The following is a 134,356-nucleotide window of genomic DNA, read 5'->3' on the forward strand; positions in this document are numbered from 1 at the left end:
CTAACCCTAACCCTAACCCTAACCCTAACCCTAACCCTAACCCTAACCCTAACCCTAACCCTAACCCTAACCCTAACCCTAACCCTAACCCTAAGTAACCCTAACCCTAAGTAAGTAATCATATCTATTACAGCGCACGGTAGTACCTATAGTAGCTCTAGCGCCTCGTCAAAGACTAAGAATTAGTACTATAGGGGTTAGATCGCGTTAGCCTTCTATATCGTCCCGCGCTAACCATCTTCCCTCCTCACTTATACTATTAATCCATAGACTAGCTATCTACTCCTACGTTAATATAGACGTATATACGCCTTATCCTACCTCCGTCCTATACTAGTATATAATTATCGTCCTCTATTACTAATTTCGCCATAGTATTACTACTCGCCTAGCTAGGAATATATCCGCATACTCTAATCATAGTACCTCCTAGATCCTCTTCTACACCTTAGACTTAGTTCCTCGAAATAGACTATCGTCTTACTCGGCCGCTAGAACCAGCTATATCCACATATCCCTAGGTTAGTCGGGGAGCAACGACCCCCACTAGTTCACCCGTAACTACAGGTTAAGCTCCTTTAGCAGTATCTCTATAAATATCTTATTAGTAATAGACATCTCGCTACCTCCCTATCGCGTCCCCTATCTAATTTCTATACCTTCGTTATATATATAGTATATCCACCATAGCTCTAACGCACTATACCCACGCTCCGCACCATACTACCATAGTACCTCTATCTAGTACTACCCTACTATAACCTCTACCTATAGTTCTAGATATACTAGTCCCTAGTCCTAGAAACATAGTACCCTATTATAGGCCTTATCTTACTCACTATCTATCCCCATATAGTAAAGCATAGCTTCCACTACTACTACGCTATATTATATAGACAAAAAGTACTCCTCCGCCTCCCGCTTAATACCCACCGCCTAGAAATCCTCTTATAGCCATATAACCTACTATAGCCATAATAGTTAGTTTCTCCCCTTTTTCTACTCATAGGTAAGCCTACTAAATAGTATCTTAGCTATCGCTAGCCTATATACCTCCGCCCACTATCGAGCTAACTATCTATCTTAGATTCGACCTTAATCTTTATCTACGCCTTACCCTTTACTTTCCTTTCTTTAGCGCGCCATACGATAGGATAAGATCTAGAATACGTTTAGTATACTATTCCCTATACGCTAAGCTTATTTAGAAATAAATAATACATAGAATATAGTATAATAGTAAAATAATAGGGCTACTTATACTAAGAAACTCGTTATAGGCTAGCTTATGGCCCCTACTTATATATTTCTCCTCCTAAAGCTACCTAGCCCTACCCCAAGGCCTACCACTATATAAGGGTCCTACCAAATTATACGCCACCAACAAAAGCACATCACACAGTCTAGTATCTTTCATTCATCCTAGTACTAGCCCCTATATTTACCTACTAGCTAATTAGCCAGACACCACATATCTATAAATACCTATAATTAACTCCTTTCCATAGAGCTAGTTACATAATCTATCCCTCTATACCCCTATTAATAACTTCTTTATACAAAACAAAATAGTAGCGCTTTCGCTTAATACTTCATAACTATTATATCCTACTAGCATTACGAAGTAATACTAAATACACACTTAGTAAGAGGCGAAGAAGGCAACTTAATTCCTATCAGTACATACATAAGCAGATACACCAACTCCAAGGACAGATAATATAGGGTAGCTCGTCTAGATTAGACGATAATAATAATAATAGCCTATATTTATCTATATATCTATATAAGCTACCCCTAGGGGTAGCTTACTAACGTTTAGCTCCTTTACCTTAGTGGATAGATAGATAAGTAGGTAGGTCGGCGGGTAGGTGAAAGCTAGGTATCTAACGTAGTAGAGTTAAGAGGTCAGAATCTACCTATAGCCCGCGTAGGCTAGCGCGATTACTAGTTTATTTCTATATAGTCTTTTTATAGATATTGTGCTGTGGACCTAGGCTACCCCTAGGGGCAGCACCTGCCTACGGACTAAGCTACTAGCTCGCCCTAGCCCGAACGTTAAACACGCCCGTACACACACTCATAAAAATATAATCATATAAACTATGTTATTATAATAGAGAAAATCTAGAAAATAAGGTAGATAGTATAGAATGAGTATAGGATAATAATAAGATACTATAGTCCCTGGCAAATGGCTTCCCGTTTCGTGAAAGAGCTGGCCGCGTTGCAACCCGACCTGCTGGCGGCCGAATGGCACAACCGTTCACAGGTGTCGGGGGAGGGGCTCCGTTGCTTACAGTCTGAGGCGCGTTGTGTATCTACGCCCAATAGAGGAAGAAAACTATAATATATACTTTTATTAGCTCTTAACTAGCTTGTTGCCTTATACTGTTATAATCCTGATATTTATCGATAGGCTCTTTGATAAATCGGGCTTTAATAGAGCAGAATTGAAATGGTCTTGAAAATTCCATCTACTGTACGTATCTCACTTAGATAGACTGGAGACTCCTTTTGAGACCTTGACATCCACCTCAGGTAATGCTGAAGCAATTCTGTCTAGCTTTAAGTCCATTATTACCTGGCTATGACCATCATCAACGCGCATGTAGGTGCGATGTCCATTGATCACCCAGAAACCGAGAGCGACCAAGACAACAACGCCAAGAACCCCGATAGCCCAGTTCATATCGGCAAGTGATGGGTTCGGGGCACCAGGAAAGAAGAAGAAGACTGAAGAAACAGTACAGTATACGATGGCAATCCAGTTGATGACTGGCCCAAAACGTCCAAGGCGGAAGCTTCCACGCGGTAACCTATCGCGACCGACCATGAGTAGCGTCATTATTGGTATGCCGTAGGAAATCGTGAGTGCAATCGTTGTCGTGCTGAGAATAGCCTCGAGAACCGTATCGGCGAATATGAAGAGGGTCCCAACAAGGCTGGTGACAAGGCACTGAAGCCATATAGCTCGCACAGGAACATGCCACGTGTCGTCGACGGCCTCGAAATATTTAGACCACGGGATCCCCCCATCTCGAGCAAAACCCCAAGTCATGCGGGACGCTGCCAGACCACATGTTATGGACTGGCCGATACCATTGAAAATGAACATGGACAGAAGAGCCATTCCACCTTGAAGGCCCATAGCTTGGACCATCAGCTCAACAAATGGAAGGCCAGATGGGGGATTCAAGACTTTTTCGAGATCTTGAATGCAAAACAAACACACAACCATGAAAATGAAGCCTGTGACAGCGCCGAGAAGAACCGAAAGCAAGAGCACCCGCGGGATATTTCTTCGCGGATTCGGTATCTCTTCGGTCATATGAACGACCGAGTCAAATGCCGTCAGTCCATACGCAGACTGAACCAGCCCCAAGAACCAGGTAACACCGTCGTTCCAACCTGTCGTGTTGAGCCACTTTCCGAAAGTGAATGAAGCCGGTTGAAATTCAAGGTCCTTCCTGATTCCCACAGAGATGAGTAATGACAGCGAAATGATGAAGAACAAGGCAATAAAGCTGATACCGACAAAGCTGTTGATGAGGGGCAGAGCAGAGTTCTTGCGGCCGGAGATGCATAAGATGACAGAAGAGAAGATTGTTATAGACAGGTATACGAGAAACTCAACCCAGCCAGTGGACGCCCATGGCCAATCTTCTACCAACAGGACCTTCATACTCAAGAGGAAGTTTGTCATAAACGCATTCTGAGATGCAAACAAAGTCCACCAGCCACAGGTACTGATCCATGCACAGAGATAGGAAACAAATCGACCAGGCTTTCCCGGCCAGATCCGTGCGACGAAATATGCTTGACCGAGCGCTGTGGGCATGCTGCTGCAAAGTTCACCCAACGACACGGCAACACACAGATTGCAAACCGTGACGAGAGCTAAGCCCCAGAGGATGGAGACTGGGCCACCACTCGTGAGGCCAGTGGAGAGGCCAAGACCGAACGTTGTCCAGGTGGCCAGCACCGAAACGGAGAAGAAGAACATGCTCCAGCTGTTGAAGTTGCGTCGTAGAGCCTGATCGTGGCCCATTTCCGCCAAGTCTCTCGCATCTCGCTCAGCTTGAGTCATGGGCTCCATCCAGGCTGGTTTGATGCTGCACTCCGGGTCGCCATGTTCATCTGCATCCTGCGACGACCGCACCAGGGGATCTATGGTCATTGGAATGGGGATCATTGGTGCTGTGATGCTTGTCGACGGTGAAGCCAAACAAATGGCATCGGCGTCATTCGCACGGCATTTCCATTAAAGACTGAGGGTCAAAGATGCAGTATATAAGACCTTCCCCCTCCTCCGGATGTGGATCTCTCCCATCCGGCTCTCTGGAACATGGCAGCATCGGCGGGTCCGCAGATAGAGAACTAAAACCCCACGATTTCAAGGGTCGAGGACGTTGCAATCATTCACTACCCAAGATTTAGTAGTGACTAGAGTGGAGTCGTGTCAGCCACTTGGTATCCTCGCGCTACAGTTGTGGCTTCGTTGCGGCTAACCCGACGTTGGCCACTAATCAGCCACACCAAAATAAACCGCTTGAGTCGGCCATACCGCCGCGATCTCGGGTCATGTCTCTTGGTGATAGCAGGTCATTTCCAAGTGAATACTTGGTTACATGATCAAGTAAACCATGCTTTTCTGGCCTTGGTCAGTACTGACAAGCAACCAGCACCGGGCGACTTCATAGCCCTCTATATATCTCCGTATGACTGCCCGCGAGCATAGTTCAAGTAACTGAACACAAGCCTTCCATATGTGTGCTTCTTCCGACAGCCTGTGACCTCTTGTTAACAGTTAGACCCAGATTCAAAGCCTTACCCCAAGTTTTACAAGCATTGCAGATTAGTCCGAGACTAGCTAGGGTTACGCGGCTCCCCACCTTGGAAAACGCTATCAGACCGAGTTAAAGTCCTAGACTTCAGCTTAACGATAACTGGTATATCCCATAATATCTATTATGTTTACGATCAAGGGCTAAATTTGGTCTTTCTTGGCGTGAAATTGTCCTAAGTAACCCTGTACTATTGTCTCCCAAGCCAATTTCCTCAAGACAATAAACTCCCAAGCCCTACAAAACTCCGGCTAGTGATTTGACTATCTAGTTATCTGGTTCGTACGTTTTATTCTTTCGGCTGAATGTGAATATGTCTTAGGTCCTCGCCCAAAGTAGAATAATTGTGACAGTTGGTAGTGATGTGCGTAGGGTACCCTCGCCGTACGTAATAGGATAACAATGACAGGTACGTCCTAAGAGACCGTGCCAAGATTGCCGAGATCATGCTCCTCGAAATCCACTAGCATACCTCCAAGTGTGCCCTGAGACTTAGCTTGTCATGTAAGCTATGAGGCGAAACTTTTGACAGCGCTGGTTTAAGAGTAAAAAAAACACAGTCCAACTTATCCCAGTGCTCTTCACAGCAGGGGTAATGTCCCTTTAACTGTCATATCCCTGACATGTCTATCTCTCGCCATGCTTGAAAAACACTAGGAGCAGTCCAATTACACAGATGATGTAGGGTAGGCTGAGTAATTCCATGTCGGTTTGACCAATTTGTGTTCATGCCTTTCCGCCGTGCCGTACCCACGCTGCCTTATCATGATTGGTCTAGTATTCCCACACTTTACAAGGATCTGCGCAATGTGTCTGAGAGAAGAATGTCGGGTGCCGGCGGGTGACAAAACAGACCGCCGCTCTCTACTATCACTACCTTTTAACATATACTAACTAATTAAAAATTAATAAAAATAGTTAAAAATATAAAATAAGTTATATCCTAATAAGAAATTATTAGATAGCTTATATATGAAAAGTTTAATTATAAGTTATTAGTTTATTATAAGTTATTAGATTAGGAGTATGTGATAAGATGCTGTTGACGTGGGTGGGCCACCGGCGGTCTGTTTTGTCACCCACCTGGGGTGGTCCTACAAAGTAAAGCCGCCGCGACTGCTGTGGAGAGTGACGGCAGGCATGTGGGTCGCTGGTCGGCCGCCCCGACGGCGCTGGAAGACGCGCACCCACCTTTGATATGCCTGTGCCTTTACGGTTATCATCATTGTCGCAAATCGACAGCCTTTCTCACTGTTGCCAGAAGGCATGATCGGGACGGACTCCAGATTGTCTCGATTCATCGATGACGGGCAGGCGGCATCATCCCCCACTGTCGGCCCCGCCGCAACAAACCGAAAATGATGGGCAGGCTCCGCGTCCAGGACGGAGGCATTAGATTGTCCTGAACCTGGAGAATACAACACGTTATAATGTTCAGATTGTCGAAGCTCGAGGCTACTGAGCACAAAGTACAGAGACTTTACAAACCTCATCTCCCACCAATATCAGTACTTTACTGACATTCACGCGAGCTCGTTTCATCCCCCACCAGTTGTCACTATCCGTAGAGCCATTGCCCACGATGTCTGTCTCGGAAGACATGCCTACTCAGTTTCTTCAGCATTGCTTGACAAAATTACAGGGTCAAGAATATGCTGGCCCAGTCTTGTCTGCCCTGGCCATCGTGTTACTCACATACGTCATTTTCAATGTCAGTATTTACAATATTTTACTCGTCCTCTCATCTGCTTTTCGCTGAAGTTGACATGTTCCTAAGGTGCTCTATGCCACAGACATCCCTCACATCAAAGGATTGCCAGAGATACCTGGCGCTGTTCCCGTCTTTGGCCACTTGTTGAAACTTGGAGAGGACCACGCCAGCACATGTGAAAAATGGTGGCGTCAGTACAACCACTCCGTCTTCCAGATCAAGTTGGGCAACACAAGAGCTGTTGTGGTCAATTCATTTGATGATTGCAAGAAGATGCTCCTTGGCAATCAAAATGCTGTCATTGATCGACCGAAGCTCTTCACCTTTCATGGCGTCATCAGCAGCACCCAAGGCTTCACCATTGGTTCCTCACCCTGGGATGAATCTTGCAAGAAGAAGCGCAAGGCAGCTGGTACAGCCCTGGGTCGACCTGCCCTTCGGAATTACTACCCCATGTTTGACCTGGAAAGCTATTGCATCCTCCGAGACATGAAGAAGGACAGTGTCAACGGACAGATTGAGATTGACGTGCGCCCTTATATTCAGCGTTATGCTCTCAACACGACTCTGACGTTGTGCTATGGAATCCGAATGGACGCTGTCTATGACGATCTCTTGCGTGAGATCCTTCATGTTGGTTCAGCTATCTCGCTTCTGCGCAGTGCGTCAGAAAACTATCAGGATTATATCCCTCTGATGAGATATTTTCCGAATAACGAGAAAAATGCTCGATCCAAGGAGCTTCGAGAACGCCGAGACGCCTACTTGAACCTTCTGCTTGACAAGGTCCGGGCCATGATCAAGAAGGGCACTGACAAACCTTGCATCTCTGCGGCCATTCTCAAGGATCAAGAGACCAAATTATCCGGCGTCGAAGTTTCGTCTATTTGCCTCTCATTGGTATCCGGAGGCTTCGAAACAATTCCCGGCACACTGACCTCGTGCATTGGCTCTCTCGCAACCAAGGAAGGACAAGTATGGCAAGATCGTGCATATGAAGACATCAAGCGACACTACCCGGATGTCAGAGACGCATGGACTGCGTGCTTGACCGAGGAAAAGATCCCCTACCTCGATGCAATTGTCAAGGAAGCAGGACGATACTACACTGTCAGCGCCATGAGTCTCCCTCGAAAGACTGTGACAGACGTAAATTGGAATGGCGCAATCATTCCCGCCAAAACAATGATCTTGATCAATGCTCAAGCTGGCAACCATGGTACGTGTCGTATTTCGAATTATCCACAGAGAAAAGACGTGACTTGAACTGACAAATCCACACAGATGTTGACCATTTTGGGTCTGACGGTGGCCGTTTCAACCCTGAAAGATGGTTGAAGAGCTTGAATCCGCCTACTGAAGTCGAAATCACAGGTCTTCCTCACTTGAGTTTCGGGACAGGATCTCGTGCTTGCTCTGGTCAATTCATTGCCTCTCGGCTACTGTACTGCGCACTTGTCAGACTGCTTTCATCATACAAGATTGTTGCCAGTGAGGAAATGCCTCCAAACACAGATTATGTTGAGTACAACCAGTTCAAGACGGCGCTGGTCGCTATACCAAGAGAGTTCAAAGTCAAGCTCATTCCTAGAGATACCAACGCTACCTCTGACTGCCTGGACGCTGCTGAGGATCGGACTAGTGAGCATTACAAGGAGTGATGGATGAGGGGTTGAGCTAGCGAAGACAAGAGTACACATGAATGTGTAGTAGGGCGTATCACGGGACCAAAGATTATCCAATAGTAGTACATTCATTCAGACTTTTCATTGCAATTGTATCACGATATCTTCAGTTTGCCTGTACCCTTTATTGAATGCTATTGTGAGATGAGGATGTCAACGGAAGTCTGCAGACGTGATTGGACCGACCTTGTAAGTTAATTGCTACCTGGTTCTCATTCTGTTGACACAGGGAACTCGCACATCTCCGGCACTCATCACACATAATCTAAATAGCGCCTAGCATTAGAGTAATACAATTGGGACGGCTTGGAACCCTCTAACGCCATGTGTCGGCCGGCCCGACAGGCCCTCTCAGGCGATCAAGGACTGTGCATGACAGAGATATAACCCAGCACAGCCACAAGCCTATTCATAAACCAACTTTAAACGTACCAAAATATCGGCTCAAAAATTGAAACAATGTCATTCTTAAGTACGGAGAAGCTTTTCAACGTAAAGGGCTATGTGTCTTTAGTCACTGGAGGCTGCAGCGGACTGGGCTTGATGATAAGCAAGGTATGGCGACGGCGACAGAATTTGAGACAATAGGCTATGTATTGAATAGAATGATCAAACAGGGACTTATCAAGAATGGCGCTAAAGTTTACGTCGTTGCGTTGCCATCAGAGCCGACCGACGAGATTGTGAAGGAGCTGAACGAACTGGGTAAATTCAGTGGGGGTAGTGCGCACCCGTGAGTCTTCGATGGTTTCTCGAATACTTGATTTGTTACTCACAGAATATTACAGAGTGATATGTGATGTATCTCAGAAGGAGTCTATCGCAAATCTTGCAGACTACATCAAGCAGCGAGAGAGTCACCTCGACATACTTGTTTCCAACGCAGGAATCCGAAGAGACCCGCCTGTGCAGTGTGATGTTCTGAAGACGAGTCTGGCAGAGCTTCAGGAGTCCATGTGGTCATCTCGTCATTCGGATTGGACTGATACATTCTGCGTCAACACGACTGCTCATTATTTTCTCTCTGTCGCCTTCTTGCCTATGCTGGCTGCTGCGTCAACAAGGGACATTGGTGATGGACATCTGGGCAGAGAGGAGGGGCGTGGAGTGGTCATTATCACGAGCTCGTGCGCGAGCATGCATAATGTGACAAATGTTGATCTGACAAGCTACGCAACTAGCAAAGCCGCAACAGATCATCTGGTTCGACTACTAGCCGTTAAGTTTGGCCGTTTCTACGTAAGGGTTGCAGGAATCAACCCTGGTTGTGAGTTGCCACCAGATTATGAGATGCTTTGCGTATAACATGAAATGCTAACCTCACACGTCGCGCGCGCAGTTGTCCCAAGTAAGATGAATCCCGTCGGAGCAGCGGGCAATATCTTCAGCGCTCTGTTTAGTCAAGTACCTGCAAAAAGAGCAGGAAACGAAACCGACATTGCTGGTACCGTTTTGTACCTCGTCAGTCGTGCCGGGGTAAGTTTGCGGAGACCTTATCGAAGACTTCCAGTCTTTTGCTCTCTAACATTTTTGCAGGCTTACGTAGATGGCATAAATCTGTGTGTAGACGGCGGTCGCATCTTGGTGGCCAATGGACAGGAGTAATCGTATCACAGCATGGTAGCTAGATAATTGAACATGGAAGTTGTTCCAAACATCTCAGCTCTTCCTACTTCAAACGTAGAAAAGGCATAGATTTCATAATAAGCCTGCATAATTTGCTTTATGCGTGTTTTTCAGTCGTCGGACCAGCCGATTGACTATGGCGTGAGAAAGAGGGGATATGAGCTTGACCAGATAGGGTATTGCACCAAATTTGGCCCTGAGATTACGGCTCATAAAGCGCCATACATTTCCTTATGAAATTGAGCCAAGAAAAAGCTGATCACCTAATACTGGCTGAACAATAGTTTTCTCATTGCTCATTCACTACTCATCATGTCAATCGTGGCGATTTCAGACGGCTCGAGGTAACCGATAACTCTTCGCGAGAAATCTATCAATGCAGAGAAGCTGATACAATGTCCCAGTTCAAAGATTGGCCTGGAAGAGTTACTCAACCTGGCAGCTCAGCTCAACTTCCATAATCTCGAATCCAAAGACGCCGAGGACTATCTCAAGATCTTGAGATCCTTCGAGGCCGTCTTGGACAGTATAAAGCAGGCACCGGACTATGAGCCACCTTCGCTCAGACCTCAAGAAACCATCGCAGATCGCAATTACTGGAAAGCTGACAGCAATCCCTTCAATGCCTGGAGTCACCAATGCCACCTCAAATCCGCAGCGCCCACCAGTCAATTGCTCGCTGGACGCACCATCGTCATAAAAGACAACATCTCCGTCGGCTCATTACCAACCACAATGGGTTTGCCTGCCAATGCGTTCGCGGGGAATGAGTCATACACGGTGTCCCCCATCGACGCCGTGGTAGTGGAACGCATTCTCGCCGCCGGCGCCATCATCAAGGGCACCTCGACATGCGAGAGCTACTGCGCCTCCCCATTATCGTTTACAGCGGCAACAGGACTAGTGCACAACCCTAGATTGCATGGATATACTGCGGGTGGAAGTAGTAGTGGATCAGCGGTATTGGTCGCGGCTCATCAGCTGTCCCTGGAAGGAAATGGCCAATGGGGTGATACGGTCGAACTGGCTATTGGCAGCGACCAGGCTGGTTCTGTACGTGTCCCAGCCTCTTTCAACGGCTTATACGGCCTCAAGCCTACCTTTGGACTAGTTCCGTATACAGGAGCGGGATCTATGTGTTCGATGATTGATCATCTTGGACCAATCGCGGTCACTCTGGAGGACATTGCGGCCTTGCTTCAAGTGATGGCAGGCTACGATGGCTTGGATCCACGCATGACACCACAAAGTCCATTGACAGAGGCAGTAAAGCCGTACACAACGCTGCTCGCACATAGACGTGCCGCCAACCTATCCGAAGTCAACCCTGCTCGGGGCTTGAAGATTGGGCTGCTCAAGGAAGCCTTTGCCATGCCTGATATCGACAATGAAGTCAAGGAAACGATAATTCGACAGACTACAGAGTACATGTCCAGTATCGGAGCTTCAGTTCTAGAGGTCTCCGTGCCAATGCACGCTGAAGGACCAGCGATATGGACGGCCGCGACAAGACCGTCAATGTCGTCTACACTATGCCAAGGTCAGCCATTGGGTCAGCTAGTATATCAGCCCCCTCACTGCGAGCTGAAATGGCCATCAAGCCAGGAAACGTATGACTCTCTGACGAAACTGAACCCTGCGGTTATCAACATCATGCTCAGTGAGCTCTTTGCTCGGAAACACGCAAATTCCGGCATAGCTGCCAAGGCTCATCGCAAAGCCCTCGAGCTCAGAGAGGCGTATGATCTTGCTCTGGAACAAGTAGATGTATTAGTGGCTCCATGCACCCCTGGTGTTGCAATGCCTCATCCCGAGAGCCATGCTGGACATTCGAAAGACGCCCCCGGAATCATGGATCGACTCAAATCTGCTATCGGACTGACAAGCAACACCTGTCCTTTCAACGTCACGGGACATCCTGCACTCAACGTTCCGTGCGGCTTTTTGCCCGCGCTCACTGCGCCGGAAATCAAGCTCCCTTTTGGAATGCAAATCATCGGGCGACGGTGGGCAGATGACCAAGTTCTTGAAGTGGCAGCTCTGTTTGAGTTGGGTCGAGACAGATCGAATGCTTGAGTGAGTAGCCACTGAAGCAATGTATATGGAGTATATTAAAGGGACATGTCACGACGATGTGGGCCGATTTCCTGCTTCACGGTCGTTTGTTGATATACGTATGTAGAAAGCGCATTGATTCCATATTGTAGCGAAGAAGAGATCTGCGTGGTTTCAGACGCGTGCTTAATTCCTATACTTGCATCAAAAACTCAGTCATCGCCTTGTCCATCCAATCTCGATCCTCCTTGTTGATACCCAGCCCCGCCAAATGGCCCCAAGAAGAAGGAATGACTTTGAGTACAGCATTAGGAATGAGCTTTGACTCGATCTCTGAAGCCTCCCAACGAAAGTACTGGTCGGTTCGGCACGGCATAAGCAAGACAGGGGCTTCTATGCGAGAGAGAACGTTGGCCAAACGTGGCTGGGCGGAAGCATCTAGGACCGTGACATCCCCCGCTTGCCACATATGTATTTTTGCAAGCAAATCATCCGGATGCCAATTGTCGTAATTGGTTCCCGCGACCTCGTGATCCCATGCTTGCAGAGATTCGTACCCTTGCGATTTGTACAGTTCTTCCTCGAACCATTCCGCACTTGTCAACCACGCCGAATACGCCTTGCCAAATGCTCGCAGCCCTTTAACAGGTCTTGAACATGATCTATTGCTTCCATTTATACCGTAGTCTATTGAATTTTCCAACGCGGCCTTCGGTCCCTCCAGGAATTGAAAGTTGTGTCTGCTGGTTTTGGCAGAAGAGCAGATAATAACTGCCTTGCCAATCATGTTTGGGTGTAAAAGCGTCCAGTAGTAGGCGCATTGCCCACCCATAGAGAAGCCCACAATAACATCGATCGAGGAGATATCAAGATGCGAAGTAATCAATTGATGCTGAGCGTTGACGCAGTCTCGATAGTCCACCGCGGACGGGAAATTGCTAGTATTAGAAGGACTTGAGGATTCTCCATTACCGAACAATGCGACGACGATAATCCTATGGTTGCGAAGCGCACCGTCTTTGAAGTTCAACGTTGAACCGAGACGGCCCCGGAAACATGTGATGATCAGTGTCGTTTTTGTTGCCTTTGGATTGATGTCTTGGTACGCCACTTGTACAGCAGGCAGAATCGATCCATTTTGGAAGGCAAAGTCTTTGATCTCAAAGAGCTTATTCATCGTGTTTTGTGTCGCTTTTGATTCGATACGGATCGTTCAACACACTGTCAAGTTTTTCTTGTACGGTCGTCGGTTGCTGTTCAGATGCTTCGACAGCTAACATCACACATAACGGTATCAAGACCGAGCGGATAGCACTGTGAGAGACGTTTCGCGTCACGTTTCGGAGCCTCCGAGCTTTAAAATTGGTAGGGATCAGTACGTAGTGAATAAGTGGGAGTCTTCTTATGGGGACGTAGTTAGTGCGGTATGGGGTCTGTCGGGGAGGCCGAAAGACGAGGGATTCTGACACAAAGGCAGACAATACCGAGCATCGTCAACACGCAAAGGAAATCTCACTCACATAGGCAAAACATTCTTTTCGTGGTATCTAAGCTTTTGGGTATACGGTCTAAAGCATAGTTCAAAATACAAGCCAAAATCCTTTCCTGCCTCGATACGCAATTTTAGCCGCCACTAAACAAATAAAACTAGCCACGTAGCTACCACAAGCAAACAGTATCAGTGCCAGGTACTTGTCACGTTTCAACTGCAACATACTGCCTCCCAGAGCAGTGCCAGTGAACATACTAAGAGGTGTTTGGTCAGTACTGTGAAAACATGAAACAACCTTCGTATGTTATTGGGCGATCTGCACATACCTGACACTGACTAGGATGTATGCGGTTGAATAGTATCGTCCATAAGATTCCAGCTTGCAAAACTGACCGATACAGACTGGAGCAAGACTCACGTTAGCACCGCTGAAAAATCCAAAGATGATAGAAAAGGCCACCATAAATCCTTTGCTCGAAGCTGCTGGCAGCCAGAAACATAGCAAACTAACAAGAGCTCCCAGAACACTCAATATCAAAATGTTTAGTCTTCCGATTCTGTCTGCGAAATAGCCAGAAATCCATCGGCCAAAAATGCCTCCGAGGTTAATTAAGGAGAGCAGGACGTAGGAAAATGTATTCGAAGCCCCGTGATCCAGAGCGTAGGATACCAGGTATGAAAGTGGGATGAAAAGTCCCCATTCCATGAAGAAAACACCCAAACTTGTCAGTGTCAGAGCTTTATAATAGAATATTGTCAAGTCTGGTCGTATAGTAGACATTGATACCGGGTTTCGTGCAAATCGAGGTCGAATCAGTATGACAGCGAGTGTGAAGGCTGCGATGCAGATAAAACCTGCTACTCTTGTTGCCCAGGCGAAGCCAATCGTCTCAAACAGCCTTTCCAGCATCAATGGGAAGACAATGCCACCTACAGCCCCACCAGAAGATGCAATACCCGTGGCAAGTCCTCGTCTTCGATTGAAGTAATGTGCAACAATGGCAATGGCGGGCCCAAAGATAAGAGATAGACTGAGACCACCCAGCACCCCGAAGACTAACATGAAATGCCAATATTTGCTGCAGATACCCAGCAACATCAAGTAAAGAACGGTCAATATGCCGCCACACGCGATGAGCTCTCGAGGGCCACGGGCATCAAAAATAGGGCCAGTCTGGACACCGAGAAGGAATGTCAGGCCATTGTACATGCCAAAGATCCAACCCACATCCATAGGGCTATAATCTTGGAGTTGATGGCGAAGTAAATAAGCTTGAAAGGTTCCAATACTGTTCATAAAGGACATGGACCCGAATAGGGCACACCAACTTCCGAGGACCACGCCACAGGCGACTCTGCCGCCTTCAGGGTACTGAACGCTGGCTTCATCAATCGAGTCTGATTCATCGTTGCCAGGATGCAGGTTCGCATGACCCTTTTCTGCGGCGGTTTGTGTGGGCTGAGAGTGGCTTGAAACGATGGTGCCTTGAGGGAGCATCTTGTGTAGTGGTGTGCTAGAGTCACCGGTAAACATTGAGACATGTGCTCGACCAACCTTGACATTATCTACAACTCCCCGACGAGCAGATACACTTTATCTTGCATACTAACTGCCAGTGCTAGGTCGAACAAGATCGTTTTTTGACTTTGTTTCGGATCTTTGTCGGCCTCTCCACCCGACTTGTGGACATCTTTATCCCCATTGTGTGCCTGTCGGACAGTCCGACAGATGAGGCGTGTTGACATGACGCTATGACCGACTAACCTGGAGCCATTGAGTTGAGACTAGCATCCAAGCGTCGGATGTATCACGTCTTAATTAATTATCTTAGTTGTATGAGTTGGATGAGGTGAGTGTCGGAAATTTCGTATATTAACTGGCGACCAGGCAAGAAGTGTTCCTAGGTGTACGAGTGGCTCATCGCCATATCCTGCCACCGAGCACCAATAAAACCAATAAACCCCATCATCACGATGTCGCCAAACGGAGAGGCCTATTTGGCCAATTTGGATGCGCCTGAAGGCATCACTCGTTTTCCCCAGGCTCGAATTGCTTCTGCGGTCAATTACCGAACCATTTACGTGTCGGGCACAGCCTGCGTGCGCCCCGATGATGGTACCTGGCCAGGCGTCACCATTAACAGCGACGGAAGCCACACACTCGACATTCGAAAGCAAACGGCTGCTGTTCTGGAGAATGTCGACAACATCATCAAGGGCGCAACTAATGGCAAGGGGAGCATCGCCAACTTGATCGATGCAGTGGTGTATGTGGTGGACATGAAGAGGGATTATGCGGGCATGAATGAGGAGTGGAACAAGGTGTTTTCGACACGTGTCGTAGCCCCGGCGAGAGCTACGATTGGGGTCAAGGAATTGCCAGACCCACGAATGATAGTGGAGGTCAAAGGTGTGGCAGTGGTCGGTATTTGATGGATAACGTACGGATTACGAAGTAGACCAAACAAGATCAACTCATTGCCAATGCCTGCCAGACACACGATAAGCCAGTGCTAAATAGTCCAAGCCAGGGTCCTCACCTAGCTGCAGTCTGGGGTGAAGTTGTAACCGAAGTCGGCTCTGGCCCAGCCCCCCTCTTCCTTATGCAGCACCGCCCCACGAGAGTCCGGGGATAGCTAGAGCAGACACGGCTTATCTGAATGTAGCGCAACTAAACTTTTAGCTAATCAGAATGTAGGGTTTCTAATGCTTTACAGAGCAACTTGTATCAGTACTACAACATTGTGTGATACCCCTTTGTTTCCTATTAACAGCACCTTCAACGCCGCATCAACAGCGCTATCAACACGCCATCAACAGCGTCATTTAACGGCACCTCTAGAGTGCTGTCAACAGCGTTATCAATAGCACTATCAACTGCGTCTGCAACATCTGGAGGCAGGCAGAAGGCGATAATACTTTCCCGATAGAACTCAGTGGAGAAGCTACAAGGATCTTGCCTAAATAGGTTTAAGTTGCTCCCAACTTTCTAGTTCTTGTTCGCGTTTTAGCAGCCTTCCCACCTGGGGGGCCAGTTCATGCGGGGAAATCGCACAGTGTTCATATAAAGCCAACCACTAATCCCGGGTTGCGAGACTCGAAGCCGATGATAACGGGGGAGGGCAACACGTGAGCAGTCGCAGTCTACGATGAGTTCGACTAATATTTAAAACGGGTTTCTTGCCATCATTGGCCACATTTCCTAACTTTGCTACGCCATGGATCAACATCATGGCCTCGCTCGAGCGCGAGCATCTTGCTCCAGATGTCATAAAAGGAAGAAGAGGTGCGACAGAGTTCTACCATCCTGCCAGAATTGCCAGTCGGCCGGCATCCGCTGCAGCTTGCAGGATGACAGTGGACAGAACGCATCCTTTCCTGTGGCGTAAGTACCTTTGGAGACAACTACTCAGTAGTATCATGGCCGATGCCGCTCTCTCGGCGAGGAAAGATGCAACGCATTCCATTTTCGAACCTTGAACTGGACTGTCTCGCTAATGTATTCAGATACGTCCGCCATCTAGAGCAACGGATACGTCAAATGGAGTCTGCTTCTGGCCAGGTTGCTGGTCTGGATCCTCAAGGAGGCGATAGTGACATGCTAGTCTCTCAGCAACTCGAGGAAAACGCTTCAGCCTTTGCTCCTCATAACGACACGTACGAAGAGTCTCTAACAGACGACGGCGACCATGGCGACTTATCTGGTCATACTGAGCTCAACGCGACCTGGGCGAGCGCGGCGACTGGCGAACCGCAGCAACATGCCCCACTAGGGCAGATTCATGGCGGACAGCAAACAACCTCTAATATAGCTGGCGTTGTTCCCGATTCTACTCACGCACTTGGCCAGGTGTCAGCAGCTCGAAACGGCTCACCGACTTTTGCTCAAGAACTCAAAACTTTATCGCTTGAAGCTGCGGCTGAACGGCATCTTGGCTCAACCTCTGGCTTTTCTTTTGCCAAATTGACGCAAAAGGTTCTGAGGCGACTTTCGCCAGACAAAGCAGATTTTGTCTTTGCCATGAACCAAGAAGACCGCAATGGCGCCTCATTCTTCAACTTTACTTCTCCATCTGATGTATTCAACGACAACATGTTCCAGGGTTTAAGTGAGACCATCTCTGTCCACCCGCTGCTCTTTGGAGACTTGTTCCTGGCCGACATGACGGAGCTCAACAATATCAATATTGGTGATTTGACGTGGCCAAGCGACGAGGGTCACGTCAGACATCTCGTCGACTTCTATTTCGCCCATAATCACACCCTATACCCCATCTTGGCGAAAGATGAAGTCATGCAGACTTTGAACAGCATCCAAGGTCAACCTCAAAACCTCGCTACACTGTCCGCGCTGCAAAATTTCAGACTGTGGATGGTCCTAGCCATTGGATCAACAGCCTACTCTTCCCTGTCATTGACAGAGGAGTCTGAGTCCATGTTGTATTATAGTAAAGCTCTACAGTACTTTGAACAGTCTCTGGAGCAAGATGAGATGGTGCGTGTTTCTATCACCGTAGCCCGTGTTTCGGTACGGGAATTTGATACTCATGCTTGCTCGCAGTCAGCTTTGGAGGCCTTGATGCTTCAGGTATCTTACTCTTTCTTCAACCAGCTTGGACCCAGTAGGTTTCGAACTTGAGAGGCACTGATTAGGTTCTTTATAAGCTGAATGCATTAAACAGACACATGGTTCTTGGTGGGCACCGCGGCGCGACTGGCTCTCGGCTTGGGCCTGGCTGTGTCCTCAGCCTACGACGGTTTGCCTTTTGATGTCCAGCAAAGACGCAAACGAATATTTTTCTCTATATATATGATGGATCGGTATGTATTACCACAGGGATGTCGACATCATCCGTTATTGACAGACCCCCCCGTCTAGCGTTGTATCCATCGCCCTTGGGCGCCCTTTTGCTATTCACGATGACGACGTTGATGCTTCGGTATGGCACCCTCACCCGGCGGTCTGTCTCAATACCGAAAAGATTCGGCTTTGCTAAACTTTTACTTTGTAGCCTTTTGTGGATTATGACAACGGATTTGACCCGGCGTCTGATGTTATGCAGCCAAGCTTGTTGTCTGTTCCGCTGCATATTTTGAAATTAAGACAACTGGCGGGTCAGATTTCTCGGCAAGTTTATGCGACGAAAGGGAATGCGAACCGAACTGCGGAAGAACGCCAGCGAATTCTCACCTCGTTGCATCGAGAGTTATTGGAATGGAGACGCAGCATGCCTTTTCCTCTTCCAGATACGAATGAAACAGTCCCTCATCTCCATACCCTCTGGTACGACTTCAACTACTATACTCATTTAGCCATGATCTACCGGCCATCCCCTCTGTCTCCTACATCGACTCCAGAGCGATTAAAGATCTTAGGAACTGCCGCGAGCATGTCTCTGCGCCAAGCAGCGGCCATGCATCAACAGCGGAGGTTCGCATACAATTGGCTCAACTTCTTGTCGGTTTTCACATCAACCCTCTCACTGGTCTACGCCATTACTGCACAACCAGACGAGTTACCTGTCGTATTGGCGCAGACGAGAGCTATTGAGGATCTAGAGCTAACTATGCAGCTGTTTGAGACGTTTAGTCTGAAATTCGCCGCGGCTCGCACTATTCGTCGCATGATTGAGGAGATATGCCGGAGATATAGGGATCTAAGTGATATTACAGCGGCAAATATGGTCGCGTAAATATACTTTGAAATGATATAATACCTCCTCCGAGCTCAGTCAGGACTCGCTGCCGCCACCCTCGGACTACTGGCACTCGTCGAGGCGGTCCGGCCGCATATTGCCCCGGAAGCAATTGCGCAGGCTGCACCTCGATAGCCGGGGCCTGGATGTGCGCGAGCTGGCCATGTTCCGTGTTGCGATGCCGACGGGGCTGTAGGAGCTGGTGGACGACGTCACCGCCATCTCGCGCGGGAAGCGAATCGTGGCGCGCGATACGCAGTCGGCGCTGGAGGAGATGGCCAAGTTGGGCGTCGAGTTTCGGTGGGCGCTGCTCGACCACCACCAGCTCTCCGACGACCCAGCCGTGGCGGGCCAGACGCGGCCATTCGGTGCAGCACGCGCGACCAATCCAAGGCCAACTGGAACATGATGGTGCACGACCAGGTTCTGCAAATGGCCTTGCGGCGACGGGGGAAGCCCAGATATAGCCATATAGTCAACTTTGTGGGATGGTGAGTTGCCCCGACCCCGCTCCTCTGGACAGGTCGTCAAACGTCGACGTCGGCGCGCGGGGGTTTTGGTATACGCCAGCAAAGTCGCGAGGGCGATCGCAGGTTCCAATCGTCAAATCGAACGTTCCATCCCGCCGCTCGCATTGGCGCCGATACAGCACTCGACATTTTGCCGTTGGAGCAGATGCGGGTCGAGATTTTGGCGCAATCGAGGCGATCGCCCAGTGGTCTGACTGATCGGGTGGTGAGGTTACTTAACTTGAGCAATGCTCCGTGGGTAACAAAGCCAGCTGGTTGACCGAGCAACGAAGCATCCAATAGGAGAGGGCAGACGACATTAGAAATTACTCCATCTCGCGCTGCCTTCTTCGCGGACCTTTTTTTATTCTCATTTGCGAGGGCGCATCGATCCGGGAAAGAAACTAGTGTTCGGGATACATACGGGGCCGACGTATTGGCTGGTTCGGCCATCCCCGAATACTTAGTAGTGTACGGATATGGGCCGCGATATCTTGCGGAAAACAAGGACTTGTCGGCGAATCACCACTTCCAATAGCCATCCACCTTGGTCTCGATGCACTGATCTCTCGGACAAATTAGCAGCCTCTCAACGCCATATAGCGGAAGTCGAGAAGAGCTTTTGGAGTAACTAGTGCATGCTGCAACCGATCGTGCCGGCACTTCTTGGGTAGTGTCGTAGTTGCTGGCGGCACCATTTAAGGTCGGGAATCAGGGTGATAGATGATCAATCTGGCGCGCCTTCTTTGAGCCAGGAGGCGGACTTGACAGGTCGTTGTGTCCGGAGAACGCGAGATCTAAAAGGCCCGTTCACTATGTAGGCTTGCTTGCATATGCCTTGCGCAAGTGGCACACCCGAAGGTAAAACGAGATGCTTCTGATAGAAACCTCGATGATGACGGGCATCTTTTGAATTTCAGCGGTAATAATTTTGCTAGGTCTGGACTCGCAGCTAGCTTGAACCGGGACGAAATATGCCTCAGATGCTCGAACTGGGTCTGGTGATGCGTGTCTGTCCGGGCAACGCAGTTGGTAAATAGAGAATGGACGGCGTGGAGGCGACAGAGCTGGTGAGCAGTAGGAAACGCTGCTAGAAGTGCGGCAGCGTTCCAGAAAGATTCCATGCCTACTGGTATGCTAGAATCAAAATATTTAAATTATGCAAGTGGTCTTTGTGAAACGAGTGAAAGATGAAAGCGAGGAGAGCGCGCCCGCTCACAATATGCCTGGAGGACGCCATGCTGCTTGTGGCTTTACGTGAGTCTATCTTTGAACAGGGCAGCAATTGATGTCGCATTTGTTTCCGAGAGCGGCGCACGATATTATATTAGTATATGGCTATAGCTTTGTTAACCAGGCTGGGCAACAAAGCGTCACTTCTTGGCTAGACTTTGAGCCAGAGAACGGAGCTTTGCCGAAAGGATACAAAAATTCCTTCAATACAGCCTGGAGGTTGTTAGAATTGCTGGCTAGCTCACATAGCTGGAAGATCAAACGTTACGATCTACACACATGCCACAGTCGAAAGCGATCGATGTAATTTTCGTTTTTCGTTCACTCTAGGTTGGTTGTTGAAGACCACTCTGCTAGTATACAGTTGTCGGTGTTGAAATCCGGTCTCGCCTGCAACTTGAGCACAACGCTCCATTTTTCTCCTTTTACTACCGCAATGTTTGGCCCACTAATCCTTTTTCGCGAAAACTAACGGTCTGAATCCAAGGATAATACCCTCAAGACCCTCTGGATCGTGTCTTTCGTAGTGGCTAGGGTACATGCTGGTCAAGGCGTAACCAGTGCGATTGACAGCAAGCGTGCCAGGCTCAGCGTGCAGCCCCTTGCCGAATGGGCCATGAATGGTCCCCTTGTTTGTAATAAACTGTAGCGAGCCAAGTTTATGGCCGTGAGCGACATTGACGTTTTCGATGTACTCGTCAGGTCCAAGTTCGAACTCTTGGGCTTCCTTCTCCGGTTTTCTGCAAAGCCCATACTCAGTGCCCCAGGCTTCACCATACTTTACCCGAAGGCTCAGCACATCTTCCGAGACACAAAGCCGTACCCCGGTGATTCTCTCGGTGCGCTTCGTAGCGGGGGCGGGCTTCTCAACGCTCCAGGCAGAATTTTCCGTGTAGCGGCTATATGGCCCGCGAAAGACTTCCTTATCGAGGTTCAGTTCCGTTGATTCTGGTACCTCTGCACCAGACAGAAAAGGCCACATCTCGGCATAGTGTAAGACATTCTCCATCATCTCCATGTCGTAGTCGGCAACAGCCTGGAGAGCTAGAGCTTCTTTGTGGCCGTTTCCAAAGTAAGGCGCATTGGGCTTTTCATCCCATTTGTAAGGCTTGACTTGTTTACGACCCTGGTCGTAGTACTTTCTGACGTGAGCAACATAGTCCTGATCGATAGCCCTTCTTGTTTGAGTGGCAAACTGTTCGATCATGATAGCATAAGCTTCCTTCCACGTTGCAAGCAACTCTTGTGGCCAGCCCTGCTGTTCGCCAGCATCGATCGCGGCTTTCAGCAACTCGAGGTCTTCATTATCCTCACGTTTCTCGACACTCAAGCCACGAGCTGATTTCCCGGAGGATGTCATTTTGTCGAATTCGGCTCGCAAAGTGTTCGCAATGTAATTCTCCTCGAAGCCCCATTGCACTCCATTTTTGATACCGTCTGACAATAGCAACATATAAATGTTTACTGCCTGAGCAAATGCGGGTAATGCAGCCACAGCATATTCTTCAATCTGAAACTCAGGAATCGCGGTTCGCATCACATAAGTAAACGAGGTAAAGTGCATGCGAAGCATATCACCTTGCTTCACCTTCGCTTCCCCTTCCAGAGCGTTAAAGTCTTTCAATACAGTTTTGAAATTCTCAATATTCAATTCAAAACCCTTGATCTTGGCCTGAAGAAGCTTGATCTGGCTTTCCTGAATCTTTGTGCCAATCAATTGTTCGACGCGCTCACGCACTTTGTCCCACGGGTCTAGAGTTTTGGCAGGAAAAAGCACCTGACTCAGAACTACCAGAAGAGAACCGAGGATAGCTCCGGCAACCGGGATGCCATACATTGCGAGCCCGACAATCGAGAATGCGAGCTGATACGCTTCGTTGGTGTCGGTTAAGTCTAGCTTGACACCACTCTCCAATGTACTGACAGCCTTTTCTGCCACTTTGAGAGCAAGTTCTGAATCGAAAGCCATATTGATGAGTTTGAGTTGGGGATGACGTGGAAGATAGAAGAAATATAGTGAGCGAGGTAGAAGGAAAGGGTGACTCTGATTGATGTCTGTCAACGGTAAGATTAGAATAATGTCACTCAGCGAGCGACCGCCTTTTATAGTCAGTTTCTATCTGGTTATAGTTTCCAAGAGCAAGAAATTTGTCTGTATGGTATCACCTAGCATTTACCCGCGCCTACAAGCATAAGCGAAAAGATGGCGAAGCACAAGTCAATGCGCACTATCCAACATATTGTATTAGCCGGCCGGCAATTGACTGAGCTAGCCGTAAAGCGGTGTCTAGATTTACTCCACGCCTGGCGGTAATGATACAACTATTACACATTGGCAGATTTCCGGGGACCAGGACCAAAGTAATGGGTGAAGTGGGTAGAGGTGTATGGGTGGACGCGTAGAGCCAAGCTATTTGCTCCTGCCTATTGGAGACAACTTACTAGGGCCCCTGTTCGCCCAGCACGTTGCAAGGACCATCTAAGCATCTGCAGAGTCATTTTACTTATTAAACAAAGACGGTAGAAAGCAAATGATCTTACCGCATTAAGAGTTTGTGGACTGTCATGATACTGGGGGCCGCAATCCAATGTCATGCCAAGAGCGCATGGCGGGCCTACCAAACCTCGAGCACCCTCTCAATTACCTCCTCGCAGTAGTACAAATAAGAGATGCAATATACATAGCGAGGACCGATGTCTCAAATGGTTCTTTGCAACTCTAAGCAATGGGTGTAAAGCGACAATAAAATGGTTGGCTCACATTGCACGCGGGCCTCAATACAACATCATGTAAAGTGGTATTGAATGGCTAACAGCTTAACTTTTCCAGGAATAGAAAGCTGATTTCCTCTTCTGAGTCAGGACACTCTGTTAACGGAAGGATGGTCAGCCATTTCTATGATGACAAGGGCATATGCGCCTGCGCCACCATCGGAGCGTTTGGAGCAGAAATAGACCTGCAGCTAGCTATGCGGGGGCATTGTATAGAAATGCACTACTTCTAGATGTTATATGCCTCTTCAGTGTCAATACAGTCTATGTTATGTTTCAGTCTGTCGATGCTGTGTCTCCACCAACGATTCAATGCCGTCGGAGCCTGAGGTCACCTGTGCGTGTATGTATATTGGCCTCTTTCTATTTCTAGCAATTAGAAAAATGCTAATAAAGCTGCAAATAGCAACACCATCACTCAATCATAAGCGCCTCTATCTATCAGTTTAGTCTAGTCTAGTCGCCGCATCTATTTTCGAAGCTGACCCTGAACATCTCATGTCACGGATCAAAGGCTAGGTAAGTAATCTCGTGTGAAAATTTTGGGGTGGAAGCTAAGGCTCATAGTTTCGTCGTTATACATTGTTGAATCTACTGGTGACCCTCCTTGCTAACTGGAAATGCATGGTCAAGGCATCTGTGGATCCAGTGGCTCAGATCTTACTCTCTTACAGGGCCAAGGAAAGCAGTCGCGAATGTTGCTCTGTTGCAGAGGCGAAGAAGTGTTGATGTTACTCCATTAGTCTTGTAGCCCAGCGAGCATTGACCTACACCAATTTTGCCGCTCTCTCTAATCACATAGATCACAGAACAGGGACTCTATTCAACCGCTGTTTCTAGTTAGTATTGTACCTAGAGTTTATTCTTATCTATAGCTCCCGCATGAACCTTTGGCTGTAACCTAAGCGAGAGTTCTCTCCACCATGGGTATGTCCTGGGAGCATTTCTGAATAATGTCGCGCCAAAATCTGGCTTGCGCTTATTGAAAAATGATGACTTGAACTCCAAATGATCCCTGAAGTAATATTAGCATACAATCGCAAGTGACGGTCGACCAGTAACTCCTAGAAATAACACATTTCGAAGGGAACGATTGGGATACTTGCCTTCCAGCAAACATGTCGTAAAGCAGGGGGCTGTCCACTAAATGAGCCTCTTCGGCAGAGCCTTCGTTTCTCCAAATGAGCTGTTTGTTCAGGTACGCCGCCAGTGGGCTCACATTGCTAATGATGTCTTCGGCAAGTGCAATAGCACGCGGTAGCACCTCTTCCGGGGTGTCGACGAGTTCAGCAAACACTCCGTTGAGTACTTGAGCATGAGCGGGATACCGCTTTCCAGTGGTTAGGAGATACGTTGCATTACTATATCCCACCATGCGGGGCAAGAAGAACGAGCTGCAAGACTCCATTGTGAGACCAATGCGGGCAAAGGGGAAGCCAAATTCTGCTCCAGTACGAGGCGCGACTCTATGAATACCGTTCTTCAGCCTCTAATTCAACTCTCTCTGACTATGTCTTTCCTCTTCTAGTCTTCGATCAACTTACCTGATGGCCGCTGCCAGGGTAGCCGTCATGCCAATACCCACTGCAAGGCCATTATAAGCGACGATAACGGGCTTACTGCAGTTGAACATTGCCAACGCCAGAGTACCGCCAGGGTCTCTCATCTCGCCAACCGGCTCATTCTGCAACTTGCTTGTGTCCATGCTGAGGTCAATGCCCGCACTGAAAGCCTTGCCAGCGCCAGTCACAATGACTGCCTTGACGCGATCGTCAACAGTGACGGTTTCAAACAGTTTAATGAGGGCAATGATCATGCTACCCGTTATCGCATTGAGCTTCTTGGGGCGGTTCAGAGTGGCGATGAGAATGGGCGTCACTCCTGGCGCAGCTTCTGGGTAGTTGCTGACTTTGATCTCGGCCTCGGCGGAGGTGGCGTAGCTTTGAGGAATCTCCACGGCTGTTGCCATTGCTAATTCAAGACACTGGAATGAATTGAACAGAATAGAGCAGAATCAGAATCTCTGCTCCCATCTTTATAGAGTGTTGCATCCGAGGTCCGCCGCAATGGAATGAACATGTCATCATTCCCCGGAGCGGTAAACGCGAGGTAATTGGTGATGAGACTGGAGCGAATCAAATGTGATGGCCTTCGGGCGTGTATCGTCACTAAAAATGCGGGGTTTGTTAGAAGTAATCCTCCCCGGCGAAAGCGACCGTGTTTTCTTTCTGCTCTCTATTTAGTATTCGCGTCGCCTGGTTTATGTGAAACCCCCATCTCGCAATAGCTTACAGGGTACTATGTGATCAAATTGTCTTTTTTAGAGGGTTTGGCCCCTATTCAAAGTTGCTACAGTAAATTTTCCTATAAGACTGGAGAGCTAGAGACAGTGAAACTGGCCAATTCTTCGTGAACGTCTCACCCGCGGGCTGAGAGCAAGATTAGCTGATCATAGAGCCGACCGTGATACAAACCCCGAGTTTGCAGTCACCCTGACTAACCCACTAATCTGCCAGGTAGGATTCGAGTTTCCAAGTATACACATGAATCGCATGTGACTTTGCGATAGTGGTCAATGACGCTGCTTGCTTGCAATCCGTACTACCCGGCGAGTCACCAGCACAAAAGCAGGCAATGCAGGCATTGGCATAATGACAGCCCTGTAGCAGACGGCATTGGGGCAAAAAGAAGCAGCCCTCAAATAATTGCCACTCAAGATTTGAAAAGCATCTTCTATGAGCTTGTGTCTCGGGTTACAATATAGTACTAGCCCACATCGGCATCTTGGCACTGAGCTGGCAGGGGAGCGCATAGTAGTACTCAGTATAGAGTCTTGCGTACGGAGTGCACCCTGGTTTTAACACACGATAGCATTTTGAATGCGTAGTCAGTGGGGCGTTCTCAACACAGCCTCCACGCGCGGAGGAACTCCTCGCGCCCGATTTATCGCGGGCACGAGCATATAAATTTCCGTTTTGCAGGATAAATGTATTAGTACTCATCCCGGCCCCCACTTTTACCCTTCTCACAGAAATGCAACGTTGTCTGTTGCTAATTATGGGCGTAGTCGATATTTCAATAGGTCGATTGATATTTGCTAACATAATAGTGATTGTTGTGAACGTCAGTAGGGGACATGTTGCAAAGTTGGTCTAGTTAGCAGCTGGATAGCTCTGTTGAGTCACCCAGGTGGCGACTGGCCGAAGTCAACCATTAGTATGCGAATGCCTCTATCATTTGATCGCCGAACCAACGTTTGATGCAGTTGCTACCAAATTGTTACGGTATTGATGATGCTATGTTGTCAAAGATGCCGGTGCCTATTGAGTCGGCTGCCTCACAACTGGGCAAGAGAGAACCCTTCGGAGCCCCCGGCGCGGCAGGCCGCCCAATACTTAGCTGCCCATAGTCGCATTACATAAGGCCCCGTCCATAGGCCGTAGACCCATCAATAACTAGGCGTTTATGCCTCAGCCATCCCGTGATGCATCGGAACTTTTTAAACTGGAGGCAGGAGATGCGGGCACAGGAGTTCCGGCCAGCAGAGCGCCAGCGATGCACAGACTCTCAATCAAGTGCTTCTTTACCAATAATTCCTGCTTGCCCGACCCAAGTTGCGGACTACTTACCGTACAATCCCCGCCCGAGCGCTTCACTTGAAACTAAAGAGGCGGCTATCGTCAGTGGTCCCCAATCAGACCCAGTTCGCCGACAGAAGTTACCCAGGGGCCATCTGAGGCCCGAAAAAGGCGGCGAAAGAAGTAAAAAATGGGCTCCGAGAGTCAGAACTGGGTGTTTAACGTGTCGGTAAGTTTGTCTCAGCTGGCCAACGGCTATCGCAAAACTCGCAGCAAAGGTGAGCCTGGGCTAATCGAGGTGTCAAGAAATCGCCGTGTGAAGTGTGACGAGACTCAACCAGCCTGCAAGAAGTGTAAGTTTTAGCTGGCAATCACCAAAAATGCTTCGGGGCTTTTTCTTCTTTCGCAACGATTCCAAGCCTACGTGCCGACGTGGCACATGTTCTAACAATTCCAAGGCACGCTGTCAAGCAGAGATTGCCTTTGGGCAACACCACGGCACCAAACTCTCACATTTCCCCCCAGGCCCTCGATGCTAGGAGCAGACATCAGAAATCAGCCATCATTCTCTGTCAGTCCAAGTCAAATCAAGTGGCGTGATCATGAGGTGCGGCTCTTCCACTACTTCCGGTCTGAAGTGGCGCCGCAGCTCACAGGCCTATTTGACCAGGAGTTCTGGAGAGATGGTTTGCTTCGAGGCACGCAGTCACAGCCCATACTATGGTATGCCTGCAATGCCATTGCCGCCACACACCTTCTGGGACGGACTGGGTACGACTACACACAGCCGCGTCCCGAACACCAGACCTCGGATGCGCTGTCGCTACAGCCATACTACCAATATCAAGCTGCGCTTCAGAGCATGAGAGATCTTGTGTCTCTCCCGTTTGTCACTGATACTACGAAAATTAACATCATAGTGGCGAGTCAGCTCTTCATTGTCTTGGCGATGCTTCGTGGTGATAACATGGAGATGATGGCGCATTACCAAAACACGTGTATGCTGGTTGGACTTTGGAAAACCTGGGCACAAACTAGGATACATCGGCGTCTCGATAAACACAGCATACAGGCTGCTGACTCTGTAGTCTATGCGTGCTTCAGGGCCGATAGTCTTTTCCTGTTTATGGAGCCGCCGAGCTACAAGTACCACTCATATTGGGAGGGCTGCACGCTTCGGCTACGAGATGATCCATTCATATCTCTGACGGAAGCTTACTTCGAACTGGAACCAATATGGAACAACGTTGTCAAGGTCACGATGCATCCGGGATGCGAGAGTCCAGATTTCATCAAGGATGGCCGTGAATTCACGCAACAGCTTATCGAACACTACAAAGAACGTATTCTCAAATGGGAGCGGAAACTCGCTTATCTGAGGATGCGATCCTGCAAAAGTCAGGACCAGTCGAAGTTTGCAGTTCTTGATCTCCGCGCAGCATCGATCAAGATACTGTTAGATGCATATGTTCTTGAGGTGTCTAACATCTGTTGGGACGCTTCCACAGCCGCCTTTGGCAAGCTGCTTGACGATGCAAAGCATCTGATTCAGCTGCGCTATGGCGCTGCAGAGGGAACCGAAATACCATCAGTAGCTGCAGCGTTTGGCGCCACACCCGGTCTCGCTGGACGGGTCATGACTTTCTCGCCCATGACAAATGAGACACTCTATCTCGTCGCGCGACTGTGCCGTCACCCTATCCTGCGCCGCAGAGCGTGCGCGTTGCTGGCGCATGACTATCATCTGCTACCCTCAGTGCATACCCTCATGTACATGCATCTTGCCGATGCACAGATCCGTCTCGAGGAAGACGTGTGGCGAACAACCACAGAATCTCGGCCCGATGCAACCAACGTCAGTCTTGCAGAATGCAATTGCCGTCGCAAACACAGCTTCGTATGCGATTGCCACCGTATATATCAGACTTCGGTTGACGAAATGACGACTACCGGTGCTGTGCTGCATCTGCGAACGACTGACGAGTACATCCACGATCGCCCATGGCGGACCTTTCGACTTCATTTCAACTTGCATGAGAAGGAGCTCACTAGTCTAGCGAGTGTATAAAGCCGCGGCTTACAGTACTACCGTAGTCTCTCTTACGAAGTGGATATACGTCCATTCACAGTGGTTCTATCGAGCCGCCAGCGTGCGTCATACCGCGTCCATTTGTAATTCAAAATATTTATTTCCGGCCAGCGGCCGAATTTAAAGAATCAAAGGGACTGGCCAGATTTTCATTTTTATTTTTTTTTTGACTATCTGATATGAAAAGTCGTCATCTAGCATTGACTAGCTCTGGTGGATTGCATAGCCTTGTATGCTCAACACTGTCTGCACATGCGCAAGTGCAAGGCTAGAATCCGTTTGCCGTGCGAGAAGCTGGGCCATCTTCATAATGTTTTTAATCTGCCGGCCGTTCAGATCAAGTGAGCTTAGCACAGCAAGCGCGCTCTCGTCAATGTCTGTTGTTTTGCCACTCGCGTTTTGTCCTTCACTGCATGCTAAGAAAGTTTTCCAGATTGAGAGTCGAGCACTCGTGTCAAGGCTTGGGTACTCTAGAGTGAGGTGGATGCGACTCTGGAAAGCAGTATCCATGTTGTTGATGCGGTTTGTCGTGAGGAACAATATGCCTTCATAGTATTCCAAAGTCCGGAGAAATATGGAAACGATGCGGTTTCGCTCCAGGTCGGCGGCGCTTCGCTCCTCAAGAAAGACGTCGCACTCGTCAAGCAGCAGCACGGCATTCCAGTTACTAACCATGCTCATGAGCTTGTTTAGATTCTCATCGACAGTGTCGGATGAGCTTCCGAGGTCACCAGCGCTCATCGTGTACAGTGGAACTCGCATTTTCTCGGCGACGACTTCGGCGGTTAGAGTTTTGCCAATACCTGGTCCGCCGGAAAGCAGCATGATGATCCCCTGACCCTTGCCCTTGATAACGTCGTCAAATGAATCTTTATGCTTGACTTGACTTTCGGCAAAAGCAAGAATCAACTTTTTTCGTTGTTCCGACAGCACAAGCGAGTCAAATGCGCCCTCATGGAACTCGATTTCCTCCACGCCGTCTACAAAGAACTGCATCCAGCGTTTGTTCTTAAGAGCGTAGCCTCTCACCATCGGCGACGTCAGTAGGACGTGGTAGTTGTTGAGAGGAGGCATTTCATAGTCGAGTTGGCTTTGATCCGCCTCGTGAATGATCTCCAAGTATAGGAGATAATTCGGGTTTGCGTCCTCCCATCGTGAAGCGTCGACAACGATGCGGCAGTCAACCCTCTCCCGGCTGAGGGTTTTTTGGTCCGGAGAGTACACTGCCACTCCTTTATAGGCCTTATATCGAAATCCTTGAAGGGATTCCCAGCGGCGTCCGCGTCGACGCAAGTCTGTTTCGATGGAGGCCCGGTTGGGGTGGTGTTCCAATGGATAGCAGCTAAGATTGGAAAACGGCTTCGTACCCAGGAATTGTGAAATTCCTGTCGTCTTCTCAGCCCATCCTACCCTTACGCCGTCCCAGTCAACATAGGAGCAACTGATGGAGTACATCGGGCCACAATTGGTTTCGACATATTTCCCGCTATTGAATCTGGCGGCAACTGTGTGACCATGCAGCTGTGTCAAGATGGTGCACCCTGGCGTGAAAAGCAGCCAGCAATGTTCAAAATCAGTGACTTTGTTCTTGAGGAAATCTTTCCTCAGCTGCACTGTGGCACCCAGCTCGTCGCTGAGGATTGTATGAAGTAGCCGTAAATGTTCACGGCTCGCAGCGTCACGGTCCTCATCAATGACCGCCTCTTCCAACTCTTCCCATCGATGCACGAAGCACTCAAATGGCGCAAAAAACTTGAGTCGTGTAACATCTGTAGTGATTCCAGGATAATCCTGCAGAATATCTCCCAAGGCATTCTTGAGCAGAGGAGATTGGATAATCAGGCTGTCGATGACCAGGGGTTTGCTAGAACTAGCTCGCTTAGGTTTCTCTATAATAGCTTTATCAGCATCTGAAACAAATTTTGTCAATCTTGGGGTTTTTACGTACTCTTACGGACGATAATTGCGTACTTTTGCGTCGTCTCGTTCTCCGCTGCTTCTTCGAGGTCAGTTGGCGGTTTATCCGACCAGGATCGGTTTCCGTCCGCGTCAAATTTGGCAAATAAATCTTTGGTATCAGCTACCATGCCAACCATGATTTTTTCGGTTTTTTGTGACTCGATCTCGGACTTCTGCGATCCATCGCTCAAGGTCGCGTCTGCGCCGGCGTTGAACGCAGCATCGGTCGCGGGCTCGTTATCATGGCTGGTCAGTGTCATGGTGGGGAAGGTTTTGAGACGTTCTCGGCAATAACAGATTGTTTAAAGCGGAAATGCAAAAGATAGAGGGCTGGATGGAAGATCGCCCGATTAAATAGCTTCAGAGACCAGGGCAAATCTGGCCCTATATGGCGACTCGATAGCTACCTATTGTTGCCTAATAGGCAAGTAGGTAGTTGCTTCGCCACTGCTCAGTGCCTGAACGCAACCCACATTTACATACTCGCAAGGCACCCTCTGCGTTAATAACCCCTGCAGCACCGAGGCCCAGTGCTGCATTACTGAGAGAGGGCGGTCTGGCACCAGCAACCCTTGTTCGTATATCCGAAGCGTTCCAGGTGGGTTGATAAGTAGTACAGTAGTCAATTTTGCGCAGTTCTAGATACCATTGGTGATGATCTAAACATTCTCTCGTTAGTCTAAACATACTGGAAGACTGTGTATTCCATGAGACTCGCAGTTTGTCTAAAATCCATGCTGCGTCAGATATTTTTCTAGTTCCAGAAATCTGGAGGATGCTAACCGTGGCAGTGCTCTCGTCAGTCCGCCTCGTACAAGTGCTAAAGGCGGATCAGGCTCGTTCATTGACCGCAGCCTGATCGTAGCTGGTGGCTCTTCATGGCAACGGACACACCTTGCGAGTAATGTAATATTGGCAAGTTTCTTCTACTTGATTTCGTTTCATTTTTCATTTTCATCACTGCAATATTGAGCGTCGCAACATTCAACATCGCTAACCCGACATGGCGCGCTACCCCTACCGAGCTCTGGATCTTCCTCACGAGACACGCATCCTACACATCCAGCCTGGCAAGTTTGAGGATGAGATCGTGTGCTCACTGGTGCATATGTCTCTCAAGGGAGGTTCCAGTCCATACGAGGCGTTGAGCTATTGCTGGGGGAGAAGCACCAACGTCGAATTTATCCCACCCGACGACGCCATTGTCGGCTACGCCTTTGGCTCCGAGGATGGGCAGAGTGGCCAAATTCCTTTCCGGGACATGCTAGATCATCCTGAGCTGCACCGCACCTATGTCAATTTCGGCGGTCGCTTGCCGCCCGGCAACATCCTTTGCGATGGTGTTTCGGTAGAGGTTGGTGGTGAGCTGCTCAGGGCCATACAGCGTATTCGGCGGGAGGCAGAGGTGCTACGTATCTGGATTGACGCGCTATGCATTGACCAAGAAAATATAGAAGAGCGGAATGAGCATGTTATGATGATGGGACGTGTCTATGCAGGCGCGTCGCATGTACGAATATGGCTTGGTGAAGATACTGGCATCGACGGGCAGGGGCTTCTTGTTTTGGAGGGAATCGTAAACATCGCAGAATCAATCGGCGAGGCACAGTTCCGTAATTTAGGGAACTTTGAGATCAGGAAGCGTCTTCTCACGGACCCCAGAACGACGGAACTTGACTGGGAATCACTACATCAGTTTTTCGATCGTGCCTGGGTTTGTTTGCCCACATTGTCGCAGAGATTTTGGCCGTCACCAATGTGCTAATATTGACCTCAGTTTCATCGTATTTGGGTCCTGCAAGAAGCCGCCAACGCCTCTCGGGCAACTGTTCATGTCGGCTCTTGGACTGTTGATTGGGACTGGCTCGCAAAGGCTGTGTATTTTGCCAAGGCATTCAAAATGGACATGGTTCTAAAAAGCTTCGCGTTGAAGTCGCTTGGGGTCATGCAGTGGCTGCGCAATGACCAGACCGAGTCGAATGAGCCAATCGCTATACCTCTTCTGGATCTTCTGGAGGAGACTAGAGTTTTCGAGAGCACCTTACCCGCTGACAAGATTTACGCTGTCTTGTCTCTTGCCGATCAAACTGTCGATGCGCCAGTTGACTACGCGATGGGTGCTGAGGAGAGTTTTACCCAGCTAGCCGTTCAATTTCTAGAGGAAAAGCAGTCTTTGGATATTCTCAGTCATTGCATGCTTCCTGCCATGCCATCAAAACTGAAGCTGCCGTCATGGGTTCCAGACTGGACGGTGCATGGATGGGTAGAGCCACTTCGGTCTCGCGCATTGAAAGCAACTGCTGCCGGCACCAGCAAATCCCGCATGAGAATAAGCAAGGACCGAAGTCAGCTGTTCATCTGGGGCAAGGTCCTCGGCAGCATCGAAGCAATCGAAAGCACCAAAACTATTACACATCTAGCCAATACGCCGAAAGGCTTGGCTGGACCAAAATTTGGCATCCGAAAACTGGATCTGGAGCAAGATGAGGCAGTTAGTCTCCCACACAACATGACTTTGCAAGAGAGAAACTTGAGCAGGCGGTCGTACCATAGGGAAGAGGCTAGAGCCACTCTCTACGATATTTATAGGGTGGCGTCGCCAACTGGCACTCCTTCGCAAAAAGTCAGAGAGTCACTGGCTCGTGCCTTTGCATGCAACAGAACTCGAGATGGGTCGGATCTTGGAGCCGACTTTATGCTAGGTTTCGACCTTCATAGTATGGTAGCCTCCTCGAACGACACGTTTGAAGCAGTTTCCCGTTGGATGATTCAAGAGGCCACGGGTGCCAGCGAGACATCTCGGGTCGGGCGCGCATTTGGCAAGAGGATGATGAAAGCATTCGAGGAATGGACAGGCTCGCATGAAAAATGGTGCTTCAACAGGCGGTTCATCAGAACGACCGATAGTCTTGGTTGGGCCGTCAATGGTGCCAAGGTCGGTGATGTTGTCGCTCTGTTGTATGGAGGCAGCTATCCATTCGTGCTGCGCGAGCAGGAACAGGGCAAATTCACAATAGTGGGCGATTGCTATCTCGACCGATATATGGAAGGCCAAGGCCTAGACCCGCCATATGTAGAGCAGGAATTCGTCATAATTTAGCTTTGAATGTATAATTGGTTTGCTTTGCTTTCTTTTTCTCTATTGTAGTCTTTTCCATACATGTAGTCCCACAGATTTTTCCAGCATTGCTTATAAGCCTCCCCGTAGAGCAAATCTCTACAGGAAGCACAAGTTCATGCCCAGTACAAGATGTAAGTTCTGTGATGGTAATTTTGAGGCTGAAAATATGGGAATCTGGTACCGCAGTTGAGTGACTTCGGGACCTTCTTTCCAAGTTGAAGGTTGCTGTACTAGAATCCAGAGACGGGCTCAGACGGGTTCGCATTTACCCATGATCGCTGAATGGTCGGCCAATATTCTTCGGGGTGCATGCGCATGTGTCCGACATGACCACTTCCATAGAACTCTTTGATGTCGACGGCATACCCCAGCTGTTCGGATTCAAGTGCATGATTCTCGATGTCCCTGTAGTCGATCAAATCATCGTCCTTGCTGTATATGTAGAGTCTGCGGGCGCGTTTTGTGGCAAAGGCCTCTTGATGGGCCGCGATGCGACTCCATGCGCCAGCATGCTGTCGTCGCCGCACCCACAGGAAGAGAGTATTGAGCAGCAGGAAGAACGCCCAGATAGACTGAGTGGCGACAAACGGCCAAGGGAACCACTTTGCAGTACCAAGTGCCATAGCGCGTGACCACCGCTTCAAATTCGCCCAGGTAAGATTGGTCCCCCCAGGAGTTGAATCCATCACGAAAAGGGTATGCGGCATCGGACTTTTGAACCTTTCCACGTAGGCATCGAGCGTGGCTGCAAAGTTAATAGCACCCGTGTTGGACATGGCATGAACCAGAATACGGCTGTCGCCCTGCACTACACCAGTACTCTCACTGGCGTTGGGCGATCCAAACAGATAATTGACCACTGGCGTCATGTGTTCGCGTCTCTGCTTGCGACTGGTGAACATGGCCTTCGCGATAGGCGACAAAACCACCACCTGCTTTGCGCCCGGAAACATTGCGCGGTAGCCATCGGCATATTTGGCAACGTGCTGCGGCAGACAGTCGCCCCAACCGTAGATGGCAACAATGTCCGGGTGGTTCTTGGTAGCAGTCACAGCTTCCAGGTCTCCATCTCGCACGAAGACTTGGTCCGAGAGGCTATCAAAGCCTTGAATCGATGGTGGCTTCCTGGGCATGGCAGGCCGAATTAAAGAAACGCGCTGAGCCAAGATATATTTTTGGTGAAAGAAGTAAGCACGGATGAAGAAGAGCCAAATGACAAGTCCATGGCGAAGTTTTGCGACTGAGCGACGGTTCGTTATCCCTTTTCGCGACCGGACTTTGATGACGAGTTTCAAGCCATTGGCTCTGTCGAATCCAGTAGGCTGGTATGCCCAACAAGCCAACAATTTTTTTTATTCCGGGGCTCATCGCGGCGATTATGCCCAACTTGTATGTGGTATCCGGGAGACCCATTTCTCAACGTGGCATAGTGCCGCCTAGCAATTAGTTAACACTGGCAGTGAGCAGTGAGCACACGCAACACGGAAGTCGCCATGATCAACAGCGCGGGATACTCAAAGCAACGCACATCAGTAAGTACTATCTAGTTCCTTGTTGAACACTGGGTATTGGTCCCAACTTACCTCCGCTATGTAGACAACGTAAGTAGAGAAAGACAATGCTGAATTGTCCTCTGTCAAACGTGGCGAGCGCTTAGACTCAATCTCGCATGAGAAGAAAATGTGGCATTGATTCCAACTCACTGCCTAATTACAAAGATTACAAAGACAAAACGGTCCTGTTCCATCTCGTCATAGCTCGAGGTCAAGCATACATCTCAGTGCACCTGTCGCCAGTCTCCACTGTCCCGCACGCCGGCATTAGAGGGAGAAATAGGCTGTTTGGCTGTGAACCAGGATTCCTTTGAACCGTTGATTTGGATCATAAGTGGCTCGGCGCACGACAGTACTAAGTACAAGGCTGGTTGACTACACGGGTTGCGGGTCCTGGTGAGGCGAGAGAGACGTGCAACAGCAACGCAATCGGAGGCGAGGCAGTTCGCGCTGCCGCTCGTAAAGGCTCCTGCGCTGGAACGAGAAATCAACTCGCTGGCCTCCTGTAGGCAATAAATAACGCGTATAATAATACTTCCGTATTCGAGGCCGATATGATGTGAAGTGGTGTAATATGATGCTAAAGACGCAACTCTCTCCGCGTCGCTTATTCCCAGCACGAGATCGGATCTACCCTCATAAGAGAGTTTGACCAAACAAAGCCAGCCGTCCTCTCCGTCACCTACTTACAACAACGTCATATATGTATTTGCCACAGACTTACCCGACCCACGAAAATACCATCGGTCATTTTTTTCACGGGCGCCTGGCTTGCGTAGTACAAGGGGAGGCTCACGCCGATAAAGACAAAGAAGCGCAGGGCATCGAAAAAAGGGTCTGCGTTGGTATCCTATTGCCGTCACGCGTGCATTATTGACTGCCTGACTCGATCGGATTCGGAGCCTCTACGATCGGAGCGGGCAGCATTGATGGAACCGGCCCCCGTGGGCTGGCTTTGTTGCCCCGCATCCCCTCACCTGAACGGCAACCGCCAGAAGCTCCGAGGTAAAAGTGTAAATGGAGGGGACCACTGCCGAAGGCGACGCCGGAACTGGATTTCGATCTGCGTATAATAATACTAGGCCAAAAACGCTTGCCCAGCCCCTTCCACCACGGGTCACCCTCGAACCTCATCTCATCCCCCACATCTTGCTACACACGCTTTCTTGTCATCTTCATAATCATCTTCTTCTTTCGCCCGGCGTCACTGTTGCAGCTTCACAATGTCCGGGGTACTGTACGCGCTCGAGCACTCGCCCATCGCCAAAGCGCTGGGTGCCGTCGTCAACCTGAGCTTGAATCCCATCGTCTCCGGTGCCCTGCTGGCCTTCCTCCTCCGCGCCCCCGAGCATGTCGTAGCCGAGACGTTGCAGCGCGCCTCTCTCCCGCCAGACTATGACTTGACCGTGGCCAAGACGGTGCTCAAGTTCCTCCTCGGTATAGGACTCACTCGTACCGTGAATCGCAAGCTCAGCGACATGGCCGCCAACTCGTGGCGCTGGGGACCGGCGCCCGGCTGGGACTGGCCAAAGGAGGTTGCCGTCGTGACGGGTGGCTGCAGCGGCATCGGCCTGGCCATTGTCCAGAAGCTGCGCACCAAGGGAATTCGCGTCGCCGTCCTCGACATCCAGCCTTTGCCCAAGGAGCTCAGCCGCGACCCTGCAGGCATCAAATACTACAAGTGCGATGTCACGTCGTCCGCGTCCGTGGCCGAGGTCGCCGCCGAGATCCGCCGCGATCTCGGCAACCCGACTATCCTCGTCAACAACGCCGGCATCGCGGTGCCGACCAACATCCTCGACATCTCCGAAAAGGCCTTGCAAAAAATCTTTTCCATCAATACCATGTGTCACTGGATCACCTGTCAGCAGTTTCTGCCGTCCATGATCAAGGCTGACAAGGGCCATGTCGTGACCATTGCCTCTGTCGCCTCCTTCGTCAGCCTTCCCGGCCACGCAGATTATGGCGCGACCAAGGCATCTGCGCTGGCCTTCCATGAGGCCCTGCGCACCGAGCTGCGCCACGCGTACAATGCCCCCAACGTGCTTGCGACTGTCGTGCACCCCAACTTTGTCGCAACGCCCCTGCTTACTGATTTCGAGAATCACCTCAAGGATGGCGGTGTCCGGATGCTGACGCCCGAGCAAGTTGCCAACGATACCACAGAACGCATCTTTGCGCGCAAGGGCGGCCAAGTCGTCATCCCCAAGTCGTCCGCCGGCACCTCCGCTCTACGCGGCTGGCCCACCTGGATTCAGGTCCTCATTCACGATGTGCTTGGCGCCCAGACTGCAAAGATGAACGCTGCCAAGAAAGCTTCCAGCAAGTAGCCTGTTCTGTCCATCAGAGCGTATCAAGTCCAAAGTCCACCTGTCCAAGGAGAGGAAAGCGAAGAAAAATGTCACTACTCCATCTACTGGTAGTTCGGCGTCGGAGTACAACCCGGTGCAGAGGACAAGATGGGGAGCAACTAATTGGGTAGTTCTACCGCGCCAGCGGCGCTGCGCGCAAGTATCTCGTGTAATCAATTGGCTCTTGCAATTTCAAATAGCGTCTAAAGTCTAAACAAAAGAAGCTGAAACCTATAAAAGAGAATAACAGACATGGCTCGGTGCAACAACTCCTCGTGATCATCGGTTTCATCGTAGACTACAGCGTAGAAATCCACTGGCAATGCAGGCAGCCCAGAACTTTACACGAGTCCGCTACAAACGTGTGGCATATGATGTGTTTGAGCACACCAAAAGTAGGTAGCGTCGAAGCAATGACCTTCGACAGGGGAAGCCGGGGCTGACCAGTATCACGCCAATTGTTGTCGATCGCCCGAATTGGAATAGCGATCCAGGCCCCTTATTATTAGTATTAGGTGTCGATGCCCACGTTGTATCCCGAAAAAAAAGTTTTGACAAATTCTTGCCTTCGGCCACTGTGTGTTTTTTTTTTCACCAGTCGAAACTACCCCAATAGTGCGCAGAATAGTTCGCGGATGCTTTGCCCACGTTTGAGGTGTCGTAATGACCAAGTGCGGCCATGCGCTCCGTCTCGCCCTGTTCTCAGCGTTGAACCGTCAACTCCCATCCTATACAGCACAGCTCCATCCATGTTCCTTACCCTCCATCGGTGTCGACGACAAATAGAACCCTCTCCGCCAGGAATATTACCATACTTTGCGCACCATTACCTGAGCACCGGATAATATTCCATGCCCACCATCCAAAATGACCTGCCGATGGCCATGGCCATGGCTGGTCTAGCTGGGGTGTCGTGGTACATTGGCGCGGAGATCAACGTCTCGTTATTTCTCCTCTTCAAGCGAAGACAAGGCTTGTACTTTTGGGCGTGTGCAATTGCGTCCTGGGGTGTCATCTTGCAGCCATTGTTCATGTTGCTCGCAGACTTTGGTGTATGGAAAGATGCAGTCCCATCTCTCATCATGATTTATTTAACCTGGTTCATCATGGTCATTCCTCAGAGCTGGGTTCTGTATTCGCGATTACATTTGCTCATGCGGACCACAAAACTGCTGCGAAAAATCAAATACATCCTTATTTTTAACTCGATCGTCTTCGCGTTGCCGACCATGGTCATCGGCACTCTAGCCGTGAGTACAGGCAGGCTCCCATACCATCGAACTGTACGAGAAACCACTGACACGGACTCTCTATAGCAAGCCACCAGAGTCAACCCAAATCTTCAGTCCTTCAATCTAAAATGGGACCGAATTCAGCTCATTGTCTACTTCATCCAAGAAACAGCACTAAGCATGCTGTACATCTTCCAGACACACAAACATCTGAAGGACATCCTGCCCCTCCAGCAGCACTTTTGGTCGCTTTCATCATCAACAAAAGCTTCTTCATCGTCGGATGAGCGACTCTCGGTTCTGCGCCACCTTGCCTATGCCAACGTTCTCATCATTGCCCTCGACATTACCCTGCTCGGAATTCAGTGCGCCGATCTTTTCTACTTGCAGGCTTCTCTGAAGCCATGCGTCTATGGCATCAAACTCAAGATTGAATTTGCTATTCTTAACCGCTTGATATCTATCGTTCAACGCCAGCAACCAAGTCAGCAAGGCATGCACCTAGGGAGTGAGTCAGCCCACATAGACTCTGATGGCACGATTCCATATCACGATAGAGACATGTGACACAGAAAACAAACTCTGAACAAGTCCTGCAACCAGAAGCTTATTGGAGTATCGGCGTCATGCTTAATGCGGCTGCAACGCACGGCATGCGAGGGCTCACGACATCATGCTTAATAACTTTCAAGAAGTAGTATGAGAAAAATGGAGGAATTAGAGGGCGTCTTGCTAACTAGGCTACCGAGGAAATGGGCGCTGGCTCAGTGTCAGTCGAGTCGAGTGTGATGATGCAGAGCCGGTCCGCTACCATTGTACCTCCAAATTATTCATTAGCAAAATCGGGAAATTCGGTGGGAATTCGGGCCTCGCCAGTTATTCGTGATCAGCCTGTTGCCCTGTGCTCTTAAAAGGACTTTGTCTGAACTCTTGGACAAGCGATGATGATGCTGGAGCGGTGTCTGCTGTTCGGCCCACGGGGCCGCAACTGCGACCTCGACAGAGGATGTACGGGCATCACGCACTGCTAGAGCTGAGCAAATAGCTTCAAAAAAAGCCCAGAGAAGCCTCTCGTCCAATTCAAATTGATGCCAAGATATGTCAGTTTTTTTTTTTTTTTTTTTTTTTTTTGACGTCGTGATCGACTTGGAGCTAATCACAGCCAGGGTGTCCCTATTGGGAACCAAAGAGCCAGCGAACTGTTCTGTATGTGGTTGCCAGTGCGGTCGGTTATAGAACGCTCTGTTGTAATCGGCGCGATAAACTGGACAATGAAGGGCTGTTCATTGCAGGGAGTGATGCTTACAATTGCAACGTATTTTCAAGCCGCGTTTAGCATGGCAAACAGAGTGCAGCAATGGCCTCTACATCAGGTACTTGTCTCGAGTTCGTTGCTCTCAGAAAGGGTCGGGTCGGGGCGGCGGCGCCGTAATCAACATTCGTCCGAGCTCACTCACATACTGATATGGATAAACTGTGACGGGTAGAAAGGATACGCTGGTCCGCGATTGGTCGTTGTTCTTCCGCTGATGAGCCGTTGTAAACGCCATCGGTCGTTGGTTTTGAAAGTGCCGAGGTGGGCACTTTAGTGGCGAGCTGCTGTATTGGGAAGGTCGACAGTTGCAGGGCGGAAATCCGGCATCGTGTTTCAGAGCTAGTGAGATGGACGGTTTGGTTCCCTGCCCCTGATATTAAATTCCCAGCTCGTTCTTCCTATCAAAAAAGGATCTGCAGTGCGCTACTGCCTCCCCGAGTTCGGATGGCGAGCGCCTTTGCCGACCTACCACGCGCGTCGATATGTGTCAAGTAATTGACACAGCGTTCTCACCAGAACAAAACTACGCTGTTGTTCACACATGTGTAATAGCTATGACCAACATACGAGTCATCACAGTGTTTCGATCTAACAGGTCTGCCGGAAAACTTGCCGTAAGAGGAAGTCACAAATTGAATTGAGCGGCAGTCATCTTACCGACTTATCGCGGCGACGTGTATGACCAACATCAGTACATTACGCTCTATCCACAATTGGAATCCGAAAAAGGCCTCGAATCAAGGACATATAAAATGCTGGCGGACTCGCAGCAGCTATGAAAGACGTCCAGCAACATCTCAGATCCCTTCCTACAAACTATTCACTCCTCTCAGTTCCAGCTTGACCAAGGCAATCAACAATCGCAATGATGTACAAAAATTTGATTCTTTCTCTCGCCAGTATCGGAAGCGTTCTCGCCGCCCCGAGCAGCAGCAGCAACCTTGCCCAGTCTGTTCCCGTTCACCAGAAGCACAGGCGCGACGAAACCTCCCGTAATTGGTCCGGTGCGATTCAGAAGACATCTGCGGGAAGCTGGAATTTTGTTCAAGGAACAGTCGTTATTCCTACCCTCAACGACTCTGACCACCCCAGAGGTTCGGCCGACATATGGGTCGGCATTGACGGCAGCAGCTGTCACTCTGCTATCCTGCAAACAGGGATTGTCGCTTATGGGGACGGCTCGTTCTGGGTTTGGACAGAGTGGTGGAAGTACACCATGCAGGACTATGAGACGAAGCTCAAGGTGTCTGGTGGCGACACAGTGCGCATGACCGTCCACGCTACATCCAGGACTTCTGGAACCACTTCCATCGAAAATCTTACAACCGGCAAGTCTGTGTCTCACACATTCACCAGCGAGACAGCCTATCCCCTCTGCGAAAGTGATGCGGAGTGGATTGTCGAAGATTTCTCAGTCAACGATATCCCTGTTCCTCTCGTCAACTGGGGTACCATCGAATTCACTGATACCGTCGCCAAGGGTGTCAATGGAGAAGTGACGGCTGCTGGGGCTGAAAAGACGGACATCGAGATTGATGGCAGCATGGTCACCAGAACTGACATTGATAGCAATGGAAAAGTCTCTGTTGCATATATCGGAAACTAGTGCGCGCATTTCTGCTACGCATCTGGATAACTCCATGTCCAAGAGACTGCGTGTCGGGTGGCTACGAGGGTTGAGAAATGTTCATTGGGAAATACTGCGACTTTGCCTGTATATGGGTTGATTGGCATGGCCGCTAAAAGGTTTGTAATTATTCTACTTTTAGACATGCAAGCTCAGGAGATTGATTGGGTTAGAAGGGGAAGGTCCAGAAAACAAGTCTTTACCTAATATAGTTATGCTCAGTAAACACGCGCGGCTCTTATATTCAAATTTTGAGTCATCTTTCAGATGGTAGTCAACCCTTCTTATCAAAATGTGTTTAAACAAAAGACTTGAACAAAGCCGGCCGGTTAGCCCACCTGTCTCTTGACTGGCCAAAACCATGGCTTAGGCCAAGTTACAACACAACCATGCGCTGCGCCTAGACAGGGCGGAATGCCACAGTTCTTGGGACGGTGTAGACTCGTGACACTCTAGCGGCAGGCGACATGTCATGCTGCCACAGGTGTGGCTGCTTGGCTTCTGCTCGGCACATTGCAAAATGGCAGCGACGAGTTTTTGCCAAGATGGGCTGAATGAGTGGCTTCTCCGTTCTAGGCTGCGTACTCTCTTTGGTGAAGAATGGGAGGTGCTGTCAGAATTCTACATTTACAATGTCTTTGAACCACATCAATGTCGAGAGAAAGTCTGGTAACCTGGAGATTGGATTCGACATGGCCCCGCTGATCGCCTCGTGTACAATGACTGCGAGATCCCTGGTGAATGGCGTTAGTGACGCAGGCCTATCAGCTGATCCCTTTTTCCAACTGAAGCGACTCTCGGAAACCGGAGGCATCTCAGACAAGATCCTTCGCGGCTTCTTTATCGGTCTCGCCATTGGCTTTCCCGTTGCGCTGGCTTTTTGCTGCTGGTACCCGTGTCTCCTGCGCTACAGGCGCCGCCAACGGCGTCGCGCCAGACAGAACGCAGCCCCCGAGGATTCTGTCACAGCACGAGCGTGACCCAATGGCTAGCTGCCCCTTGCCATGACAGCGAGCCCGCCGAGGGAGGGGGGGAGTTGACGGATGCAATAGATGGAATAGCCAGACTCTGGAGCACAAACCGTTGGCCCAGGGCGGACTTGTGCTATTCATAGCCGTGACCCCAGGCCCGCCCAAGGCGCACAACCTTTCGTCAACAGCGTGGCGCAGCATGTGCCCGGCGGCGGCGGCGGCTTAGGCGGTCGCGCCACAAGAGTCGTCATGTCGCATTACAGCATCAGCATCTTAGTTTTCTGTCCCATCGCATCGGCGACCCTGTCCTTTCATGACCTGACAGCCGCCTTGTTGCAACTCTCTCGTCGCCTCACGACCGCCATCCGTTTCCATTCCGAATAGACAAGGGCCGACCGCAAACCTTTGCGACACAACAACCATCGGCCATGCTAGACGACAGCCTCCCCACGTTTCGATTCCAGCCCTCTTCCGACAACCCGCTACACACTCTCCTCTACTTTACGCACAACGGTTCCGAGCCGACTGCAGAGTACCTGCTGAAACGTCCCGCCGCGAGCCAGGCCAAGAATCAGTACGCATTAGGTCTCGTCGACGTGCACTATGCCTCGGTCATCTACGGCGAGGTGCTGATCCGGCCGCAGTGGACGCAGCCGTCGCTGTCGGCGGCCGAGCTGCGCGCTCAGGGCGGGGTGGCTACCGTCGTGCCCGTGACGCCCGACGTGCTGCCCGTCTCGCTCTACAATCCTGATCAGACCGTCCCGCTCAAGCTGCAAAAGAGCAGCTTCAAGTCGGACTCGTGGGAGTTTGAGATTCCCGAGCAGACCTTCAAGGCCCCGAGCACTTCGCAGATTGACCAGGAGAGCTCATCGGCAGGTCTTTCCGAGCTCACCCCCAAAGTGCTGTTCCGGTGGAAAAGGGACTCGAGGCTGAGCAAGGACATGACTTGCTACATGACAGGGCGGAGCTTCGGCGGCAAGAAAAGCAAGGAGCCAGACATCACCGTCGCCATGTACCACGCGTCCAAACACGAGAGTACCGTGGCCATATACGAGCCCAACATGGCCCGCGTCGAAGTCGAGGACCGCAAGGGTTTGGAGGTGGTGTTGCTTCTCAGCGCCGAGGTCATTCGCGACCTGTACCTCATGCCCAAGCACAACCCCTTCAACACATCTGGCGCCCCCGTGCCCGTGGGGTCGGCCGAGACGCAGGCAGAACCAACACCGTCAGCAGCGCAAGTGGCGTACGCGTCGGGTGCTCTCGGCGGGCCCCAATCACCAACCTCCGGAGCCCGGCCCGGAACGTCATCGCCGCCGGGTCGTGACCCTCAGCAGCAGGCGGCCATTGATGCCGAGACAAAACGTCTGCAAGCCATGGTAGCGGAGGAGGAGCGCAAGTCGCGCGACCGCGACCGCCGCGACCAGGAGGAGCAGCGGCGCATCCAGGCCATGCTGGAGCGCGAAGAGGCGGACCGCCGGAGGCGCAAGCAGGCCGAGATTGACGAGGAGACGGAGCGCCTGCGGAAACAGTACGGGCTGCCGGCCGACACGCCCTCGCTGCCCCCGCGCCCGGGGCCGCCGCCGACGACCGGTGGCCAGTGGTTTGCCGGCCCGTCCGGGCAAGCGGTGCCCCCGCGCCCGAGCAGCACAGGAGCCCCGGGAAGCAGCTATTCTCTGCCGTCGCAGCAGGCGCAGCAGCAGCACGGCCGGGCGTACAAGTTTGGCACCGCGCTCGGGTCGCTGTTGCACGGTAAAGACGACAAGAAAGACGGCAAGGAGCATAATGTGAATAAGAAGCGCAGTGTACACTTTTAGGATAAATGAAGGATACGTGTTACGAATAAACTGCGGCGCAAGACGTGACTTGGATTCGAGAATACTCGAGACGTTTCTAGGGATGTCAAGAGCACACATGCATGGCAGAGGATGGTATTTGTGGTATGTCATCGTTGATCCAGGGCTGCACAGAAGTGAAGACTAAATCCAATACTCGTATTCGGTACTCTGCATGGCACACGTACCAAAGTGAGGAATGTGGTTTGAATAGTAAATATTATAGTAAGTATTGTAATATTATTAAGGGGTATATTTTCTCATTATTTTCCGAATCCATGTATTTCAACCGGGGAGGAAAACCAAAAAAAAACAGCGTTTATCCAAATTTCCCAATGAGCACATTCTGTGTTGCTTCCAAAAGATGTTGCGTGTTATCGTCAAGGCCATTATTTTCAAGCACGCCCACGCCAGCTCACGGCATATTTGCCAGAGGGGGCAAAAGGGGGTGTTTGCAGCCGTCTCCATGTATATATGTATGTATGCCGGGGTGCAGCAAGAGAGAGCAATACTCGCTGTTTTTGCCCTTAGAGGAGGCGAGAGTTGATGCTCATCTTGACAGCCGAGCGCAGCGGGTCGTGGTGCATCCTCTTCTTGTCCTTGTTGGGGCTCGGGGAGGCGGCGCGCGAAGGAGCGGCCGAGGGGGCCGCCGAGGTCGAGGCCGAAGTGGCGTCGACGACCGAGTTCTTGCGCGACGAGGCGGCGCTGTTGATGCGCTTGACCTCGCGGCGCTTCTCGGCCGACATGAGATAGGGAGCAATGTAGACGAGTTCGGAGGAGAACATTTTGTTGCTGGATGTGATTTTGTTTCTTAAACAAAAGAAAAAAGAAGAAGAAGATGAGGGCGATGAAGTTTTGGTTTGTAGTGTGTCAAGGGAGGCTTTCTTGTGCGCCGTGTAAGTGGTGATGGCTGATGATGAGTGGGAATGGGTTTGATGGATGAGGAGAACGACGGAGCTATATATACAAAACTCAACAGGAAGCGAGTTTCAAACATCATTAGTTTTTTTTTTTTAAAGCGTCATAGCTTTACACGAGCAGCATGAAAATTCTCTCCCTTTGCTGAGCGTACACTTATTCCGACTCTCACCGTGTTAAGCCGCGACTAGACACACCAACGGTGGCGGCGCTCGGTGCCGGGTGGATCCCGCCGGATCGTAAAAAAAAATTTAGGCAGGGGGAAGAAGAAAAATTATATTGAGTGTCAAACTAATCCACCTTTTTGGTCGCTTTTTCCCTCGGCCAGATGCCCTGTAGGCTGTAAACATGGAAACGTTGTTAGCCAGAGTCAGCCGAGAAAAAAAAGAAAAAAAAGAAAAAACTCTTTTCTTGTCCTGCAGGACTCGGCCGATGGGCCGCCCGGCTTTTGCGGCCCACTCACATCAACCACATGGTGGTGTGGACGCACAATGTGGCCATGAAGAAGTCTTGTTCTCAAACCAATTTCCCAACGATGATGGTGTTGCCATTCCACTCTATTATTGGTAGAGGGTGGTCGACGCAAATTCCAGCATGCGACGATGCGGTGATCCCGTTGGACCACGTTGACCAGTTCCCAAGGTTCGCTCTGCCCTTGCCCCCCCCCCCCCTTGACTTTGCATCGCATGCGAGAGAGCGGTGTCAACTCAGGTCTGCCTCGTGTGTTTTTCCTTTTCAACCCATGCATCACATCATTCTCTGTATTGGCCCCATCTTCTGCTTGCACGCGTCGGTCGGCCTGCTGCTACCATCTTGCCCTCACCTGCACCGTTTCGACGGACAACAAAAACAGCAGCAGCTGCTGCTGCTGCTGCAACAACAAGAACCAGCTGCCCAAACCATTGGGCTCTGATGTGGTTAGAGTCGACGTATGCTCACCCACGACCGAAAGGAAGAAGAAGAGGGTCTGTTGCTAATAATACGGCAAGGCGGGTGCCTGGAACCTCTGATCCAGGCTCGATCCCTTGGCCCTTGCACGCCTCAGCCCCCCCTGCTCTTCGCATCCCTGTCAACCTGCAGCTTCAGACGCTACCATCGAAAAATACTGGTATAATACACGGCTAGCGTGCATCGAAACAAATTTTCAGTACCCATCAGTGCCATCACGCGGCCAGGAGACGGCTTCAACTCGCATGTCGTGAACTCATACCAAGTGGATGCCAAGCGGGTCGAGCCGGTATGGCAAGCGTTGCCGTATGACTATTAGTACTCTGTACCTAACTACTAATTGATTAATCAACTACTTAGTTGGTAGCTAAAAGTTATTACTGGCTGACTGACTGACTGACTGACTGACTGACTGACCTGGTCCCGACAAATTTTTTTCTTCTGGCGTGCCGCCCGCCAGTTGAACCCGAGCCCCGAGCCCCGATGCCGAGCTGCTCGAGAGCTCTCTCTGTGGACACCCTTCAGCCGGACACGACGTCGTCTAATAGTGAACGAATCAGAATTATCAGTATATACAAACTTTTTTCCATTTTTTTTATTCTGGTTTGAGAAAACATTCTTGACCAAAAAAAATAGTCAGCTGTCAAATTGCTTGCTACCTACCCGTTCAAAAAACCAGCCGCCCTATACAAGAGAGAGAGAGAAAAAAAATAGGAAACGCAGAGAGAGTATCTTGCATAACAACGCATTCCACGGAGCCTCCCAAGACAAAATGCCTCCCCAAAACCCACAAGGAAACCCGGCTCGAGTGGCACGTTAACAAGGACGCCGCCGCCGCCGCCGTCGCTCTCGGTTCGAAAGCTACTCCTGCAACCTGGCACCCGGCTCCTCTTCGCCTGCCGGCAGCCGCTCAGACTGCATCGTCCCCCAAAGATGTTGCATCTTCTTCCTGCCAAAAAGTTTCAGTTCAAGTCGTTCATGGCGCCGCCAAGTTTGTGGCGTAAAAATGACTTACCATGTCTCCTCCACCAACTCAATCTCCTCCCTCCGGCAAAACTTGATAAATCTCCGCATCGTATTCTCCCTCTTGAACGCAACCATGACGTTGCCCCGTGGTCTGTCATCTACAAAGCAAATGTGTCGATCGCTCATGACCAGATAGACTCTCAGCGCCTTGAGGTTCCATGAAATCTTGACCACGTCCTCTAGACGGAGACTAAAGTCAATCGGTTCGCGCTCCACGCCCCAGACGACCGGCTTCGTCGACTCTAGGACCTGGTGCTCAAAGACGTTGTTCTCCGGCACCCACGCCAGGTACTGCGTTACCTTTTCGGAGCTAGTAAACAGCCGAGTCTTGATTTGGTAGATCCGAAAGTCGCATTCGGCAATCGGCGCGCCACTCCATGAGTCGGCATCAGATACCTCGCCCGTCTCCAGGCTGTCCAAGACTTTAGCAGCCGCCTTTTGCTTCTTGCCATCATCCGTGCCGGGTTGGACGGCGCCAGAAGGGGAGTCGCCAAACACCTCGGCCGGCGGGCTCGGTGATCCGTGTGATTGAAGGCTCTTGCGCTTGCGTGAACGTGAAGCCGAGCGGGCGACCTCACCCGCGCTACCAGCTCTTTTCCGCGGCATCTTGATACCCGACGGTCGTCCGATATTCTTGAAACCTGAATCGTTGCGTAGTGCTTGCAACTTGGCATCATTATAGAAGTCGTGCATGGTCTTGGAAAAGTTGAAGCTAGTACCCTGTGCCTCAATTAACTCATACAGACGCTGGCGTAGCCACTCGACGGGCTCCACGTCCATCTTGTAGTTGGCCAGTGTATCGATTGTCTCGCAGAGGCGGAACAGCGTGTCGTACGACGTGATGCTGCCCTTTCCCACGCTCATAAATCGCTTGCTGAGAAGCTGGTAAGGACTGATGGGCCCTTGCTCTAGAAACTTGAGAATCTTCTTTCCCCGGTTGACTTGACGGCCATACTGGTACTTGACGCTTCCGACAGCCTCCCCTCGTCGGCTGGCTTCCTCGGCCAGCTGATGCTTCTCCTCCCATGATCGCAGAATAGGCTCCACCAGCGTTCGCAGGTCAGGCCACTTGGGATCCCAGTATGGATGGCTCGGGGTAATCTTCTCTAGCGGGACCCCTTCTATGCACTTTGGATGTGTATAGAAACTGCCATTATGCCGCAGGACAAGGCTTTCCCTTGTAATCTCGCACGGGTCTGGCGCGGCAAACTCCATCGACCGAAACGTCACTGGCGTCAGTTGTCGCGAGTTTGGGCAGCTGGAAGCTGAGGCTTTGGAGCTCCTTCGGTAACTGCCGGTACTGGACGCCGTTAGAGGGGGGACGGTGCTGGATACTGGTGAGCCTGGTTCGTACATCGTAGCTTGATTCACAGCCTTGAACCCGGGCAAAGAGAGACCCGGCTGGCCGCAATGTGCTTCGTATGCTCTGAGCGAGGCCTCCTGGGCGGTTGCTGTCAGGGCCTCGAACTCTGTAGAAGCCCGAGACTCTAAGCCGGGCCCGGTGATCAACGACTGCGGCCTAACGCGTATAGGCGCCAGCGAAGGTCTACTGACGATCATGTCGTTTGGAGATTGCGGTTCCAGCCCCTGACAGCTTGTACCATTCCACTCGCAGTTGCCACATTTGGGGAAGAGGTGGCCGCCGACAGCGATGCAGCCATCGAATGGACTTTGATTGTTGCTGCAGCCTTGACACATCTTGTGCGGCGCAGAACCCGTAGCCTGAATCATGCAAGCTATCCAGCCATTGCCCTTTCCGTCTGCGAAGCTGTAGATGCTGGGCCTCGTGTCCTCGTAGAATCGGTGCGCGCTGCGGAGTTTGATGGGCTGGAGCACGGCTCGGCCGGATATCGCTGCCGTTCGCTCGTTGGACAGGCCGAGGTATTGGAGTTTATCCAATATCGTGCCATTAGCGTCGATAATGGCGACGATCCTATCGTCGTGCCTGGGTGTCTCTCGTGGCAGGTGCAGATTGGCGAGCGGCGGAAGCTTAAGTTGTCTCTCGGGGGGCCTCCTGTCGATCAGCTCGGGTAGGGCCCATGGTCGTTCATGGACGCCGTCTTGGATTCTTTGTCGCTTGAACCAATCATTCATTGTGTATTCCATCTTTTCGCGGTTGTCGAACAAGTTCTGCTTTTCCATGCTGTGTTGGATGTCCAAGTCGTGCAAGCGCTGTGCTTCCTGGTTGTGGGTGTTATTAACAAGAGTTTTTTGCCTGCGTATGGCCATGATTTCGCGGTTCAGAATATCTTCCTTGTTGCTGAGCTCACGAGCTTCGGCTTCGAGGTTTCGTATGTGGTTTACGGCGGATGATCTGTTGTGGTTCCAACGCTGCGAGGCTTGGGCGAAGCGTTCTTGGCATGAAATGGCATTAGTACGCCAAAAGTTATCTTCGGTGAGCTCCCACATCTCGGCGCGCTGAGATGGTGCTTGGAGCGGCACGGGAATCTTCTTGGGGCCTTTGACGCCGCTCTCGATCCGTCTTTCCATTTCCTACGGGTAAGAGACGTGCGTGGTTGGAGCCAGCCAAGCTGGTTGGCCGTAGTGGCGAAGCCGACACTATAACGGGTCAGCGCGGCGCCCGCAGCGATGCGCAAAGAACCCCTGTAGGGCTTTGGGGAAGAAACTGTGCTACCTACCTAGGTTGCAGCAAGAGTAGTGAGTAGAGAACAAGATTACGAATTCAGCCACGGGTAACGGGGAGGGAGGTGCTGGCCACGTCTGTGCGGCAGAGAGTGTGCCAAGAGGGCGAGGAGTTGTCTGAAGACTGACAGCGTGATACATATGTTGGGGTAGGGTTTGCTTTGTTATCGAAGCATCAACGAGTTGTACACGGCCTACCCTTGGCGAGCTACCTACCAACAGCATCCAGGTCCGACAAGTGGCTGGCAGGCTGTCGGAAGCACGTGCCCTGTAGTTGATGCGGGGGCGGTCAATGTAGCTGGCTGGCGGTAGCCGGCGCGGCAGGCAATGTGGGTGCGGTCTGTGTAAGGTTATTGTGATTGGGATATAGTTGGGTATTGCGAATCAGAGTACAAACATAGTCATGGGGGGGGTGTTTGGGGAGGTTGTCAAAGGGACGCTAGTTAGAGAGCGGAGCGGGTGTGATGGGGGTGGTGGGATGGATAGGCGCTGGCATCAGGCGACTGAGATGTCTGTGTCGAGGATCGGGAAAGGGAATCGGTGGCAGGTGACGAAGAAGAAGGGTTTGATCTAGAGAGAGACAGAAAGGGGAGGGGGGATAAGTAGAGAAGAGTAGAAATACGAGCATGGACAACGAAGAATAATACAGATTACAAACGGCGACCACAATCGACTCAACCAACAAGAGTGGGGTCAGCCGGAAGCCAGAAGCCGGCCGGTGATGCAAGCCAGCTGGCAAGATAGAATACCACAGAAGAGGATGGGAGAAGGATTTGGTTTTTGTTTTTATCTTGATTTGGTAGTTAGTTTTTTTAGTTTTTTTTTTTAGATTTTGCGAACCATCTCTCTCTCTGTCCTTGTCTCTGTCTCTCTGTCTCCTTCTGTGTCCCTCAAAAAAGACCCTGGCCAAGATTCATCTTCAGTCTACTACTTAGTAAGGTTTGGCCGCGCAAACACACGCACTTCCAAAGGCGGCGCTCCCAACCAACAGGCGTGGGGGCCAAAGTGGGCTCAGCTGGGGCGTAGGCGCAGCCGCCGCTCTACTAATAGACGAAGCCAAGGGATAAATTGCACTACTTGTGAGTATAGAGGTCTTAGCGACGTGAGAAGAGGCACGACTGTAAAATGAGGCCAGGAAACAAGGTTTTTTGAGCTGGTTGCCTACTTTTTTTCTTCCTCTCTCTTCCGCGCCCAACACTTGAAGGGGGGGGGAAACACACCAGGGAGGGGGCACCGTGGTCATTTCACTCCTATAGAGTCTTATTAGCTTCCGACTCACACGCGATGCTATTCGTTACCAGCAACTCGGTATCCAGTAGCAGGACGTTATTTTTGCGGACACACTTAGTTGGTGTTACCCTATTGTGACGCAGAGCGGCCGCAGAGCAAATGCAAGGCAAGGAGAAGGTTTAAAAAATAATAATAATAACCATGCCACCAGCAAAGGAGCCACATAGGCCAGTGTGAGCAAACTTTGCTCTCTCCTTGTTTTTCTCTTTACCCCCTCACCCCCTTTCCGCGATTTCATATTTTGACTTTTCTTTTTTCTTTCTTTCTTTTTTTTTGATTCTCTCAGCCTTGAAGCGACCCTCCACGCCATTCTTCTGTTTCTTCTTCCTCTTCCTTCTCTTCTTCTCGCCCCATACTTTTGCTCTCGGTGTTTCTAATTGGAGCACGACGCGCTTTGGGCTGAAGATTCTTGTTCACATTGGTATTGCTTTTTCTATTTTGGTCGGTTTGCTTGCTTGTCTCGACATTGGTGTACTTAGTACGGAGTAGGATAGCTAGTTTAGCTAGCCCACGCTGCAGGCAAACCACCGACAAAGCGAGTGAGCGACGCTAACAAAGCAGTCCCCGCTGCTCTCTCTATCCGTAGGCACAGAGTTATAGTTACGGAGTAGATATATCATATAACTAGATGGATGAACCCCGCAGCGCTCGATGGCTACTGTAAAAGGCTATATACCCATCGAAATAGGCTACGCTTTCTACTAATAGTTGGCTAGGCCAACTATTCCCGTTTCCTCCTAGACTGCCAGTCTGCATCACCGTTTCGTCAAACCAGGCCTGGTGAATCCCACATCAGAAAAAAGGCTGCTGGGCGGCTGCTGCCTCGTGCATGCACCATGCATGCCTCTTCTCAGGCTTGTCCCCGACTGACCAGGCTGGGCGTCTTGCAGACAGCCAGCACAAACCGGAAACCCCAAGTAGGTGAGTACTCCGTACTTCGTACTGATACTGGTAGCTACTTACCAGCAAACCCATGACGCGAGATATGCCCGAGCAACCTTGTGTGACGCCCTTGATGCCCGTCTTCCACGTCGACAGCCTGCCATCCCTGTGCCTCGTGCTGCAGCCCAGTTCTTGTGATTCCCTGTTGGCTTACGTCAATATGATGAGACGCCAATATACAGGAAACCTGGCCGTCTTTCACAGCTCGCTTCGCTCTTCTTCTCGAGCCACCGTGCCAACCCCTCTTCTCATATTGTCAAAGAAATGGCAAAGTAGCGCAAGATGGTGCGCAGCCAGCCAGCCACATGAGCGACGCCGTCGTTGGGTCTAGGCTCTCGTCGCACCCAGTGGAGCAGAAACCTCAGACCTTCGTCTATGTATACCACGGGTTGGCAAAAAGGCTTGGCCCCAATCCCAGCCCATCCATCTTGTCTGGTCCTATTTCCGCCTCAGCGGCGCGCCCGCACTAACGTTGCGCACACTCTTGGGCATAGTCCACAATACGGAGCGAGCAGCGCTCCTTGCTCTTGATCATGGGGTTCGGGTTGAGCTGCGAATAGACTGCCAGCAGGGACGTGCGCCCAAGTGAATCTCGCACCGGCAAGGCAGTTGGCCTTGCTTCCCTTCCGCCTGGAGATGTGGAAAACGAGCTAGTTTATCAGCAATCGGTCATATCAGGCCAAATCAAGCGAATGCGGCGGCGCCAACATGTGCGGTCCGCCCCTCCTCTTTGGGCAGGGGTCGTTGCATGTCCAACGATGCCGAGCACCGACTTGCAAAGGGCATCATCTCTGACGTCCCTGACGACGCCGGTCGACTGCATGCCAAAAAAAATCAAAATCAAATAAAAACAAAATAGTCACACAAGCACTCACAATTTTTTTTCCCTACAAAAAAGTCACATGTCATGTTCTACGAACAACGGTACAACGCCGCTAGTCTATGAGAGTGCATAATCTCTGTGTAATACGCTGGTGCTGTTGGAGCTGCGCCACACATTGGTCTTTGATTCGTGAGGGGTAAGGACAAGAACGAATCAACTAGCTCGAGGCCAGACCGGGCTGCCTTTTTTTTCATTGTTGGCATGAGATTGCGTCCCAATCGGCCGCTTTTAGAGGGAGAGAGAGAGAAAGGGTGTGCGTTGGACCAAGTGCAAGGGAGGGAGACCTGGTGCCCAGAGAGCGGGCATGGACGACTTTGATGCTGCCAACAATCCTCCTGGACGGCGGCTAGGGACATGTCACTGTTGAAAAAGAAGTTTTTCTTAAGAAAAAAAATCAGCCTAGGCATCATTGAGGGTGTTGCGTGGACCACTCGGGACTCGCCTATGTACATGCACCGCGCGTTCCACCAACGTGATGTGATGTGATGTAATTAATTGGAGGCAATAGGGCCATGTACATACAGATGCTTCAAAGTCCAGAATGGAAATTGATAGTCGGCTCGGGGGTCTCGGGGGTCTTTGCTATAAAACGCCTCCGCAGCGCCGCGCCAACGGGCACCCAACGCCACAAACTGCCCAGAGCCCCATGTCCATCGCCCTTTTCCCCTGCCAACGACAGCCGAGCGAGGCGTGATATGAGTGTTTCTTCTCGGGAACCCGTATAAAGAAGGCGGGTCTTGATGAGCTGTGAGCCCTCCTCCCCCCCCTGCCCGTCCGAAAAAAAAATAGACGCCACAAATTTGTTGCGCCGAGAAGCAAGCAATACTTAGTAAGATGAACCTTCCCCCCCTCAACCTTCTTTTTCTGTAACCGCCAAGGCGCCAGACTAATGCAGCTCGAAAGATCTAAAAGAGGAAAATGAGGCGTGTATTTACTTCTTGCCCAACAGGGTTCCATGGGAGGGGGAGGGGGGGGGGCCTGCCTCGTAAGTGGAAATGGACGTGGGCTCCGACAAGGCACATACCCGCACACACACTTACAGACCGAGCAAGATACAACAATGTGACGCCGAGGCCGAGCTGCAATGGGGTTCACGCCGGGAAGAATGTCCCTTTTCTGCCTCGCTTCCAGAATGGATGAGAAGTTTTTTTTTTTTTAGAAAAAAAAGTCGTCGTCTCTTTGTGGCGCATCCGACACCCTGCATAGTCGTCTCTTCTCGCGGCGACGCATCCCATGTCTCGGCACTCCATGACGCCGGAGAAATCTTGGGCCTCAAGCGAGTCTCGTTATTTTCCGCACTCTTTTACAAAAGTTCCTTCTCACACCAAAAAAAACTGTACCCCTTAATTCATATGCAAGGTAGCGTGCCTCACCGCCCTGCCATCCCGCGGAGGGACCACCAAGCCCGGTTATCCTCACAGCTCTTCATCACACTCTGCACGCAGATAATAGTATTTGTTGTATTCAAAGACATGATCGGGATCTATTCGATGTTTGGAAAGGGAATCAGTGTACTGCGGGAAAGACGACCCTCGGCCAACATTGCTCCCCCCAGAAGATCAGAACCCGAGTAACATATGTCGGCCACTGCCAAACCATTAAACAAGACTCAGTAAAAAGGTAGATCAAAAACAACTCAAAAACAAAGGGATTCAAACCGAGTTCATAACCAGTACGCCGATGCTGTTCTCATTCTTTTCAAAACGAGACGTTTTCTTCTCTGTTGGTTCGAGAACAGCTCTAAAAAAAAAGAAACAAAAAAGAAACAAAAACACTATATGTCTGAAGTGCTGAAATCCTCCCCCGTCTCTCTATTCGCATATTATTTCTTGATGTATAAACGGGCTTGACCTCTAGTACTTTGCCGAATAGCGTGCCGTCGGCGAGTACGGCATGTCGTAAGCCGTCGACTGGCCATAAGGGTCGTCCATGTACACGGTGGCACGGCGGTCCTCTTCCGGGAGCAGCTCCTTGACCTCCCAGTTGTTCATGCGTGTGCCGACGGAGAATTCGAGGTCTTCCTTGGTAATTGAGTCCCAGTACTGCGCGGGAGATTGTTAGTATCAATTGGGCCGTCGTTTTCCTGTTGTGCATTTCGTTCAACCACAACAACAACAACAACAACATACCTTGTACACCATCATGACGCCGAGAAGGTTACAGACGGTGGCGAAAAACAGGCCATCCAGGTAGTGGCTGATGGCTCGGCACAGCTTTTCGGAGAAGGCGTAGAGCATGACTTGGCCGATGACGAAGAAGAAGACGCCAAAGGCAATGTCGCCGAGCGGCCAGCGGTCCTGCAGGGTGCGCGTGACGAGGAGCACCTGCATGACGACGTAGACAAAGAGCTGGATGGCGTTGAGGAGGTACAAGACGACGAAGAGACCAATCGTGTTGGTGGGCGAGAGGCCGGCCCAGCCTTTAAAGGTGGCAATGGAGACGAGAAAGGTAATGGCAAAGGCGACGAGGGAGCAGGCACGCAGCAGCCAGACCGACAGCGGGGTACCGTCCTCGTAGAGCTGGAAGCCGACGAAGCCGTTGATGAGCAGGCAGGTGACGAGGGCGCTGGTGAGGCCGCTCTGGAGGGCGACAAAGTACGGGTAAGGGCCGGAGCCGGGGGGCACGACGCCGGCGTCGACGATGAGGGAGAAGAAGGAGAGCAGCATGTAGAGGTAGAAAAAGGTCAGGATCTCGCGGCGCCCGACGGCGGTGAACTTGGAGCGGACGTGCAGGATCATGACGACCGTCATGAAGAGCGAAAAGATGTGCATGGCCGACGCGGCGCCCTCAAAGATGATGGTGTTGGCCAGCTCAATGTTGCGTGCGTAGCACGACGGCTCGATCCCGACGTGGCCGACGCCGGCGAGCTGCGGACCGACCGACGCGCACAGCGGTAGCGGCGCATTCTCGCAGATGGAGGTGAAGTCGCCAAAGCCCGACATGATGATGATGATGATGATGATGATGATGATGAGTTGAGTTCTCCAACGTCGGATTGGTCACGACTAGATTCTTGACCGCAAGCTGCGCAGAGTATCGTGTAAAAGATGCGGTCGGCGTTCGTAAAGGGGACAGACAAAGCCAACGTGGCCGTGTCAGGGCCAGCAAGTCGTCAAGCCAGCACGAGTTGTTCCGAGTTCTCGGGCGGACGGGGCGCGAGGTTTCCCGGCAGTAGTCTCCGGGTGTTGTGCGGTTCGTCAGGAATCCGGTGGCCGTCCAGGGAAAAACGGCGGCGGCGGCGTCTCGTGCTTGGTTTGCAATGGAATGCGTCAACGGTCGGTCGTCTGAGGTTTTCCGTCGAGAAAAGCGGCCCCCGAGACAAGCAGAACAATGTGAGGGATCGGCAACAGTGAACGAGCGATTTGTTTGAGGACAGGAAATCGGTTCCTAGAAAATGAAGCAGCTTTGGGGACCCCTCCGCCTCACACGCGCGGATAAAATTGCCCGAGTGTACTTTTTTCCGTTTCTTGGGGTGTCGTCAATAGAGAGACCGACCCATCAAAGGAGGCGGCCAGGGAAATCTGAGATGGGAGGGAGGATGGCCGTAGAAAAGAGAGTGGAGTCAGCCGCCAACGCAGAGGCGCGGGTTGCCAGGCAGGGGGGTGCTAAAAAAAACATGGTCACTTTTGGCCAATATAGCCCCTCAAGTACGATGATTAATAGCAAAATAGCTTTATGAATTCTCAAAAATATATTCAAAAGTTCGAAAATGAGAATCCTGTAGATGGATGCTCCTCATAATAATAATTACATGGGCTTATTCATTACTGAGTATGGTGACAAAATTGTGTAGTGACCACCTGGTACTGAGTAGTTAGTCGACCTTGTACAGAGGGCCACAAATGGCCTTTTTTTTTACACGGTGGTCGCGCTACCCTACAGCTCGCTTGGTGAATTGCTGAATGGCGTATCTTGCAATTGCAGCATCCCATATCTTGCCGTGGGCTATAGATATGGATGACAGCTACCTGTTAAGTAGAACTTCCTGTCAGTTCTGTGGCGGATCCCTGTTGTGACGTGTTTTACGGGTGGCAGGCACATGGCTCAGCCTTCCAGCTGATGTTCTATTTTGAAAAGGCATACTGCAAGGCCCTCACAGATGGATCATTGTCTGCATCACCACATGCGTCGAAAGCCATGCCTGGTCTGAAACAAGACATGTGCCAAAATACCATTTGGAAGTGGGTGGTGACTGGAATACGAATGAATGCGCTCGTCAGCATACTGGTAGCCTTCCACTATGACTCGCAACCGAGCCTCTCTACTGGATCCTTCCTCGTATATGTTCTGATACGTCCCGATAGCACCCTACTACGTCACTTGCTCCACTGCAGAAAACAGACGAGACGGAACAACGTCAAATTAGCCTTCATGTTGTTTTGCTATTGATACATCTATTCATGCTTGCGTTGAGCGCCTCATATCTTATGCATTCCCATGGCCACTCCTCCGATTCAGCGTCACATCGAAGGAGCACACTATCGACCAGGCCGAGCAATGACGTGTGCAATGATCCCTTCCACGTCCAATTAACCACCCTCCCCGGGGTGCCACATAACGAGAGACAAAAAAAAAAGAGCAGCAATATAAAGCAAAAACAAATCCTCCAGCAGCGCAGTGTGTACCACATACAGCTGTCCGCTGGGCGTGTCTGTAGTCGGTAGTTCCTCGCCACTCATCACCAACTCTCGGGGTACCGCTCTCACGTCTTACCAACGCCAGTAGTTAAATATGCTATCCATGCCATGCAATGCGACTTCTAAAGAAGAAGAAGAAAAAAATGCTACAGTAAATCCCTGCGCCAAACTCATAAACAGCCAAATAAAGACGACGCAAATCAAAAGAAAAAAAACAAGGTGACATCTTATACAAGCAGTGGCCGCTTTCCCTGTGCGGCCTCGCCACAACGACAAGTGGAAATGAAAAGAAGCGTCCTGCCTGCGTCACCTGAATGCTGGAATCGGATACGCAGGCCACACCTAAGGGAACGCGCCCTGATGTCGGTTCTGAGGCAGCATTTGCTGCTGCTGCTGTCTGTTGTACATGACAAACTCGGGCACCACTCCGGTGCGTACGTCGTTGCGTCGGCCTAGAGGCTGGTAGTGGATCTGGCTGGGGTTGATTGGTACGGACAAATGATACTGATCCAGCGAGGTCGACGCGGGGTGGAGGAGCCTGTTGACGTGCCTTATGGGCTTGTACGGGCTCGAGCGCTGTTGCAAGTATATGCTTGGCGAGTTGGCCAGAGGCGTTAGAGCAAGAGGCGTATGCATAGCCGATCCCGCTCCGTAGGGCTCTGCCATGGGCGACGATGTGTATTGGACCAGGCGGCCGGGGCTGCGTCGCTTGCTCGGAGTTCCCAAGCCAACAGGTGGATGAATAGCCGTAGCAGCGGTCGGGTAGGTGGGGGCCATGTTCACAGCGGGCATCATCTGCTGCTGCGCTTGCGGCTGAAGCTGCTGCTGGGGCTGGCCACCGCTGGGTGGTGGCTGGTATACCGTCGACATGGCACGAACACCCAGCTGGAGCGGCGGCAGAGGCATGCTGGAGCTGGGCGTGTATGGCGGCCCAACTGGCATATATGGTGCTCCGGCAGGCTGGTGCTGGCTCGTCACGACGCTCAGCTGAGGAACAGGTGGCCGCGCTTCCATGGCACCGGCACCGGCAGCGTGGACACCGCTGCCAGATACCATACCAGGTGCGAGCCGTGGGGCCATCTGTCTTTTGGCGGGGTGGTCGGCAGCATCGTACTCGGGGCTTCTCTTGCGCGGTGTTGCGAGGCGGACGGGTTTGGATGCCAGCGGTGAGACGGCGTTTGCCTGACACGGGTGCCAGTCTTGCGAGTGACTCGACGTCGGAGAAAAGGTCTTGGCGGTAGTGGGCGTGTACGGGGGCAGGTCGGGCACCATGGGTAGCTTGGTAGCCTTGGGTGACGATGTCGGTGACTGGAACATTGCGTTGGCGGCCATGTGTAGGGGCGAGGCTGGTTGACGCATGGCGCGGTCGTAGTACTCGTGGAAACAGGCAAGCTTGGTCAGCCACTGCTCCCATTCCTCCTTGGAAGCCAGCAAGTTGTATCGCATGTTACTGAGAAATTCAACTTCCATGACGTGAATCTCCTGGACGGCAAAGCACGAGACTTCTGCCCACGTCTTGTTGGTATACGTGTTGTCATCGAGGACTGGGCAACGTCAGCATCGTTGTAGGTTAGCATGCGGCGGGGAGGCTTACATTTGTTGCCGAGCATCAGGGCAACTGTCAGCAGGCGATACTCGCTGCCGGCTCGGCCTTTGATCTGTGGAGTCGACATCTTCAGGCGGTAAATGAAGAGGAGTGCCAGCAAGATGACATTTTGAGTCACCTGCGTTGTCTGGAGCACATTCAGAACCCACTTCCGAAATTGTTCATATGGCCTGGCCAAAGAGGAGAGTCTAGGCAGTGTTGTTGCGCTGGGCGCGGAGCGAATGGACTCGGCCTTCTTGAGGTCGTCTATTGATTGGAACCAAAAGAGGCATGTCATCTGGGAAGCGTTAGCAAGTGGCAACAGATAATGCGAAGATGAAAAGGCGAAAGCATACCTGGGCGGCAAAGTCTGCCAAGTTTCCTCCGGCCGGACTGATGCACTTTGGTATTTGGAGACTGTGGAAGACGAGGGTTTCCGAATTCCTTGTGGAGTGACTTTCTTGGGATGGCATCTTAGCCTCGGTAGGTGTAGGTGGACGTGCCAGGTAGCGAGAAGCCCTCGGCGGCTGCTGCGATCTGGCCGAGACGTCGTTTTGGGGGACCTGCGGAGGCTGCGGCAATGCCTGCTGGTGGGCTGGTTGCTGGACGGGTTGGGCCGGGTAGCGCAGGTATTGGAGACTTCGAGAATCGGCCGCGGCAGCCTTGGGTCTGTTTGCCTGAGCAGCTGCTGGAGGGTAGTTGTAGGCGACATGGTTATCGTAGGCGGCGTAGGAGGGTTGGTATGTGGCACTCATGTCGTTGGCTGGAGGCCGGAGGTGGACACGAGATGCCACAGAACCGGGATCGGATGGTGTATTCGAGTCGACTGAGGCGGCCGAGTGGGCGTATAAACATGAGGCTGGTGCACGAGAGGAAGGGAGGATCGGAAACGTGTGATGCAGAGGAGCTGTCGTCAATAGCTGAGCAGGCATGGAGGTCGGACCAACTGCGGCGAGCTGCTGTGAAGCGTAAGCGTGGTGAGGACGTCGAGGCCAACGAAATTGGCAGCCGCTGGGTGAGCTTTCTTGCGTGTTGAGTCGTTTGCCCGGCAGTTTGCTTCGGCGAGGTTGGAGAAGTGACGCCAATGGGAGGAGGAAACACGGCGGTAGAAGAGCAGGTGGCAGAATCCGTGTGGTGTGCAAACGTGCAAACGTCGAGTGTAAGTGACGGCCAGGTCAAGCGTTTGTCGCGGGAGAAGTGAAAGGCGTGGTACGAGGTCCGAAGGGTCCGTAGTTGATCAAGGGCGGTAGTGATATCAGCATGCGGCAGCAAGGAATCGAGGCGGGCGAAGCTTTTTATGGAAAGGGAATGAAAGCTGGGCTCGGGCGAAGAGTGTGGTGCGCTGCTCTGTACGGTACTTGGAGGGATTGATGGCGGGAGGAGACGGGCGAGAGAATGGAGAGAGAAACAAGACAAGGGAACGAGAAGGGCAAAGGCGCTTTCTGACGGGACCGACGACAAGTCAAGTGCAAGCGGGCAACGCCATGGCGAGACGGAGGGTTGAGAATGGAGCAGGATGGGACAAAGTGCCCAAGGTAGGGAACAAAGTTGTTTTTGTCAAGGCGGCGGTGGTAGTGGTGGTGGTGGTTGTAGTGGTGAATGACGGATGACTGGACCTTGAAAAGACCTTTGAAAAGACCAAGGCCCCCCATGAAGAGACGAGGCCTGGGGTGGGCTCCAAGAGGCTCCGGGTCGCGAAGCTGGTGAGCATTGGTAGAGAGTTTGAGGAGGGTCTCGGAGGAGCAGAATGGAGGACGGGCAGGGTTTAATCAGCGATGTGGTTGGCCAAGTGAGAGGGCTGTGGGGGAGTGTATTTGGGGGGAAGGGGGGGGCCTTTTTTCGGGGAGGGAGGGAGAAAACAGAGGGGAAAAAGGCAGAGTGAAAAAGGCAGAGGGGGGGTGGGCAAGCCAAAGGCAGAGGGTGAGGTGCCTATACCAAGGTAAGGAAGTAGTTGGCATGGAGGAAGAAAGAAGGGGGGTAACCCAAGTGCCTTCGTGCGAAGTAACCGACCTGGGTAAGTACCTTGGGCGGCTTAGTAGGTACCTCTATCCTCAATTGTTAGGTACTTTATCACTCTATGTTTGTGCCTGAAAAATACAAAGATACTTGGCTCTCCCTGACTGGTACTTGCCTCGTAACTTGTTAGTGAATAACTTAAGTATGTATGTATAACAATTTAGCTCCTACGTGGGCTTTTTTTTTTTGCCCGTCCTGATAAAAGCTGGAGCGGCAATGTCACCAATTTACAGAGCGCATAGGCCCATAAAATCTTGGTTGCTCCAGATACCCGTTCAAGTAAGTACCTGTCCTGTCGACTTACCGCCAAGCATCTTACTTAGGTACTTGGCTAAGTACCTACTTAGCCATTTGCCTTGCCATGTGCCTTGCTCAGCACCAAGACAGACATCCAGGCACATACCTTCTTTGCTAGGTAGATATTTGTTGACGGCACGAGTGCTGTCGTCAATTTTACCTACTCAAGTCCTTGTGTACTTGAATGCCCAATCTATGTGGTCGGCACCTGTTTACCTACCAACTCGAGCATGGACTCTCCCCCCGAGCACTACTTAACCAAGTAAGTACTATTAGGTACTCAGTGACTCGGTGAGTACCCAGTACTCGTACTGACCAGGGATCCTCTCGCTGGTGCGCCATGGCTGCCCGCCCACTGGGTCTCTCTGGCTCTCAGCCAGCCTGGGGGTCGTCAGAGGACCACTTGCTCAGCCACTAACTAGTTACTGAGTACATATGGATAAATATAATCCATAAGTACGGATAGTTTATGTGTAAAATACACAAGCACACAAGCACACAAGCACACAAGCAAGGCAGGTTATCTGCAAGTACGGGGTGCCAAAAGCCAAGTCGCTACTTACAAGTTATACCTAGGCAACGACGGATTACCTAGCTGCCTAGGTAGGTATCAGTAAATCATAATGATCAAGTGCCTGGCCACCCATGACCAATTTCTGCGGGCGGCGGCGTGCAACCAACTCCAAGCGCAAGGGTAAGCAGATGGCAGGCATGCAGGCCAGCAGGCAAGCAGGCAAGCGGGCATCGCAGGCTCTCAGCAAGGTTCAATGGGGGCAATGACACAAACTCACACACTTGCAACAGGATTGACGGGATTGGCAGGATTGACAGGATTAACAGCATCACTGTTCAAGTCTCGAGTGCTCCGTAACTAGTTGCAAGTAGTGAACCACTCCAATCTCAAACGATGCCCCCTTGTGCTTCTGCTCTGCCCGTCTGGCTCGCCTCCCAAGTACCACACCAAGCACCCCCCTTGATTAATCCGTACTGAGCATTGCTTACTTACTTGTTAGTTGTTACTTTTTAGCCATCTTGTTCTTGCCTCTCTCGTGCCACCAGTGACCACCTCGCCTTGTCCCGCTGCAATTGCGGCTTTTCCAATCACGATTAGCGCCTGCACCTGCTACCGGCCCCAGCGCTCTGCGACAAGACAAGAGGAGGAAAAGGGAGCAGGCCCCGTTTATGTACGAGCCTTGGCTTTCGGATGGCCGCCTCTTGTTTGTAGTCACCACTCTCCTCCCTCTGTTTCCCATTTCTTTGAACCCCCCTTCCCTCCTCTACTCCGTACTGGCATTTGCCTTTTAATTATGCCCTCGTTTTTTTTTTCTTGTTTCGCGCCCCCCTTTCTTGAATTACCTCTCTCCTTCTTGCCTCGCTCTTCTTGCACGTCCAGGCACGGTGTGCTCATCACTAAACTCATCCGCCCGCCCGCTCGCCCGTCCATGCCGTTGTACTTAGTTACTTCTGCCTGTAACGCAGTTCCAGTTGCGCCTGACTTGCTAGCGGCGAGCCTCTCCTACGCTAACCGTCAGGACACATTGGCCCAACGTACCGATACCGTGCCTTCCGACGTGGCGCAGGCCCGGCCCAGTCAGTCGATTGTCACTGTATTATTATTATTCTCTATCAGTCTTGTATCGCACTGGTGCTCGGTAGCCGAGTCGCATCACTTTTTGCCATACATTTCCACTGGCATCTCAGTTCGGCTGCGAGCACTACCTATGTACCTAGGTTTGAAAATGAAAAATAAATAAATAAATAAACAATAATAATAATTCAAATTGAAAAGAACAAGCACTGTGCCCTATGATACAAGTCACGCAGACTGCTCCGTAAACATTATACATTACGGGCCGCCATACGGCACTACTTAAAGCACGAGCCCCAACTTGACTCTTCTGGTGCTGGGTTTGACTTGCGAAAAAGCCCACGACGCCCGGTCTGGTCCAGAAACTCTCGAGTCGGGACAGTACTAGTAAGTAGCTTTGATGAAGAGAGAAGAAGAAGAAAAAAAAGCCCAGCTTCACAATCACACCCTGTAAAGAGCAACAAGATGCAAACCATGTGCTCGAATTTGGGAATGGCTGGACCACCGCCTGTGGAGCCCTTATCGATCCAGCTAGCTGGTTGACGTCTCTCAACACGAGTATGTACTTATATACTCCGTACAGATAACTACAGTATGGCTGTACTCAGTATGGATGGCACGCGCGGGCCACACTGGGGACTGGCAACTGAGTTTGCTTCTATTATTATTACTGGGCTCTGCCGCCTCACAGTTACCTTGCCACCCAACACCTTACTAGTCGACGTGAAAAGCGTGACGAGGCCAGCTGACACGGCCTCCCTGCCCTGGCTCGGCCGGCACTGTTGCTTTTTACTCAGTACTCAGTAGTACCAAGTACTTAGCGTATTATTTCGGGGAGGGAGGCATGACGGGCAGGACAGGGTAAGTATCTCTTGTCGTTTTTTTTTTTGGATGAGGTGGTGCTCACTAAATAAGTATGTATTAGTACTAGCGACACCAAGCTACTCCATACTTTTGCAGAGACAACTCCAGTACGGAGTAGGGCGTCATCATCTCCATAAGGTCATGGAGCTTCTGGCTGATATAGCATGACCTAGCAACTTTACCCAGTACACCACTTGCATCAACCCCCTTAGGTTGTCTGATCATGGCTTGCTTCCCAGTGTGTGTGTGTGCGTGTGCGTGTGTGTGTGACTGTTGGGTTCTACAAGAACAAAGAAGTATAAACGAAGGCCCAAGGAAAGAAGACACGCGAGATGCCTTTGGCACGTAGCACGAGAAAAGACTTGCCGAACGAGCACGCAACAACCACCACAGCAAACAAGTATGAGGAGTGAGAGACGGACACACCACTTTTATCGGACCGTAGCCCCTCTTGCCAGTGCCACTGGGCAAAGGGGAAAAAAGAAGAAAGAAGAAATGAAAGAAAGGAAAAAAAAAAAAAAAAAAGGCGGTGGACCTGCAACACCACCACCACCACCATAAACCCTGTCAAAGTAAATGCACTTCAAGAATAGTAGCAGGATGCGGGTACGGAAACGACTTGACGGCAAGACAAGATGCCCTACTCTTGATTAGGCAATGGATTTTGCATATCGACTACGGAGTACTCCGTACAATCACGACTTTTAGGGAAAATAAAAACAAAAAAAAAAAAAAAAGAGTCAAAAGTGTACAACTAACTACAGAGTATCCGTACATGAAATTACACAAATACTGATACTCTGACGAGTGAGACTTGCACACCCCATCTCTGCGTTTGCCCGCTCAACGGGTGGACCATCTAGCCAAGATGGTTGAAAATGATTGACGGGTCTGAGTGGCTTGCGGCTTGTTCAGGAGCGAGTTTTATGCCTTTTCTTTTCCCTCACTCACTTTCTCTCTTCTCATCGTTCCTTGAGTCGTGTTCTCTTTCTCACTCGCCCTGTTCCTTCCTTTTCTTTCCATTCCTCTTGAGTCGTCTATTCATGGCTGAAAGGCGGCGCGCTGCAGTGTTACACGACAATTCAAAGTGTGGAAAAAAAAAGGATGTACAATTAAATGCGTGCAGTGGATCAATATAGCTCGTTTGGTTTTGCAAGTTCAAAATGGATATCAACCCAGTCGCCCAGTCGCCCAGTCGCCCAGTCGCCCAGTCCGTCCTTGCCTTGAGACTCTCAACTGCGCTAGCAGAAAGAACCGGGGAATGACTATCGGCAGGGCCAGAGCCAGACTTGAAAAAGGAAAGCGAAAAAAGAAAAAAAGTACGGATACTCCGTTACTGAGTACTCAGTATTGGCATGAGGATGCCAGTACCCACCAGGTAGCATAAGTATGGCCTGGGGCTTCCTCCCCCTTAAGAACTGCGAGATGAGGGAGGGAGAGTGGGAGAGATAGAGAGAGGTCTCATATTGCCCGCCTGCCCGCCGTTGTACTGGTAATCCGTAGGTACCACCAAGTCAGGACAACATACTGACTTGATATGGATTGGATTGTTCCGTGTTTCTTTTTTGCCACTCGGGACGCGAAATTGCGGCTTGTGGACTCGCATGGGTCTTTTTGGCAAGCACTTTTCTCTCCTATCTGACCTGTTTTTTTTTTTTTCCACTTGGCAAAGTAAAAAGAATTTCGTTATCCACGAAATGAACAAGGCTACCTGCCTTGCATGGAGCTGCAACGCAGCATGCTGTTAGAGGACCAGGGGGGGACGCAGAGGGAGCGAGAGGGTCAAGGCGGTTGTCGCATTTGGCCAAGGGTCCGGCTGCTCTCGTTGGGTCTGGAGCTTTGGTGGCCACTGCAGTCTCCCTGTGTGCAGCTCACCACCTACTTATTACCTACACACGTACTCCGTACACGCACACGCACCTCGGGTTGAGTGAGATAGATGCACTAATGAGGACGGGCATTGGCGGGCGACAAAACCACAGCGAACCTTTGACTGTCTACTGTGCACCGGACGCGTCAGTGGCCCCCCTGCCGGCTTACCGTGCATACTTACTGACCGCAGTCTAAAACAGGCACGTACGGGGTCTTGTACCGGGCAACAAGTGCCAACATTTGGTTGGCCAACGACGCAGTCATCAGCAGCCTACTCTCCTTTGATACCGGAGCCGCTGGTGGACTGGAGACAGAACAGACCTACCAGTAGGCTGATGGGCTGTTACATATGACAATACTCCCTACTGATACATTGACACTGCTACGTACCAGTAGACAAGTAGTACTTACTTGGAGAGCAGGGCAAGGGGAAAACCGCGCTAAACAGGCGTCAGCATGCGTCCACGCGATCGGCCATTCGTAGAGGGGGTGTGGATGGCGAGCCTGAAGTGATACATTGCAGGTGGGAAAAAGGTTGTGGGCGGGCAAACCAAAGCATCTTGTCCCGTTCTCGCGCGTTTCCAGGGAGGAATAATAATCACCCATAATAATCACCATAATAGCAAAAAGCAAAAAAAAAATCTTCTCGGCCATATAGGAGAGAAGAAAAGTGACATGATGGCCTCCCGAGTCATTCAAGAGGCCATGAAAAGCCATGGCACGTCAACCACGCGGAGGAGCCCGAGGTCGGCCGATGAGACCCTAGAGCAAGTATCAGTCAGTAGCCTGCTGGCAACACCTCTACTTATACGGATAGTTAAAGGCACTAAGCAAGCATCATGGTCAATCATCCAGAACCATAAGTATTGCTTGCATTACTTGGGACCCAAGACCGTACCAGTACTGGTAGCGCCAAAGCTTGCTGTGCAGCGCTGGCCAAGACTGACAAAAAGGATGCTGCTTGCTGGAACCAGCAGGGGGGCGGGCGCAAGAAGCCAACCCCATGTTTTTTAAATTGGTTTACTATTTTCCACGTAAAAATGGTTTCCCTTCTGCCCTACCACGATAAGTGGTCCGCCTGCCTTGGCCAAAACCGCCCCAACAACTTCTACAGCAGTACTTGCGGATTACAGATTATCTTCCTAGTTGCCAGAGGCTGACGAAAGCCCCTTGGCCGCCAGTAGTATCCTGACTGTGTGGGAGTGAAAGAAAAAGCAAAATGGGGGCGTGTCACAAACCCAACTCCAACCCCCCCCCTTTCAAGGAGAGTTGGACCTATTTTGTCCGTTCCGCAGCCATGCTGCGTATATTTGCGTATTCTAACCGGCAAAAGCCATCACACTGTCGCAGGAGTCTGCTTTGTACCTTGCACTGCGCATCTCGGCAAGGGAAAGGGGGGAAGAGGCCCCCCCAAGATGACTCCGTTCCGGGGAATCATGGTGAGTGTGTGCTCTTTTCAACATTCACGAGATTTCTTATGCGTTGTGCCTCGCAGCGACATGGTTGCTCGCTGGTGTGCCAAGTCTCCATTTCAACCGCGCCCACCCTACGCAATGCTCAAAATACGGCCGCCCCAGCCCGTGTCGGGATCCCATGCTCGCTGATGATCAGCTCCCGCACCGCGCGTTGTGGACGCTCTCATGCTCTCTCTCAAAACCCCCCCTGTAATAATCAGGACACACTCCGGTGCTAATACCAAAAACGGCCGGCAATGATGGCTTCCGTGCCCGAAACCTCCCAGCTTGCAAGGGGAGGGAGGGGGGAGGATGGATGGGGTTCTAACTTTTGACGACAAAGAAATACAACTGGGCTGAGGAAAGCCCCAGCCTTGCATTCCGTGCTCTCTCTGTTGATTGACTTCTTGGAAAGGACCGCTGATTCTCTCCCCCCCCTTCCATCTCATGCAAGTCAACACCGCAGGCCTCATCCTTCATAATACCGTCACTAACCCAACTCACACGACATGCACAAAACAACCAAAGCCAACCTCTTCCGCTGACGTATCACTAGTTCACGACGCTCCCTCGGCTTCAAAGCCTGCAGCCCCTCCCCTCTCCCAGACCAGGCTAAACATCATGCGGATCCGCCTTGACTGCCCACGCCGCTAATTATCGAATCTAAACCCTTTGCTCTTTTTGCCTTTAAATTCGTTCGGCCTGTTTTTCATCAGCTGTTCCTTTCCTCTTTATTCGTTTGTAGTTTATTATTATCTAGGTTGACGCCTCCGTATCTGCCGCTCCGTTTTCTGCCCTCTGCGCTCCCGACAGAATTGGAGCCCGTCCTCTGCAACTATAGTCTGTCTGAGCTCCGTACCGCTACATGAACCCCATGACCGATACTAGGGCGTCATTATTATATCTATGCGCACTTTACACCTGTAAAAAACGTGCCACATGTCAAGGCCAGCCGAATGAAAATTGTCGTGAATGACAGCTATAGTACTCCGTATGGCAACATAAAAATTGATCCCTGTTGTGAAACCGCTGGGCAGCGCACATGGAGACCCCGTTATCAACAAAGGTCGTCCATGCGACAGCGTCGACTAGATTATCGGCGAGACTGTTGAGTTGTAGTGCTGAGTAGCTCGTTCTCATTTCTAAATCGTCAGGTCAAAGCCGGGTCAGTCTAGGGTAGTCTGCTGAATAAGCCGTGTCCGTCAGTGGCATCATGCATTGCTCCCTGAAGCAGTGACGAGGGTAAAGTCCTTTGCGATCATTCCTAGTACTGAAAACCTCCCTGCCAAAGCGGTATCAACCGCAGCATCCCTTGCATATCAAGTCCCTTTGAGAGACATATGTCAGGGCTGGTTCACCCGGAAAGCTGCTAGCCATCGTTGTGGAGAGCTAACCTGTAGCCGTGTTTGGGGCACTGTCGTGCATTGTCAGAATATTGGCCGGATCATGAGCGATTGAGCAACCAAACAAACTAGCTATGAGTCGATCGACGTTTCTCTATATGCTGCTCATGAGCTTTCGCGTTTACCGCAAGGGCGGAAGATACCTTGATAAGGAACGAGTCCTGTCACAGTTCCTGACTCGTAATCTCATCGCTGTGGTGTTGACTCTTGCAGCCTTCCTTGCCCACAAGAGCAATCCAGAGTAGTGACAGAAAAACTGCAGGGACAATCTTACTGCGTTTCTCGGTGATATCCAAAAGACTGAGTTTTTCACGGAACATGATCAAGGTCGCACTGCCAGACCTGATGAGTGGCCGCCGCCAAGCCCTCGGACGTCAGTTTACGCGATAAGATGATTCTTCCGAGTCCGGAGTACGAAGCCCTATTGCTAGGCATTGTGCTCGTTCTTTCATGGGACCGGTCCGTGTCTGACTTTAAGACGTATGATCAGCTTGGGCTGTCTCGTAAGCGATCGTGCCATTGCCACTGCCTACCCACCCATCAAGGAGACGGTGGGTGGTTTTGAGAAACAACAAGGGGCAAACGGACTGGCAGTACCAGTGGTTGCGGGAGGGCTAGCCTTTTTGATAGAATGATACGGAAACAAGCACATGGCTGCGCTTTGCCCTGTACTTCATGGTGCAAATTACCCATCATTCAGTGGAGGCCGGAAGCCATAGGCCGTGAGTACTTATGCAACTATGTGACACCATCTATAGCGGGTGGTGGAAGATGATAATTCGGGCTCAATTATGAGATTTCGCTCTCGAATGTTCTGCGCGTTGCTTCGTGCCCTGTTCGAGGGATTATGTGACATGACAGAGTAGGAAGCCCGGGACTTTGTGTCCATTTCCCGTACTGCAAAGATAAGAACCTCACAGAAACTAGACGACTGTCACAGCTACTATGAAGTAAACTGTTGCTCGCCGTCACCAAATTGTTCGAGATCCGTCCTACAAGCCTGAGCCATCCCGGGTGGCTTTTCGACACTGAACTCTTCTCATGTCCGAAACCGATAGTATCCGCGCATTAACCTCATCTACCCAAGGCTCTGCAGTAATATCTTTAGCTAAGGCAGATCTTTCTGTTGATACAGAAATTGCAAATCACGGATCCATTACTGGTCAGGGCCATAAAAACAGTGCCTTGTGATAGACAGAGGAAGCGACCTCACTTTCAGCGACTGACTGAGTGTCGGCGGAGCTCAAGAGTGAGACGGTGAATACTGCAATAGAAGAACTCATGCAGCAAAGATCGCACTCTATCATAGTAACAGTGTGTGATGGAGTACAATTTGCCATCACTCTAGCTATCTTTGATCTTGAGAGCTAGGCATCCGCGAACGGCAAACCGTCAAGTTGAACAGACTCTGATGTTGCAGAGTACAACCGGAGCATAAATGGCCTTGAACGTAGTGCTGGTAGTGTGTCGCTTTGTCATTGTTATCCCGCCGCCGCTAGCTTTGTAATGGTGTAGCCTGAAGGCATTAGTGTTTATGATGAATTCACGATGTGGTTTCTATTCCTTTTCAGACTTTTGCAAGCATGATCAACTCTTTGCTAACACCCTGCGAGGCGGCCGTATACAATTAGCTTCTGTTGGGGGGGCGGGCAGTCTATTCATGCCTGTTACTATTTATGCTTCACTGTCCCTTGATACTTCATTGACAGGCAGAATGCAAAGGGCTATCTTGCTACAAGTTCGAATGTAGACATGCCCGAGCCTCTGATTCGCCATTCTGTAAGCATGCACATTTATTTTGAGATCGTGTTTCTTGTAGACACTGCCGATGTCAACCCACGCAATCTGTTAGCAGGGAGTGGTAACTCTTGCAGACAAAATTTACTTAAAAGTCAGTCGTTGTGGTGAGAGTTGATCAGCTATATAGATAGGCCCGCCGGACGATGATTCAGGCGCGGATGGCGAGTAGGCATGAGAGCGTCTACAGGGTCTATTGACCGACTCAACGGATTCCTATATGGTATTGAACGAGAACAATCATCGAGTGCTACGTGATATAATATGGAGAGACATTTGGTGGCTCGGATATTGTCTTTTATTGATATGTGTGACAGCAAGGTCTGGCAAAACGAGCGCGTACATGCTTCTGGATGGTTCGACCATGTGGACAGCAACAGTTGCGCCTCCCCAATCCAGCTCTATAGCTGTTTGTATTCAGAAACAAGTCCCAGTGAGTCAATATAAATACCAAAACTGTTGCACATCTAAACAGAATGGAGGTAGTTGCATTACTGTGACGCGACCACACCAGGAACTCTTGATGCATTTATGGGTGGATGACAGCCTCACCCGAGGATGTGGCATTGGCAACGATAGAAGGATTTATACAAGTATTCATATGGCTTCACCGTGCTATCCTAGTCCCGGCTAATCGTGTAGGAAATATGAGTTTGTACAATCTACTAATCGGCTTTTCAGCGTCGGCGGCCACGCCCCTCACGCTACCTACGTAGCTGGAGGACAAAGGCTATTAGTGCATCATATTAGCGATCAGTCCAGCGCCACGACAAGGAGGAGGCCCAAGCGAGATAATGCTCACTCAACAAAAAAGTGATGCTTTTAGTACTACTATGCACTGCTAAACCGTACCTCGTATTTCGGCTAGGCTTACAGTCCCCTGCAGGAGTGAAGTGATTACATATGACTGACTGTTCCGATATGGAGAGGTCAAGGTGCATGTATGCGTGGAATTTGTACGTATGGAGCTTGGGCAGTTGGTTGCTTAGAGAATGGCAACGTGCGCCAGTACTGATTCCGTCATCAACTCGCCGCAGTCGGCTATTCGGAGTTATGACGGCTGACATCACATTTGAAGGAGACGCCACGGGAATGCTGTCATGCTCGGTTCCAACACCCGTACGTTGTGTTGCATACTTTGACTCATCACTGTGAAGAAACTACGCGGGGTCGCTCGGCGATGTGCATCTAGCGCCGACCGGCCCAGAACAAATCTCAGCTACACCCATTACGCTTGAGGGGTTTACCATCACCAACACACTCATCATCATGAAGTCGGCAAATACCAATGCACTGTACTCAAACGACAATGTCACCAAAAGCGTCATTGCTTACGCGGGCAACCACTCGGAGGAGCTGCCCAAGCACATCACCGACTACCACGCCAACATCGTCGCGAACCATCCTCGCATGGAATACATGATCTCCAACCTCCAAGGCCAGTTCCAGACATTCTTCACACGTACCATCGGAGCAAGGCGGGTGCTCGAGATTGGCGCCTTTGTCGGTTACTCTGCGATGGTATGGGCGAACGCGGTGGGGAAAGACGGCAGAGTAACGACACTCGAGTACGTGGCTGAGTATGCCGATGCGGCTAGGAAAGCTTTCAAAGATTGTGGCATCGAGAATGTGGAGGTGGTTCAGGGCGATGCGCTCGAAACGTGAGTTTTGCTCTCAAACGACTTGGCGCGTGTGAGAAAAAAAAAGAAGAAAAAAAATCCCTATAGAGTGAGTGATGGAACGGTGGTCCTAATACCTTTTGCTAGCCTTGCCAAGCTCAGCCCCGATGAGCCGTATGATCTCATCTTCATTGACGCCCAAAAGACGGGCTACCCGTCGTATCTGCGCACCATCCTCGACAAGTCGCCGCCCGGAGCAGCCTCTGGGCGCCTCTTGCGCAAGGGAGGCGTCATTCTCGCCGACAATGTGTTGCGGCGCGGCCTCGTCGCGAATGACAGCACCGACAACCCTTGGGCTGCGGGCGTCAAGGAGCGCCAGCGCAGCGAGTATGAAAAGGACAACGATCTCGAGGCACTCCGCGAGTTTAATGACCTTGTAATCAAGTCCGAGAGGCTGGACGCTTTTCTGCTGCCGCTGTTTGACGGGATTGGCATGTCCACGCTGCGTGATTAACTGCGTTGCTTTTGCGCTTGTCGTCGGGGGCTTGTCAAGTTGCAAATGCCGGAATTCCAGAAGTAGTATACGAAGTAGCCAGTGGCGTGAGCACGCTGCGTAGCGTCTCCCAATCGAGAGACGCCTAGTACAGACAAAGGATGTTGCATGTGTGAGGAAAATCTGCCTCACCAGTTGAGGCTCCTCGGTAGCGCAGGTCAAGTTGGCAGGTGTGGGATTGGTGGTGCATCGTGGCATGTTGGGCGGCTCGTCGCAAAGGCACGAAAGAACGTGTCATGGTCAATTTATTGCCTGCATTCGATACCTGTTATTGCTGTCCCTCTTTCTGTGATGTGGCTGCCTAGAAGAGCATGGTGCAGTAACAGCCGCGGTTACATCTTGCACTGAACTTTCATGACGCAAGCACGAAATGGCAAAAATCAACTTGTCCCCGTTATCAGGCGAGCCACGAGGTAAATCATGAGGCCGCAATAAACCAAACAGGAAGGCGTCTACCTATACGAGCAACCACCAAGGCAGATTCGACGGTCAGATGGGGGTTTTTAACCAAGCGCGATATCATTACCCAAAGTCGTTAGTTAGCCCCTGGGACAACGGATCGGACTTATCCAACGTGCGCTGCCGGCTGGCAAAATGAAGTCAAAAACAAAGGCTATCCGGGATGGCCCAGCAGCAAGCCACAACTGGACTTAACCGTGTACGGTCAACGAGACCGCCGGTAGGGCGTGACGGAGCTGAAGCATTGGCTGACCTCTCTCCTTCTAGTCTTATTCTTTTTTCGCCTCCAAACATGGGTGTCCCCGGACGCGCTAAAATCTGCACCAAGGCGCGACGACTTACCCCCCCGCCAAGATGCATACGCCGCCGGCGCATGATTCAAGCCGGGGCCGGGACGGGAGGGATTTGGACACACCATTTTGGAGTGAAGGGGACGACTTGGAAATGAATAGACATACATGACTCTGCCAAGTAAGTCCGCCTCGTAGGGGCGTATCGTGGCCTCAGCTGAACGGCTTTCCACGCCCACTCACACGCCCCCTTTCCCCGTCGGCTTTGGAGGGGCAGGGCGGAACGGACCCGATCATGGCCCCTTCGTCCAGTGGGCTGCATCGCCATGTGGTCTTTTTTTTTGGCACCGGCCCTGGGATGGAGTCGAATCGTGTTGCCGGAAGCCTCGGGGACAAAAGGACTTACTCACAGTTGACCGATCCGCCTTGCGGCGTGACATTCACCCATCATTAGAGAGAATGACAGGACGGCTTTCTTTGAAACCCGAATGGATGGCTAAAAAGGTTCCCAGCTGAAACTCTGGGCCGCGAAAAAAAAGGCACACAACAGAGACCACTACGCAAGCCGGGTAGGAAGGGATGGATTAGACTCGAACAGAAGCGCTATAATATGACATTACGTATGATGCGACTCATGATTGTAGTTTCGACAAGGCTCACACTGACTCGGAGCAACTTTGTTGCGTGGTACACGAGCCCGCCAGGTTGACCTATCCGAGTTAGCCTTTACCCGCGGGTTTGCTAATAGTACGGCTTATACTGAGGATAGTACCTATACTTCGCACCTACCTTACTATAGGTATATAATACATATATTACCTCTTATAATAGATACTTAGTAGACGTATATAGTATAGTAAATAATAAGAATATAAGATATATTTATAAAATATTAATAATATTAAAAAAGAAATATAAAATAGAGAAGAAATTATTAGTTATATTATATATATTTCTTTTTTAAAAAAGAATTTTAATAAAAGTTAAATTAAAATAAAAAAATACAATATAATTTTAAGGTTTCTATTTTAAAAAAGTCTCTAGTTTTAAAAAGGTTTTTAATTATAATATTTTTATTTTAAGGAATATATAATATGAATAATAATATACAATAAAGATAGAAAATATTTTTAAAAGGCCTCTATTTTATTAAGTTATCTAAAAATTAACTTATTTATCAAAAGCTAATCTTTATGTGCCCTCTATCAAGTACTGTACTTTATATATCCTAGGTACAAGCTGTACTATCAGCAAAATCGTGAGTAAAGACCGGCTCGAACAGGTCAACCTGGTAGATCTGGGACAGGCTATGCGTGTACACATTCGCAGCCTGGGTTCGGCGAAAATATACGTAGATACACACACGCGCGCCGCGGCGCAAGCATGACTCACTCCAACATTTTCCCAACTCTCCAACATCGTCATCCCGAGACCGGCAACACTCAAAGCCAGGTTGGAGTCAGTCATCTGTACATAAAAAAGAAGCTTGCGGAACAGCACTCAGAAAACAGCGATGTCAAAACACGCGTGTTGCTATCTGTGAATAACGTTCATAAGACCATCTGCAGCCACCAGCCATGGCTGAAGCATCGTCTCACGGGGTCGTACTCCCAACTGCCAATAAACGTAGCATTCTTGTAACGAGTGCCTTACCTTTTGTTAACAACGTTCCGCATCTCGGCAACATCATCGGCTCTGTTCTTTCTGGCGATGTGTTTGCGAGGTACTGTAGAGCCCGTGGATTAGACACGCTTTATATCGGCGGTAGGTACGAGCGAACGAGAAAAAAAACTTGGTTCAAAGCATACTAACTGGCTTGCGAAGGCACGGATGAGTACGGTACTACAGCCGAAGCCCGAGCGCTGCTTGAAAAGTGCACTCCAAAAGAACTTTGTGACAAGTACCACGCTATTCATGCCGAAATCTACCAGTGGTTCAATATTAGCTTCGATATCTTTGGCCGAACCACGACTCAGCTACAAACAGACATAACCCAAGATATTTTCTTGAGATTACAAAAGAATGGCTTCTTAAAAGAGCGTATAACAACCCAACTTTATTGCGAGCACCATCGGTCATTTCTTGCGGACCGCTTTGTTGAGGGCGAATGCCCTATTTGTGGATATGAAGATGCCCGCGGCGATCAGTGTGACGTCTGCGGACGGCTCCTTGATACTTTGCAGCTTAAGAACCCGCGCTGCAAGCTAGACGGCGCCAAGCCCATCACCAAAGATACAAACCACATTTTTCTTGAACTAGACAAGCTACAACCCGAGGTGGAAGCCTTCTTCGAAGAGTCCGTCTCCAACGGCTCTTGGTCTCGCAACGGTCAAGTCATCACTTCCAGTTGGCTCAAGCAAGGACTAAAGCCCCGCAGCATTACTCGAGATATCAAGTGGGGAACAGCCGTCCCGCTGCCCGGCTATGAAGACAAAGTCATCTACTCGTGGTTCGATGCCTGTATCGGATATGTCTCCATCACGGCTTCCTACACGGATCAGTGGGAGCAGTGGTGGCGAAACCCGAATGTGCAGCTCTATCAATTTATCGGCAAGGACAATGTCGTCTTCCATTCCGTGATATTCCCAAGCTCCCAAATTGGCACGGAAGAACCATGGACAAAGCTTCATCATTTGTCTACGACAGAATATCTTACTTACGAAGGTGGGAAATTTTCGAAATCACGTGGCATTGGCGTCTTTGGCGATTCGGCCCGCGAGACAGGCGTCCCATCCGATATCTGGCGCTACTTTTTACTCTCACACCGGCCGGAGACTAACGATAGTGAATTCACATGGGAGTCATTTATTAGCTGCAACAACAACTTGCTGCTTAAGAACTTTGGCAACTTTGTCAGCCGCGTTTTAAAATTTATCAACTCGCGCCAGTACAACGATGTCGTGCCCAATTGGCAGGATCATTCTGACGCCTCCGTCAAGGGTTTCCAAAAAAATATTAACGTACTCTTGACACAGTACATACAAGATCTCGATGCCGTTAAAATACGCTCTGCGCTGGACATCGTTCTTCAGATATCACATGAGGGAAACGGCTTCCTTCAGTCCAGCAAACTTGACAACTCACTCGCAGAGAACGAACCATTGAAGTGTGCAGCTGTCATTGGAGTTGCTATCAACGTAGTCCATCTTCTTGCGTCTCTGGTTTCGCCATTTATGCCAGATACGGCAAAATCCATCTGCTCACAGCTTCGCGCTGACCTACTGCCCATTCGTGGCGAATGGTCGCCGGGCTCTATTGCACCAGGCCATAAAATCGATAAATCGCAGCATCTTTTCAGTCGGATCAAACCCGAGAAAGCGGAAGAGTGGCGTAAACTGTTTGGCAGCGACGAGGTGGCTAAGCTCAAGAAGGAGGAAGCGGCTCTGAAAGCTAGAAAAAGTGCAGCGGCCAAGGTTGCTAAAATATCAGAGAAATGAAAGAACCCGAGATGGTTAATGTGGAGGACAAAGCCTCAAGCGAACTTGCAGCAGGCACGGATCAGCTAGAGCTGCAGTAGATATTTTTTTATTTACAATGTCCTTTTGAAAGGACGTATTTCACATATTGGCCCAAAGGGGTAAGAGAGAGCATGGCGGCAAGTGAAGTCGATAATAAGATGACAGAAAGTACACCAGAGTGCATTGCTATTTACATACCATCCAAATATTACCACAGGGAGAGTAGTTCTCTAAAGCCGCAGCGCGACGGTTCTAATCTTGTTAGTGACAGTGGGGAGAAAAGAATTCCGCTCGATCTACTATAAATATATAGCTCGCGATATACCTAAATTTAGATTTATTATAGGAAGTATAAAGATTTATTAAGAAGAAAATAAAGTCTAAACTAATTACTTATATAGTTTAGTAAACCCTTAATTAGCATTTTATATACTAACTATTAGTAGTAATATAAGCTATAAGATATTATAATATTAAGAATAATTAATTTTATAGCTAATTTTTAAGCTCATCTTATATGTTAACTATTATAAAAATATGTAATTTAAGTGAATAATTAAATAGTAATATATTTAATAGCTTAAGAGACCTTTTGTAAATATTTTCTTTAAATATTTTCTAAAGTTAGAAGAACGAGCGGAATCTTTGTCAACCCACTGTACTTGGGTCAGTTGTAGGGGGGCGCGGCGGGTGGTGGTTGGCCGACGTAATGGCGTGACAGAGCGAATCAGGAAACGGATGCTAGGACAGCATCGCACGGAATACAGTGTTCTGCCATGGTATCAGCAAGGTGGCATCTGGTCGGAGAATCGGCGAATTGCAAAGGAGCCCGGATTACGTAGGGATAGTGATCATGTCAATTCGACTGGCAGAGTCGGGGTGGTCCTGGCTCCTTGTAATCCGCCAAAAATTACCGGATCGAGCAATGGGGGCTGGCTCGGGGTTCCGCGTGGGCCAGAACAACAGCAGAACAACCAGAACAACCAGGGGTGCCGCCAACGAATCGCGGCCGGCAGTGCGGAAGGGCTGAGGTGATGCCAGACCGACGAGCGCTAGGCAGTCTCACGAGTCGGCGCTCAAGCCGCGGGATTCGCAAGTCAGGACGGGACACAACCACGGTGTACATGTCGGTGTGACTAGGCCAGAGACCGACAACACCAACGTGGCAGGAAGCTCCTTTTCATGGCATGGCCTCGCATCTCGTTTTTGTCTGGTGATGCGCGGACTGCCGTCGGCTGGCGAAAGTAAACTCGGGGTTTATCGCAGACAAAAGTCTCCGCGGGCCTGGGTGGTTGTATTTGAGAATGTTGGCCGAAAAGATCTACTCAGTACCTACTATTAGACACGTTGATGGAAGATGCCCCGCGCCCTCTGCCGTCATTCATCCTCGCCGTAGATACTCATACGACCTCTGATTTATGCTTCCTTGGCAGTGCTAATCGGCCAACTCGAGCAAACGACACGCCAGAGCGGCACTACTTATTAACTAGTGTGCGACAGGAGCTTCAGGTGGCGCTCTCAGCTGGCTCCAAGCGACGAGGCTATTTGGTGGTTGAAAGGCGCCAAATGTAACCCGGGGTTTCTCGTGCGCCCAGCTCCCTGGGCAATAATGACTGCAAATGAATTGCGCAAGCCGGTGAGGCTGAAAGCTTAGTCGCTAAGCATAGCACTGCAATCTTTCAGCCAATATTTGCGAACCCTCCGCCAGTGCGCGTCCGCGGCCACGGACTGCTATGGAGCCCCGGGAACAGCGACCCGGCATCGCTGCGACGTAAGTGGAAAATCATGGAGGGGTCGGTCGCCTCATCATTGCCCGAGGTGGTTATTGTCTTTTGAAGCGACTTACGACCAAGCTTATACGACACTTTGCAGATGCATTACTTGAAAGCAACCTGTACCAAGTATCTGCAGTTGGCAGTGGGGACCACCTACCATGTTTTTTTTTCCCTCTTGGAAACCCAGTGGCAACTGCAGAATTGTCTTTATTATGCATTTTATTTTATATCCCGTGAAGGAACCGTTCTCATCTAACTAACGAATCTTGTTCCGCACTGGTAGGGCTCAGCTGGCCGATATACGGGACCAAACCGAGGAACCAGAGCTGAATGCCTCGATTGCCACTAACCTCTAGACAGCAACATTTCGTCAAGACATGGTGCAAGTGTAACGCTCCTTGGCAAATGATGGCGCTGCGTGTGCCCTCATCACTCATCAACCCTCCCCACAGAGTCGATGGTCCAGCCCGCCACACCAGCACCCATGACATGGCACCATGCAAGGTTGACGCCCGCAGACTGACGAGACCAAAAGCCAGAAAAAGGGACAGTGAAAGGAGGGTTTCCACATTCTCTTGCTCCCCTCGCAGCATGCAATCCAGTTCGACTGACTGAAAAAAAATGCCCTGCGCTAGCAGCAACGGGGGTGCGGAATTCGACCGCTTACACGAGTCACCCAACGGGCTCGCACCACTTGCAGAAAATCAGGGTCGCCCTGCCCTGTGCAAATTCAACAATCCATTCGAGCTTCCCCACGCGCCAGCCAACCACGTTGCACCGTGCACTGCTCAGCACGGAGGTCGGAGGTTGTTCCCAGTCTTGACCGTCTTGGGAAGGGGAAGGGTGGGAGGGGCGGGATCAGATTGGATTGTTGTCGCAAGCCAGGGAGGGCGGTCCGCCGGGCGGCGGCTCCTGTATAGTAAGTTGGGCTGCTCATCTGCTCTTCGACCGCAACATTGCACACAGACGATGGCATGTAGTGCGTCTCAAGGCAGGAGAGGGGCGTGGAGGGGCGTGAACGGCGCTCAATTCACGCTCTTACACGCCCTTCACACCACTCCACTGAGGCTGTCTCCCTGTACTTGCCTACCTGGTCACCATCAACTCCGTTCTGTGATCTCGGTTGGCTCCGCGGCGTGCTTTGTGCCCAATGCTTTCGTGTCTACGAATTAGCATTAATAGGAGCGGACGCCTAGGCTGCTCCCGCGGCCTGGGAGCGAGCAACAAACATTTTTGCTCTCAGGAACGACCTAATCCCATTCATTCACCTGTTTGGCCGTTTCCTCTGCGCAAGGGCAGATGCGATAACACCGCGGAGGATCCGCGTCGAGAATACACACAACTGCTGCTCGAAAAAGAAGACGGATGAACCGGTTTCTCCCCAAACCTATATAATTCTAGGGCATCATGAGTGCCAAGTTTATTCTACTGCCAGAGCCCATTGCGGCAACCGAGGCTTCGAATCTGATTTGCCGAGTCGTCGCCTCCAAGACGGCGCCCTTGATGGCCGCCGCCCCGTTCAACAACAATGTCGCGGACTGCACGCTCAGCATGGCGATACCTAAATGCTCAGCGCCCATCAAGCTCACGGACTTTATGTCAATGGCTAGAAATCAGGGTGTGGCACCCCAAGTCTCTCGCCTCCTAGACTTCCAGGGAATGCACAGAGAAGAGCAGACCATTCTCCTAGAGTGCCGCATGGTCAAGCGCTATCTCCTACCAGATCCCGACAACACATTCCGTAACCTGATGAAGAGCGATGACTACTCCAGAGACGTCAAGACCTTGCTAGAGCAGTGTATCGCGCGCCAGGGCTACTTTGTCACCGGATTCCTCACCGCAACAGACGACTCGTGGCTCATCGAGGCCAGCCAGCAAGAGCTACAGCACTTCAACATTCCCTTGCCGTATTCCGACTCGACGGACGTGCCTGTCCCCTTCCTGTACCAGGACTTTCTCGGGCCGGACCTGGCCATCTTCTCCCAGCCGTGCGAGCAGCCGTCAAAACTGGCCCACGAGCAGATATTTGCCGTCTCCTACAAGGTCGCCAAGCTGCCGCAAGCCATGTCTCCCACGTCGCCAATGTCGGGTCGGCTGTCCCCGGCGACCCCGCCGGCCCCTCGCCGGCCGAAGCGAAGTAACGGGTACCACCTTGCATCTCGTCGCACGGAGGATGCATGGGCGTCGAGCAACGGGAGCAGCCCTGAGATGCTGCCATATTACGACGACAGCGTCAAGATTGACGACGACGACACCCTGTCGCTACAGATGGAGGAGGCAGCTTTCATCGTGGTGTGAAGAGGAAAATTGAAACACACACAAAAGTGGACGAAGAAGAAGAGAAACAAAGCAGCACGTCTTGCCTTATCGGCCGAGTCTGCCTGCGGCGTGCAAGCTGAAGAGCAAGCCGACAGCACAGCCGCGCCGCGCAGCATCGCATGGCTAGTCTATCCCGAGGCTGGACATCAAACCCGGAAAAAACGATTCACGTCGATAGCGGGGTCATGTTGAAACCGAACGGTGGCTGGACTCGAGAGATCGGGCGGACCTGGGCCGACGCACCAGACGATGCGCCGAGACCAGCCTCCCGGCCCGAGGAGACGCAAGCACAGCAGGCAGACCTGCACCGCCGTTTACAAAGTTGCACACAAATGCGCCGAGAAGAAGCTACAGGCTGACAAAGATTCGCCGATCAGGGAATACTGCACAAGCCGAAAGGGAAAAGAAGACACAATTGCGCAGATGAAAAGCTGGCGTCTTGTGCACCATCTCTTGTAAACAAGGCAGAACTTATAGATAGAGTGACACTTTACAATATACCCGAGAACCAATGAGATGCCTACTACGGAGCATACTTTCCCATCACGCACCTAAAGAGCATGGCAGGCCAAAGAAAAGCTGAAAAACATGGCACTGCCCATTCGAAAACGCCACGCGGTTCGCCTCACTTGGTACTGCCTCCCCAGATGCACACTCGTCAGCGCGCGCGCCGCTGCTCATTCATTCAAATAGACTGAAAAGAAAGATGGCCATGCCTCCACAGAGTCAAGAATTTTTCACACTGCCAATACTGTAGAAACAAAACACCAAAAGAGGCTTCCGTGTCGAGCAAAGACTGCACATGAACCGGTCTCGTTCCGTGTCCCGCCGCCCGCCGTCCAGGTTCATGGACGACGGCTTCGCGCCCGCACGCTCCCGGTCGCGCTCCTCCTCGTACAGAGAAGCTGGCCGGCCTCGATCGCAGTCCCGCGGGCCGCCGCCGCCATCCCACCACCACCACCACCGACCGGAGCACGTCCGCGGCGCAGCCAGCAGCGGCCTTTCCAAGTCTGCTGGCGTCCTGGCCGGGATCGGCATCGCTGCCCTGGTCGCCCACACTCTCTGGCCCAAGAGCAGGGACAACAATAACAACAACAGCAGCAGCGGCAGCAGCAGTAGCCAGGTCGAAAAGGAGGATCGGAGAGGCGGCAGCCACCCAAGGCGTCGCAGCAGCAGCAGCAGCAGCAGCAGCAGCAACGCGCAAGAGCATGTGCCGCGTGGCTGTGGCGTGCAACGCCGCGCCCATCAGCACCCGAGCACAGCGTTCAGCCGTGACTACGGCCAGGGGAGATGTGCGACGAGGGGCGACGAGTCGGGCCATTATTTTCGAGAGCCCCAGCAGCGAGGCATCGATCGACGCAGCTGGTCTGGTGAAGTAGCTCAGAGCCAAATGCAATCGAGCTTGGGCTACGGTCGCCGGTACAGCTAGGCAAGCTTACTGGGACAGGGGCATGGCTGGAGGAACACGGTACTCAGACAGTCGTTTTTCACTTGATCATCATAATGCCATGTATTTTCTTTTTGTGCTTTGAATCTACAATTCTGAAAGGTGTAAGCTTACATTCCCAACGTCACGCCGCCCGTTGATTCCACTGGGATCGGGCTGCTGGCAAGGTCATCGTCTGTTTCGGCCAATCTCTCGCCCAGGGGAACAGCGTGCTGCCAGTCTCGCCCGGCAGTGTGCATCACAGCCTCTGTCGACAGACAATCACCGAAATATCTCTCCTTCCTGGTCGTGCGACGCTCGCCACCTTCCAAGGCCGAATATGCGCTGCGAGTAGTGCGCATGCGCTTGCGTCTGCCACCTTCGCCGAGTAGCTCGCTGAGGCGCTGCCTATCCTGCATGAGCTGGTCGTCGTAGTGCACTATGCCACGGACCCAGGGTGCCACCTCGACTACGATCATGGTCATTGTGCGATCAAAGACCGAGGGATCGAGGCTCATGCTGGCGACAGCCTTTGGAGACACTGCGATGGGGTCAAAAGCAACAGCAACGTCATATCGCGTCAGCTTACGATTGTCCCTCTCGCTCATGTCTGCTAAAAAGGCGGTTGTCTTGTGTTCGCCGTAGGGCCCGTCACTAGCGACGGAAGCCGAGGGCAGCAGACCAAGAGCAGATTTTTTAAGAATGCCCAGCGCAAATGTTGAAAGGGCTGAAGAGATCGCGACACGTGAGCAGAAATGCGGCTCGAGGGGATCTGCCTCAAGTAATGCTTGAGCAATAGTGAAATCATCCCTTGTGGCCACGGGCATTCCCGGTCTTGTTGGATCGAGCATCTCGTCAAGATCCGCACCCAGCACTCCAGCTGCACAAATATCGGCGCAGCTCAAAGTATCGTAATAATCCGTATATGCTTCGAGGATCCTTAGTCTTTGCTTTCGGCTCATGCAACCTGCTGATGTGGCTGCACTCATGGTATTCAGATCCTTGGGCCCGTGTGAATCACTCAAATCTCGCCGCCAAAATTGCCAGGCCTGTTCGGCTGCCTCTTGCTCCATGAGTTGAGTATTCGGGGCGTTGACAAGGCGATCGCGACTCAGCCAACCCATGCCCGTCTGGTATGTATCTCCGCTAATGACACGGACAACTTGACCTTGCTTGTCCAAGTCGACTCCTTTCGGCCAGCGCTGGTAGAACCAATCGTGACCGCCTCGCCGGTCTCCAACGCCAATTTGACACCAAAATTGCAGGTCTGTGATGGTGCCGCGCAGGTCGTAATCCCGACATCGATAGAGAGCTTGCACTGCGTCGCGTTTGAGGGCGTGGCCCTCGTTGGCAGCAATCAGAAGACATGTGTCCACCGCGAGATGCTCTGAGGGCGGCAAGAAGCGGAATATGCCGTGTAGATTAAGTGTATTCATCGGCACTGCGCTTTCGTCGTTACACGTGAGAATAAATGGCCGCTTAGACTGGGTCATCAAGGATTGCAGGCTTGCCCAGAATTGCTTATCCTCTTCGAACAATATGTCGACCTCCTCCAGAAGGATCAGCGACTGCTTTTGCGACTTGGCCGAAGGGTTCCTAGGTCCGCCATCCGCATCGGCACGAGCCTTGTCCGGGTACTTCTTCTTCCTTTCTGCGGCAGCTTTCGGTTTAAAGAAGGACGTCATCATGCCTTGCTTCCCGGCGTCTGTTTCCGACCCGGTTACCTCTGCGGAGTCCAGAGTCTCTGTGCGATGATGCTGAACAAGATGGTTGCGCGTCATGTCGCCCACTCGTTCCAAAATATCCTTGCCGCTGCGCCGAGTACTGGAGTTGATCTCGAATACTTCGAAGCCCAGCTCTTTCGCAACAGCATATACAGAGGCCGATTTTCCAGAGCCGTGGGGTCCGCTGATGAGTATAGTGTTTGCTAGCTTGGAGGGGTCCTTGCCTGCCAAATCAAGTGATCTCACCACCGAAGGTCGTGAGCGGCGTTTCGCGTTCGGTGGCTGGTCTTCCAGGTCTGACAGTTCATTCATTTCGCCGCTTTCATCCTCACTATCAACAATAAACCCGTCAAGCTTGCTCTTACGCTTCTTCTTTTTCGGTTCACCTTTTGATTTGGCAGAACCGTCTGCCGCACTCTCTACTCCCTGGACTCGCAACATCTCGAGCCACTGCTTCAATAGAGCAACTTCTCTTCCTGGTTGCAAAACTTCTGCCGCCCTCGCTGGCGCGTACTTGGTAACCCAGGACATGCTTTCGCACGTTGATTGATCGAAAGCAGACAGCTGCCTAGCCAACGCTTGCCAGTGGCGTTCGATAATCGGGTGCAACGCTTCGGAGGGCTCTTGGGCAAGGTCATCCTCATCCGGATCCCTTCCTGCCACGGTCAATGAAGGTACCTTGGTTCGTATTTCTGAGCGTATGCGTCTGGCAAGTTTGGGACCACTTTCGAAGTGCCTCGTTGGAAGCCGTAGTTCATCGGGCGGAGGCGTAAACAGATTATCATTTTTCGGCAGACTGCTTTTCACGTCTGCTACGTTCAATCGCCGACTGAGCAACCCAAGAACAGACTCGTGCGAGGTTATCGAAACAGTTTGGCCTTTGGACTTCTTCTTGAGTCGGTTGACTGGAACACTGGCAGGTGACAGAGCCAGCTGTTCAGTCCCTCGGATGTGACTGAAGCCATGCGGTGGCCAGAGAGGATGTTTAGCACCTGGCACCTTTGTGCCAGAAGACCTGACACCAAAGGAGGGTCCTTTGGTAGACGTAAAGCCGTTCCGTGGCTTCCTCGGTGAGACAGGGGTGGCCATAAAGACTGTATTTCGCTTCTTCTCGCTGTTCATCTGAGGTTCGGGGCGTGGCTCTTTCGCGAAGAAAGGGTGCGTCGTTTTCACAGCTGCTTGTGGCAATCTCTCCTTGGTCTTCCTGGGCTTCCGCTCATTTCCTTTTGAGGTGGGTTCAATCCGAAGCTGACCAGAAAGTATTCGGCAAATTTTATCACTAATTCGTTTGCGGTCTTCGGCATTCTGTCCATATTTGATAAGAACGATCCTCGAATGGTGTCTTGGCGGCTTTGGTTTAGGAGGCGACCCGAGGGTACCGGTTCCCTTGTTGAACATAAGAACTTTCGTTAGTGGTGCCTTTTCTTGAGGCGTGGCAGCTACAGGGGCAGCTTGGTTGGTCGAGGATTCAGAGAGAGGGGGTTGAGCGGAATCATTCAGATGATGAGCAGGTGCCATAGGCAGAGATGCTTGAGTTGTCGGCGCCTGAAGTAGAGGAGCTCGCGCTTTTGGCGTCTCCGCATAGTCGACTGGTAGGGCTGGCTGACTCGGCGGAATGAAGTGATTTTCTGGCATTGTACAGGATCCGCCATTGGTTGACGGAGCCGATGGTCGTGATACTGGGAAATATGGCAGCGGTGCACTGCCTGGTGGCGGAGCGTTGACAAAGCTCATCATGGAATGCCGCTGATGAACTATCAGTCGGTCCAACGGTTGCCCCGGCGGTTGCTGAAACTGTTGTGACGATACGGCAGCATCTGGCCGAGGGTGATTGCAGTACGTCGGTAGTGTATTCAGATAGTCTGACCGCTGAGGTGGCGTATGATTGTCTGTCTTTACGCGCTTGGGCTCGCGCTCTTCGTCCGTTGTAGTCGGTAAAAATGTCGTTTGTTCCGGGTTCGCGAAAGCGGGATGCTTCACGAAGAGCGGGTGGAGCTTTCGTGAAGCACTATTACCAACACTCTCATCAGCCATTGCCATGGCTGCGATAGCCTCCATTAAAGAAGAGTCGTGGACTGCGGAAGCCCCGAAGGGCAGGTTAGCAATTCCTCCACCAGCGTGCTTCTACAGCAGCACTTGTTCATCGGGGAGAGCACAAGGCCGCCGAAGCTTTCGCCAATGGATAATAGGGAGTAGAGGAGTGCTGGCTATGTTGATTTTTCAAAAGTGGCTGGAGTGGTACATGGAGAGGAGAGATCATGTGTATTGACCAGCTTCAGTGTCGCCTGGCGACACACTAAAGACTTGGTTGCACGAACGCGTCGAGCTGGTGTGACGCGCCGCCTCTACACTGGAAAGGTACGTACCGTTTAAGTGGCGGATCTGGCGAACCCCACCAGGGAAAAAACTGACCGCCCGCCGTCTAGTAGCAGAGGTGCGCCCCACTATACTGTATGGAGCTTTTCTGGCTGCAGTATTTTTTTTTTTTAGGACTGGTGGTAAAGGCAGAATCTTGAAAAGCTGACAGTGAAGATTTGCGATTGCAGCCGTCTCAATTAGGTTCCTCAGGTTTGAAAGACCTGAAGAGTACGGCAATGTCTGCCGAATACAAAATCCACCGGCCATTTGTTCTGGCCACGTTGCCACGGCCGCTGGATCATACCAAAGGCAGCATCGTTGCTCGAGAAGTCTATGGCCAAAGGGACGGCTCGAAGAAGAGAAAGAGAACCGAGCTTGTCGTTGGAATCGATGGAGAAAACACAAGCATCTACGATGTACGTATGATGAAGCAGTCGTTCATAAATTCCGCTGACTTTTCAAGGTCCCAACCTCGCGACAAATCACTTCATACCCAATCCCGCCACAAGAATCCTTCACCTGCGCTCCATACTCGGTGCGTATTCGCACCGCAGAGTCGAGAGATATTTCTCGATACACGTACGCGGTGACCAGCGACAATGCGACGCAGAAAATCACATTGTTCAAGGACGTGGTCAGCCACGACGGGAAAACAGTGTCCACGACAGCCTCGCAGACTTTGAAGGCCTCCCCTGTCAAATACATCACTTGCTCCTCGCTGGCCTCAAAAGAATCTAGAATTGGCGATGTCATTCTTATATGCAAAGGAGGAGAAGTCTTGTCGCTCTCTGGCGAGACCCTGTCCACGAACTGGGCTGCGACTGCCAGGTCTTCTCTGCAAGACGTCGTCGCTACCAATATTGATGAGATCGAGATTGAGCATGTCGTCTCTGGTGGCTTGAGCGAGTTTAAAGACGGAATTTTCAGACATAAGCATGAAGTGCTCAGTGCGCTACCCAAATCCGTCGAGGACGGGGAGCCGGAGCTTGTCGCTCTTGTCGCAAGAAGCAGCACCAAGCAGCAAACGAACAGACACCTCATTGTCCTGGCGGCTATGAAAGTGTCGGTTGCAAATGCCGACATGCAGAAACTAGTATCACTGGATATATTTCCCATTCCGTCTACGGTCGCCAGCTGTGACGCCGCCGTGTACCAGGTCGATGTTCAGTCCGCTACGCTGTTCCAGCTCCAAAACGACACTCTCACAATTTTCGACGTTTCTGGCGCGATTCCGAAGCCCAAGTCCACCTTTCAGACGGAGGGCGCTACGACATTTACCAAGCTATCACGGCCATTTGTCCTCTCGTCGTCGCTCGAAACCATCACACTGTTCAACTATCAATACAGATCTATACACGCCAAAGCAAGACTAGATCTTTCCGAATTGCCAGCCGAGAGTCAGAAACCTCGGTCCTGCCGATTTTTGAGTCATGTGCGCAGCCAGGATATTGTTGTCGCGCTGGTAGACAATTTGCTGGTTTCCATCCATATTGAGCCACCCCGCAGTCAGGGCAAGCGCCGCAAGGAGGGTCTTCTGATCGACTCCATCGGCCGTGGAACTACACTCGAAGCAGCGCCAAAAAGGGCAAGGCACGATGAGAGTATCGAGTTCTCTCGTCAAGTTCCTGGCACAATGACTGAGTCTTATATGCAAGAATATAGGGCGGAGGTGCTCAAGGCAGATGAGCTGCTGGCGAGCAGTGAACTAGACAAGTGGGAGGAGCTCTTGCGTGAAAAGTTCCACATGAGCCGCACCAATGAAGAGACTGTGGATCTAGAGGTAAACGAGGAGGGTGGCGAGTGGCTTTGGCATCGCGACGGCCGCAAATATGCTGCTGTTGACAGGCGGTGGGTCATCTACGCCCTCGGTCAGGTATTTTCCATCGAGGCAAGCAGCTCGGAGGACACTCATCTGAGACTTGTGCTTCCCGATAGCAATGTTCTGACCTATCTAACGGTTGCCGGCCACGTTACAATTTCCAACCTACGATCGGCGTTTGTTGAAGAGATGAACAGCGTGGACGATAAGAAGATTGCAGCAGATTTGATTGGCTGCATAACCGACGCCGAGCCATCCATGTCATTACTGCTCAACTACCTGCAAGCCACCAAGCTGGGTGAAACTGAGCTGATCCTGGCCATCCGCGCGCTTATGCTCAGCATGGACCTGATACCCGACACAAGAAAGTTGAACAGCACGGCGCTCCTGAAAGAACAGCCGCACGAGTGCAGTGACAAGTACGAGATGGACCTGGATGATCTGGAACGTGAGATTGCCGTTACGGAGCATTACCTGGGTGACGACTCTAGCAGCCGCTCACGCGGGCTGACGCTGGCCTTTACCAAACTGTGGCGCCAACCTGCCATTGCAACGGTCAAGGCGCTGCGTACAACAGTGCGCACGGAAGAAGTGCTGGCGTTTATCTATCTGCTTCGCATGGAGCTTGTCCGCGGAGCGTGGACGTCGCTCTACGTCGACACGACTAGCTTCAAGTCGGAAGGCAACGACTCGCCTCCAGACGGAGTCATTACGCTGATTGCGGATCTGCTCGGTCGTTGCATGGACGCCATCGGCTCCGGGGGCTGGCTGTTCAACGATGCCATGTCATGGGCGGACAAGGCAGAGACGGGCGACTTCTTGACGGCACTGAGGCTGGAGGTGACGGCGGCCCTCGAGGGCATCGAGGAAGCCGTACACATGAACGGTGTGGTGAGCGAGGCTGTGCGATACGGACAGGCGATGCAGAAGAACGGCATCGGGCGGCAGGTGTCATGGAACGGCAGCAAGCCGATGACGGTGCACGTGGAGAGCACGGAGTCGCGGATGCTACCGCTCGGTCTCAAGGTGAAGCAGATGCCGACCAAGGAGAAGATTGTCTCGGGCGGCGAGGTGGTGCAGCGCAGCGTTCGGGAGACGGGCCACCTGATCAGTCAAAAGGTGGACGCGTACTCGCTGGAGAAGCTTGCCATATAAGTTGGAGGGGAGCGGACGGGGTGGGACAGGTAGGGAGAAGGCATTTGCATACATGCATATATTGCACGGATTTGTGTATTTAAGGTGACAAGTACTTTGTACATTTTTGCTCGAGTCGACAAGGACGGAGCAAGACGGATAGATACAAGGGAGGCAGGCGAACAGGTTTTTTTTTAATTGAATCTGGAAACCATTTTCTTGTTCCTTTTCTAAATTTTCTAAAGAAGAAAGAAGAAAGCCGAGAAAAAAGCCGAGCAACTTGGTGCGAGTAAGATGAGATGAGCGTAGCCTTGGAGATTTGATGCGTGTGAGACTTGCAACAAAACAACAAATACGGGTCAGTAAGAAGCCGGGCAATTCGTGAATATGTACGACCGGTTAAAAAGTGCAAGCATGAAAAATGGGCAAAGTCATTTGCCCGTACCTACTACTTACTGAAAGGCAGCTAGATACCGACCAGCCGACCTACGCAGCTACATACGGTAGTCAAGTAGTTTGCCGTCACGGCGGGCAGTGGAGCAAAGCCTCCGGAAACCACTGTTTTTAACGGCAACGGAGGTGGGGGCAAGAGGCCTCTTGTCAAGGATAATTAGACAGAGTGTGTTTTACCTTTTGGGAGCCTACCAATAAGTAGATTCGAGTACAGCATGGTGAGTCTTGTTTGCGGGCTACCAGTAGGACCTGTTTTATCTGACGCACAAGACCACAAGACCACAAAAAAAAAAGAAAAAGAAGAAAAAAGAAGAAAGAAAGAAACACGCAGGTCAGCGAATGTGTATCTCACTGAGCAGGTATCCATACCGTACCCGCCAACATAGGTGCCTAGGTACCTACTGCTACTTACCTGGAGGGTCTTGGTGCGTTGCGCCAGGTGTGCCGGTACTGAGCGCCTGTAACCTGGCTGGTTAGTGGCGTGGTGGTGGCGTTGTGAAGGAGGAATGGGTGTGATGGATGTGGCGAAGCCGCGGCGAATGGCAGCAGCTCTGAGCGAATCTGGCAGTCGGCTCAATTGGCGAAGAGCGCTACGAAATCAGGCTTGGACGAATGTGAGTGCCAATATGGATGGTAATAACGACTTGTGGGTTTCCATTCAAGAGGTGGTACTCCGTACCTGTGGTGTGTTGTCCGTGCCATTGAGCAGGCTACCTAGTAAGTACTACTTAGTGATAGCAGTAATACTTACTGGTAGGTACCTGTGTTTCAAAGGGGGGGGCCATGGCCGGAGACGCGCAAAGAAAGCAGCACGATACCAAGCTTGGGCAGATGATTGAAAATAAATGGAAATGGATTTGTTTAATGTAGAAAACAGGCAATAAAATTTTCGGGTATAGTTGGTTTTTTTTTCGTAGCCTGTTTTCAGCAGAACGAGGGTGATTCGGCCTCATGAATACACTGTTAGTAAGTTGGCTGTGTCACCGGCGGGGGTAAACTGCCGGAGCCGGGTACAGCAAACCTACATGGGCAAGTTACTTACTTATACTTGTAGAAGGTAAGTTAGGCTGGCAGGTTAGTACCTACCTGGCAGTAGGTTAGCAGTTAGGTAGTTTATACCTAGGTGGGTATCTACCTAGGCATGCAACATGATAGGTTCCCAGGCACCTTTGAGTTTTCCACTTGAGACCCTGTCTTTGCAAAGTACTTGGGGAGTACTTGGACACTTGTTACTTGTTACCCAGTACCTACTCCGTACTCCGTAAGTAGAGGCAGAAGCAAGCAGTGGTGTTACTCAAGTACCTACTTGTGCTTGCCACCTTGGCTTGCTTACCAAGGTAGAGTCGGGGACACGGCAGGCCCACACCAAAATCCCAGGGTCCAGCAAATGCCCATTTTTTCAGCATGGGAATCTTTTTGTGAATACCCCATTCCCCCTCCCTCATGCCAAGGTATCAAGGGTAAGTTTTCGCCGAATCCATATATACAAGTCAGCATTTTCCGTCCGCGCCATCAAACTTGGATCCTTCATCCGCACACAAGAATCAAGGTCCGATACCTAAACAACAATTGTCCACCATCTTGCGTACCGTGCCTGTACTGCTTGCTTGCCCTGCTTCAAAGAAACAATCGCCTCCCTACCCACCTACCTCAGTACTGATACCTGGGTACCTGGGTGCCAAGGTACATTCCAAACGCCCTCTTGGCCCAACTTGGCCCAACTCGCCCCCTCCCATTGATTACCTACGAAAGGTACCTACTCCAGTCAGCACCTTACCTCAGTACTCAGAGGTACCGCCTTACCCCACGCTGGCGGAGCTCCCCCAAGTCACTGCTATCAACTTTCTCGACGACTTTTGTTCAGCTTCGTCTCGAAAACACCATATTCAACTCAACACACACTCGTCCCTCGCGCCCTTTGCGCCTTTACACCAACACATAGCATCAACACCCTGTCCCTCGGTTTATGCCTATCATAACCCCCGTCGCTCCGCACGTAGGACTTGAGCCCCTTTCCCTCCGCACCGCCAGCAGCGACCTTGCCGCCCATGTGCTGGCCGCCATCTCGCGCGCCAGCAGCGTAGTCGACACCCGCCCGTCCGCAGTGGTGTCGACGCAGCTCTCACTCAAGGGCCTTTTGCAGAGAGAAAGCGTCCAGACTGTACTGAATCCCCCCCCCCTTCCCCTTGTCCAACCCTGACGAATCATGTGTGCTGACTCTATTCCGCGCTCAGATCCAAGAGAAGCTTGCCGTCCTCGCCCGGTTCGCCAACCAGCTCCCCCGCGACATTCAGGCCGCCACACCCCCCGTCACAAACGACGAGCTCCTGATTATGGGCAATCTGGTCCGCGAAATCTCGGCCAGCCTGGAAAAGATTGAGTCGCTGCGTGCAGACGAAGACGAGGTGCTCCCCCACGTCGCCGAACAATATGTACCCGTGCGGCCCATATCGTCGGTCGCGCGGAGACGACGCAAGGAGCAGAGGGTATGCGCTTTCGATCCAGTGCCGATGGAGATCCGTTGGATTTGCTAACGACCGCCCCTAGAAGCTCAAGACGGCACACCGATGCCACAGTTGCAGCCGCCTCGACACGCCCCAGTGGCGATCCGGCCCCGACGGCCCCCGCACGCTCTGCAACGTCTGCGGTTTGATATACACGAAACGACAGCAACGACACGCCGAGCAAATGATGCGCCCTTTGAAAAGCGAATAATGATGGCTGAAAATGATTTGTTTGATAAATATGGGATTACGACTACTGTTTTGTTGCTATTGCGGCCCCGATGCCATTTATACCTCTATTGTTTTTTTTCCTCTTCTTCTTCCACTTCTTCTTCTTCTTCTTCTACTTCTTCTTCTTCTACTTCTTCTTCTTCTACTTCTTCTTCTTCTACTTCTTCTTTTTGGATTGAATCATGGCAAGGAAAACAAAGGAATCGGTAAATAGGGATTGAAATTGGGCTTGTTTGCTTGGACAAGTGTTTGGATTTGAAACTGATACCACAAGGATATAAATTTGACTTTTGGTGATGATTTTTACTGTTCAATCTTGTCTTGTTTTCCCTCGGCGTAAACCTTTTTCAACATTTTCCCGTGATGGTATTGGCAACTTGTGAAGCAGTTTTGCGGATAGATTACTACGTATTAAAATGAGAGTACAAGTTTCTCCTACTCTAATCAATAGATTGGCCTTGGCGGTACTGTATCGTCCTTTGAGTCGGTAGAGAGAAAAACACGTACGAGTATGCCATGCTGCTGCTTGTCGTCCACCAAGTGGCCTCGCAAAATGTCTTGGGGATGAAGAAGACGTGGCAGCTCCTCACAAAAGAGTATTGACTATTTCGGGTGAGCAATTTACAACAAAAAAAAACACCCTAGACCCGTATAATCTCGCCCTACAGTGCTCTCCTACACCAAGATTCGGCATCAATCATGAGCATTTTTCCGGCGCAGCAGTGTCGCGACGGCCCCAAGACAGCAGCAACAACGCGCTGCTGCTACTTAGATGCCATCATCATACTTGGCCTGCTCGACCGCGTGGGCGGCCGTGTATGACGACCAGGCGGCACAGGTGCTGTTGAGAAAGTCCGCGTCGATGAGCTCCCGCGCGGCGTCGGGCCGCTCGACAAACTGCAGGGCGAGCCCCATGTTGGTGTGCCAGCCGATGTGGCAGTGCATCAGCCAGGCGCCCGGGTTGTCCGTCTTGAAGGCGAGCACGAGGTAGCCGGAGCCGAGGAGCATGGCGACGTCGCGGCGGGCCGGGTTGGCGAGGCTGAGGAGGTCGCGGCCCGCGTCGTAGGTGCCGGTGCCCTGGCCGAGGATGAAGAAGTCGTGGCCGTGCAGGTGGATGGGGTGCGGCACCGCGTTCTCGGCCTGGACGACGAGGTACACCCACTGGTCGGCCTCGTCGAGCTGGACGACGTGGCTGTCGGTGGTGTAGTCGGCGGCGGCGGCGGCGTCGCCGCTGTTGTGCAGCAGCTGCAGCAGCGTCGGGTTGGCCCAGCTCGCGTTGAACGAGGTGCCGTTGAGGGTCCAGAGGAGGACGTCGGAGACGACCAGGATGCTGACCTCCTCGAGGTCGACCCAGTGCTGCTCGCCGGCGTCGACGGCCAGGTGCGGCACCAGGCTGGCGACGGGCTCGTCGACGCACGCGTCCACGTAGCCGTGGCCCGTCGTCGTCGGCGTCCCCGGCGCGTCGCCATAGTACACGATGCCGCGGATGTCGTCGGCGTTGCCGCTGTTGGAGCACGCGACTTGCGGGATGGCCCGCATCCAAAAGTCGCTCGCCACCGACGCCTGGTCCGCGTGGACGACGACGTCGTATCTCTGGCCTGGAGACGGGCCGCCGCATTAGAAACGGCCACGCTGATTTTCAAGAGGAAGGGGAAGGGGCGGTGGTTTTTACGTACCTATGCTAATGTCGAGTACGGTGGTGTCGTAGGGATGGATGGGGACAAAGTCGGCGGCAATGACCGTCATGGTGTGGTTGTCGATGGAGAATTTAAAGTGAGTGTCGAGAGCACCGTTGATCAGCCTCAGCCGGTAGGACTCGCCCGATGTAAACGACGTGTTGAACCTGTGCCCGACAACAGTCCCCGAGTTGTTCCACACATTCGTGCCGTTGATGAGTCCCGTGTCCAACAAGGGCGGCCCGGACGTAATCGCCGAACTGTATAGCGAATCGGCAGTCCGGTGGCTCCAATCAGACAGAAAGATTGTGCCCTTGTCCACGTCGTAGTTTGCGGTCGCCGGCCCGTTGATGAGGATGGCTCCGGCCACTCCCTCCCAGGCCTGCAGCCCAATGTGAGAGTGATACCACGAGGAGCCGTACTGGGTAGCCCGCCACGTGTACGTCATGGAGTCCCCGACGGCGATGGGACACTGCGTGATGGAAGTCACGCCGTCCATCTGGTTGGTGTAGTTTTGGCGGATGCCGTGGAAATGGATCGACGTGCCGTTCTTGGCCTCGGCGAGACTGTTGGTGACGTGCACGACGACAGTGTCCCCCCAGTCGGCCACAATGGTCGGGCCGGGGACGATGCCGTTGACGGCGTACACGGTGCGCGGGAAGCCGTCCGGCGCTGCCGTCAGCTCTTGCACGTCAAAGTGGTACTCCCTGGTGACACCGGTGTCGGGGACTTCATCGTAGTAGTTGGTGTCGATGCTAAAGTCGCACCACTCGGATCGCGTGGTGGCAGTATTGCCAGCACACGCTTCCCGCTCACGGATAGTGCTACAATGAGCAACACTGAGCAGGCCAGCCAGGCAGAGTAACGACTTCATTGGAAAAAAAGGTTGGGAGTATGATGTGGTGCAAAGAGAAACGACTGGACGTTTGAATCAGATGTCCCAACTAATGAGCCGTGTCTGCAGCGAGAGAGAGAGAGAGTGAATGGTCTATATTCTCTACAAAAGTCTCTCTCGAGAATTTGGCTTTCTTTTATATCATTTCGGTCATCACATACAGGGGCCCTGCCAAGACTTCTTCTCCGCGGGACATTGTCACCGCTACATTTCCTCTTCCCAAAAACCTTGAGTGTTTTCCCCCCAAAAACCTTGAGTTTTCTCAAAACCTTGAACAGGCCCCTGGTGACTCGTAACGAGCGTTGCGGGCTCGGACCCGGGTAAGTGAATGGGACAAGGTCCAAGGTTCATTTCGGAATGTGGGAGTGCTGTTTGTACATCCTTTTCATGGGGAGATTGGATCTAAGGAAAGGGTCTCGGCGGTGGAAATATTGATCCAAGGAACGGCCTCTGCGGGGGAAATATTGATCTAAGGAGAGGCCTCAGCGGGGGAAATATTGCGGTGACGCGTGGCGGTGACGTAACAGAGTTGTGTTGCAATTCTTTATATACTCGAACAGTTTTGATTTCTGACATCTGCAGGCTCGAGTACGCAGGCCCAGAAATTCCAAGCACAATGCATCTGCGTGCATCCGTCAAAGCTTTCAGCCTGCTCGGCGCAGCTGCTCTCTCTGTTCCCGTCGCGGCCCAGAGCACCTTTAGTCTATTCGCATACGGTACCAACGGGGGCTTGAGTGCTGTCCCTTTGATTTATGACAATGGTTTGTGAAGAAGCAAGACGAGTCTACCCGCAGATACTGAGTAGGAATAGGCTATGTCATGCTGTCCAACCTCACCTCGCCCACCAACACGAGCTCTGTATATTGTAAGTCCCCCCTTTGCTCTCGCCTTCTCACCAAAGTCATATTGGTCTCACATGAAAACCGGTTCCTCATTTTCCACGCGAAAAAAATAAAATAAAAAAAATACTGACTGCTGACCCGGTTTGCTTGTCGCAGTCACCAGCAACAGTAGCAGCCCGTCGACCTGGACCGTCCACCCAGACACCTCCGCCGGGCCGGTGCCCCCATTCGCCGGCGGTTACGTTGTCCTGGAAGCCTCGGGGACCTCTAGTCGGGTCGGCGTCGGCAACTCGTCCAGCGACGCGCTGGCCCTGCTGCTCTTTGGCCAGACAGTCTTTGCCAAAGCCGACGACGACGACAAGTTGAAGAACCCCTTTTACGCGGCCGCCACGGAGACGGAGGGCGTATATCAGCTGGTGTGGGACCCGCAGAACGCAGCAGACGACAAGCTCGAGGCCGTCATTCTGCGGACGGAGAAGCCGCCCGGCCAGAGAGATTGAAGAAAACAAGTAGAAGAAACGACGTTGTCGACTAAGCGGGCCGCAGTTGTTTGTAGGCGCCGGCCGGGTGGTGACGCCTCACTGCTGAGCTGGGCCGAAACTTGGGTCACAAAGCTAAACGCCAAAAGTTAAAGGAGTGGAGTTTTGAATCAAACAGATAGTTCTATGAGTAGCTAGGTGCAAGACGTTTATGGGCCATTATAAAATATCTTTTGTTTAAACTAGTCTTTTTTGTGGCTGGTCTATCATTCAATAGACGCTATATAAAAGGTTGGTCACATTGAAATATGTATCCTTGGATATTCAATATACATGTTATATACTTGATATAGAGGGTACATGTTGGTGCCATCATGTTTTTAGGGAGTGTCTGGTAAATGTGATGTAGTTGAACGGACGAATGGTAGCTTACGAGAGCATGATGGCATGTGAAGTCGTCTTGTCGCACCCAGTAATTTGACGTATCCCCGGCATGAGTGGACCTCGATGGAAGGTTATTGTGGGGCTTCCTTACCGATAGTACCAGTACACGCGTCACAGCCCGGCCGATATTACGCAATACCGGAATTTTCACGGGTTTGACACGCAACCCAGTGCCGTGCATTGTTTCTGGTCATGTATGTAGGCCACGATATGTCTCAGGTACTCGTTCCAGATCACACATTGTTGCCCCATGTGGCGGTCAAGCCTCGGCCGGGGGAAGCTCCAGCTGTGAGCCAGCTGTCTCTAGGCATGACCCCTGCACAGCCAAAAGATACCGACGGGTGATGTGGGTGACGGCAAAGTAGTCGACGGATACCGAGTACGCAGTAAACCCCGTTCACTTGTAAGCACTCTGTACGGATAAATACGTCTGTAGCTAGAGATGGATACAATGCATGTTTATTTTTACTTTCACTACGCATATACCGACCGCCGACCGCTGGCTATTTAGCCTACATCTTGCAGTTTTCTAGGGCCATTCTTTACTTGCTAAAAACTGCCGTTCCTGACATCTATTCCAAGTAGCACCCGCCCGTCGCAGTATTGTCATTGCTACAATCGATTTCCCCACTTTGCATCGTCAAATCAGCTCGAGGAATAATGGTGCTGGTATTATCCCATCTGGGGCCACTATTAGTAGCTTCTACAGTAAAATGAGGGATGCAATTTCTGGACTGCTAGGCTTCTTACATTAATTACGTGAATGAGATGGCGTCACGGCGTACAACTGCTCCATCGCCCAAAGTACATGATCGGGCGGCAAACAACGTAGATCGATGGTCCTTATTAGTCGCCGATCTGACCCATACTAGTGCTGGAAATTCTTTTTCTCGTTGGAGCAGCCACTCCCGATCAACAACGGGCGGTGATGCAGATGGTTGCGACCCATCACTGAAGCTGGGCGGACGCCAACTTTAAAAAAATCTCGCTGCAGACACCGCCTCCGACTGATCCATCGTAGCCCGACGTTGGAATGGAGGAGAGAGTCTAGAGCCTTGTGATGTATGCAACGCCAAACTTTGTCCACTCAAACTTTGTCCACTCCCAGTACGCCGTGTCAAGCAGCCTGTCACAAGTGTGACCGGTCGCGTGGAGAGAAAGCTACTGTAATAAATGGGTGGGAGCATAGCGGGCTATCCTAGTCTATTATTAGATACCAATTCCTGGCGAGATACCAGCGATAACCCTGTACAGTCACAACCATTGCAATCATCTTTCCTTCTTCTTCTTCTTCGTGTTGGCCGCGTACCTCGACACAGCCGCACCAACTCATCCACAGGCATGGGCGAGGGCTATGCCATAAATTTTGCCTAGAGCAACAATGTCCATGTGTCCAAGTAGGACATGATGGGCTGATGGCAAGCTTCTCGGAGATGTTCTAAAAGTATTCAAAAATTCTATTATGTTATTCCAACTCGTAAAAGTAATGCATAAATACATTATCGAAGTTAAAAGATTGACACCGATAATTTTATTCATTTCATTATCAAAACTTTCATATTATCCTTTTAGAAAATGATAAAGTGAGTCAGGTTGATTGCTACAGGGTAGCGAGTTGACCAGTAACAGTAAGCGCTCTCAAGTGCAGGACTGCTTGGATGAATCAGTAGAGATCTAAACCAGCTAGACTAGCTACGGGATTTCGTTCCCTTGTATACACGTTCATCTCTCTTTTGTATTCCTGTGATCTAGTTGCACCTTGGATCACCGCTGGCTCACCGTGATCCACAGCGATTCAGCCACGCAACCTGCAACCTGGTGTCTTCGGGCCGCTTCCCCGACCGCCTTGTGTATTTTTTGGTCGGCAGCACTAACATTCATCCTGTTCCTAGTCCTCTTTCTTTTCACTCTCCTGGTTCAAGTAGTATTCTCCTACTTGGCTATTCTCTTTCTACCACCACATCGTTTCAAAGCTCATTCACAAGACAAAAGCTAGCCCGCAAAGCCCATCTATCACTCTCGAATCTTACCATCCCAAGAGGCCACTAGAATATGTCCGCACAGCAAGCACCGCACAACAAGCTCTTCATCCAGATGTCTGGCGCGCCGGGTTCTGGCAAGAGCACTATGGCAAAGCTACTCGGGAGCGCTGTTCGCGGTCTGGTCATTGACCACGACGTGCTCCGGTCCGCCTTCCTCGAGGCTAGCCTCCCCTTTGACCGGGCGGCGAGAAGCGCCTACGCCCTGCAGTGGACTTGACGAGAGACCCAGAGGTTCTCTGCGACTTGGTCCTGCAGCGGATTGCCGGTCAGCCAAGACGTGAATCTACCTCGTCCGACGCTACTTCAGTCAAGCTAGCAGAGGGTGGCGACCCTGACACAAGTAGCGTTCGAGAATGCGCCAAGTCTGGCGAGAGCAAACAAATGACAGACGAGTAGGCGGGTGTGCCCACCTGCCCTCGCCGTTTCCTTCACTTCACCTTACCCTTCCCTTCCAGCCAAGATGAGCTTTCTACTCAAGTGCAATCAAGGCGCCGTAGCTGCACCAGACGACGCGTGGCTTCTTGAGGGTGCTGTTGGAAGGGGGCTTTACACCGAAAGTGAAAATCGACTTTTGCCTGCTCCAGTGCTTGTGCTGTCTGGTTCACAATTCCAACCCTCAAACTCTGACGGAACTCTGTTCTTGACTGGGCGGTCATGGCGAGCGCAGGCTCAAAATCAAACCCAGAAAAAGTGATTCCAGATCATGCATAAAAACGCATTCACTTTTGCCTAGAAGAGCTGCAAGCGGCACTGTTGCCATATACCCCCCCAAGTATCATCTCAAGATGCAGAACACGGTCAAGTGTCGCGCCGGGTCGAAACGCTCACGTAAACAATTTTCGTAGGTATGCAGACGAACGCGCTCTTGCATGTACATGTCTCGTGTAAATTAGATACCGCGCATTTTATCAAGGTCTTGGGCTTTTGCGTAAGTCGTCCACAAACGCCAAGCGGTGTCGGGCATCGTCGACGACGCGCGCGTATTCCAACAGTAACCTCCAGACATACAATTTCATATCCTCGTCTCTATACACTGCATTCGCCCAGTTTCTGCTCTCTGTTGCGATTACCTCCGCTTGATGATCGCGACCGTCGAGAAAGTACTCCATGATGGCATAGATATCCTTGTATGTCGTGTCGAACGGCACGAAATGCACCCACGGTATCATTCGATCATCGTGCCATTCGGCATATATCGTCGCTTTCAAAGGCATACTCGTTGATTTGAGAAATGCCCGCCAGCGACCACTGAAGGAGTTGCCATCGACATCTAGCAGATATTTGTACCGGTACTGCTGCTTCATGGGCATCGATTTCGCTCTCGACATGTATTTTCCTGTGTAGGAGCATGTGCCCTGAAGTTTTTTGGGCTTCTTGGGGGGCTCGGGAAAGCACTCGAGATGGACAAATGACACATCGGAAAACTTGGACAGCCATTCGCCAATTTTCCCATCCAGTGTGCTGGAAAGACCGTAGTTGTTGGTGGAGAGGAGGTCGAAAGTTGGGTTCATCGATGTATCGCCACGTTCAGCTCGCGATACGGCAGTGCCATTCATCATCTGCACCCACCGATGCCGATGAAAATGCCACCAGTTATCGACCTTGTTTCGACCGCCTGATGCAGTACCACGCCAGATGAGGCCGTTGATCTTATCTCCGCCACTACTCCAACCGCCATTATAGAATGCGCGCGACGAGAGATACATGGCGCCGGGGATCAGAATTTCGTTATTGGTAGGAAGCTTGGACCCGGCAAATAGCGGAAACAAGCTCCTAGTGGTGGACATGCTCACGCTCTCCACAAATGTACCATGAAGACCTCGTAGATGTGGCTGCAAACAGGGATTTTGGGCTTGGGTGAAGTTCTGAATAAAGCCGTCGTGTGTATATGGCATTTTCTCGCTAGGGTAGTCGACTGGTAGGCTGAAGGAAGCAAGGGCGCTGATATTTCGGCCTGGGCTATCGGCTGGGCATGTTTCACGGAAGTAGTCCCAGTAGTGGCCTGCGTCACCAGATATCCAATGAGGATCGTACGGTTCGAGTTTCTGTCCGTCAATATCTCGCAGGCCGGTATACGTACTAACGGCAATTTCTGGCGAAAAAAGCTCGCGGCGTTCCTGTTCTAGCTTGGCATACTGTTGTGTGGTCTCCCAGGGTGTCAATATGCGCGTTTCATCCATAATATTGACGGCCATATCTAGATCTGGGAGATTGGGCATCATCTTCTTGACCAGAGCAGTCCAGTGTTGGATCCAAGGCTGTCGATCTGGGTCGTCTGTAACCATCATGACCTTGTGATTCCGAATTCGAATAACCTGTGGCTGGGTCGCAGCTTGTTTTCGCATTCTTTTTGGATCTAAAGCCCATAGTGGGTTTATATCATGATAGATCCTGTCAAAAAAATTCTTCCACGATTATCGCATTGTCCCTGGTGGCCTGCTTGAACCATTGGTCGAACCCAGGCGGAGGATGTCGGCCGCGGCGCAGTCGATATTTTTCTGCGGCGTCTTGGATGGTGAATGATTGCGAACTCAGCAGCTTTTCGACGTGCGCGGTCGCATTCGAGATGAGTTGGGTGATGGGGTGGTTATCGGACGCGAGGTGGGCGGGAAGTTTGGTCAGCCCAGGATATGGCACACGAGCAAACAGCCGTGAACGCATGTAGAGGGCAACCAAGGCCAGGAAGATCAAGACGGGTATGATGCGTCTGCGACTAGGCATAGACCGCCATGGAGGTCCAGGCATACCACGCATGGTTTCGGTATTTTGGAGGAATCATCTGCCTTGGCCTGTTTGGGGTTGCGGGCGCAAGGTCGTTTGTTCGTGAGCGAAAGGGAAGACATTACATAAGCACTCACAGCAGCACGACGCTTTCGCGGGCAAATGGAGGATTTAGACTGTCCCATTCGTAATCTATTAAGGGGAATGTAACCGTCCAGTCAGAATGTGAACAGATGCATCCTACCAGAAAGAAGAGAGACGAGCAAATATTAGTAACAAAGAGAAGAAATTAAAAAAGTGGAGCACATTTATACTTTTATTGTTATTATTACTGATAGAATCGTCACGCTATGCATGCATGCCATGTTGGATATAGCCTGGAGATGACACAAGTACTCGTATTCGGCTCAACAGAACGCCTCGACATCAAACCGACTGCGCTCAGACTTGGCTGTAATCTAGAACATGAGCCCCATGTAGTTCAGCAGCATTAGAAGCCACGCCAGGTTGAACCAGCACCGAGCCATCTTGCACGGGTAGATTCGTCACAGCAAGTCTTGCTTTCGATATACGCGTCCAGTAATACGCGGTAGGGTTGGGCAACTCGCAGCTCCTTTCCCGCCTTGCAGCGGCCCATTTTGCCTGTTTTGTCGGGACCCGCAGACGAAAAAAACATTCGCCGAGCTCGACAAGGGGATGGGGCAGATGGAGACGACGCCGACAGGTGATGGGTGGAAAACAAGATTGCAACGGCGCGGGGAGGGGGGCCCGACAAGGAAATGTGACGCTACTGGTACTGGGCGAGACAAGGGACAGAAATAGGCTGGAAGAGGACAGGAATTTAAAAGGGGGAAATACGAAAGCCTCCAATTCAAATCGTCGCCTATCTATTTCGTACTGATAGTTGTAGCCGGTGCAGAAATCTGTGGAGTTTGAACCCTGAAATCAACTACGACATTCCCGCTTTTTAAGGTTGCACCACGACTCTTACTAATACAGACCAGCCAACCCACGTGCGGACTAGTGCTATAACTACCTATTACTGGCCAGTGGTATACTCCGTAGTCTGTATATATCGAGGTGGGTGATTGATGTGACCTGTCCAGACTGTCCTTTTACCCCTATTTATCACATGGCAGGTCTGAAAACATCTTTCGTTATATGTTGCGCCCGCGCACAGCACACAAGATGAATGGGAATCTGTAGGATGTGATATCGATTTGGGGGCTGCGGGCATGTTCCAACCACCGACTGGCTCGACGCTTGACACGTTTCATCACTCTTCTCTTTGATAGGCGGGTCGGTGCGAGCCCGGCTCGAGTTTTCCCAAGAAGCCCCCAAACACGGCTAACAGTCAAAAGTTCCCGTTCTCGCCGCTCACTCTCTTCGTCGTACCTGGAGCCGGGTCGGGACGAGGAGCCTACCGAGTCTGTCTTAATGACTAGCGTCAAGGGATAGGGTCGCTTCCCACACCACTCTTGACGCAGTAGCTTACCAGTACCTAACCACGTTGTAGCCAATCAGGAAACGCCATTTTCTGTCGTTGCTTCAAGCACGGGCGCGGAGCAGCCGACCAGCCGACCAGCCGCTCATTGTCCTCAAACACTACAATCAATGTCCCGCCTGGCGAAAACGGCAATGGAATTCTTCTTTCTGAGTACAAGTGCAATAACTGATTGATTCGGTTGCTCACTCGAGTTGGCTGTAGCACATTACGGCGCGCTGTGGACTAGTTGGAAGGGGCAAACCTCGTGGTTGGATGCCAGCGTCGCCTTGTCACTCGCGCACCTTGGCTACTTGCCGGGCTGAATCACGTTCATATTACTGCGCATAACATCTATATTGAGCGGGGTAATGTGAAAGTGCGTCTGTTGCAGCGGCTAGTGTGCTGGGACGGGCCATCTGACGTCTGCCCTCCTTGAACAATGCTTCCGGTCTTCGGCTCCCTATCTGGAAACCGTATAATACACAATTGCCACAATGTTCCAAAAATGCCCTGAATATGTGTCGAGAAGCTAAGATCCCCTGCTTATTTGTAGACAAACGTATCGATAGAAAAATCACGCGCTCAATATAATTCTGGCTCATTTTCTTTGGTTGCCGGACAAGGCTGGTCTGTTGAGAGCGGCGGGCAAACACTTCAGACGCGGTCAACAAGGCTGGGAAGAAGCTGCACGCTTCGGGATGTTACATGAAATTAATGAAACTCATGCAAGTAGCCTGTATATGAGTTATGTTGTGAGGACACTCTCGCCCGGTGAAAGGCTGTTGGGGCTGCTCCGGTGATGTCAGGACAATCAAAAGTTCTTCCGTCTGGCGTAGACATCAAAAGTATAACATAGGGGCCTTTAGATCCTCGAAGAACTTTTTCGTGAACAGTCCCAACATCAAAATCTTTCATTCCACACAAAAGAAAATCTGCTCTCTATACTTTCCATCTCCCCTCTTCGCTTTTACACGATGCGCTTCTCCAGTACAATTGTACTTGCGGCCTCTGCCGCCAACGCTGTAAGCTGATGAAAAAGAAACTTTCTCAACCCAACTACCCCAAATTGGCCCGACGAATAGTTGGTTGCCACTGAAGCCCCCATTCCTGGATATGGAGTGCAAGACATTGAGTGGAGTGTAGAGGTCTTCCCCGGAGAGTTCCGGCTCTTCAATGGCACTGTCGAGGAGGTTCATGCCCAAGCCATCGCGGTCAACCCCTCTTTCAGGGTACCGGGGATGGTTCAACCCAGAGGTTTGAAGCAGAAACGCGGCCATATCGATTGTGGCGGCCTGTACGTTGCCAATAAGAAAGCCATTCGAGATGGTGCGGCCTACCTCCGTAACCAACCTCCTGGCCGCCCTACCAACGGTCCCGGCCCCAACAACTGTGGTCGCGTCAGCTGCTCCTATAGATCTGGCATCTGGTGGTGCAATGATGTGAGTTGAACTTTTATTGTCCTCGGACTGTACGCTTTTCTTGTACCCGTGATTGTATTTTGCCATTCGCCTGCCATACCCCCATCTTTCTCAATCCGCCCCTGCTCAGCCTTGGTGGCATTCTTTCTTGCCGTTTCACTCTCTGTCAGTTTCCCCAGGCCTTTAAGTTTCTGCTCTTTCCTTTTTTCAAAGAAAAAATTGAAGAAACCAAAACCCGAAAAAAAAATCCCACCCCATTCTTTAGTCCTCCGCCCGCCGTCAACTTGTTTTGTACCCGAGGTAAGAATATGCTAACAGCAGATAGTCCACCTCTACCAAAAGCCTGGATGGCTGGGACTGGATTGCCAACAGCGCCCAGCGCATCACCGAGGTCTGCGACCCCGGCTCGGAGTGGACCTCCGGCCGCAACCATGGGGATGGCGACTGGAGCACCATCGTTCAAGACGCCAGGTGCTAAGAAACTCAGAAGGGGTTACTCTTTCCTTGATTTATATATAAATGTAAAAAGTGAAGTCCATGTTACTTCTATCAAGTGATATACTGATTTGACTGGAAGTTCTGACCCTAGATGATATATTTGTATTGAAATTTCAAGTCAAATAGTTCTGATCAAATATATTGGCCATGTCTTGTTGGAGGTTTTCAAGTGATAGTAAGATTATGGATCGATAACCAGGGGCTCTCCTTTGATTAAAAGAACAATTATGGTAAATAGGCGAGTGAATCTATTATATCATATGCTCAACACTACACTGGGCGTTTGCCGACACACCTGTTCGATGGTATGGAGGAGATGCAGGACGAGGCGAATGATGCGACCATGGTCTGTCCACCGCAGAACAGCATCTGCTCGGGCACTGAGCAGCAATTGGACAAGGAAAACGTCAGACTACTACTGCGTTGCATCGGGTGTCATCGGAGATGCGGCCTGCTTGCTACGAGGATGGCGGGGTTCACCCGCATCTATTTGTCAGCCAACTGTCGTCCGTCAACATGAGGGGAACAATCATCTACCGCAAATCAACCCTGGGCGTAGCCAAAATGACGGAAACGTCTTCCCCTTCGAATGCCACAACCATCTACGTTGGCTTTGGCAGCAACATGTGGAAGCAGCAAGTAAAGACTCGCTGCCGCACTGCCGCCTACCTCGGCATCGCCCGTCTGCCTGGCTATCGCTGGTTCATAGCCGCCCAGGGCGGCGCCAACATCGCCCCGGGGTCCGGCGACGACGACGACGAGGTCTGGGGCTTGGCGTACTCGCTGCAGCCCGACGACGAGGCGGAGCTCGACGTGATTGAGCGCGTGCCCACCCACTTCACGAAGAACATCATCCAGGCTCAGTTATGGGAGCCGACGGCAGCGGACGGCGCTCCGGCGGATCCTGCGCAGACAGGCCGGCTTGTCGGGGCGCTTGTGTACATGAGCCATGAGCGAACTGCGACCGGGAAGCCGAGAGACGAATACGTTGTCCGCATGAACCAGGCGATTGCCGATGCGTTGAGCTCAGGTGTACCTCCATCATACGTCGAGAATGTGTTGCGCAAATGGATTCCTGATGGTGCCCAGGTCGAACAGATTGTCGGATGATAGATCAAACCTGCCATGTAATCCTTGTCAAGACCCCGTAGCGGGACTTCGGGATCGATACATACGTATGCGACACTTGCTGCGGGAGACTTTCTTTTTCCGAGGAGATCTGTCCCCGTTCATGACTAGCGATCTCCTGATTTTGTTCATAGTATGCCTTTATAGCAAACCGTCCGAAAATTTCTCCGAGCCCTGTCTAAAGACCCCTGAGAGGCCACTATTCTGACAACACGATAGGCCTGCCAAAGCCCGCTGGTACCCCCACTTGGATTTAGAGTTTTTTATTTTGTGTACCTAGATCATCGAGCTCCGCCGTGATGGGGGGCGCTTTCTGTCCTTGTTGGGGACATTGCAGCGTTGAGGATTGATTAATCAATCGAAACATACCAATATCACGAGCTGATTCTGAGAATCGGTGACAAAGTGCAGGCAAAAGCTGTGACGTTGAAAATTGGGGCTTGAGCATATCAACAGTGATGGTAAAGCTCAATTGCGCGCACAATCAGAGAGACAACATGGCACAACAGGATATAAGTACTGTTCCTTGAGCTATTGCAAAGCAAAGTCTAACAAAGGGGAAAAGGCACCTATATATGTGCCCTATCCGGTGGTTATAGTGGGCAGCAAGCAACAGGGGGCAGTCGAGTCATTGTGGCTGGCGCGCCCACCTCGCTAATAAAAGCCTGCACTTATTGAAGAACTTTTATAAGTTGAAAGGGGGTTCCTTCTCAATCGGTGCCAATGAGATGCGGACGCAGCTTGATGGCTGCAACAGCCTCACCAGCGTCATCAGCCTCACACTTGCCACCACCACCCAAATTCTTAAATGTTGCCATTCTCCAGATCTGCAACAAGTTCCGAAAGCTCGTCTTGGAGGACAACAACCTCGACTGCCTCGACCTGAGCCTCGACCACCTCGACCAGAGTACTGTTCGTTTGGCTAAATGACCGCTTCCTCTGCGCAGGCACGTCCATGTCACCTGCCGGTCGCCATTCCATTGCCACATGGTGGGCGATTTCGGGTTCGGTCGAGTCCTCAAGCTTCTTCCAGTCGGATTCGGGTATGTCTTGTTCAGCAGGCTGAGCCGCCGCCCTGATCTGGGGACAGTTCTTGTCGAGATCCTCTGGCTGCTCCCACTCCTTCGGATCCGCCGTGAACCAAGCCGTCTCAGGGTCGTAGAAACGCCACTCCTTGCTGCACCACCATCCCTCGTCCAGCCTGCACATGCCGACCCCATTTCTGCCAACGACCCATTCCAGGGCCCTCGGAGGCGCTACCTTGCCATCGCCCGGCTCTTCGGATTCTTCGGGCTCCTCTGGCTCTTCGGAGTCCTCCGGCTTTTCGAGCGGCTCGCTCACAACAACCACGGTCCTGTATGGCTCTCCGTTTGCCTTTCGCAAGGTATAGGACAATTTGCGCTCGACGTGTGGTAGTTTCTCCCCATAGATGATTCCTTCTGCAGGCATGTAGGTGTCTCCTTGCTTTTCGGCAGCTACCGGGAACAGGGTCTGCGCGGTCCCCTCGGGATCTTCTCCATATTGCTCATGCAGGGCATTGTAATCATATCTGGGAGTGTCTGGGACGTCGCCGAGCTCGTAAAAGTATCCTGCGAGCTTCCACATATCTTTGCAATCCTCATAGTAAGGATTGCAAGCGGCAAGACAGTAGTCGGCCTTTGGGAGTGCGAGATTTGCAAAGTTGGGAACCGGGGAATTTTCGAGTTGGAAAACAGGCACCGCCTGCCATTGCCCAGATACTTCCACCGTATAAGTCCAGGTCTGGACGGAGCAAAAGTGACGGGGTGGACACTCTTGGCGCATTTCCTCGTCACTTCGAAACTCAGTCTGCTTGCTCTTTTCCCCATTCTTCCCCTCACCCCATCTGTGGTTACCAGTGACAGTAGCAGAAACACCGCCCGAAACAAATAAGCCATTGAAATGGACATCAGCAGTGACCGAGCCACCGACTTCCGAGTTGGTGTCGGAGCTCCATCCTTCTCGAGCCGTGTCAATCTTCGCCGTGGAACTGGTCACGGTGTACGTAGTAGGCCCATGTCCACTAACAATTTCTTTCTCAATGTTGGGATGGATGTGGACTTGAAACTTTGCAGAGCCGGGGACCATTTGAGAGCGCAGAATAAAGGCCCTATTGTAGTCGCCCAAATGATACATGGCGATTTCATTCCAGTCCTTTTCGAAAGACTCGCCAAGGCCTTTCACCTCGGACAACGGTACCTCCATGTAAGGGGCGTTGCGTTGCTCAATGACACTCAAGATACGGCGCGTGTTGTACTTGGCCGCGGGCGTGTCTCGGGCTAGCTGCGCCATGTCTGCTTCTCCAAACGGTATCCTAGGAGAAAGCCCTGGGGCGCACTGGACACTGGCGGCCAATGCCGCAAGTATGAGTCTGGTAGCCATGCTAGGCGTGATTGAGGTGATTGAAGATGAGTATGAGATAAAGAGGAAAGCGTAGAAGGTGCAGATGATAGCTGAGATTGAACAAGACGGTTTGCAATGTTAACGAACTCAGAGGGATCCGGGAGAGGTTTATATCTATGGCTGCCAGACAAGAGACAGCGTCAAGAAGGCGCATATTCCTGGTAGAATCACAATGTCCTGATCAGAAGTGGAATGGTGTGAAGGCGACCAGGTGTACTGGCGATTGAGGTGCACAACGTACATGACTCGACGCGCAATTTTTGCCATTCTCACTAGCATACTGATAGTGCCGCTACCAGCAGAGGAATAGCCGCTCAACAATGTGCCTGATCTACAAACTACTATTAGTAGGGCCGAATTAGGTTATAGACGTATTCTTCAGGGCTCGAATAAGGTGTGGCGCAGTCCACTCACGGTCCCCACGGGCCGCCCGGAGCGAAGCGACTTCGGCATATTTTTTGACCCATAAGCACCGACTTCATTGTGGCATTGCCACTGGCTGTCACCCTTGTTCGTGGTCTCTTTGGAGCCACTCGGCGCTCAAAGGGAGAAGCAGGTCAGCAGACTAGACGGACAGAAACACATCATGACCTTAGTAGAGCCTGTTAATAAGCCTTGCCCAGAAAACTGCGGGCCAGAGGTCTTCAAATTTCCGATTTCTACAAACCCTTTTTTTTTGACAGCGGCATATTTGGAATCATGCCTTACTGGTATAGATGAGAGCCCACATTGCGTGGGCAGGCGCGCAAACCTCACCAAACTCTACCACAGTTGACTGTTGGGTGGCAAATATGAGCGACATAAAGCATCCCTGCGATATAAATGTTGGTCTATCAACTCATCAAATTGCTGAAAATTCTTATCGAACCATGTGCTAAAGTCAATTCGGCATGACCTTGTAAACTACACACGAGTCAAACAAGTGTCTAGCCTGAATTATACAGCCGTCCTCGTGATACCAAAGAGCCGAGTCGGGTATACCGTATCATTATAAGATTACCCTGATGCCGCACCAAATGTATGTATGTAGACGGTCAGAGGGACATTGCTGAAAATCCCGCCAGATATTCTGCTCAAGAGCAGTCACTATTATTCTTGCATCTCTACTTAGTCATATCATCATGAACTTGCTTTGGCTATTTCTGGCCATCTTCTCGCTCCTCGCGTTAAGCGATGGCCGACCATTTGACGACATCAGGAGTGTACTCAGGCGCGTTGATAAACCTGACTACTGGGGCAGCGCACACAGGCCCGACGAGCTCGACTTTGGCAAGAAAGACGTAACAGTCGTCCTTCGCGCCGATTCTAGAAGCCCAGAGGAAATCAAAAAGGCAGGAGGGTTCTTCGCGAGGCCGGGTCCGGACACAACCTCGAGATACAACTTGTTCAACCACATTATGGGCAACCTCGAAAACACGGCCTATGTCTCAACGACAGAGGAACTCTCCGTGGCCGCCGCTTACGCCAGGAACATCAAAAAACACCCCGACAACAAGGAAAAGAAAGCCTACATCTACAAGATTCAAACTTCAGCCCGCTTCATAGACATGAACAGATCGATGCGCATCATGAAGGGCTCAAGTGGTGTTGAACACGTCGCCATGGTTGGAATCCCCTTTTCAGACATCATTTCATCCACCGAGGCTACAGACGCAGTCTTGGAAAACCCCGGGTCAGCTCAATTCGAAGATAATTCTGCTTTCAAACCAAGAAGCAAGACCGGTAGCACGATACGGCCGGAACTGGCCGTGTTTCCACCGTCCCATCCGGCCTGGAAGGCAAAGCCTTGGTCCACGTACAAGAAACCTCTCGATCTGGTAAAGAAGTTTGGCGAAGTCTTGGATACTGTACAAGAGAATCCCCCCAGAGAGGCCCATACCAGCGCGGCCGAGGACAAGGCGCGAAGCAAGCGGGCGCGGAAGGTACGCCAGCGCAAAGTCAAGTCCCAGCAGCACAAGCCTCGTCCCGCTGCGGATAATGAGGGCGCGACGGGCGGCCGCGAGGACCCTCCTGAAGACGACCACCAGGATGATGAGAGCACGGCATCCGACAGCACGCGGCGGCTCAAGGACAAGAACCGGAAAAAGCCGAACAAGGGGCCGAGCGCAAGCGAACCTCCCGAAGATTCCGGCGACGATGGGAGCTCTGCAGCCGGTGCCAACAGAACCAAGGCCCAGAAGGCAAAGGACTGGCTTCGGAAGAAGCTTCGCAAGCAAAAGACCAAGCCGAAGCCAAGCCGTCCGACGAGCAGCGGCAGCAGCGGCAGCAGCGGCAGCAGCGGCAGCGATACTTTGCACAAGCCTTGGTCCAAACCGGGTCGTAAGCCGGGGCATGGGCATGGCAAGCTGTAGGTGCGTTGCGGCTGAACCTCATTCTACATTCTTTGTATCGAGGGCTCTAAGCATACGGGGAAAGAGTATATGATCAACAGTACTCTAATCTAAGTAGAATGACCAATGAAAATTCGACGCTATGAGGCTCTGATTTGTCCTCGTGACTGTGAGTAGACACGGGCCTGGATGGAGTCACTGGTTACTCCCCACCCCTGAACATAAAAACCACTTAGAGTCCGTATAATGCTTGGCTCTTGAATACTCTGCATGACTATTGCTTTCTCTGCATCGGTCAATTTGAGCTCACTAGGGTTAGGGCTTTTCGTATCTAGGCGTTTTTTGTCTGATGCACGCAGGTTGCCAATACGAAAGAGTCCGAGTATTTGCTCGCATGTTTCACGCGATAATCGAGAATCCAAACGACTACGGAAGCTGACGTACGTAGTTTGTGCCTCGGGTTGGCTTGCCAGTAGTGATTAGGGGCTGCGGGTTGTAATGTCAAGTTGCTGATATTCGCTTGGTTTGGGCGTCTCCAAACTACCAGCTGGCATAAACTGGTCACCATCTCTCAAGAGACCTAGCACATTTCCGATGCTTGTTCGCAAGGATGTGACGAGGGCTCGTCCTGACTTCTCAGAGGGGTTGCAAGCCTGGTCCATGATGCTCTGAAATGATTCAGGTGAGTCCAAGTAGCCGAATAAGCTGTTTGAGGACGTCCGGTGCGCTGCAAGGCAGAATGCAGCCGGGAAGCCCATGGCTCGTTCGACGGTGCTGATATTGTGCTGGGCCGCTTGAACAACGATTTTGATATACAAGTCGCCCTTGATGGGCGGTAGGCCGCTGACATGAGTGAACCCCGGCAAATCCTCAAAGAAGCCGCGGAGATCATACAGGCCGCTCAAGAATCGGTGGACTTGGGAAAAGATGGAGTTGTATACCTGCAGCAGCTGTATGTGGCCAGACAAGCACATGAGCACGACCGGTGTGTTCAAAGGCGATGGGCCGTGGTCCTGGATCGGCGAGATGACTTGGTCGACAATGGCAGTCAGTTCAGTTGTACTCTCCATTGCCCGGAGGAGAGGGTTGGCCTGCAGATCCCCGACTTTGTCGACACATGAACAGAGGAGTTTGGGAGGGGGGATGCCCAAAGCGAAAGTATCCATGCGCGAAAGCTGATCAGCGATGCCCTCGTTGAGGCGAGCAAGCCGGGCGAGGACGTTGCCCGAGCCGAGAGACGGTCCTGGCAGACTATTTGCAATGTCAAAGGCGCTGCCAGGAAGATATTGAAGATGAAAAGCAGGGTCGGCGCTGAAAAGCGGAGTGTTGGTGCTAGGCAGAGCGGCGAGCGACTCTGAAGCTGGCCGCTCTCTACCATGCAAGTCGTGGAGATCTGCGTCCTTGGTGATGGCGCGTGGGTTGGGGCCGCCGACAGGGTCTGAGAGTGCGACAGCGTCGTTGGGGAATCTGAGATCCAGGGCGTGGACAGTGGCGTCCGGAGTCTCGCTGCCGGGCACTCCCTCGTCGAAGAACATGTTGAACAGGTCACAGTCCATGGGGAGGGGGTCGTGGAAGCACTCGAGGCTGCCACTGCCGCGAGTCGGCCGCGATGCAGATTCCTGCGGCGATTCGGTGGTGGTGGTCCTGGGCTCCGGTGCCGGAACGGATGCGGGAGACACCTCGGGCGCAGACCCTGGTACCGTGACAGATACAAACACCGAATGCCGTGGTCTTCGGGATCCCTTCCGCTCGTCGGTGCCGCTGGGGCGGCTGATGTGACGGCGCCCCAGTGGCCTCGGAGCCCCCATTGTACAGGTTGCGCTAGCTCGGGCACAGCGGATACATGGTCCATCGCCCTGGCCTTGCGATCGCAAGCATCGAACCTTGTGTTCTCGACACCGGTCACACGCCGACCGCTTCGCAAGCGGCCGCTGCTGGTGTTGCTGCATGGCAGCGATGGTGGCCGGTCAGAGGGGTAATATTAGCGATACGCCCTTGTTTGGAGGAAGTCCTTGAAATAAAGCGCCGAAAGTATCTTTAATCTACCCCACATCGTATTTAGTAGACGGCCGAAGCCTTACTATCCTATCCCTATATACCTTGCTTATCTAAGTTTTGTTTTTAACTAATATTCTACTGGCCTATCTTATATTATATAGCTTTACATTATTATTGTCAATTCCATTATTAACATTTTTGAATTTTTCTGTTTGAGGCTCGGCTGTTTACGCATCCGTGCAGCTCCATGTTTACAAGCTTCCAAAACATGAAAATATCCCGAATATTCCAAAGTCCCGATAAGTGGCCTGCTGGGCTTACAATTTACTGACATTTTCCCAGCAGGAGAATCTCCTGACTTGTAATCCTATGACCCATTACCCAATTTCTCTTCCAGATAGATGCCTCTTGCGTTGTTCTGATGTTGAGAGTGTCTTTGGTGACAGGCATAGAAAGCTTGACGGCAAAATGTATTTCTGTCGCTGTATCCGTAGTAAAGCTACGTTTCCCCGATTACCCAAATTCTCTTTCAATTGCGGAAATACTGCTCTGAGCCGCATATCGCGTGATTCAGGGATCAAGATTCAGGAAGGAAAGTGACAGCAAACATATCTGTTTCAATATCTACTCTAGCAGTAGTTAAGCCGAGGAATGACGCAGCTCACGATAGCTAGAAACCGCCTGTTTTATCGTAACATGGAATTACATGTTTATTCGATAATGTAATTGCAAGCCCCCGAAAAAAGAACCAACACATTCGCACCGTCACTTCAAATGGAGCTGCGCATCTGGCTATTACGGCTGCGCTATGATTCGCCACGTATCCGGATGAGGACCTTGCCCCGAGCCCGCTTGCTCGTGGCCCGTTCATACGCCTTCATGAGGTCCTCTATTGCGAACTCAGAGTCCAAATTAACCTTTAAGTTTCCCTGCTCGACCATCTCAACCAGATTCAAAACGTCATATACGTTGGGGGTATTGCTGAAGAAGATGTATGGCCGAGCTATGCCTCCGAGCCAGGTCGGACACGAGATGTTCATGAACCATCGAAACATTTGTTTTAGGATACCGTCGTCGATCTCAAAAACGCCGATGTTTACCACAGGGCCACCTGGACGGAGGTATCTTGGACTGTTTGCGTAGAGGGCCTGCGATCCAACACAGTCTAGAATAGAGTCAAAGGGCTGCGATCCAAAGGTCGTGGCCAGATAGTCTGGCAGCGGGGTGTGTTTCGTGTAATCCACAAACTGTAGACAGCAACGTGCACGATTAGTAGGACCCCAGCAGCGTATTTGAGAGTAACACAGGGTGAAGCATACCTCGTCAACTCCGTATCCTCGAACCAAAGCCTCATTGGCACCACTTGCAACTCCCACAACGAAGGCACCCCGGGCACGGCACAGCTGCGCGGCAATGTGCCCGACACTCCCACTCGCACCATTGACGAGCACCCGCTGGCCCGAACGGACCTTGGCAGCTCGAACTGCAGCCAGGGCTGTTGACCCGTTGGATATGAGTCCAGCGCCCTGGGCCAGGGTGAGAACCTGGTGCTCACCGGCGCCGTGCTTGCTGGCACCTGGCCCCGGGAGCGGCGCCACATAGCCCGCCGGCAGCCGCATGTACTCCTTCAGCGCGCCGGTGCCGCAGAAAAGCATGCTCACCGGGTGCGTCATGGCCAGCACCCGCGTGCCGGGCTGCCGCAGCCCTTCCGGGGCCTTGCCACCCGCGACGGCGACGGTGCCAGAGACGCAGAGCTCGGGGATCAAGGCCGGTGCAAAGGGCAGGGCCGGTATAACGCCCATGAAGTGGGCGACGGAGTATTCAAGCGCGACGTACGAGACGCGGACAATGATGTCGCTGGAGTCCGGGCCGGGGACCGACGGCGTGGCAAGCGAATCGACAAGCTTGAGGGACGACTTGTAGTGGCCGCGGTGCTGGCGGACCCAGGCCCGCATCGTGGGCGGCATCGGTGCTGCCGGCTCGGAAGGTGCCATGTCTAGCTACTGCAGGATTTGTAGGCAGCTTTTCGGGATGCAACCTGGAAGTGATGGACACAGTGGTATGGCGAGACCTGCGAGGGGGAGTGAGCTGGTGGTTCTTATAAGGCACAGAACCGGGCCGCTGTGCCAAGGCCGGCTACCTTGGTTGACCAGTCATACGAACGATACATTAGCTAGGCCTAGACCTAAATAACATAAGGTACGTAGGCTCGGGGGCTGCCTGCAAATTACTAGTGATGGACCTACGTAGCGGAATGTGAGGTTGCGGGTCGGGCTGCATGACGACGTGTCCGTTGAACCCTCCGAGATTTCCTAATTAGGCAATCCTTAGTCTCCGAATAGTTGGCGCCAAGAATAACACCCTGAATGCAATCTCCGCAGATCCGACCTGGTATGCTTCTTTTCTTTGGGTTTATTCCGAGAAATCTGCCTTTTTTTCTCCTTCAGGCGATCGCACCCCCGAGAATAAAATTAGTAGCGACGCCCAAGGGAGAGGTATAAATCAAAGTCACACTCAAGATTAGTAGCATGAAGAATGAATCTAACTGAAAGGTCAGTTCAACTAGGAGGAGTAAACAGCCAAATACTAGACTGTAAACAAACATTCGCGACGTAGCCCAATATGCCACATCCTTGGAACATTTCAACGTCAAGATCCAAGTTCTTCCCATGAACTCAGGGTAGCTTTTCGCAAGACAGATGGAGACTTTACAGATAGTATGAGCTATCGATGACGATATGATCAGCAATGTTGATATGAGGCATGACCTATATCTAACAAATGACTAATACTAGAAAACTAGTTTAAGAAAGGAAGCGAACCCTTGACGCCTACATAAGATTAGCGGATTATTTTATGAGATTTTAAAACAAATTAGCTCTAACAGGTAGAGCGTCTTTAAAGACGTACATTAGCTATACGCTTGATCCATCACCATCAAATAATCTGCATTTGGCTAGGCAGTTGTCCGACGAGCAGCCAACCTGCCAAAAAATTGCTGAAGTCGCGGATTAGGTTGCTGGCGTCTCTGGGGCTGCCGTTGGCACGGAGGCTGCTGTTGTCTCTGCCGCGCATAAACTCTTGTACTTGCTGGCCGTACAGGCAACCTGTGTACAGCCATAGCCGTCATTCGGCGACTGCTCATAGCCCACCGGGCAATAGAGAGTACGCCAGGTGCCGTCTTTTCTTTCCAGATCGACGATCAAACGCCTGGAACAGTCGCAAGTGGTCTGCCCGTTTGAGCCTGCTGATGGTATCGCAAGGTCTCGTCTTCCGCATGTTGCTCGATACTGATCTTTCGAGCAGTCTTTCTGCCAACAATCCATTTGCATTACGCCGATCAGGGACAGAAACTTTTCTGGGATCTCATAGCCATCCGGGCAGTCCTTGCTATTCCTATTCCAGGGCAGCTCAATGGCACTGGTCTTGGAGCAGTCACAAGCATCCTGTATCTCTCGAACTTGTTTCGAGTCGTGTGTGCCTGTAGGACTTGCAAACGCTAGCGATATGGCGAGAGAGAGGACAGCAGCGGCCTTCATCTTGGAGATGGAATAGATGAACGGTAAAAGCTAGATTATGAAGTGTGAATGCTGGGTATTAGAAGTCTGCTTTAGTAGGGGATTGGAGCTCTTTATACCATGAATGGGGGAGGCCCTTTGTAGCTAAAAGACTACTTACGTACGAAGTATCTTAATAGAATACTGCCAAGAAACACCTCTTTCCTTGAGATGAGATTCCACGAATAACTTTGATACTAGCTTTATGACTCCGTACGTAATTAATGTGGTTACTGGTGGCAGTCATAAGATCCTGCACTATACAAGTACTGACTAGGAACACTAGTACTGAGTAGAAGCAATTGTGTTAGCTTGGTAGGCTAGAGTCATTAACCGCCCCCGGCAATTAGCTGCCCTGGTACAAGGAAACCAGTGACTGACTACATAGGGCTTGCAGCACTCATAATAATAGATTTGTGTAAGGGGTTCTAGTCCTGCCATTATTCGGTAGTTATGGGCTCTGTTTACGCGGTGTGCTGTGGGGCAATACGAACTCCAAGTTGCTGTTATCTGTGTGCTTATTCGAGGGCTGCTATAACTAAATCGATACAGGGAAGAGTCGATCAGCTTCTACATTGGCTAAAAGAATATGGGACGCAGGTTAGTTTCAACATGTTGGAGCTGAGCATCGCGCCGCGTCTTATGGCTTGTTGAGTAGGACGGAGCACAGCGCTCTACCATCAGGTTTAGGAGCCGAGCGACAGGTCAACAGAGTATTCCGTAGGAAAGAAAAAAATACGACGCCACCGCAAACGCGATGCTCGGTGGGAGTCATTTCTACAGAGTACTAATAGTAGAGTTCGCTTTCGCACGCATCCTCGGCTTGGCAAGACGGACACACTCCGACGTGCGCGCCCGGTTTTGCTTGCACGGAAGCCGTTGCATGCATCAGCTCCCATGAATCTACTCGCATGCACTTGAAGCCGTCGATTGTACTGGTAACGCGGGCGGCGTACGGAGTATCGTGCTCTGGAATATGGTCCTATAACCCACACCACACCACGCCACGCCACACACGGGCGGATCGCGCCGATCGTGTTTGTGCGCGGACCTTGCTCGAGTTGAGCCGTCTTGAATTCTTGGCCCGGGATTCCGGCATTTGCAACAAAAGATGTCTCGTTTGGGTCCGGTGTGTTGTACGTCGAACAAGATGCCGGATGCGAGGAATGCAGGCTCTGCCAGTAGCGACTCTGCTTTGGCAATCAGCCATTCTTGATGCAAGCTCTCGTAGATTAGAAATTCTAGTAATGTAGCTCAACCATCTCGTACCAGTACCAAGTAAGCGTATCCGTACAACTGTCTTCAACTACATGCATTGCCTTGGTAAATGACGCCTGATTACACTTGAAACGCACTTTCGCGTCTCTGGCTACGCTGATAGGGAGTGCGGGTCGGCTGACGAGTCGCGCGTACATGGCAATGGCCGTTGAATCGATGACCCGCCAACGTATTGCAACAACGACTGGAGCGTGCTGCATAAGATTGGGCATTAATTGAGAATAGGGTACCGCACCAGTCGGTGAGATGTTTGGTTCCATGTAGTTGAACAGAGGGCAGGCATCTGGGACCTGGCTAGATCTACTATTAGACCATGTGTCATTGTGGGGTGGGCGCCGGCGGCCAGCTTCACGCTTCCTACCCGGTAGTTGGAGTCAACGTGTAACAGTTCTTGTACCGCTACACCAAAACTGGCAAAAGGTTAGGCAATAATCTTAGTACGAGCATGATTCAGGAATCCAACTATGGCTTATGTAGTCATAACGGCTATGCCCGTTACACAACGCTTCTGGCCGACCAGAGTCTCCTCGCTCCCCGTTTCCATTTGATTTTGTGTTTTGAATCACCAAGATGGCAGGCGGCGCAGGAAGTGAAGCGACAGGCCTTAAATTCCTCTTGCCTGTGGGATCCGCAATTATGCAATCAACTGCCGCGAGATGGGCCATGATTTCCACCTATGCTGTTGCCTCGACGTGAATTTGAAAGAGCTTGTAGCTAAAGACGAAAGAAAAAATCACCGAGAATGGGTAATTGATGTCTACTATTTAAAAACTTGGCAGTATTCTTATTTTATGTTATTCTTTTCTCGCCATAATGATATATTACATGGGCGTAGAGAGCTAGATTGTCGTCAGCAAGGGCTTTACTTGGCGATACCCTGTCACTTCTCTTGGACGACATAATCTCTACAGTCGATAGCACTACCTCCATAATGATACGTAACAATCTATTTTGCAGTTCTATTTCGAATTGTAAAATTGTCGTTGTTGTAACGTAGCTTCTTTGGGTCGCGGCAGAAGGAAATTGCGTCGTGACCATGGGAAAACGGAAGCACGGCGTCGGGCAACCAATACTGTCAAACGTCAGCCCAAGTTTGCAAGTGATGATACCTAGTACAGCTCTGAAAGGTCTGCAAAGAGGACTGAGAATAGCCAAGAACGGTCAAGATTCAAAGTTGAAAGCCAGAATGGAGCGCAATCTCCTAGACTGGTCGCCCGACGCCATTTCTAAGATGCCTTGTTTCTTAACATCCATTGGGACACTACTAATCTTATCAGGGGTCGAATACATCAGGTAATCTCGGTCAAAATTCCCATAATAATGTCCAGTCTGGTAATGTTTCTTCTGACGGGAATGGGAACCGACCTTTCCTCACGTCGTCTGACGACATTGAGAAAAACGCTAGGTCAAGGGGGCATACTACGGTTTGTCATCGACGAGTCTACGTGTTTCTCTCCCTATTTGCTACCCTTGGTGAAGAGATCATTTGCTACACTCAGTGAAGCAATCGCAAATCTCGCCTTTATGCGTGCAGCAGCGGGCAAGCTTCACCCATCATTGGCTCGTGCTGTTCTGAACACTTTAATGAGCTGGCCGGAAACAACGTCGATCGGCCACACTATGGGGCGAGTTTGGTCTAATATTAATTCCCTGATTAAACTATTTCAAGGCTTTGGAAAAGACTTGCTCGATGACACCTTCGAGGCCATCATACTTGGTGCTTTAGTACTTCAGGGTCGCAAAGCAGAAAAGGCAATTGGCCCTTGCCTGCCGATGTAGCTGTAACTGATGGTAGGCAAGCCAACAAGCCAAGGAAAAGGAGAGAGACGGTGTGTCATTTGAGCACGACTGGCGATTTTGGGGGGCGTTGGCCAAGGAATGGAGAGTAGTGGTGGTGTGGCGGTAGTGACGGATTTCTTCTTGGTTGGAAGCGGACCAAAAGGTGGTTCGTGTGCCGACGATGGGCCGCTGCGAGCAGATGGAGTACGACGGAGGGACCCTTGAGAAGGTTTTTTCTTTCCTTCTTTTCTCTCTCTCTCTCTCTCTCTCTCTCGTTCTTGTCTTGGCCATTTCCTCTGTCATTTATTTTACGCCGTTTCCATTTTTGATTTTCGACTTTTTTTTATTTTAATTTTTTTATTCAGCTTTAGCTTTTCTGGCAAGTGCTCCGAAACAGGAAGGGGGGGCAGTAAGATGGTTCGCAATCGTGGTTTGGATGGCTGCCTAGGAGCCCGTGACGATGCCAAGAAGGGCAAGCGAACCAGCAGAGCAAGGAAGGCTCAGACGGGCGTGCCTGGGGTAAGATGTGCATGAGTCGGCGGGCTCCGGTTTAGGTTGAGTTTGGGTTTATCAGCAAGTTGACAGCTCAGCAAGAGTTTTTTTTTTTTTTCCCCTTTTCGAGTCTTTGTTCATTCTTTTTTTTCCGAGTCGGCAGCGGTGCCTCTTGATAGTGTCTGTTGAGTCTATTTGCGCAAAGTGCTAACCAGTCAATCAACTACTCAGTATCCGTAGTTGACCTACTGGTAATAGGGGTTGCCTTTTGCTGATATAATCAAGCGCTAGTCAGTCTGTTCGGTGGCGAATCTGGTCATTGATTCGTGTTAGAATGGTTGATCAAATAATACGTACAATGTACACGGCGAAAGCTTGCAAAGACGTTGGCACGCACGTACCGCGTCTTGCCCTACAAATCGAGCACATGGTGATTTCGAATGGATTCAAAGACGCAGACTCGAGACTACGGGGAAAGGGGGAAGATGCAAGCCATGAGAGACGGGCTCGGTGTGAGTCGCTTGTTCTTTGCATGAGATGCAGGGCGTGGGCTGTGCTTGTTAGCGCGCGCCGTCAGCCGCAAGGCAGCCATCCATGTAGAGAGCAACAAGTTTATTACCAGTATGACAGCAACCAGTGTTGGGCCTTATCTTGGTGCCCATTTTGCTCAGCCGCAGAGTCGCCCCTCCTTTCCTTTGTCTTGCAGGTGCCGTGCAGCGGATATGCACGACTGGGTGGTGGGTAGAGGCGTTCGCCCGACCTGGCTGGCCCGGCTGGCTGCTTGCCTGGAACATGCCAGCGAAGCTTACGGGGTCAGTCAGTGTGTGGTTGGCTGTCGACGGAGAGAGAGGACACAGCAGGCCCGAGGAACTATTGCCATTTGTCTCACACTTCACTGCTGGCGGGGAAGTTTTGCCGATGTAGTACTCAGGACTGCAGTGCTGGTAGAGTTGTCCATGAAGCTTTGGCTCCCCCTGCCTTTTTTTCCCCACAGCGGCTAGTGACGTAGGTACCCATGAGACGGAGAAAAAGAAGGAAAAAAAAAAAGTACGGATACTCCGTACTTATTAGGGGTCGTATAGTGTGGCCCAAACTTTTGATACGAGAGTGCTGCGGGTGGCGAGTTGAAAACCTCTAGGCCGAGACGGACATAGAAAGGCCGAGGAATGAACAGACGAGTATTACCGTACTCGTAAAAAAAGACTGAAATCGAATGATTTTTCTTGAAAGAAAAATTACAAAGAAAAAGAAGACATAAGAAGCAGAGACAGGATGGAGAATAACCACGTCGGACAGTGCAATGGTGCAGCCTGACGCTACTGGTACAAGGCTTGAAAACAGCCCTGCAGTCTGCCCCAAACGATCGCCAGTTGGCGCATGGTTTGTTGCATATGCAGACCACGGCCGCCTGAGGCAAAAGCAGCAAGGGATTAGAAAAAGGCCAGACGCACACACACACACACAGTAAAGGGCAAGCATGGGTCAAGGAAAATAAAGCGAGTTCGTACATGCGTGCGTGCCCATCAGCCCTGTGGGCAAGGCAGGGCGAGGAAAGTGAACTGATAGGTGGGCGCAGGGGGGAGGGGGAGGAGGGGGGGAGCGAACCAATGATGACGGCATGACGAAACATGAACTTGACAAGTAAGTACTACCAGTAAGCTATAACAGCGAGCCCTGGCGTCATTGTTATACGTTGGGAAAGGAAAAAAAGTAAAAAGAAAGAAGAGGCCAGCCGTTGGAGGCCAGCCGTTGGAGGGCTGACAGTACCTACCTACCTACCTACCTAGTTACCGGATGGACGCCTGTGAGAAATGCCTGGGGAGAAGCCTGGGCAAAAGCCTCGAGGGCTGAGCCGAGGGCTGACAAGGAGAGGGAATGGAGGGTTACTTGGACGGCGTTGCAACGCCGTCCGTGGTACAAATGCTGCAGCAGCAAGGCGGGCTTCTGCCGCCGCCGCAGGGTCTTGATGGTTTCTTTCTTTCAGTGTGCCCAATGAAGAAACGGAGGCGCTGCCTTTTTTTTTTTCTCTCTTTCTTCTTGACCCGCGTTGACAGCTACCTGTTTGGCCTGCTGCCAAACCTGCCAACCTGCCTGCCGACCTGCCTTAGTAGCATCACGCTTCCATGCCGCTAACAAGGACCACTAAACATGATGGTGGGGGGGCCGGCGGCACTTTCCACTTTCCCACTTCCCACTCAGCAGTGAGGCGAAACGAACGGCCGACTCCCCTGTGGCTCCCCGTGGTTCCCCTGTGTGGCTCCCCTGTGTTGTGGCTCCCACAAGGCCCCGTCTCCCGCTGGCCCGTACCAGTAAGTTGACGTATCGTCACGGTACTTGCCTTTCTTTTTCGATTCTATTATTCTTTCTTTATTTTTATTTCTTTTTTTGGCCTCTGTGACGTTGCTGGTTCGTCTTTTTTTTTTTTTTTTTTTTCCCCTTTGGTTCCATGTCTTGTCTCCCTAACCCGAGACAAGCAAACAGAGTCATGCGCAGACTCACTCACTTATTCACTCTCACATCTCACACACACATCCAGGCCACACACCACGCTCACCAACCAACTAAAACATTGCCGCCCATGCTTACAGCCGGGCGGCAAAAACACAAAACCACTTGTCACTGACACCCCTTCACTTCCCTCTTTCTCTCTCTTTCTCTCCCTCTCTCTCTTCCCTCCTCTTCCACAGTATCTTTCTATTCTAGAATTACTTTCCCTTTTCCCCCCATCAAACGCTCTGTACAACATTTCAAACCCCGCATCGCCTCCCGTCAGTCATCTGTCGCCACCCTTGTACCTCACCACCACGTCCACCGGCCCGCCTGTCACCTGGTCACGCTACATCACGAGCCAAGCCAAGACGACGACTCTGGCACCGGCGCGCCGCAGCACTCTTGGCCCGAACCTCTTGTTTCGGCCAACTAGCTACTCTGCACCCAGCTGCCGTTCGGCTCGATTCCCAACTCTTTACCCGACTTCTTTTCCCCCATCGTCTCGTAATCCTCAGGCCGCAAGATCAACGCAGCAGGCCGCGGCCATCCGTCATCGGCAAACGCCCATCTCCAAGACGCACTTACACGCCACCCTCAAGCCTCTGCAATTACAAATACGCAACCCCAAACACCACGCGGGCTCGCGCACTGTCGCACCTGTCCAAGGTCCCGAAAAACACTTCTCCTACCCATCATGAACGGGACTGCCGCCGCCCGCCGCATCGACGCCGTCGACGCCTTTGCCCGCACCCTCTACCAGCGCACCAAGCAGGTGCCGCCGCCGGCCTTGGACGATGCCGCTGTCGCCGTCCGCCAAATGTACATTTCCCTCCGCCACCTGCGCGTCGAGGCTGCCGACCCAAAGTCCCTCCTCAACAGGTCCGACTCTTCCTCATCATCATCCTCCAGCCCCTCCTCCTCCTCGCCCTCCTCCAGCTTCTATGCCGCCGAGCTCGAGCCCATCGTCGACCACTGCGAGTTTGCCCTCCGGCAGCTCGAGACGGTCCTCGATCGCTTCGATGCCGCCCCCAACAAGGACGCCCTGGCGGACCGCATCGCCTCCATCACCGCCAAGGTCGCTCAAAAGGAAACGGATCTGGCTTTTTTCCTCGACACCATCCAGACACGCCCGAGCACGACGCGCGCCGCCACTGATCACAAATCGCTGCCAGACGACATGATGTTTGCGATTGAGCGCTCGGCTTCCAAGGTTTTGAGCCGCCATGCTGGAGTGCCAGAGACGGACGTGGACTCGCTCTGGAACGAGTTCAAGGTTGAGCTGGAGCGGCAGGACTTCACTGCCGACCAACTAGACACTCACAAGGTACGAACCCTTCACAACCAACCTGCTCGGTCGGATGCCACCCGCTAACCTGCAACTCCCTTTCAAGGCTCTGGCACAGGAATACATTCGACAGCTCAGCGCTGCCTGGAATCGCAACTGCGGCGCCACACCCACGTACCAGAGCGTCGCCGAGTTCGAGGCCAACACGGCTCCCCAGGTCCAGCATCACGTCATGCCGCCAGTCGTGCCCCCCAAGCTGCCCATCCCCCCGCCCAAGGAGATGAGTCAGTCGCTCATCAATGACAAGTCACTGGCCAGCATCAAAGCGACCCGTCAGGCGCCCGTCGACAACAACCCCTCCTCGGTGACGGTCCTCCCTTCACAGTACTCGTTCGAAGTCGTCGCGGGCGTGGACGACGACAAGGACCCCAACGACCTGTCCACGGCCCTGGTTTCGACAAAAGACCTGGTAGCCATGGACAGTCTCGCGCAAGGCATGAATGGCATGCAGTTACACGCAGACCCCTACGCACAGCCAGGCCGGCTCGGTGATGACCTGTCCCGCTCGCCCACCTCCCAGGCGGCGGCTAGCTCACCGCGATACCGCTCCAGCGCCCCCTTCGATCCCAGAGTGATAACCCACACGGGTGCCAGCCCCATCCGTCCGTCGTGGTTGGCACCAGACACGTATGGCAGAGATATCCCGCCCGATGCGCAGTGGACCAAGATTCGCCGCGCCCTCGTCAGCCCCGAGGTCCTCGACCGCGCCGGCGTGCGCTACGAGGCGCGCCCAGAGTATGTCGCCGTCCTTGGCCGTCTCGACCAGCACCAGATTGCCGAGCTTGCCCGCCAGAGCGCCGAGTGTCGCGCCGCCCGCTCAGCTCGTCCTCCGCTGCCGCCCCGCCGCTCCGACGACGACGACGCCCCCGACCACAAGGACAGGCGCTCTAAACGCGACACCAAGAGGCATCACAGCGACGACGACAGTCTCTACGACGACTCGAGCGACTCCACCGACTACGAGGACGACCGCGCCCACGCCGGCAAGGGCACCCGCAGCTACCCCTACATTGTCAGCGCGCCGCCCAAGCCCGGCAGCAAGACGTCCCCCTCGACCACGGTCAAGCCCAAGCCCATCCTCAAGAACAGGAATGAAAACCACGTCCGCTTCGATCCGGAGCCGCACGAGGTCGAGCACCCCAGCAGCGCTCCCAGCGCCTACTACAGTGACCGTCGCAGAGACCACCACTACCACCCAGAAGGTGGCTCCTCTTCGTCCCGGCGACACAGAGACCACCACTACGACCGTGACTATAATGACCGCGGAGATCGACACCACCGCAGCCACAGGGACCGTCGCGATAGAAAGAAGAAGTCGTGGGGCGAGACGCTCGGCGCCGTCGGCATCGGTAGCGCCGCCCTCTTGCTTGGCGGCGTTGGGTTCTAAAAAGGAAAATTGGTACTGGCAAAGAGACCGACACTTTTTACTCTTTCCTTTTCTTCCAACAACACTTTCTCTTTTTCTCTCTCTTTTTTTCTCATCATCATCTCTTTTGGAATACAGAACATGGGGGATTTTTTCTTTTTCATATTTTTTTTTATGATAATGACTTCAACTACGATTATGATGATAAAACCGGGACCATATACACACACATACATACAACCAACACGTCCAATTTGGAGCTTGATCTTGCGGGAGGAAAATCATGTACTGTATACACACGACTTTGATTTTACACATTTGCAGACATTGCAAAACAATGACATTCTAATGACCTACACTGAAGAAGCTTCCAGTTAATTCTAGACGCGACCAAGTTCCAAGCTCGCTTTTGTATGTGCATCTCAAAACTCAATGATCCGGTTCTGTATGCACCCTTCCCGTGCTTGTATGCCATGTAACGATGGAATTGATTACACTCGAGTAGAACCCTGTAATGGTAGCATGACCCGGCAATCCAAGTTCGACCGCGCCTCTATGTACATGCTTGTCATGCCTGTATGCCGAGTACCTACATGATTGACCACACTCTAGTTGACACCTGTAATGGTGCGTGCCACTTCAGACTACACGGCCGACCGGCTTCTATATACATCCATGAGCTCCTCGTCGTCCTGTTTGCACGAGCCCATCTTTCCATTCGTCATGTACAATGCCCATCCACGCAGCGCAAACCGCGCTCGCTCATTTGTATACAAAAGAGGGCATGGCTGCATGCCAGCGTCCCGTTTACAGCATCATCTGCTCCTCCAGCGCCTCCCACCACGGGCCCGTCCGGCCCAACGACCCCGACGGCGGCGCCACCACCCTCGCCAGCCGCTCCTTGGGCACCGGCCTCGTCTGCAGCACCGTCATGGGCCACACCGTCGGCCAGGCGAAGCCGGGCTCCGTCGACTCCTGCTGGCCGCGGACATGGACGCCGCTGCGCTTCGCGGGCCGCGTTGTGCGGATGCGCCGCCTCCAGCCCTGCAGCCGCTCCGTCATGCTCTCGTCGCCGTGGCGCTCGAGCGTCACCCTGCCCTGCGCGGTGCGGTACCGCACCGCCCCGGGCAGGAAGTAGCCGTAGTCGCGCACGAGGTTCGGCACCAGCTCCCGCCCGGCGGGGCCGTCGCGGAGCTGCCGGTTCGCCGAGATCACCTTGAGCAGTTGCCTGAACCACATTACGATGCGGTGGTGTGTATGGTCCTTGAGCGTCTCCGCCTTTTGCCGCCGCAGCGTCGCGCGTCGCGGCGCGGCGACACTGTCGCCGCCGAGGGCCTCGGCCTGGAGGACCTCGTCCGCGAGAGCCGTCTCATACGCCTCGATGAGCGTGGCGTAATAGGGCAGCGCGTACTCGTTGATGGCGTCAAACGCCTTGACGACGCTTCGCTGCACGAGCAGCGTCTTGATGTAGATGTCGTAGTCGTCAAACGTTGGTGTCACGTTGCCCTGGGAAGGTTGTGTCATCGCTTCCCAGACGTGCATCACGTCGATGGAGCTTTGGGTCGTGGACGCCCAGTCGCCGAGTTTCCGGCGCGCGTCGCTAAAGGGCTTGGAAGAGAAGAGGTACGTCCAGTTCAGGAGGCTTGACCAGACGGAATGCGGGATGGGGATGCTGTAGCGCTGGGAAATGAACTGAATGAGTTGCAGCCCAAGGGCAATGTGTGACATTGCCCCGAATCCTTCGGCAACGGCCTCGAGAAGAGCTGCGGTCGGTCGTAGCGGCGAGTCGGCGGGAAAGTCGTGGCCACCGGTGATGGACGTCTGCGTCGGATCTCTCTCGTTCTCAATAATGATACCATAGTAACTGCTGAAGATTTGTTCCTTGATGGCGTGCAGCGAAGCCGACCGGGAAAACGCCTTGATCGAGGTGCAAAGAAGCTGCTCGTCCATGTCGAGGCCGTATAACAGCCCGCGCCTCCAGTGTGCGCGGTAGCCACGGTCCTGAACACGCTTTCGCAGATCTCGCATGATATCTTCGTCCATGTCCGTCGGCTTGCGGTTCCACGGCTCCTGTCGCAGCGCGTTGATGCTGAATCGCTGCCGGTCGAGCGCCTCGAGCGTGGCCCCGTGCATCGGGTTGCGGCTGCGGTACAGGTCGCGCGCCTTGATGGCCACGCGTGCCCGGTCAAACTGGTAGTATAGCGGCTCCGTCATGAAGAAGGCTTTGAGGAATTCGTTCCATGCCCGAGTGTTGCGCCACTCTTGCAGGCCACTCTTGGCTATGTCGCCCCAGAACTCGCGCGCCGCGTGAAAATCTATTGCGGCACCCGCATTTCGCATGCCAATCTCATAATCGGCCAGTGTGAGGGGCACACCGGAGGTGCGGATGCGGAAGAGCGTCTGCAAGCCCGCGAGCACTTGGCGGTGGCGGTCGCGCACACCATACTGGTCAACAAACTTGCCGGTAGCTGTGTACTGCGCCTCGCCGGCGCTGATTTTGAGGCCACCAGCGGCATCGTCAGCAGAGCGGAACGGGTCCAGACAGCGGATAATTTCGGACAGTGTGGGCGCGGAGAGCTCGAGAAGCTCCTCGACGGCGGCAGGGTGGAGCGGGGAGGTCTGGTTGGCCAGCACATCCGTCCATTGGATAAAGGCGACGAGGATCCGTGATGAGTCCTTCTTCTGAACTGCGCGCAAGAGCGTGTCCAGTTCTGTCCTCTCGCGCGGCGGTAGCACATCGGCAAACTGCGGCCGGATAATGGGCGTCTCTGCGTGCGTGGCCAGACACCGCCGCCCCCACGAACCGACTACTCGCGTGCTGCCACTTGGCCGCTGTATGGCGACGAGCGCTGAGCAGCGACTGAGGCATGTTCTTGCCACAGTCGGTGATCGTGACGCCATTGACTCTCGGCAGAACAGCCTCCACGACGTTGGCAAATATTTCGCCGCACGCCCTTCGATTCGTCGTAACAAACAAATCCCTGTGTTCGTTCGAGGAGGGCCCTGGGCTGAGCGGAGTCGCGGGACTGGTGGAGCATGGTCCTAGTCTTGAAGGAAAGTTGGGGTAAACGGGGCACAAACTGTGAGGCTGGCTAGGTGCATATTTGCCTGTGCCCCGATTAGTGCATACCTAATCCACCCGAAGATTTTCCAGCCATGGCCAGAGAGATGCTCATCTTGGTCCTCGCAGCTGGGTATATCGCGAAATCGTTAGACACCCGCAAACGACGCACCCCCGCCCTTTCTGCCGCCAAAATCTTCCGAAAAGCTTGGAAAACTGTAGAGAAAGTCGGGTTTTCACAATGGCGGACGACGCGGATGGATCGAGCCACGTCTCGGAGCCCTTGGACCTCGTGCGCCTGCTCCTCAACGAAGTCGTGTTTGTGAAGCTTCGAGGCGACAGAGAGCTCAAAGGCAAGCTTCATGTGAGTCGCATCTCATCTCATTCAAGATCTTGCGTCGTGTTGACACATCCAGGCCTATGATAGCCATTGCAACCTCGTGCTTGGTGAAGTCGAGGAGACTATTTACGGCGTCGATGAAGAGGACGATGAGGAAGAGGCCAAGGTATGATGCACCGAAGCCGCTCAGTTTTTGCAGACATGTAGCTAATCTGCCATTTGAAGACCATCAGCCGCAAGTCGGAGATGCTCTTTGTTCGAGGTACGTGAAAAGGACAGGGCACTTCGCAGGTCCGGCTCAATTAACCAACTCAAACACAGGTGACAGCGTTGTTCTCATCTCTCCCCAGGTTCCTTTCTGAGAGGAGTCGAAGAATTGCTGCCCAGTCCGTATACGAGTGTTCAAAACGTGCTACAGCCTTGCGCAGCACTCAAGAGGCTTGACCGAGCCCGACGAGCGGCGTCCAGATGCCACGGAGCACCCGTTCAGTCACCTGCGCAATCGGGCCGCTCTGGATCACTCGATTTGTTCACGAGTATGTCATGAACAAGATTGCAATGACACTAGACAGGGCAATCTGCAAAGCCTTGTAGCTGCGCCGCAAACCGCCATAGAGAGCACGATATTTAGATGAGGCGACGTAAATCCGAGGCTAGCAGTTTCTCTGAAGAGCACCTGAAGTTACTTTAATGAATTTTCACTGCTCGGCACATCCCAAGTCATCTATTCTGGACGTGCATGCCGGCATCTACCCGATTGTTGCATGGCTTCTGTGATGTTCTCTAGCGTTCCCCACCCTCTCGACAACTCGAGGTCACCGGGTGGCTCATCGCCATCGAGCTCTTTCCCCACGCAGTCTGCCTAGGATGAATCTATGACTACCTCGTCCGCCTATGACTCTTACACCACCACTAACAGAGCACAGCGACAACGGGCAATCTTTTGCATACTTAAAGCTTCAATATTCCTCTGAAGCATACCTTATCAATTACATACCTCAAATGATTACCCGAATACCGATCTGACCTTTGGCGCATCGCGCCAGATTCCATTGCATCATGGCTACGAAAGCACAAAAAGCACTCCCTCACGAGAAGCGCAAAGGCGAATCTGTACGTCAATTCGACACCAAACTTCTAGCCTGCTAACATGCGTTAGGCCCTCAGCGAATTTGCCGAATACGTCGAGCAGCAGCAAAGCATTCGATTCCCAGCGGCTCCCCCGACCCCGGCCGATTCGACCGAGTACCACGAAGAGCTGGACGAACTTCTCGACTCCCTGGATCTGGCAGACACCACCACCAGAATATGGATGAAGCCTCTCTTACTAGGCTCCGATGACGAATCATTAACGAAGCTCCAAAATATCATCCTCGATAGGATCGAGGAAGGCCAGGGAGAGGCCATCCTCGAGCTGGGATACGAGGACAACGGCGACTCGATGAACCTGACGTCGGACCAATGGAACGTTGCATATACCAGGCTTGAGCTTGCTGCAAAGAATCTCGACGCCATTTGTCAGCTGCTACTGACCAAGAATGTCGGCGGTGAGACTGAGGCGGCTAGCACCACCACTGCTCCAACCAAGGACAAGAGCTGCACCGGCAAAGTGCTGATCCGCCGGGCCCCCAAGACAATCGAAGAGGCCATCGAGACACGAATAGCTGTTGTTGGAAATGGTAAGTATCATACCGGGTCAATGGCGGCTACCTACTAATGCAGCTTTAGTTGATGCTGGTAAGAGCTCGCTCCTCGGCGTTCTCGTCAAAGGCGACCTCGACGACGGGCGCGGCAAAGCTCGCGTCAACCTCTTCCGCCATAAACATGAAATGGAAACTGGTCGAACCAGCTCTGTCGGCATGGAGATTCTGGGCTTCGACGCCGCCGGCAAGGTCGTCACCTCTGACACTCCTGGGCGTATGTTGCTGCTACGGGAAAGCTCCACCACGACAGTCGCATTCTGACAGCTGATCTAGGAAAACTCTCTTGGGAAGAGATTGGAAAGCGAAGTGCCAAAGTGATCACGTTTACGGATCTTGCCGGTCATGAAAAATACCTGCGCACCACCGTCTTTGGCATGCTCTCCACCAGCCCAAACTACTGCGTCCTCATGGTCGCGGCAAATCACGGCCTGACTGCCATGAGCAAAGAGCATCTTGGAATCGCACTGGCATTGAATGTTCCGGTCATGGTTGTCGTTACCAAAATTGACATTTGCCCACCGCACGTCCTGGAAGAAAGCATCAGACAGATTACCAAAATCATGAAGAGCCCCGGAGCGCGCAAAGTCCCAACATTCATCAAGGATCGAGAGGACTGCATAAACACCGCAACGCAGTTTGTGAGTCATAGAATATGTCCCATCTTTCAGGTGTCCAACGTCACTGGCCAAAATCTCGACCTGGTGCGCCTCTTTTTCAATATTCTTCCGCATCACGGTAGGTACAACTCTGGGGGGGCTTTTGAGTTTCAGGTCAACGATACCTTTTCCGTCCCGTTTACCGGTACAGTCGTGTCTGGCATCATCAAATCGGGTGTTATTCATGAGGGCGACAGCGTCCTCATCGGCCCCGACTCGCTTGGCCAATTCACCCCAACTGCGATTCGGTCGATTGAACGCAAAAGACTTCGGGTGCCCGCAGCATCTGCCGGACAGTCTGTCTCTTTTGCCTTGAAAAAGGTGAAGAGAAAAGATGTACGGAAAGGGATGGTTGTACTTTCCAAACCCGAGGACGAAGTACTGCCGGTCGTCCACAGAGACTTTGTTGCTGAAGGTGAGTGACAGCGTCGCCTTGTTGCCATGTTTTCATGTTTGCTCATACAGCGGCTCAAGTTCTCATCCTGTCGCATGCGACTACTATCAAGAAAAAGTATCAAGCCATGCTGCATGTGGGACCCGTTTCGCAGACGTGTGCCATCATCGACATTGACAGGGAACTCATCCGCACGGGCGATCGAGCAACCGTTGCGTTTCATTTTGTACAACGGCCCGAATATCTGGCGCCTGGCGACAGGTTGCTGTTCCGAGAGGGACGAACAAAAGGCCTTGGCATAGTCAAATCAGTGGGCTACGACCCGAAACATCCTCTGAGCGGGCCGACGCGGGCAGACAGTGACCAGACAAATGGCAAGTAAACGCGTTGTGTGGTGATGGTAGTCGATATGTATGACCAGCGCTCTTTTTCTTTTTTGGCTATGATTTCTTATAGAAGGCCCAAACGCTACCACCAAATGTTTACTCCTTTCTATTAGCGTGTTTTGTTCTATTTTGCAGCACAATTTACAATGAATTTTCCGTCTCATCCGCTGTTTTGCCGTCGTTCCTGGTGAATACCTGATGATACATGCAAGTTTGGGGGGGTTCTTCTTGGCCTTTATTTGGCCGTCGCCGTCTCGCGAGCCACCCTGCGAATCTCCTCGACGAGCGGCGTGACATCGTCGGGCCGGATCGGCAGGCGATGGCCGGCATCCCACTCGAGGAGCGACCTCGTCTCGGGGTCGCAGTACTCGCGGTACAGCTTCCGGTGCTCCTCCAGCCCCGGGTCCTGGAGGCCGTGCATGTGGATGGTGGGTATGGTCAGGACGTGGCCGCCGCGGGGCTCCTTCTCCTTGGCGGAGGAGAAGTCGGCGGCGGTGGGGAGCGACTCGTTGGCCGCGCGGTCCGGCTCCAGCGACACGGGCGGGCCCCTTCCGGCGATGAGCACGCCGAAGCGAAACCGCGGGCGGCGGTGATGATGGTGGTGGTGGTGGTGGTGGTGGTGCTCCGGAGCGCGACCCTCGGCGGCATCGGCGTCGGCGTCGGCGTCGGCGTCGCGGGTCTGCTGGCGGTAGAGGAGGCTGGCGCAAATCTTGGCGCCCTGGCTGAAGCCGAGCAGGGCGGTCCAGTCGCCGCGGCCGCCGCGGGCGTCGTCGTCGGCCATGGCGGCCTCGAGGGCGCGGTCGAGGCGGGCGACGGCGGCGGCGGCGGTGATGGGCGGGTGGGCAGGGCCGAAGCGCAGCCAGCGCTTAAAGGGGCCGTTTTGGCTAAAGACCTGCAGCACGTCGGGCCCGGCCTCGGACGCAAAGGGCGCCTCGGCGTACACGAGCCGGTACTCGCCCCGGAGGTCGGCCGCGATCCGGCGGCACTGGATCCTAAAGATGCCGGCGTTGGTGCCGCCCCCGTGCAGGCACAGGATGCGCGGCAGGCCGAGCGTCGGGTCGCACGCTTCGCCCATTTTTTTTTTTTTCAGGGTTTTGTTTTTCGGGATGACTGGGTCTAGAAGGGACGGGGAGGGTGTGAACTGATGGTGAAGAAGAAACAAATGAGGGTTTTTTTTTTCTGAGCAAACACTTGCTTTTTTTTTTGCCTCGTATATAAGCTGTCAAGGCCTGCGTCGCTCTAAAAAGAGAAAAACATGGGGGGTTGTAGGAAAGTTTTGAAAACGTTGCGGTGCGAAACACTTGAACTGAAATCGCGCGCTGGCGCTGCAAGGCTCCGGTGGCGGTCACCACACACCATGTCAGACGGTGGTGGATTTACGGGTCAACTACAAAAGAAGAACACTTGCTGAGAAGATGACGGCATTCTCGAATAGGCGCGTAAAGATAGATAAAGAAACAAAGAAGAAAAAAAGAAAAAAAAATACAGTGAAATTTCTTTGGTTGATGTTGCTTGTTCCCATGCCCTGGCCAGAAGCCGTGCTCAGCAACGGCAACCACCCAGACGTGTCTTCTTTCTCCCACGACCCTGAA

The 134,356-nt window shown here is 51.7% G+C and overlaps 44 protein-coding genes across 44 annotated transcripts; 25 read left to right on the forward strand and 19 right to left on the reverse strand.

Moving 5' to 3' along the window:
• Positions 1–2,491: 2,491 nt before the first annotated feature.
• On the reverse strand, positions 2,492–4,195 carry V2A60_005903 (uncharacterized protein; the record flags this gene model as incomplete). Its single annotated transcript, XM_083257201.1, has 1 exon — positions 2,492–4,195. The coding sequence occupies one exon, from the start codon at positions 4,193–4,195 to the stop codon at positions 2,492–2,494; it is 1,704 nt and encodes a 567-aa protein (XP_083113327.1).
• Positions 4,196–6,429: 2,234 nt separating this feature from the next.
• On the forward strand, positions 6,430–8,219 carry V2A60_005904 (cytochrome P450; the record flags this gene model as incomplete). Its single annotated transcript, XM_083257202.1, has 3 exons — positions 6,430–6,558; positions 6,625–7,777; positions 7,843–8,219. The coding sequence occupies 3 exons, from the start codon at positions 6,430–6,432 to the stop codon at positions 8,217–8,219; spliced, it is 1,659 nt and encodes a 552-aa protein (XP_083113328.1).
• Positions 8,220–10,181: 1,962 nt separating this feature from the next.
• V2A60_005905 (uncharacterized protein) lies at positions 10,182–11,945 on the forward strand (the record flags this gene model as incomplete). The annotated part of the gene is made up of 2 exons (XM_083257203.1): positions 10,182–10,213; positions 10,274–11,945. 2 exons carry the CDS (start codon positions 10,182–10,184, stop codon positions 11,943–11,945), a joined length of 1,704 nt encoding a protein of 567 aa, XP_083113329.1.
• Positions 11,946–15,390: 3,445 nt separating this feature from the next.
• Positions 15,391–15,849, forward strand: V2A60_005906 (RidA family protein; the record flags this gene model as incomplete). The annotated part of the gene is made up of 1 exon (XM_083257204.1): positions 15,391–15,849. The coding sequence occupies one exon, from the start codon at positions 15,391–15,393 to the stop codon at positions 15,847–15,849; it is 459 nt and encodes a 152-aa protein (XP_083113330.1).
• Positions 15,850–16,957: 1,108 nt separating this feature from the next.
• V2A60_005907 (fungal specific transcription factor domain-containing protein) lies at positions 16,958–19,109 on the forward strand (the record flags this gene model as incomplete). The annotated part of the gene is made up of 4 exons (XM_083257205.1): positions 16,958–17,911; positions 17,978–18,038; positions 18,099–18,173; positions 18,730–19,109. The coding sequence occupies 4 exons, from the start codon at positions 16,958–16,960 to the stop codon at positions 19,107–19,109; spliced, it is 1,470 nt and encodes a 489-aa protein (XP_083113331.1).
• Positions 19,110–19,175: 66 nt separating this feature from the next.
• Positions 19,176–19,583, reverse strand: V2A60_005908 (uncharacterized protein; the record flags this gene model as incomplete). Its single annotated transcript, XM_083257206.1, has 1 exon — positions 19,176–19,583. The coding sequence occupies one exon, from the start codon at positions 19,581–19,583 to the stop codon at positions 19,176–19,178; it is 408 nt and encodes a 135-aa protein (XP_083113332.1).
• Positions 19,584–21,302: 1,719 nt separating this feature from the next.
• Positions 21,303–22,823, reverse strand: V2A60_005909 (uncharacterized protein; the record flags this gene model as incomplete). Its single annotated transcript, XM_083257207.1, has 1 exon — positions 21,303–22,823. One exon carries the CDS (start codon positions 22,821–22,823, stop codon positions 21,303–21,305), a length of 1,521 nt encoding a protein of 506 aa, XP_083113333.1.
• Positions 22,824–24,605: 1,782 nt separating this feature from the next.
• Positions 24,606–25,595, reverse strand: V2A60_005910 (uncharacterized protein; the record flags this gene model as incomplete). Its single annotated transcript, XM_083257208.1, has 3 exons — positions 24,606–24,641; positions 24,729–25,092; positions 25,171–25,595. 3 exons carry the CDS (start codon positions 25,593–25,595, stop codon positions 24,606–24,608), a joined length of 825 nt encoding a protein of 274 aa, XP_083113334.1.
• A 2,141-nt stretch (positions 25,596–27,736) lies between these two features.
• On the forward strand, positions 27,737–29,272 carry V2A60_005911 (uncharacterized protein; the record flags this gene model as incomplete). Its single annotated transcript, XM_083257209.1, has 2 exons — positions 27,737–28,202; positions 28,293–29,272. The coding sequence occupies 2 exons, from the start codon at positions 27,737–27,739 to the stop codon at positions 29,270–29,272; spliced, it is 1,446 nt and encodes a 481-aa protein (XP_083113335.1).
• A 225-nt stretch (positions 29,273–29,497) lies between these two features.
• V2A60_005912 (P-loop containing nucleoside triphosphate hydrolase protein) lies at positions 29,498–31,512 on the reverse strand (the record flags this gene model as incomplete). The annotated part of the gene is made up of 2 exons (XM_083257210.1): positions 29,498–31,182; positions 31,242–31,512. 2 exons carry the CDS (start codon positions 31,510–31,512, stop codon positions 29,498–29,500), a joined length of 1,956 nt encoding a protein of 651 aa, XP_083113336.1.
• A 743-nt stretch (positions 31,513–32,255) lies between these two features.
• V2A60_005913 (HET domain-containing protein) lies at positions 32,256–34,352 on the forward strand (the record flags this gene model as incomplete). Its single annotated transcript, XM_083257211.1, has 2 exons — positions 32,256–32,966; positions 33,030–34,352. The coding sequence occupies 2 exons, from the start codon at positions 32,256–32,258 to the stop codon at positions 34,350–34,352; spliced, it is 2,034 nt and encodes a 677-aa protein (XP_083113337.1).
• A 251-nt stretch (positions 34,353–34,603) lies between these two features.
• V2A60_005914 (TMEM53 family protein) lies at positions 34,604–35,506 on the reverse strand (the record flags this gene model as incomplete). The annotated part of the gene is made up of 1 exon (XM_083257212.1): positions 34,604–35,506. One exon carries the CDS (start codon positions 35,504–35,506, stop codon positions 34,604–34,606), a length of 903 nt encoding a protein of 300 aa, XP_083113338.1.
• A 1,643-nt stretch (positions 35,507–37,149) lies between these two features.
• V2A60_005915 (uncharacterized protein) lies at positions 37,150–38,256 on the forward strand (the record flags this gene model as incomplete). The annotated part of the gene is made up of 1 exon (XM_083257213.1): positions 37,150–38,256. One exon carries the CDS (start codon positions 37,150–37,152, stop codon positions 38,254–38,256), a length of 1,107 nt encoding a protein of 368 aa, XP_083113339.1.
• A 1,127-nt stretch (positions 38,257–39,383) lies between these two features.
• Positions 39,384–40,076, forward strand: V2A60_005916 (uncharacterized protein; the record flags this gene model as incomplete). Its single annotated transcript, XM_083257214.1, has 2 exons — positions 39,384–39,527; positions 39,594–40,076. 2 exons carry the CDS (start codon positions 39,384–39,386, stop codon positions 40,074–40,076), a joined length of 627 nt encoding a protein of 208 aa, XP_083113340.1.
• A 1,613-nt stretch (positions 40,077–41,689) lies between these two features.
• Positions 41,690–42,430, forward strand: V2A60_005917 (A4/G1 family peptidase; the record flags this gene model as incomplete). Its single annotated transcript, XM_083257215.1, has 1 exon — positions 41,690–42,430. The coding sequence occupies one exon, from the start codon at positions 41,690–41,692 to the stop codon at positions 42,428–42,430; it is 741 nt and encodes a 246-aa protein (XP_083113341.1).
• Positions 42,431–43,083: 653 nt separating this feature from the next.
• Positions 43,084–43,431, forward strand: V2A60_005918 (uncharacterized protein; the record flags this gene model as incomplete). Its single annotated transcript, XM_083257216.1, has 1 exon — positions 43,084–43,431. The coding sequence occupies one exon, from the start codon at positions 43,084–43,086 to the stop codon at positions 43,429–43,431; it is 348 nt and encodes a 115-aa protein (XP_083113342.1).
• Positions 43,432–43,850: 419 nt separating this feature from the next.
• Positions 43,851–45,236, forward strand: V2A60_005919 (uncharacterized protein; the record flags this gene model as incomplete). The annotated part of the gene is made up of 1 exon (XM_083257217.1): positions 43,851–45,236. One exon carries the CDS (start codon positions 43,851–43,853, stop codon positions 45,234–45,236), a length of 1,386 nt encoding a protein of 461 aa, XP_083113343.1.
• Positions 45,237–45,781: 545 nt separating this feature from the next.
• Positions 45,782–46,039, reverse strand: V2A60_005920 (uncharacterized protein; the record flags this gene model as incomplete). The annotated part of the gene is made up of 1 exon (XM_083257218.1): positions 45,782–46,039. The coding sequence occupies one exon, from the start codon at positions 46,037–46,039 to the stop codon at positions 45,782–45,784; it is 258 nt and encodes an 85-aa protein (XP_083113344.1).
• A 1,942-nt stretch (positions 46,040–47,981) lies between these two features.
• On the reverse strand, positions 47,982–50,636 carry V2A60_005921 (DUF3716 domain-containing protein; the record flags this gene model as incomplete). The annotated part of the gene is made up of 2 exons (XM_083257219.1): positions 47,982–48,069; positions 48,136–50,636. 2 exons carry the CDS (start codon positions 50,634–50,636, stop codon positions 47,982–47,984), a joined length of 2,589 nt encoding a protein of 862 aa, XP_083113345.1.
• Positions 50,637–55,757: 5,121 nt separating this feature from the next.
• Positions 55,758–56,846, reverse strand: V2A60_005922 (chitin synthase chaperone-like protein Chs7; the record flags this gene model as incomplete). Its single annotated transcript, XM_083257220.1, has 2 exons — positions 55,758–55,946; positions 56,034–56,846. The coding sequence occupies 2 exons, from the start codon at positions 56,844–56,846 to the stop codon at positions 55,758–55,760; spliced, it is 1,002 nt and encodes a 333-aa protein (XP_083113346.1).
• Positions 56,847–58,883: 2,037 nt separating this feature from the next.
• Positions 58,884–60,881, reverse strand: V2A60_005923 (cyclin family protein; the record flags this gene model as incomplete). Its single annotated transcript, XM_083257221.1, has 3 exons — positions 58,884–60,085; positions 60,136–60,424; positions 60,483–60,881. The coding sequence occupies 3 exons, from the start codon at positions 60,879–60,881 to the stop codon at positions 58,884–58,886; spliced, it is 1,890 nt and encodes a 629-aa protein (XP_083113347.1).
• Positions 60,882–72,686: 11,805 nt separating this feature from the next.
• Positions 72,687–73,550, forward strand: V2A60_005924 (O-methyltransferase; the record flags this gene model as incomplete). The annotated part of the gene is made up of 2 exons (XM_083257222.1): positions 72,687–73,078; positions 73,184–73,550. The coding sequence occupies 2 exons, from the start codon at positions 72,687–72,689 to the stop codon at positions 73,548–73,550; spliced, it is 759 nt and encodes a 252-aa protein (XP_083113348.1).
• Positions 73,551–75,915: 2,365 nt separating this feature from the next.
• V2A60_005925 (uncharacterized protein) lies at positions 75,916–77,775 on the forward strand (the record flags this gene model as incomplete). Its single annotated transcript, XM_083257223.1, has 2 exons — positions 75,916–76,102; positions 76,163–77,775. 2 exons carry the CDS (start codon positions 75,916–75,918, stop codon positions 77,773–77,775), a joined length of 1,800 nt encoding a protein of 599 aa, XP_083113349.1.
• A 3,203-nt stretch (positions 77,776–80,978) lies between these two features.
• Positions 80,979–81,869, forward strand: V2A60_005926 (uncharacterized protein; the record flags this gene model as incomplete). The annotated part of the gene is made up of 1 exon (XM_083257224.1): positions 80,979–81,869. One exon carries the CDS (start codon positions 80,979–80,981, stop codon positions 81,867–81,869), a length of 891 nt encoding a protein of 296 aa, XP_083113350.1.
• Positions 81,870–82,692: 823 nt separating this feature from the next.
• V2A60_005927 (uncharacterized protein) lies at positions 82,693–83,319 on the forward strand (the record flags this gene model as incomplete). Its single annotated transcript, XM_083257225.1, has 1 exon — positions 82,693–83,319. One exon carries the CDS (start codon positions 82,693–82,695, stop codon positions 83,317–83,319), a length of 627 nt encoding a protein of 208 aa, XP_083113351.1.
• Positions 83,320–83,447: 128 nt separating this feature from the next.
• V2A60_005928 (uncharacterized protein) lies at positions 83,448–87,080 on the reverse strand (the record flags this gene model as incomplete). The annotated part of the gene is made up of 1 exon (XM_083257226.1): positions 83,448–87,080. The coding sequence occupies one exon, from the start codon at positions 87,078–87,080 to the stop codon at positions 83,448–83,450; it is 3,633 nt and encodes a 1,210-aa protein (XP_083113352.1).
• Positions 87,081–87,634: 554 nt separating this feature from the next.
• On the forward strand, positions 87,635–90,372 carry V2A60_005929 (uncharacterized protein; the record flags this gene model as incomplete). The annotated part of the gene is made up of 2 exons (XM_083257227.1): positions 87,635–87,814; positions 87,862–90,372. The coding sequence occupies 2 exons, from the start codon at positions 87,635–87,637 to the stop codon at positions 90,370–90,372; spliced, it is 2,691 nt and encodes an 896-aa protein (XP_083113353.1).
• A 2,398-nt stretch (positions 90,373–92,770) lies between these two features.
• V2A60_005930 (GATA-type transcription factor) lies at positions 92,771–93,519 on the forward strand (the record flags this gene model as incomplete). The annotated part of the gene is made up of 3 exons (XM_083257228.1): positions 92,771–92,965; positions 93,039–93,290; positions 93,352–93,519. The coding sequence occupies 3 exons, from the start codon at positions 92,771–92,773 to the stop codon at positions 93,517–93,519; spliced, it is 615 nt and encodes a 204-aa protein (XP_083113354.1).
• A 788-nt stretch (positions 93,520–94,307) lies between these two features.
• Positions 94,308–96,089, reverse strand: V2A60_005931 (Cupredoxin; the record flags this gene model as incomplete). The annotated part of the gene is made up of 2 exons (XM_083257229.1): positions 94,308–95,137; positions 95,216–96,089. The coding sequence occupies 2 exons, from the start codon at positions 96,087–96,089 to the stop codon at positions 94,308–94,310; spliced, it is 1,704 nt and encodes a 567-aa protein (XP_083113355.1).
• A 637-nt stretch (positions 96,090–96,726) lies between these two features.
• V2A60_005932 (uncharacterized protein) lies at positions 96,727–97,452 on the forward strand (the record flags this gene model as incomplete). Its single annotated transcript, XM_083257230.1, has 3 exons — positions 96,727–96,871; positions 96,922–96,975; positions 97,109–97,452. The coding sequence occupies 3 exons, from the start codon at positions 96,727–96,729 to the stop codon at positions 97,450–97,452; spliced, it is 543 nt and encodes a 180-aa protein (XP_083113356.1).
• Positions 97,453–99,927: 2,475 nt separating this feature from the next.
• V2A60_005933 (uncharacterized protein) lies at positions 99,928–100,134 on the forward strand (the record flags this gene model as incomplete). Its single annotated transcript, XM_083257231.1, has 1 exon — positions 99,928–100,134. One exon carries the CDS (start codon positions 99,928–99,930, stop codon positions 100,132–100,134), a length of 207 nt encoding a protein of 68 aa, XP_083113357.1.
• A 691-nt stretch (positions 100,135–100,825) lies between these two features.
• Positions 100,826–102,202, reverse strand: V2A60_005934 (uncharacterized protein; the record flags this gene model as incomplete). The annotated part of the gene is made up of 1 exon (XM_083257232.1): positions 100,826–102,202. The coding sequence occupies one exon, from the start codon at positions 102,200–102,202 to the stop codon at positions 100,826–100,828; it is 1,377 nt and encodes a 458-aa protein (XP_083113358.1).
• A 109-nt stretch (positions 102,203–102,311) lies between these two features.
• Positions 102,312–102,671, reverse strand: V2A60_005935 (uncharacterized protein; the record flags this gene model as incomplete). The annotated part of the gene is made up of 1 exon (XM_083257233.1): positions 102,312–102,671. One exon carries the CDS (start codon positions 102,669–102,671, stop codon positions 102,312–102,314), a length of 360 nt encoding a protein of 119 aa, XP_083113359.1.
• A 2,427-nt stretch (positions 102,672–105,098) lies between these two features.
• V2A60_005936 (uncharacterized protein) lies at positions 105,099–106,020 on the forward strand (the record flags this gene model as incomplete). Its single annotated transcript, XM_083257234.1, has 3 exons — positions 105,099–105,146; positions 105,207–105,563; positions 105,868–106,020. 3 exons carry the CDS (start codon positions 105,099–105,101, stop codon positions 106,018–106,020), a joined length of 558 nt encoding a protein of 185 aa, XP_083113360.1.
• A 536-nt stretch (positions 106,021–106,556) lies between these two features.
• On the forward strand, positions 106,557–107,150 carry V2A60_005937 (gamma-glutamylcyclotransferase family protein; the record flags this gene model as incomplete). Its single annotated transcript, XM_083257235.1, has 1 exon — positions 106,557–107,150. The coding sequence occupies one exon, from the start codon at positions 106,557–106,559 to the stop codon at positions 107,148–107,150; it is 594 nt and encodes a 197-aa protein (XP_083113361.1).
• Positions 107,151–107,972: 822 nt separating this feature from the next.
• On the reverse strand, positions 107,973–109,478 carry V2A60_005938 (uncharacterized protein; the record flags this gene model as incomplete). The annotated part of the gene is made up of 1 exon (XM_083257236.1): positions 107,973–109,478. One exon carries the CDS (start codon positions 109,476–109,478, stop codon positions 107,973–107,975), a length of 1,506 nt encoding a protein of 501 aa, XP_083113362.1.
• Positions 109,479–110,710: 1,232 nt separating this feature from the next.
• On the forward strand, positions 110,711–111,940 carry V2A60_005939 (uncharacterized protein; the record flags this gene model as incomplete). Its single annotated transcript, XM_083257237.1, has 1 exon — positions 110,711–111,940. One exon carries the CDS (start codon positions 110,711–110,713, stop codon positions 111,938–111,940), a length of 1,230 nt encoding a protein of 409 aa, XP_083113363.1.
• A 458-nt stretch (positions 111,941–112,398) lies between these two features.
• V2A60_005940 (uncharacterized protein) lies at positions 112,399–113,727 on the reverse strand (the record flags this gene model as incomplete). Its single annotated transcript, XM_083257238.1, has 1 exon — positions 112,399–113,727. One exon carries the CDS (start codon positions 113,725–113,727, stop codon positions 112,399–112,401), a length of 1,329 nt encoding a protein of 442 aa, XP_083113364.1.
• A 996-nt stretch (positions 113,728–114,723) lies between these two features.
• On the reverse strand, positions 114,724–115,911 carry V2A60_005941 (NAD(P)-dependent alcohol dehydrogenase; the record flags this gene model as incomplete). Its single annotated transcript, XM_083257239.1, has 2 exons — positions 114,724–115,164; positions 115,237–115,911. The coding sequence occupies 2 exons, from the start codon at positions 115,909–115,911 to the stop codon at positions 114,724–114,726; spliced, it is 1,116 nt and encodes a 371-aa protein (XP_083113365.1).
• An 8,296-nt stretch (positions 115,912–124,207) lies between these two features.
• V2A60_005942 (uncharacterized protein) lies at positions 124,208–126,245 on the forward strand (the record flags this gene model as incomplete). The annotated part of the gene is made up of 2 exons (XM_083257240.1): positions 124,208–124,837; positions 124,905–126,245. 2 exons carry the CDS (start codon positions 124,208–124,210, stop codon positions 126,243–126,245), a joined length of 1,971 nt encoding a protein of 656 aa, XP_083113366.1.
• A 786-nt stretch (positions 126,246–127,031) lies between these two features.
• On the reverse strand, positions 127,032–129,125 carry V2A60_005943 (uncharacterized protein; the record flags this gene model as incomplete). Its single annotated transcript, XM_083257241.1, has 1 exon — positions 127,032–129,125. The coding sequence occupies one exon, from the start codon at positions 129,123–129,125 to the stop codon at positions 127,032–127,034; it is 2,094 nt and encodes a 697-aa protein (XP_083113367.1).
• Positions 129,126–129,526: 401 nt separating this feature from the next.
• V2A60_005944 (uncharacterized protein) lies at positions 129,527–129,987 on the forward strand (the record flags this gene model as incomplete). The annotated part of the gene is made up of 4 exons (XM_083257242.1): positions 129,527–129,649; positions 129,702–129,791; positions 129,851–129,887; positions 129,947–129,987. 4 exons carry the CDS (start codon positions 129,527–129,529, stop codon positions 129,985–129,987), a joined length of 291 nt encoding a protein of 96 aa, XP_083113368.1.
• Positions 129,988–130,684: 697 nt separating this feature from the next.
• On the forward strand, positions 130,685–132,760 carry V2A60_005945 (P-loop containing nucleoside triphosphate hydrolase protein; the record flags this gene model as incomplete). The annotated part of the gene is made up of 5 exons (XM_083257243.1): positions 130,685–130,738; positions 130,785–131,304; positions 131,354–131,542; positions 131,602–132,399; positions 132,459–132,760. The coding sequence occupies 5 exons, from the start codon at positions 130,685–130,687 to the stop codon at positions 132,758–132,760; spliced, it is 1,863 nt and encodes a 620-aa protein (XP_083113369.1).
• Positions 132,761–132,999: 239 nt separating this feature from the next.
• On the reverse strand, positions 133,000–133,839 carry V2A60_005946 (uncharacterized protein; the record flags this gene model as incomplete). Its single annotated transcript, XM_083257244.1, has 1 exon — positions 133,000–133,839. One exon carries the CDS (start codon positions 133,837–133,839, stop codon positions 133,000–133,002), a length of 840 nt encoding a protein of 279 aa, XP_083113370.1.
• Positions 133,840–134,356: the final 517 nt, after the last annotated feature.

The sequence above is a fragment of the Cordyceps javanica genome, chromosome 4, assembly GCF_051103115.1.
Source record: "Cordyceps javanica chromosome 4, complete sequence".
Lineage (NCBI taxonomy): Eukaryota > Fungi > Ascomycota > Sordariomycetes > Hypocreales > Cordycipitaceae > Cordyceps > Cordyceps javanica.